Source organism: Phyllobates terribilis, unplaced genomic scaffold (assembly GCF_046119375.1).
Source record: "Phyllobates terribilis strain yellow unplaced genomic scaffold, ASM4611937v1 Scaffold_4__5_contigs__length_816908805, whole genome shotgun sequence".
Lineage (NCBI taxonomy): Eukaryota > Metazoa > Chordata > Amphibia > Anura > Dendrobatidae > Phyllobates > Phyllobates terribilis.
This window is the reverse complement of record NW_027362764.1, coordinates 387,406,730-387,550,908: the sequence shown is the minus strand read 5'-3', so window position 1 is coordinate 387,550,908 and position 144,179 is coordinate 387,406,730. Positions and strand designations below refer to the sequence as shown.

The following is a 144,179-nucleotide window of genomic DNA, read 5'->3' as shown; positions in this document are numbered from 1 at the left end:
TAAATGGCCGGAAATTACAGAAAATCTACAACCCTGGCAGCAAGTTGAACACAGGCCAGACTTAGTTACACGCGTATTTCGACTAAAACTCAGCAGCCTTTTTGAAGACATCAAAAAAGGCCTTTTTGGAAAAGTCGTAGCAATGGTACACGTCATAGAGTTTCAGAAACGAGGTCTCCCACATGCGCATATACTAATTATTTTAGATGTAGATTCCAAGTTTCGCACGGAGGATGAAATTGACAACATAGTGTGGGCTGAAATTCCTAACCAAGAAAAGTATCCTGAACTGTATAATATTGTAATCTGTAATATGGTTCATGGCCCATGCGGTGTAGCAAATCCAAAAAGTCCATGCATGGAAAACGGAAAGTGTACAAAAGGGTTTCCAAAGCAGTTGAAACAGCACACTGTTAAAGATTTGGACGGCTACCCATCCTACCGGAGACAACTGATTGATAACATTGTACACAACAAAAGATTATAAATAACTCATGGATAGTTCCATACAACCCGTACTTATTAAAACGCTACAACTGTCACATCAACGTTGAAATCTGCGCTTCAATAAAAAGTGTTAAATACCTTTTCAAGTACATCTACAAGGGGCATGACAAAGCTAACGTCGAAATCCAACAAAAAACAGTCAATCACGATGAATCATCACGGTTTGTTGACTCAAGATATGTCAGTGCTCCAGAAGCTGCTTGGAGAATATTTGCATTTCCAATGCATTCACAGTCCCATGCCATTATACGTTTAGCTATTCATTTACCAAATCAACAGCAGCTTTATTTCTTTGAAAATGCTCAAGTCGAAGATGTCTCCAAAAATTTAAGCACAACGTCAACATTAATGGAATGGTTTTTGCTGAACCAACGTGACGAAAACGCAAGGCAGTATTTGTATCGAGAGATTCCAGAGCATTACGTTTGGAATAAAACTTGGAAGCCAAGACAACGAGGACTTAGCAGAATAATTGGACGCATGTATACTATTAGTGTCAAGGATCAAGAAAGATATTGCCTTCGGCTGTTACTACTGCATGTCAAAGGAGTTAGAAGTTACGAAGATTTGAAAACAGTTAATGGAGTATTGCACGATACATTTAAAGCTGCAGCTTTGGCTTTAGGACTCCTATTGGTTGATACTATGTGGACACTTACTTTAGAAGACGCAGTTACTCTACATATGCCTAAGAAACTTCGTGAATTGTTTGCCTACATTTGTGTCTTTGGACCGCCTACAAATCCGGCTCAACTTTGGACAAATTTCAAAGAACATATAATTGAAGATTACTGCTTACGTCTTCACAACAAAAGTGGAAATTGTCACAATTGCGAATCTTATGCCATACAAGATGTCCAAAATATCCTACTACTGCATGGAAAAACGTTTTCAGACTTTAATTTGCCACAGCCTGCAAGTCAAGTTGCACAAATTCAAGAGTACGACGAAGCTTATGAATTATTGTTGGCAACAGAGAAGAAAAACTCCTTAAATCAAGAACAACGGATTGCATATGACACTATTGTGAGCGCTGTAGAAAACCAAGCCGATCCAACGCCAAAATGTTTCTTTATTGACGGTCCTGGAGGCAGCGGTAAAACATACCTCTATGAAGTTTTAATGCATCACGTTAGAGGATTAGGAAAAGTCGTATTGCCATCGGCTACAACAGGTATTGCAGCAAACCTTTTACGAGGAGGTCGCACTATGCATTCACTCTTTGGGATACCAGTTCCGGTCAATGAAATCTCCGTTTCCAGAATCAAACAAGACACATTTGCAGGAAAACAGTTGAACAGTGCAAATCTTTTGATACTTGATGAGTGCACCATGGCGCCCAAATATGCTTTGAGCTTAATTGACAGACTTCTGCGTGAAGTTATGACTACAAATATTGCTGAAAAAAATGAAATTCCTTTAGGAGGTAAAGTTTTTGTCCTTGGCGGAGATTTTAGGCAATGCCTTCCAGTTGTACCGAATGGAACAAGAACAAATATTATCGAGTCAACCTTAAAAATGTCAGACCTTTGGAAAGAGTTTAGTAAACTACAACTAATTAACAACATGCGATCTTCTGACCCAGAGTACAGCAACTGGCTTCTTAAACTTGGTAATGGTGAACTGAGCAATGAATATAACCTTGGAGAAGACATTATTGAAATACCAGAAGACATGGTGTGCACTGACTGCATCGTAAGTGATGTTTTTGGACAACGCGTTGAAATAGATGTAAACGACCAAAGCAGTGTTGAGAGGGCCTCTTCCTATGCAATTCTCTGTCCCAAGAACGATGACGTAGCTCTGCTAAATTCCCGTGTGATGGATAGAATGCCTGGAGAGTATAAATTATACAAAAGTGATGATTCGGTGGATGTCGACAATGAAGATGAACGAGAGCATTATCCAGTTGAATTTTTAAATAGTGTTACGCCATCAGGAATGCCATTCCACAGACTACAACTTAAAGTTGAAGCAATCGTAATGTTGCTTCGGAATCTAAATACAAGAAATGGTCTATGTAATGGAACTCGCCTTATTGTTACTGGACTCCATTCCCACATAATTCAAGCAACAGTGATCACTGGATCTGCAAAAGGAGAGGAAGTGTTCATTCCACACATTGATTTATGTCCTTCAGACACCAGTCTTCCATTTAGGCTTCGACGTCGACAGTTTCCAGTAAAACCAGCATTTGCCATGACAATAAACAAGTCACAAGGTCAAACTCTACAACGTGTTGGCATATATTTACCGGAGCCCGTTTTTGGACATGGACAACTCTATGTAGCATTTTCAAGAGTTAAAATGAGATCCAATGTCAAGGTGCAAGTTTTGGATACCCATTTACAAGGAAAGTTGCTTCCAAATAGTCCAAAAGTATTCACCAAAAATGTCGTGTACAAAAATATTTTAGGTTGATATTGTTAATAAATAAATTCTAGGGTCGTACTTCTTTTGTCCGATGATTTATTGTAAAATATTGTTACATATTCATGGAATGGTTTATATATTTTGATCATCTGTTTAATAATTTTGTTCAGTTGTATTAAGTTCTATAACCAATAATAGTTAATAAAGTATTATTCTGTGTATTCATTGTATTATTGTTAAATCTTCATAGCGGCATCTGCAGCATGTGCTACTAAAGTGAATGCAGATTTGTGCCTCTCCACGCACTTAGTCCCGGCGTGGAAAGCAGCGAATCTACAGACAGCAGCTAATCACAGCAGTATCTGAGAGCGCGTGCTGTGCCTCACATCCTGCGAGGAGCTGCTGAAAACAGGACAGACAGCGCTAGAGCAGAGAAAGGAAACAAGGGGAGGATTAGGGTTTAGTTTTTGAACTGTGCTGTAGAGATGGGGGAATGAGTAGGTCATACAAAACCAGGATAAGGGGGCCATACAAGCTAAGATGAGGAAGGCGTACAATCCAAAATAAGTCAGCCATACAAACCAGGATTAGAGGAATGAGGCAGCCATACAAACCACATTGACAGACTGGGCTGTGGATGCTGGATGTGACACGATGACGGATAACCCCGGCCACAGCCCGTCATTCACTGTGGTGCGCGGAACAGCAGACCCCTGGAGCAGCCGCAAATAGTTGTGATGTAAACGGAAGCAACATACGGCTGCAGGCGGGAGAATTACGTGCTGGCTGTGCGTCGTCAGCGATGTTCTCACAAGCAGGATTGACAACACGACGTAATGACAAAATTCATTAGGGGCACCGAGGGGATACATTGTGAAGTTAATTAAAAGTAGTGCACAACTCATTTAAACACTGCTTCGCTGCTTAGTGGCGCCCAGCCAGCCGTATGCATATTCTAGATTACCCGATGCATTAGAATTGGGTCACCATCTAGTATATATATATATATATATATATATATATATATATATTTATTTATTTATTTTTTTTTTTTTTTTTCTTCAAAGTAAATATGTCATCTTTAACTTTAGACCTTTTACAGATCATTTCATCTTCAACTTGAATAACTGTTCACAATAACAATAATTTTGACCAGGGGTACCCAAACTTTTACATGTCACTGTAAAGGGACATTATTCTGTGTATAGGGGAGATATGGGGACATCATACTGTGTAAAGGGGAGCACAAGGACATCATAATGTCTTCAGGGGAGATGAAGGGATGTCATAATGTGTACAAGAGAGCTGTGGGCCTATCATACTGCATATAGAAGAGCTGTGGGACAATCATGCTGTGTATAGGGGAGCATCATACTGTATCTAGGGAGCTGTGTGGCTATAGGGACATTATACTGTGTATAGGAAGCTATGGGGACATCATATTGTGTATAGGGGAGCTATCGGAGCATCATACTGTGCAGAGGGGAGTAGTGGGGTGATCATACTGTGTATAGGGGAGCAGTGGGGGCTATAATACTCTGTATGGGGAGTAGCGAGGGAAATCATACTGTGTATAGGGGAGTAGTGGACCCATCATACTGTGAATATGGGAGCTTTGGAGCCATCATACTGTTATAGGGAAGCTGCAGGCCATCATACTGTGTATAGGGAGCTATATGGGAATCATACTGTGTATAGGAGAGCTGTGGGGGTCATTATATTGTACAAAGAGGAGCTGTGGGCACATTATGCAAAGTATAGGAGGGCTGTGGGAGCATTATATTGTACATAGGGGAGCTTAGGGGACATCACGCTGTATGTAGAGGAGCTTTGGTAGCATCATACTGTGTATAGGGGAGCTGTATATAAGGGAGCTCTGGAGATATTACTGTACATGGGGGGAACTCAAGGGACATTATTACTGTATGTGGGGGGACTCAATGGACAGAATTACTCTACATGGGAGGACAGAGGGGCACTTAAAGAGGATGTCCACTATCTGGACTCAGTCCCTAGTTTTATCATAATTGCTTAAGGATAAAGCCCCTAAAGATCTCATGTTGTTGTATGTCTTTTTGCCTCACTTCCTGTGCCCTGGCATCAGCTATGTTGTCATAACAATCACTTCCTCTTCAGAATCCTTTGCTCCCTTCTTACTCCATTTTCCATCAACCTTTGTGCTGGGCTGCAAGCCACAGTGAGCACACCCCCTGTAACTCCACTTAAACCCCTCCCACTCCTCATGTCACACACAGGTCCAACACAATCTCTTGTACAGAACACTGCAGGGAATAGAAATAATGCACAAAGCACCATTACACCAGCACTGATAATAAAGATTATCCCCTACTCCTCCTCACTGAAATGGATAATGGGATGGATGGATGTGGAGAGATCTGAATGTAAAGATTCCCTGCACTATTAGGCTATGTGCCCACGATGCAGAAATGATGCAGATTTTTTCCACTTCTCCCTGGCAGGAAAAATGCATGTGGATTTTACATGCGTTTTTCCCACCAGGTAGAAGCCTTTGTCAAGCGTTTTTGCATGCGGGTTATGAATGGCTTTTCCAAGCGATTTTAGCATCACTTGGAAAAGTGCTTGACAACTTGGTCACACTATATAAATCCATGCAACTGGCGGTGTGACCAAGTAATAGTTAAAAAAAAAAAAATAAGATTTGGTAAAAAATAAAAAATAAAGATTATACTTACCTTCCGATGGCCCCCGGTATTTTCTCCGCTCCGTCTGGTCAGTTGTATGGGTCGCGGTCACGTGACCTGTCACATGACTCAATGACGTCATGGCAGGTCCTTGCACACCACCGTGACCCATACAACAGACCAGACAGCGGAGAAAACACTGGGGGACATCGGACGGTAAGTATAATCTTTATTTTTTATTTTAAGTTGTTTTTTTACAGGTTCTATGGTACCCGGGTCTGGATGAGAGTCTCCTCTTCTCCAAACCTGGGTATCATCCGCACATAGAATCGCTTAATATCCGTGTGTGCAAATGTGCTGATACGGATAATATGCGTTTCAATGCAAGTCAATGGTGGCAATTACGCTGCGTGCCCGCAAAATTAATGGACATGCTGCGTATTTTTCCGCAATGATAATCCGCAGCGGAAATGTCCGCAGCATGTGCACAGCACATGCGGATCATCATTGGGGACCATGGGGCACGTATTACCAAGCATAGTGGGCATGCAGCCTTAGTTTAATGAAGACAACTGCTAAAAGACAATACCATACACCAAAGACAACTGCTTAAAAGTAGGAACCTGATTAAATTGCTACCAGTAACTGAAAATGTAAAAAGCACCTCATAGGAAAAAGATGGTTGTATCACGGATTAAATAAAAAAATGATTACTAAATGGAACAAAATATAAATAGCATACTAAGGTGAAAGATAGTAAGTAAATTGCCCTCCCCATATGTGCTATAAAAGTTTAGCGTGTGTCCATATCATGAAGGATCCATAGTAGTTGTCCCGTGGATGTAGCAAGTGGATTCAATCAGTCTTTGGTATATGGCATTGCCTTTTTTTTTTCTCAACATCATTTTTATTCGAGTTTTCAAAACACAAATACATAACATACATCTAATCTGGTACATAGAGAGGTAGGTAAGAGTGCCCGTACGCAGAATGGAATTGTCTTTTAAGTAGTTCTCTTTGGTGTAAGGCATTGCCATTTAAGCAGTTGCCTTCATTATACTAATAGTGCAGAGATTCCTTGCATGCTTTGCACTGGTCATTGCTAAACTATTACTGTGTACGAAGAACCATAATTTATCTCCAGCAGTGTGTCAGCATTTCATTTTGAATTCTTTGATTGGGAGCACTTGTGTATTTATTACATATATTGTAGTGCGGCAGTGTTCACACTGTGCGGTAATTAGGCAGTGACCCAAGGAAGGTTCAACGTAAATGTCTTTATTTTTACAAAACTCACAAATTAAGGGCAAACGGTATCCTCCGGTTCGCAGCCAGGTCATCAAAGCACAGTCCGTTTCCAAACCCGTTGCCGTGAGCGACTGCACCGCTATGTCACTCTGAGGTGCGTCAGAATAATGCCAGAATAATGGGAGAGAGAGAATGATGAGGAGAGTAGGATAAGGAGTTTGTGCAGGTTGGGAATAGATGGGGATGGTGCTGGAAATGTGAGAAATCAAATGAGTGTTTATTGCAAACTCTGCAGATGAATTATGGCTAGGAGAAGTTGTCATGTCGGTCTGGGCCAGATGGAAAAGATAGGAAAGTGGACGACTCCATCAGAAATAACGTCAGCTGTATGTCACTATCTATAACTGTACTGTAATCTCTTATGTGTTCTGCAGGACTGTCATCTACCACAATACAGTAACAGCGGGGTCATCTGCTGAGGTTCCCATGAAGCCATGATTAGAGCACGCCACCATAGTTGTAATCATGGTTACCTGATTAGACTCCCACTCAGATGTTTGCCCTTCCCCTCCAAACCTTTACTCTCTCATGCCAAACCCCTAACTACTTATTTGGCATAACCAATAGACTGTAAGCCCGATACTGTGCACTACATGTTTCTGTGTGATCCATGATTAGTAGGCATGTGAGTGGTAGTTTTATCAGTATTTTGCACTCATGCTGCCACCATCTTTATATTGGGGGCTTGCTACCTCTTGTAGTGAATTAGTAATTAAGTGAGATTATTTTTAAAGATTAGTTAGGGTCAGTAGGAGGGCCATTCACCCCTTCTAGTTACTTATGTAAATTTTAATCCGGTACATTTCTTCGAATTCCATTTCACTGGAATACCAAAATATTGGGTGCATTCTTACTGTTTTTAAATGTTTATTATTCATTTAATAGAAAACTGTTTATAATATTTACATAATCTATAATACAAATCATATTAATAACACAGGAAAAAACAATATCTGTAATAATTGTAAAATGAATGGCCACAATATTTGATTTTGCTAGCAAACAACCATCACTTTAGAGTGATTTTGTTTTTCACCACAGGATGGCAGCAAAATACCACTGGATAGTTTATTTTATAGCATTTCAAAATAGTGTGTATTACTGCAATATATTTAAAAAATCTACTTTATTGAATTTTTTTTTTTTTTACATTTTTTTATTACATTGAATCTTCATTATTACAATATTAAGATGATGAAAAATTCAATATATTTGGAGAGAAAAAGTGCAAAAATAAGTTTTATAACCTGACACCAAAAAATTCTAGGAAACATATGGAAACAACTTCTGTGAAATCTGTGACATTAATGAACACAAAATTTATTTATGATAATAATTTTTTTCTATATAGCGCCCACATATTCCATGGCATATTACAATTCAGAGGGGACAAATACAGATAATATCAGACGTTACAGATAGGGATGAGCAGACCCGTGGATGTTCGGGTTCATCGGATTCGGCCGAACTGTATGTCAAAGTCCGGTTCGGCAGCCGTACTTGATCCGGCACCCAATAGAAGTAAATGGGGTCCTGAACTTTGGGGCTTTAAAATGGTTGTAAAATCATCCAGGGTCATCGTGTCCAACCCCCTGCTCAATGTAGGATTCACTAAACCATCTCAGACATGTCTGTCCAGCCTCTGTTTGAAGACGTCCATTGAAGGGGAACTCACCACCTCTCGTGGCAGCCTGTTCCACTCATTGATCACCCTCACTGTCAAAAAGTTTTTTCTAATATCTAATCTGTATCTTCTCCCATTCAGTTTCATCCCATTGCTTCTAGTCTTTCCTTGTGCAAATGAGAATAAAGCTGATCCCTCTACAGTGTAATATCCCTTCAGATATTTGTCGACTCTTTCTGATGGTGCAATATGTGAACACTTGGGGCCCCACTTAAAACTTATGCTCAGGGTCCCACATTTTCTAAAAGCAGCAGTGCCTCCAGCTTTTTTGGTTTTAATTCCTTAAATAACATAGCGGTGGCTTCCAATCAGGAGCTGTCAGAAAAATGAACCATTCACTTCTTCTAGCCACTACACAGCTTTCAAAGCATGAAGCAGTTAAAAGAAGTGAGAAGAGATGGAAGGTATGCAGAGCAGGTGATGCATATCACCGGTCTTTTTGGTGTTTTTTTAGCTCCTTCAGGCAGGTTCCAGACGTCATATGCACTTCCACTCTGCACACTGAGAGCCCAATTCATTATTTGGGGCATTTTCTTTTTTCATCTTGTGGTACATAATGACATTTTTGTGCCAAATTCTCAAAATAATGCATGTGGTTCGTGAATTTTCTGCAAAATCAAAAATGTTATTTTTGTCTTTTCCTTTTCTTTTTAGCCTTTTTAGGGTGTGACAAAGTCACTGGCAGAATACTGGAGGGGAGATATGTTTCACTGAGGCTGTTAGCTTTAGTGATGTGAAACGTGAAACATGGAAGTTTCTCCTGCATAGTAGGTGCAGAAAGGGTTAAACAGACATTTAAAAAGGACATGTTTTATAGGTGGATGGCTATAATTTGGGCTGGAGGCCATTCACCATATCTCCACCCCATGGGTGGGTCTGGGCTTTAAATATCAAACCTTTTCACTCAGGTATTGTTCAGTGTGTGGAAACTAGCACCTGAGAGAGAGGAGCCTCTGTTTGTGCAAAAACTGGACCAGGTGCTATTTCTAACCCTGAGTGTCTGGACCTCGACAGAAGTAAGGACTGCTCTGTACCTTTTCCCTTTTGGTTTCCTGTTATGCCAGAAAGGCTATGTTTATGTTATGCACTTGACCGTGCTTTATGCTGCTTCCTACAATAAACCACCAAGTCATTTAAAGAGACAGTGTCTTGTATCTACCTCCGAGTGCAGCAGAGCAAGTGACTCTACACAAGTGGTGCGAAAGTGCGTGCAAGATTCCCGGAACACGACCCCGGGTGACGATATAGAGGCCTTTCTGACCATTTATGAAAGGGTAGCCGAGAGCGAGAAACTTCCGCCAGAACAATGGGCAGAGGTGCTGGCGCCATACCTGACGGGGGAACCCCAGAAGGCATATTATGACTTGGCCTTGCAAGATGCCAGAGAGTATGGAAAACAAAAACCTTAAATTTTGGCACGCTTAGGGGTAACGATGACTGTCAGGGCACAGCGGATCCAATTCTGGGCGTATCACTGTGAGAAACCCCCTCAGTCCCAAATGTTTGACGTGTTGCACCTGGTCCAAAAATGGCTGCAGCCGGAGTCCTCTACCTCGACGCAGATGGTGGAACGAGTGGTGATGGACCGATTTGTGCATTCCCTGCTGAGGCCAATACAGACTTGGGTTACCCAGGGTGATCCCTGGAATGCTGATGAACTGGTCGAACTGGTCGAGAGCTATCAGGGGGTCGAGGGTTCCTTGGGAAAGCAGCCCACTCCATATTGGGGGTCCCAATTGGTGACCATAAGGGGGTGGGGCGTCCAAGGTCCAAAGAGGCGGAACAGGTAATGTCCAAGGTCCCTGCGAGAGCGATTATATGTTGGAGGTGTCACGGCCCAGGCCATATAGCTGCCTGGGATGCCGTTGTTCCTACTATGTCTACCCTGCCTACAGTGTGGGCTATCAGCACGGTGAGGGGCCACAGACATGTCCTGTGACCATAAATGGAGTGTTGGTAGAAGGACTCTTGGACTCTGGGAGTTTAGTGACTCTGGTTAGGGCCACACTATCTCACCAGTTGATCCCCGGGAAACATGTGGGGGTACGCTGTATTCACGGCTCAGATGCAGGATCTTACCTTGAAGAATGCATTTGATAATGTGTCTGTAATCAATGCGATTGCTCAAGAGCCATGGGCTGACACCAGCTTTCCCTATTTTACAATTTACAGTTGGTGGTGCCAGGCCCCTATAGGCATAAGGTATTAGACCTGGCCCATTCTCATATCTTGGGTGGGCATCTAGGGGTAGACAAAACTCGGGAGCCAGTCCTGCAGAGGTTCTACTGGCCTGGATATCACCGAGTGATTGTGAATTACTGCCGGTCCTGCCCCACCTGTCAGCTATCTGCTCCCATATCCCACTTCCGCAGCCCCCTAGTACCGTTGCCTATTATAGAGGTCCTGTTTGACCGGATTGCCATGGACCTTGTCAGGCCCTTGGTCAAGTCTGGCAGGGGGCACCAATACATCCTGGTAATGTTGGACTATGCAACTCGGTATCCGGAGGCGGTACCATTGAGAAACTCCTCCACCAGGAGTATCGCCAGAGAGCTTGTGCATATTTTCTCCCGGACTGGCCTGCCAAAGGAGATCCTGACGGACCAGGAAACTCATTTTATGTCTAAGGCGATGAGGGAGTTGTGTAAGGCTCTCCACATTACACAACTCCGGATGTCTGTATACCATTCGTAGACGGACGGCCTGGTGGAGAGATTCAACAAGACCTTAAAGTCTAGGCTGAAGAAGGTCATGGAGAAGGATGGGTGAGACTGGGATTGTCTATTGCCATTAGGGAAGTTCCCCAGAGCTCTATGGGATTCTCGCCGTTTGAACGACTATATGGACCGCACCCTCAGGGACTTCTAGACATAGCGAAGGAGACCTGGGAAGCAGAGATTACACCCCACTGGAGCGTCATCGAGTATGTGGCCCAATTGCAGGACTGTATCGCGAGGGTGATGACAATTGTGAAGAAGAGCCTCCTACAGGCACAAGAAGCCCAGGCGAGGGTCTACAATCGGGCCGAAAGGCTGAGACAATTCAGCCCTGGAGACTGGGTCTTAGTATTAGTACCCACAGGTGAAAGTAAATTTCTGGCCAAGTGGCAAGGGCCGTACAAGGTGGTCGAGAAGTTGACTGAAATCCACCAGCCAGGAAGAAGAAAGCCATACCAGATCTATCACATCAACTTGTCTAAGTCGTGGCGGGACAGGGCATCAGTGGAAGCTACGTGTCTGGGGGCCACTCCTGAAGCCAGGGTAGAGGATGTCACAGTGGCAGAGACACTATCACCGGCCCAAAAACAACAGTGCTGAGGATTGCTGCAGAGAAACCGAGACCTGTTCTCAGAGCTGCCTGGATGTACGCAGGTTGTGGAGCAAGAGATCTTGACGGAACCGCATGTATGGGTGAACCAGAGGCCATATCAAATCCCCGAAGCCCGCTGCGAGGTTATCTCCAAGGAGGTGCTGAGAATGTTGAACCTGGGTGTCATCGAGGAGTCTAAGAGTGGCTGGTCCAGCCCCATTGTTCTTGTACTAAAGCCGGACTGAGAATGGTGCTTCTTTAACGATTACAGAAAACAAAACTAAATGTCTAACTTTGACGCCTATCCGATGCCCTGGGTCGATGAACTTATCGAACAGCTGGGGCCTGCCAGGTACATCACTACCCTGGACCTAACAAAGTACTGGCAAATTCTCTTGTCCCTAGGTGCCAAGGAGAAGACTGCCTTCTCTACACCTGACGGGTGTTTTCAGTACACCAGGATGCCGTTCAGTTTGCAGGGAGCCACAGCTACCTTCCAGAGGGCAATGGACCGGATTCTAGCCTCGCACAAGAAGTACGCCTCCACTTAACTGGACTACATCATGATCTTCAGCCCAGATTGGGGAAGTCACCTGCAGAAAGTCCAGGCCGGGCACTGAGGGCACTAAGAAAGGCCGGGTTCACCATAAACCCAAAAAAAGTGCCATAGGAAAAGAAGAGGCTAAATACTTGAACTACGTTGTTGAAAGGGGCAAAATAAAGCCGCAAGTGAACAAAGTGGAGGCAATCTAGAATTGCCTGCAACAGGCCTCCAAGAAACAGGTTCGGGCATTTCTGGGAATCGTGGGATACTATCGGCGATTTATCCTGAATTTCGCCATGATAGCGGCACCCCTGACCGACCCGTACAAAGGTACGAAGACGGCAATGGTCAAGTGGTCTTCTGAGGCAGGGGTGACGTTCCAGGAATTGAAGTTCGCCCTGTGTAAGCAACCGGTCTTGATAGCACCTGACTTTAATAAAGAGTTTGTGTTCCAGACGGACACTTCAGAGGTCGGCATAAGAGCCATCTTATCCCAAGAAGTAAATGGGGAGGAACATCCCATTCTTTATCCAAGCAGAAAACTCTCGGCCTGCGAAAAGAACTATGCTATTGTGGGAAAAGAGTGCCTGGCCATCAAGTGCGCAATTGACACCTTGAGATACTACTTATTAGGCCGGAAGTTCAGGCTAGTGTCAGATCATGCTCCACTAAGATGGATGAGGGAAAGGATGGGGAAGAATGCCTGGGTGACTAGGTGGTTTCTGGCACTCCAAGACTTTAGTTTTTCGGTGGAGCATAGGCCCAGAAAACTACATGGTAACGCAGATGCCCTTTCCAGACTTCCATGCTTAATAAGTGAAGGTGCCAAAACCCCTGGCTTTGGGCAGAGGGGTAGATATGCGACAAAGTCACTGGCAGAATACTGGAGGGGAGATATGTTTTACTGAGGCTGTTAGCTTCAGTGATGTAAAACATGGAAGTTTCTCCTGCATAGTAGGTGCAAAGAGGGTTAAACAGCCATTTAAAAAGGGCATGTTTTATAGGTGAATGGCTGTAGTGCTGGCGGGAGTCCATCCACCATATCTCCACCCCAGGGTGGGGTCTTGGCTTTAAATAGCACACCTTCACAGGTGTGCCCTGTCAGGTTTAAAAAGTGGGATTTCTTGCCTTATAAATGGGGTTGGGACCATCAGCTGTGTTGTGCATAAGTCTGGTGGATACACAGCTGATAGTCCTACTGAATAGACTGTTAGAATTTGTATTATGGCAAGAAAAAAGCAGCTAAGTAAAGAAAAATGACCTGGCCATCATTACTTTAAGAAATGAGGGTCAGTCAGTCCGAAAAATTGGGAAAACTTTGAAAGCGTCCCCAAGTGCAGTTGCAAAAACCATCAAGCGCTACAAAGAAACTGGCTCACATGAGGACCGCCCCAGCAAAGGAAGACCAAGAGTCACCTCTGCTTTTGAGGATAAGTTTATCCGAGACACCAGCCTCAGAAATCGCAGGTTAACAGCAGCTCAGATTAGAGACCATGTCAATGTCACACAGAGTTCTAGCAGCAGACACATCTCTTCAACAACTGTTAAGAGGAGACTTTGTGCAGCAGGCCTTCATGGTAAAATAGCTGCTAGGAAACCACTGCTAAGCACAGGCAACAAGCAGAAGAGACTTGTTTGGGCTAAAGAACACAAGGAATGGACATTAGACCAGTGGAAATCTGTGCTTTGGTCTGATGAGTCCAAATTTGAGATCTTTGGTTCCAACCACCGTGACTTTGTGCGACGCAGAAAAGGTGAACAGATGGACTCTACATGCCTGGTTCCCACCGTGAAGCATGGAGGAGAAGGTGTGATGGTGTGGGGGTGCTTTGCTGTTGTCACTGTTGGGGATTTATTCAAAATTGAAGGCATATTGAACCAGCATGACTACCACAGCATCTTGCAGCGGCATGCTATTCCATCCGGTTTGCGTTTAGTTGGACCATCATTTATTTTTCAACAGGACAATGACCCCAAACACACCTCCAGGCTGTGTAAGGGCTATTTGACCAAGAAGGAGAGTGATGGGGTGCTACGCCAGATGACCTGGCCTCCACAGTCACCAGACCTGAACCCAATCGAGATGGTTTGGGGTGAGCTGGACCGCAGAGTGAAGGCAAAAGGGCCAACAAATGCTAAGCATCTCTGGGAACTCCTTCAAGATTGTTGGAAGACTATTTCCGGTGACTACCTCTTGAAGCTCATCAAGAGAATGCCAAGAGTGTGCAAAACAGTCATCAAAGCAAAAGGTCGCTATTTTGAAGAACCTAGAATATAAGACAAATTTTCAGTTGTTTCACACTTTTTTGTTAAGTATATAATTCCACATGTGTTATTTCATAGTTTTGATGCCTTCAGTGTGAATGTACAATTTTCATAGTCATGAAAATACAGAAAAAGCTTTAACTGAGAAGGTGTGTCCAAACTTTTGTTCTGTACTGTAGTTACACTTTTGGTCAGCTCCTGAACCTGAAGGCATAGGTCTGCAGAGGGGTCATTATCTAGGGTCTACGCGTGAGCCTTCACAGGTGCCAGGGAGAAGGACGCCGCCTCCTGGTGGTATCTAATAGCTGGGTGCCGGAGGGATGCAGTGCCACTTGGGGTTGATTCTCGCAGCACCCGGATGGCCCGGTCTTTAAATTGCGCAAAATCCAGATCAGGGTTTTGCAGTCCCATAACGCGCAGCTGTGTCTGGTGAAAGTTAGACAGGAACCCCTCAATAAACTATTCGGTTAGCAATCTGTCCTTGTCTCGCACACTCTCGGGGTCTACATGTTTAATGGCCCACAGCGCCTCCTGCAGGTTTAGAGCATAGTCCCGTACACTGTCCTGCACCCTTTGTTTGCACCCGTAGAACTTCATTTTAATTTCCGCTGCTGTAAGGGTGTCAAAGGTATCCTTCAACCGGGCCAGCATTTGCTTAACAGTGCTTTTGTCCCTGCCTGGCCAGGATTTCACTTCCCTCTGAGCTGCACCGATTAGCTGGCCTATAAGGATGCTGACTTTTTGCTCCTCAGACAGGGGGTATACTTGGAACAAACTTTGCAGTCTCTCTCCTCAAATTCGCTCAGGGTGTGCGACTCCCCTGAGTACTGGGGCAACCACGCCGCCCCTGTAATATACGGCATGGATAAAGGCATTACTGTGGCGGCAGCCACCCCCGCAGCTGGATCCTCTTCCAGGTTGGGCATCTTCCTCCCCCCCTAGTGAACCTCAGCCAGGTCCTGGGTTTCGGCTGGCGTACTAGTCTGCTGCTCTGCAGGCGAGAGGGATCGCTTACCCCGCGGTTCCGGATCAGGGCCTCTTGCTTCCCCTCCGCTGACGTCAAATCATGTGATTATACAGCTCAGCAAAGTCTATGGCACACAGCACCCGGTTATACAGGGCTTCGAATCCTGTTGTGACGCCAAGATTGATGCGCCCCCTGGGGCCGTGGGGTACTCGGTAGCTGGGCCGGTCCTTTTCTACTGGGGGTGTCACGGTGGCAGTGACCCGGTCCGTGGCCCAGGGCGATCAAATAAAGAAAGTCAGAGTCAATTTGGGGAATAAAGTGTTTGGGAATAAGTTTGTGACGCCATCCATGGTATGCGGCTATATGGGGCCGCCGCTGCAGTGCAGATCCACTGGGGCTGATGGTGACGCAGCAAAGATAGTTCAGCTCTCCACGGGCAGAGCTAAGCTCCAGGGGACTATATGATGATTTGAAAAGGTAGATGCTGTTGGCAGGGACAGTGTAGTGCAGGTCTGAGGGCGCAGATAATGACCAGACAACACAAGAATGGCAGTTTCCTCTACTTTTACTTGAGGTTTGACGGTGCAGACTGGGGCACTGATAATAGCTGGTGATGGAGATCCGGGCAGCCTAGAAGCAATTTGGGGATCCACCTCGCCAGGAGGAGTTGTAGGCCTTCCCTCTGCGCTATCTTCTTTGGCCCTGCTGCTTAAAGCTATGGTGCGGCCCTCGTTCCTGAACAATCATTAAATCCTCACTCGTATGGCAGGCAGCTCGAGACCCTTTTCAGGTGTCGCTCCATTGTGGCGGCATTGGGCCCTAGTATGCTACTGAGCCGCCGGGCGTTTGGTGGGGCCAGGAGACCTGCAGTCTCCCGCCCTCCGGATTTAGCTGTCGGGACTTTAGTACCTGAACAACCACGGACTCCGGTGTCCTGTTTCTTGCGCTTTTCTCTGGAGAGAGCTTGGTCACAGCTCCCTTCCCCAGGTTCTCTTCGTCGCTCTCCTGTCTCCAACTGACTTTTTTAAACCCTGCCTCCAGGCTCCAGTTTGAAGGGGAAGCTCCCCTGAAACCGGGTTAGAGCTCCCCCTTCTGGTCTGGGGCCAGGAAATGTGTTGGATGCTGGTGTCACCTGATAAGGGGACCCCTCCTTGCTTCTAGGCATGGCATCACCCCCTGTGAGGGAGGCAATGCCAATGTGGCTTCCGGACTCCTGGGGTGCCACACTATGATTAGTTAGCAACAGTGGCATGTAAAAGTTTGGGCACCCTTGGTCAAAATTACTGTTATTGTGAACAGTTGAGTAAGTTAAAGATTAAATGATCTCTAATGGGTCTAAAGTTAAAGATGACACATTTCCTTTGTATTTTAGGCAAAATAAATATATACTGTATATTTTTATCTTTTACATTATAAAAATTACAAAAAGAAAAATGGGACGATGCAAAAGTTTGGCTACCCTGCATGGTTAGTACCTGGTAGCAACCCCTTTTGAAAGTATTACAGCTTTTAAACTCTTTTTGTAGCCAGACAAGTGTGTTTCAATTCTTGTTTGAGGGATTTTCATCCATTCTTCCTTGGAAAATTCTTCCAGTTCTGTGAGATTCCTGGGTCATCTTGCATGCACTGCTATTTTGAGGTCTAGCCACAGATTTTCAATGATGTTCAGAGCAGGGGACTGTGAGGGCCATTGTAAAATCTTCAGCTTGCGCCTTTTGAGGTTGTGGATTTTGACGTCTGTTTAAGATCATGGTCCATTTATAGAAGCCATCCTCTTTTTTATCTTCAGCTTTTTTACAGAAGGTGTCAAGAATTTGTTGAAATTTCATTGATCCATTCTTCCCTTTACCCTTGAAAAGTTCCCCATGCCATTGGCTGCAACACAACCCCAAAACATGATTGATCCACCCCCATGCTTAATGGTTGGCAAGATGCTCTTTTCCTGAAATTTTGTGTCCTTTTTTCTCCACACATACCTTTAATCATTGTGGCCAAAGAGTTCTAATTTAACCAAATCGGTCCATGGGACTTGTTTCCAAAATGTGTCAGGTTGTTTAGATGTTCTTTTGCATATTTCTGATGCTGAATTTTATGGTGAGGATGCATGAGAGGTTTTCTTGTGATGACCCTTCCATGAAGGCCATATTTTTGCAGGTGTCTCTGAACAGTAGAACAATGTACCACAACTCCAGAGTGTGCTAAATCTTTCTGAAGGTTTCTTGCAGTCAAGGGTTCTGATTTGCCTTTCTAGCAATTCTACAAGCAGCTCTCACTGAAATGTTGCTTAGTCTTTCAGACCTTATCTTGACCTCCACTGTTCCTGTTAACTGCCATTTCTTATATTTTGAGGAAAGGGCAACTTGAAAACGATTTCCTATCTTCTTTTAGCCTTCTCCTGCTTTGTGGGCCTCCACTATTTTCAGAGTGCTAGGATGCTGTTTTTTGACACAAGGTTAGAGGAGGCTGGGTTTTTATAAAGTTGGGAAATTTGCATCACCTGGCCTTTCCTAATGATGATAGTGAGCAAGCCATAACCCTAAAAGGCTAATTAAGGTTTGAAACCTTGGTCAAAGTTGTCTGAGCACACAAATCTCCAAGGGTACCCAAACTTTTGCATGGACCCATTTTCCTTTTTGGAATTTTTAAAATTTAAAAAATGACTATATATATATATATATATATATATATATATATATATATATATATGTATATATATATATATATATATATATACATTTTTTATTTTTTATTTATTTATTTTTTTTCAAAGTAAATATGTCATCTTTAACTTTAGACCTTTTAGAGATCATTTCATCTTCAACTTGAATAACTGTTCACAATAACAATAATTTTGACCAGGGTACCCAAACTTTTACATGACACTGTAAAGGGACATTATTCTGTGTATAGGGGAGATATTGGGACATCATACTGTGTAAAGGGGAGCGCGAGGACATCATAATGTCTATAGGGGAGATGAAGGGATGTAAAGATGTGTATAAGAGAGCTGTGGGCCCATCATACTGCGCATAGAAGAGCTGTGGGACAATCATGCTGTGTATAGGGGAGCATCATACTGTATCTAGGGAGCTGTGTGGCTATAGGGACATTATACTGTGTATAGGAAGCTATGGGGACATCATATTGTGTATAGGGGAGCTATGGGGGCATCATACTGTGTAGAGGGGAGTAGTGGGGTGACCATACTGTGTATAGGGGAGCAGTGGGGGCTATAATACTCTGTATGGGGAGTAGCGAGGGAAATCATACTGTGTATAGCGGAGTAGTGGACCCATCATACTGTGAATATGGGAGCTTTGGAGCCATCATACTGTGTATAGTGAAGCTGCAGGCCATCATACTGTGTATAGGGAGCTATATGCCAATCATACTGTGTATAGGAGAGCTGTGGGGGTCATTATATTGTACAAAGAGGAGCTGTGGGCACATTATGCAAAGTATAGGAGGGCTGTGGGAGCATTATATTGTACATAGGGGAGCTTAGGGGACATCACGCTGTATGTAGAGGAGCTTTGGTAGCATCATACTGTGTATAGGGGAGCTGTATATAAGGGAGCTCTGGAGATATTACTGTACATGGGGGGAACTCAAGGGACATTATTACAGTATGTGGGGGGACTCAATGGACAGTATTACTCTACGTGGGAGGACAGAGGGGCACTTAAAGAGGATGTCCACTATCTGGACTCAGTCCCTAGTTTTGTCATAAATGCTTAAGGATAAAGCCCCTAAAGATCTCCAAGACCTTTTCTGCCAAGTTTCATGTTGTTGTATGTCTTTTTGCCTCACTTCCTGTGCCCTGGCACCAGCTCTGTTGTCATAACAATCACTTCCTCTTCAGAATCCTGTCACACATAACGAGATCGCTAGCGAGATCGTTATTACGTCACGGTTTTGAGATCGCTGGAGAGTCTTATCGTGATCGTTGGGGAGCCGTCAAACATGCAGAACTTCCCAACGATTTCGGCCGCCCCAGCAATCTAACTAACGATCTCGTTGGTCGTTGGGGCGCTTTCACACAGCAGCTATTTCAACGATCCACACCTTGATAGAAACTGTACTGTGTCACAAAGGCATGCATAAAATTACTTTTCCATGCCCCCTCACCTCCGATTGGTGAACGCTACTGTGTTCTGATTGGGTGGCAGGTTTAAAATAAGGCCACGTTGCAGCAATTCCGTTCCTTTGTTCCTATCTGCGCTCTGGTTTTGGATCGTAGCAGTGTTCTCCGGGCAATATTCGTTCATCTGGGCTTTGTTAAGGCCCTGTCAGCGTCCTGATTTTTGGATTCTAGTAGCGTTCTCCAGCTGTGACTCCATTCATCTGGGCTTTGTTCCTGATTGCATCCTGGCTTTTGGATTGTAGCAGTGTTCTTTGGCTGTGATTCTGTATCCATTCATCTGGGCTTTGGTCCTGACAAGCGTTCTGGTTTGTGGATTTTAGTGTTCTTCAGCTGTGACTCCACATCGATTTCTTGGTTCTTCAGGCACCTATGTTGCTTTGTTTACACGATAAGTTATTTTAGTGGGTTTCTGCCACAAACAACAAGTATACATTTGCTTATGCATCGGAGGCCATTTTAAGGGGGGTCCTGCCACACCCAACAAGTATACATTTGCTTATGCATCGGAGGCCATTTTAAGGGGGGTCCTGCCACACCCAACAAGTATACATTTGCTTATGCATCGGAGGCCATTTTAAGGGGGGTCCTGCCACACCCAACAAGTGTACATTTGCTTATGCATTGGAGGCCATTTTAAGGGGGGTCCTGCCACACCCAACAAGTATACATTTGCTTATGCATCGGAGGCCATTTTAAGGGGGTCAACAAACAGTGTGCGGTATTTTTTACTGTGTTCTAAAATGTTTCATGTATGCTCACTGTATGCTATCCTTTTTTCAGATGGCTTTTAAAACTGAAGAATTCCTCAGGGAAATGATTGACCTGTACCGCTCCCTGCCGTGCCTTTGGCAAATAAAATCTACAGACTACTGCAACAGAGAAAAAAAGAGGGAGGCGTACCAGCAATTGATTGCCCTCTTTAAAAGGCATGGCCCCAACGAGAAGGTGGATGAGGAGCTGGTGAAGAGAAAAATCCAGGGTCTACGCACCGTATACAAGAAAGAACTTAACAGGGTGGAGAAGTCAAAGAAGTCGGGTACCGGCACAGATGAGGTTTATGTGCCAACATTATGGTATTATGACTTGCTTGCCTTCACCTGTGACCAGGAGCTACCTCGGAGAATGGAGTGTACGATGCGGCCGACCCCGGAAGAAGACCCTGATATCCGGACTGACTCCCCTGTTGAAGATGTAAGTACCTTCTTTGCTTCCCTGTAAATAGCATTTATACTTTCAATGTATATTCCATAGTTTAGCCGCCCCTCACATTTGTTTTTAGTGCACGTGTACCCATGCTGGTCATGACATACCTGCTGGATGTTGTAACCAAAATCTTAACATTAATTTTGTGTTCCCACAGCACCATCGGCAAGATGATGACATCCCGGCTATGGAACGTGGTATGGAGGAGGCGAGTGTGCTGTCAACGAATGAGGAACCTATGGCATCGGCGAATGAAGACCCTATGGCCTCTACAAGTGAAGACCTTGTGCCTCGGCAACAAAGAAAATCAAGGAAAACAAAGGCCAGCTTGCCGCCATCGCCAGATCTAATATCTTTGGTGAACAAGATTCTACTGCTACAGACCCAGGCCAAGCGGGACAACTTTGCAACCTTTGCTGGCGAGAGACTACAGAGGCTGGATGACCGACAGAGGGCGCACGCAGAAAGGGTCATGTTTGAGACTTTTAACTAAAGTGGCAGCCGGTGAACTTAATGAGACGTCTACTGAACACACTCGGATCGACCCTGGCCCTTTTCAACAACATTCTTGGACCCATATGCCAGACCCACTTCGCAGCACACCAGTGCAGAGGATCCGACATCCACAAAGCCTTGGCCCCCCCCCCACAGTATCCCATGTTTTCGGATTCTTTTGTTTCCCCCAGGCATGGATACACAAATACAGACAATCAATACGAAGAACTGTAGTGATGTTTAATTTCTATTTTTGTTATCATTTTGTAAATATTGTTAATTTAATACTTATTTAAATTGTTAAAATTGTTCACATTTTTATTTGTTTTTAAAAAAAATGTTTTATTGTCCTCTTTTTTAACTTTACCCCTGCCCTCCAATCTCCCCCTGATTGAAATAAAAATGTTTTTTGTTGTCTTCTTTTCTGCTTTACCTCTTCCCGAGGGTGGGACCCCTCACCCCTGCCCTCCGATCCGCCCCCACCCTCCGTTCCATCCCCTCCATTCCCACCCCTGCTCTCCGCTGGTGATCACCATCTCCCCTTCTCCTCTTCCCGCTCCAGGCTTCATCACCTGTCTTCTGTCTTCTCCCTGTGTCCTCTGGTCTTCTTCCCAGCTTGTCTTCTTCCCCTCCTCTTCCTACTTCCCTTGTTTTAGTCTTTGGGGTCATAGTCATGGTGCACTGTATGGAAATGATCTGCCATACCGTGCACCATGAGTCTGACTCTGATTACAGGTTATATATACTAGATTCTTGATAGGGCGTTGATCCAGGGAACTAGTCTGATTGCTGTATGTGGAGTCAGGAAGGAATTTTTTTCCCCGAAACGGAGCATGGTTTTTTTTGCCTTCCTCTGGATCAACATGTTAGGTCTTCCTTCAACTTTTCATACTATGTTCCTATTCTTTCCTATTCTTTCCTCTTCTTCTTGAATTAGCAGGCGGCTGTGAAAGCCGACTTCAGTCGGCTTTCCTGCCCCCGCACAACATCAGCTGATAGCCTCAATTAGCAGGCGGGTGTGAAAGCCGACTTCGGAGTCGGCTTTCCTGCCCCCGCACAACATCAGCTGATAACCTCAATTAGCAGGCGGCTGTGAAAGCCGACTTCGGAGTCGGCTTTCCTGCCCCCGCACAACATCAGCTGATAACCTCAATTAGCAGGCGGCTGTGAAAGCCGACTTCGGAGTCGGCTTTCCTGCCCCCGCACAACATCAGCTGATAACCTCAATTAGCAGGCGGGTGTGAAAGCCGACTTCGGAGTTGGCTTTCCTGCCCCCGCACAACATCAGCTGATAACCTCAATTAGCAGGCGGCTGTGAAAGCCAACTTCAGACGACTTTCCTGCCCCCGCACAATATCAGCTGATAACCTCAATTAGCAGGCGGCTGTGAAAGGCGCCTTCGGAGTCGGCTTTCCTGCCCCTGCACAACATCAGCTGGTAACCTCAATTAGCAGGCGGCTGTGAAAGCCGACTTCGGAGTCGGCTTTCCTGCCCCCGCACAACATCAGCTGATAACCTCAATTAGCAGGCGGCTGTGAAAGCCGACTTCGGAGTCGGCTTTCCTGCCCCCGCACAACATCAGCTGATAACCTCAATTAGCAGGCGGGTGTGAAAGCCGACTTCGCAGTGCGCTGTCCGGCTGTGTGTTGTAGTAATGACACGGCAGGGGTGACACTGCGCCTTTAATTGTGCTTGTCGCCCCTGGCGTCATTACTAGCAGACACAGCCTTATAGCGCACTGCGCGCGGCCATGCCCGAAGATCGTGCCGGCGGTGGCAATCAAGCTGCGGAGCGGGGGGGTGCAGGAGGGGACCCCGATGAAGGGAGGCCCCGAGAGGGGCCCTGATGAAGGGAGGCCCTGATGAAGGGAGGCCCCGGATTTTACATGCGGTTTTCCCGCCAGGTAGAAGCGTTTGTGAGGCGTCTTTGCATGCATTTCTGCATGCGGGTTGACAAGCGCTTTCCAAGCGATTTTAGCATCACTTGGAAAGTGCTTGTCAACTTGGTCACAATATATAAATCCATGCAACCGGCATGGATTTACATAGTGTGACCGAAAGAATGTTAATAAATAAAAAAAAAACTATACTTACCCCCCGATGGCCCCCGCAGTCTTGCCGCACTCCTGTCCTGGCTGCCAGCTGATTGCGGGACACTGCACTAGGACCTGCCGTCACATGACTGTGACATCAGCGCAGGTCCTACAGAGCAACACGATGTGCCGGCAAAGGAGGAGAAGCACTGCGGGGGCCGCCGGAAGGTAAATATAATCTTTATTTGTTATTTTATTCATTTTTTCACAGGTACAATGGTACCCAGGTCTGGATGAGAGTCTTCTCTCCTCCAGACCTGGGTACCATCCGCACATTGAAACGCATATAATCCGCGTGTACAAATGTACTGACACGGATTATATGCGTCTCAATGCAAGTCAAAATTAATGAACATGCTGGGGATTTTTAAGCGCAGCATAAACGCTGCGGAAATATCCGCAGCATGGGCATTGACAGTGCGGCTTGTCTTTGAGGACCATGGGGGGTGGATTACCGCAGCATAAATGCTTGAAAAACGCTACGTGGGCACACAGCCTAACAACTGTGAGTAAAGACCCTGGGACTGCATAGCACGGACTCTGTGTCGTTACTGCCGCTCCCGCGCACAATCACCACCATCATCTACATACGCAGCCCTGAAGCTATACTTCTCCTGTGGGGAGTCACATCATCTAGCTGCACACATACCATCAGCTTCAGCGGTCTGTTCCGCAGCGGCGGAACGCACACACACACGCACATACACACACACACTCGTTATCGGGGCCCGGGCCGCTTCCCCGGCATCTGTACTGGGCCGCCGCTGCTGTTCAAGCCTTGCCCTCCTTCATGCAGCAGCAGCAGTGTGCGGTCAGTGTGCTGCTGCTCCGCCAATCAGGCCCCGTGCTGTCACTTTCCAGACATGGCCGAGCGCTGTGCGGCTGCGTCTGGTAGTAATGACGTGGCAGGTGCGACACACAAGCAAAATTAAAGGCGCAGTGTCGCCCATGCAGTGTCATTACTACCAGACACAGCCGCACAGCGCACAGCACGCAGCGCACAGCATGCAGCGCACGGCCATGTCTGGAAAGTGACAGCACGGGGCCTGATTGGCAGAGCAGCAGCAGCACAACGACCTGCTGCATGAAGGAGGGCAGGGCTCAGACAGCATCGGCGGCCCTGCACAGATGCCGGGGAAGCGGCCCGGGCCACGATAACGAGTGGGCCCCTGTGATGGTCCAGGGCCCCGGCACTTACCCGGGTACGCCGGGTGCGGACGCCAGCCCTGACAGTTGGGGTCAGCATACTTTGCCCTGGGAGTTGAGGTGGGGTACATTAGGGTCATCATACTGTGCATGTGGAGGAATTCACCATGGGGGTATCATACTGTGTTTGGGGGCACTTTTTTTGGCATCATACTTTATGGGGCAATGCAAAAGGAATCTAGGACTTCAGCAGGAGGAAAATAACTATGTAAAGGCTGGAAAGTTGTGAGATCTGCTAGTCTGTGACCCCGACAATTATTTACATTTTTTTTTGGAGGGGGGCCCAATTAGAACTTCTGCTTTGTGGCCCCATGATTCATATGTACGCCCCTGATTAACACCACTCACCACGATGGGACTGGGTCTGTGACCGGATGCAGGTGATGCGGTCACTAGATCTGTACCTCAGATCCGCCTGCTTCTTTCGGATCTGGGTAGCGGAGCGCTGAACCCCGAATCTTCGGGCCAGTCCCAGACTGATCCTCTGCAGCACCGCCTGTTTATGGAGCACTGGATGTTCTGAGTGCTCATGGCACTCATAGTCCCTGGCATCCAGCTGTGCTATGAGGTAGCGCACCTCTGCATCCCCCCATGGAGTTGCCCTTCTCCTGGCTGCCATATTGCCACCTCTCCAGACAAGCTAGGCCGCAACTACGTCGTAAACCATGCCCACGACGCATCATCGCCGTAAAGTACGCCCACGACGCATCAACATTTCCATAATGGCCGCGCGCGGCTTATTAGAGGACGCTACTGCGCGCGCGAAGGCCGCCATTGGCGGCAGACCACGCAACTGCTATGGGGCCCGTGAGCCGGCGGATCCCATAGCAGTCGCCCCCCGTCTGCACCCCCCGCTCCGCTGTTTGATTGCCGCCACCGCCCACCGCCACTGTGTTCAGACATGGCCGCGCGCTGTGTCTTGTAGTAATGACGGCAGGGGCGACACTGCACCTTTAATTGTGCTTGTGTTGCCCATGCTGCGTCATTACTACAAGACACAGCCGCACAGCACACTGCGCACGGCCATTTCTGAGTACAGTGCCGGCGGGCGGCGATTAATCAAACAGCGGAGCGGACAATTAATAATAAACACCTATAAACAAATATACTGCCACTGGTTTGACCACCCTGGGCACGGACCGGGTCGCCGCCACGGTGACTACAACCCCCCCATCCTACAAAAGCCCGGCTCCGGGTTCCCCGCACACACCGCCCAGGGAGCGCGTCATGTTCAAATATGTACGTATCTGTGTATGTGCGTGACTGCATACTGTGTTTGTGTGTGAACGTGCATGTCTGCATATGTGAAGGATGAGGGGGCAGGCTGGGCCCTGTGTTGTATACCCACATTTCTCCGCCATATCTGTACATCATGAATGGTGTATGTATTAAAGGGGCCACTGAGACTCTTTCACCTGGGACCCACGAAAACCTGGAGCCGGCCCTGGTTGAAAGCAATGATGGAGGAGGGAACGTCATGTGACACTCCATCTCCCATCATTGCTCCTCTGCTTGTGACTCAGTGGCGTGATGACGCGCCACGCTGTGTCAGACAGTGGAGCTGGCAGCTGCTGTGGTGTTGAGAGAGACGCGCTGCAGAGACTGAAGCAGCGGGGAACGAGGAGCGGTAAGTATGTATTTATTTATTTATTTTTGTAAATCAGTGAGTACTGATAATACTGGAGGACTGGGGCTGCCTTTTACCCTATGCTGGGGGCTGCCTTTTACCCTATGGTGGGGGCTGCCTTTTACCCTATGGGGGGCTTCATTATACTGTGTGAAGGACCATGGGGAGTGCATTATACTGTATGGAGGACCATGTGGAGTGCATTATACTGTGTGGAGGACCATAGCGAGTGCATTATACTGTATGGAGGACCATGGGGAGTGCATAATACTGTGTGGAGGACTATAGCGAGTGCATTATACTGTATGGAGGACCATGGGGAGTGCATTATACTCAGTGGAGTGTGGAGAGGTGTGGGGGCCATTATACTGTATGTAGGCCCACTATACTGCATGGAAGGCTGTGTGGGGGTCACAGTTGGTGGATTATACTGTGTTGGGGTCACCATACTTTGCCCTGGGAGTTGAGGTGGGGTACAGTAGGCAGGGTTGTGGAGTCAGTAAGCCAAACCTCCGACTCCTCCATTTCCATGACACCGACTCCCTCTTACACGGCTCATGTGTAAGTGATAAATTTACTGCAGCACAAATTCATGTTCGCTAATAGTCCAGACCCGATCAGGAATAGAACATTTATAGGACATTTCATAACTTTCCCAAATTCTTATGAAAGAAATATTCCACACAAACTGCATTGAACTACTGTACCCAATTTATTATATATTTTAGGAGTCGGTCCATTTTATACCGACTCCCACTCCGACTCCACAGCCCTGACAGTAGGGTCATTACACTGTGCATGTGGAGGCTAAAGAGGAGGAATTCACCATCACCATCGGGGTATCATACTGTGTTAAGGGGGACACTTTTGTTGGCATCACATTTTATGAGGCTATGAAAGAGGAATCTAGGAGTTCAGCAAGGAAGAAAATTGCTATGCAAAGGCTGGAAAGTCGTGAGATCTGCTCTTCTGTGCCCCCAACAATTATTTACATTTTTTTTTTTGGGGGGGTCCCCAATTAGAACTTCTGCTATGGGGTCCCATGATTCCTATGTACGCCCCTGGAGTACACGTATGTATATACGGGCCCTTACTACTGAAACAATGAGAAACAAAGCTTTTGCAAAGTAAAACACAGTTTATTAGACAAATCAGTACAAAACTGAAAGTAGTGTATAAATGTCAGTAGTTGCCCACTATAAGTTCTGATGCTGACAAGTAACAGCACCAGGACCGTTAAAATACTGGCAGTAGTTGTCGAGGCAGGTCTTCCCATCATGGGTGTTTCTGCCATATCCCACTGGTTGAAGGCCTGCAATTGCAGGATCGTTTGCATGCCATACACCGAGCTCTACTTCCCCATTGGCTAAGTCCACAGAGTCCACGAAGCCAGGCTGACAGTACGTAATTGCATCACGTCGACGAAGAAAGTTGTGAAGCGTGCAACAGGCCAAAACAACAGAGTCTATTGATGTAAGCTTCATGTTAATTGGCGTATGAAAAACTCTGAAGCGGTTGGCCATGATACCTAAGGTATTTTCTACAACACGACGTGCCCTTGACAAACGATAATTGAAAATTCTTCTTTCCTGTGTAAGACTTTTTTGGGGGAACGGTGTAATAAGATTGGGATGAAGTGGGAAGGCTTCATCGCCGACAAAAACAAAATTAAGGTTACCTGTAGTCTCTGAGTTGGGAGGCAAGTGTAGGTCACAGTTGTGCAATCGCTCTCCAAAAAGTGTGTGCTCTAAAACACCACCATCAGAAACCCTGCCGTTCATGCCAACATCTACATTTATAAATTCGTAATTGGCGTTAACAAGGGCCATCATGATGATGCTGAAATAGCTCTTATAATTATAAAAATAGGATCTGCTATTTGGTGGCTGAGTGATTCGGACATGTTTCCCGTCCAAAGCCCCACCACAGTTAGGGAACTGCCACAGCTGCTCAAAATCAGAGGCAATCTTTTTCCATTCCTCCTCCGTGTTGGGAAACTGTATGTAACTACGTAGACTGTGGAAAATCGCATTACATGTCTCCGGGATTAGAACGCTGAGCATGGGCCTTGAAATGGCTGCAGAAAAATGCAAGTCTTGGAGTGAGCGTCCGGTGGCCAGGAATCTCAGCGTGACTGCCAATCTTTCATCTGCCAGAATGGCAGCACGCATCGCTGTATCCTTCCGTTGAATACGTGGCGTAACTCTTTCCAGTAACACTTTAAATGATTCCTCTGACAACCTCAGATAGTTGCGGAAATCATGAGGATTCTTCTCCTGAAGCTCTCTTACAAGTTGCATGTGGGACAATTCAGACCTCTTCTGCAGACACTCTCTGGTCCACATGCGACGCTTTCGTTTGGAACGCCTCTGTAGCTCCCTTGCCTCATCTTGACGCCGAGCTTCCTCAACCAGCAATGCAGCAACCACAATAGCACACTGCCTGTCATCCATGATGTGCAAATTGCAAACATAAAATTAAAAGATGAGGACACTTTCAACAAAACAATTAACGCAAGTATTTAAACTGTGCATGAAAAATATCATGGAAAACCGTGTTCCATTCCGTTAGTGAGCGTGACAAAAAACTCTGAAGCGGTTGGCCAGGACAGCGTGTCAGAAAACGTGCTGTGTGGGTGTGTGTGCACGAGACCCCTAAAATATCTGCCCATGCAAAAGCATATATATACAGATAGAAGCCAAGCCCTCCCTCCCTGAAAAGCAATGATAGCAGATAATTGGTACATGTCCTATAAATGAATTAAAAATGGAAACTCATTTGAGACCCCAAACAATACCTACCTCGCTAAAGATGTCTGATTTCTTCAAAGTGGAGTCACAGCTGGAGAACGCTACAATGATCCGCAAAAATCAGGACTAGTCGAATGAACGGATATTAACAGCCCCGAGAATTCTGCTAGGATCTGCAATCCAGCACGAGGTCAGAAACAAAGGATGGAATCGCTATTCTGTTGCCTTCTTTATGCGCGGCCGGAAATGAGAAGGCTGTAGCGACCTCCAATCGGGGACGAGGGGCGTGGAAAAGTCCAATTTATGCACGCCTACGTGTCTCAGCTCTGAATCGCTAACGAGGTCGTTGGTTAGGTGTCAAATACAGCGATGCACACTGCCCAGCGGGAGCGCAACGACCCAGGAATGGTCCAGGAAGCTTTGTAACGATCAATGATCTCACAGCAGGGGCCTGATTGTTGCTACCTGTCAAACGTAACGAGACCGCTAGCGAAATCACTATTGCGTCACAAAACCCGTGACGTATCAACGATCTCGCTAGCGATCTCGTTATGTGTGACAGGGCCTTTACTCCATTTTCCATCAACCTTTGTGCTGGGCTGCAAGCCACAGTGAGCACACCCCCTGTAACTCCACTTAAACCCCTCCCACTCCTCATGTCACACACAGGTCCAACACAATCTCTTGTACAGAACACTGCAGGGAATAGAAATAATGAACAAAGTACCATTACACCAGACCTGGGTACCATCCGCACATAGAATCACATAATATCCGTATGTGCAAATGTGCTGACACGGATATTATGCGTTTCAATGCAAGTCAATGGCGGCAATTACGCTGAGTGTCCGCAAAATTAATGGACATGCTGCGTATTTTTCCGCAATGATAATCCGCAGCGGAAATGTCCGCAGCATGTGCACAGCACATGTGGATTATCATTGGGGACCATGGGGCACGTATTACCAAGCGTTTTTAAGCGCTTTCGCTGCGGAAATTCCGCTGGAAAAACACTTAAAAAACGCATAGTGGCCACTCAGCCTTAGTTTAATGAAGACAACTGCTTAAAAGACAATACCATACACCAAAGACAACTGCTTAAAAGTAGGAACCTGATTAAATTGCTACTAGTAACTGAAAATGTAAAAAGCACCTCATAGGAAAAAGATGGTTGTAAGATTAAATAAAAAAATAATTACTAAATGGAACAAAATATAAATAGCATACTAAGGTGAAAGATAGTAAGTAAATTGCCCTCCCCATATGTGCTATAAAAGTTTAGCGTGTGTCCATATCATGAAGGATCCATAGCAGTTGTCCATTGCCATTTAAGCAGTTGCCTTCATTATACTAATAGTGCAGAGATTCCTTGCATGCTTTGCACTGGTCATTGCTAAACTATTACTGTGTACGAAGAACCATAATTTATCTCCAGCAGTGTGTCAGCATTTCATTTTGAATTCTTTGATTGGGAGCACTTGTGTATTTATTACATATATTGTAGTGCGGCAGTGTTCACACTGTGCGGTAATTAGGCAGTGACCCAAGGAAGGTTCAACGTAAATGTCTTTATTTTTACAAAACTCACAAATTAAGGGCAAACGGTATCCTCCGGTTCGCAGCCAGGTCATCAAAGCACAGTCCGTTTCCAAACCCGTTGCCGTGAGCGACTGCACCGCTATGTCACTCTGAGGTGCGTCAGAATAATGCCAGAATAATGGGAGAGAGAGAATGATGAGGAGAGTAGGATAAGGAGTTTGTGCAGGTTGGGAATAGATGGGGATGGTGCTGGAAATGTGAGAAATCAAATGAGTGTTTATTGCAAACTCTGCAGATGAATTATGGCTAGGAGAAGTTGTCATGTCGGTCTGGGCCAGATGGAAAAGATAGGAAAGTGGACGACTCCATCAGAAATAACGTCAGCTGTATGTCACTATTTATAACTGTACTGTAATCTCTTATGTGTTCTGCAGGACTGTCATCTACCACAATACAGTAACAGCGGGGTCATCTGCTGAGGTTCTCCTGAAGCCATGATTAGAGCACGCCACCATAGTTGTAATCATGGTTACTAGTGATGAGCGAGCATGCTCACCACTGCTCGGTACTCGCCCGAGCATCTCAGTACTCGAGATGCTCGGAGCTCACCGAGTACTTTCAAGATGCTCGGGCGGGAGCTCGGATCCCCGTCCTGCATGTTTAGCGCTATTTAGAGCACCAATCATGCAGGGATTGTCTGCTACTCACAGTGATTGCCCAAATCGATGGGAACAGTTCTCACAGTGTAACATGAAAAGCCGGAAATTCAGCAGCGGCATACACCGGTACCCGACAATTTAGAACAGAAAGAATAGAGCATCACACATAGATTAGATAGATAGAAACATGTCAGTCACATATATAATAAGTACAGTGACAGTGTTGGTTACTGTACTTGTTATTTAGTGTTAAAATAAAGGATTTATTAAAAAAAAAATAATAGTGTTTTCATGCACCCCTCTCTTTAAAAAAGCCGGCCGGCAATTCATCAGCAGGGGTAATACCCACGGAGCTTCCCAGGCTACTAATATCAGCCCCCAGCTGAATACCTAGCCTTTACCAGCTATTAAAATGGGGGACCCCCCACCCCAAAAAAAAATGACGTGGGGTCCCCCCTATTTTAATAGCTAGCAAAGGCTAGGCAGACAGCTGGGGGTGATATTAATAGCCCAGGAAGGGTGCCATGAATATTGGCCCCCTCCCAGGCTAGAAACACCAGGCTGGATCGCAGCTGAGCGCTGCCATCCAGCTTTTCATCCTTCAGAGACACTGCAGAGCGCAAGCATGCCTGCGCTCTGCAGTGTCTATCAAGGATGGCTTGCTGGATGGCAGCACTCAGCTGCGATCCAGCCTGTCATCTCAATGCCATCCCAGCGTGGGAGAATTCTCCTGCTGAAGCGCTGAGCGCAGGAGAATTCTCCCACGCTGTCAGTGACTTGCATGAGGTGAGCTGAGTTCATTGGACATGAACTCGGCTCATCTGGATGCCGTCACAGCCTTTGCTAGCTATTAAAATAGGGGCGACCCCTCATCATTTTTTTTTTGGGTCCCCCATTTTAATAGCTAGTAAAGGCTAGGCATTCAGCTGGGGGCAGATATTAGTAGCCTGGGAAGCTCTGTGGGTATTATCCCCTTCCCAGGCTTCAAACATCTGCCCCAGCTGTCTGCTTAACCTCCGCTAGAGACTAAAATTACAGAGAACCCTACGCCAATTTTTTTTTTAATAAATCCTTTATTTTAACACTAAATGACAAGTACAGTAATCAACACTATCACTGTACTTATTATATATGTGACTGACATGTTTCTATCTATCTAATCTATGTGTGATGCTCTATTCTTTCTGTTCTAAATTGTCGGGTATCGGTGTATGCCGCTGATGAATTGCCGGCCGGCTTTTTTAAAGAGACGGGTGCATGAAAATCGGAGGGCACTAGTGTGTTCCAATTGCCCTGCTATGTTTTTCATGCACCCTCCTATATTATTATTATTTATTATTATAGCGCCATTTATTCCATGGCGCTTTACATGTGATAGGGATATACTGTACAGAGCAAAAACATTTACATAATCTTAACAAAACAAGTCAGCGACTGGTACAGGAGGAGCAAGGACCCTGCCTGCAAGGGCTCACAGTCTACAAGGGATGGGTTGAGGATACAGTAGGTGAGGGTAGAGGAGGTCATGCAGTAATGTGGTGGAGCGGTGGTTACTGCAGGTTGTAGGCTTGTCGGAAGAGGTAGGTCTTCAGGTTTCTTTTGAAGGCTTCCATGGTAGGCGAGAGTCTGATGTGTTGGGGTATAGAGTTCCAGAGTAGGGGCGATGCACGGGAGAAATCTTGTATGCGATTGTGGGAAGAGGAGATAAGAGGGGAGTAGAGAAGGAGATCTTGTGAGGATCGGAGGTTGCGTGCAGGTAAGTACAGGGAGACTAGGTCACAGATGTATGGGGGAGACAGGTTGTGGGATGGCTTTGTATGCCGTGGTTAGGGTTTTGAACTGGATTCTCTGGGCAATGGGGAGCCAGTGAAGGGATTGACAGAGGGGGGAGGCTGGGGAATAGCAGGGGGACAGGTGGATTAGTCGAGCAGCAGAGTTTAGGATAGATTGGAGTGGTGCAAGAGTGTTGGAAGGGAGGCCACAGAGCAGGAGGTTGCAGTATTCGAGGCGGGAGATGATGAGGGCATGCACTAGTGCTTTTGCAGAGTCTTTGCTGAGGAATGCACGGATTCGGGAGAAATTTTTGAGTTGGAGTCGGCAGGAAGTGGAAAGGGCTTGGATATGTGGTTTGAAGGAGAGATCAGAGTCCAGGGTTACCCCAAGGCAGCGAGCTTGTGGGACTGGGGAGAGTGAACAGCCATTGACGTTGATGGATAGGTCATATGGGGGATATGAATGAGAGGGTGGAAAGATGATGAACTCTGTTTTATCCATGTTGAGTTTTAGAAATCTGGCAAAGAAGGATGAGATGGCGGACAGACATTGTGGGATTTTGGTTAGTAGGGAGGAGATATCGGGTCCAGAGAGGTAGATCTGTGTGTCATCAGCATAGAGGTGATACTGAAAGCCGTGAGACTCTATGAGCTGTCCCAGGCCAAAGGTGTAGATGGAGAAGAGCAGAGGTCCTAGAACTGAACCTTGGGGGACACCGACAGATAGGGGGCGAGATGAGGAGGTGGTGTGTGAGTGGAGACACTGAATGTCCTGTCTGTTAAGTATGAGGAGATCCAAGATAGGGCCAAGTCCGTGATGCCAAGAGATGAGAGAATCTGTAGTAAGAGGGAATGGTCCACTGTGTCGAAGGCAGATGACAGGTCCAGAAGGAGGAGGATGGAGTAGTGTCGCTTGGATTTGGCAGTTAGTAGGTCGTTGGTGACTTTGGTCAGGGCAGTTTCAGTCGAGTGATGCGGTCGGAAGCCAGATTGCAGGAGGTCGAGGAGGAAACAGGAGGAGAGGTGGGAGGACAGTTCAAGGTGGACATGTTGTTCTAGTAGTTTTGATACCCTGCCTGCCTGTCTGCCTATATATTCTGCCTGCCTGACGTTTAATTGAGCACTGTTCCCATCGATTTGGGTAATTTTTGACCTTCTGCAGACCGCCGGGGGGGGACCACCAGAAAAATGCTCGAGTTTCCCGTAGACTTACATTGGGCTCGTTGCTCGGGTCGAGCACCCGAGTATTCCAATGTGCTCGACCCAAGCTTCGAGCACCCGAGCATTTTAGTGCTCGCCCATCACTAATGGTTACCTGATTAGACTCCCACTCAGATGTTTGCCCTTCCCCTCCAAACCTTTACTCTCCCATGCCAAACCCCTAACTACTTATTTGGCATAACCAATAGACTGTAAGCCAGAAACTGTGCACTACATGTATCTGTGTGATTAGCGTCTTATACAAGCTCATCTATGTGCATTTATAATTCAAGGCAAATACCCCTCCATGATTAGTAGGCATGTGAGTGGTTGTTTTATCAGTATTTTGCACTCATGCTGCCACCATCTTTATATTGGGGGCTTGCTACCTCTTGTAGTGAATTAGTAATTAAGTGAGATTATTTTTAAAGATTAGTTAGGGTCAGTAGGAGGGCCATTCACCCCTTCTAGTTACTTATGTAAATTTTAATCCGGTACATTTCTTAGAATTCCATTTCACTGGAATACCAAAATATTGGGTGCATTCTTACTGTTTTTAAATGTTTATTATTCATTTAATAGAAAACTGTTTATAATATTTACATAATCTATAACACAAATCATATTAATAACACAGGAAAAAACAATATCTGTAATAATTGTAAAATGAATGGCCACAATATTTGATTTTGCTAGCAAACAACCATCACTTTAGAGTGATTTCGCTTTTCACCACAGGATGGCAGCAAAATACCACTGGATAGTTTATTTTATAGCATTTAAAAATAGTGTGTATTATTGCAATATATTTAAAAATATCTACTTTATTGAAATTTTATTTTTTTTTTTACATTTTTTGATTACTTGAATCTTCATTATTACAATATTAAGTTGATGAAAAGTTAAATATATTTGGAGAAAAAAAGTGCAAAAGTAAGTTTTATAACCTGAGACCAAGAAACAACTTCTGTGAAATCTGTGACATTAATGAACACAAAATTTATTTATGATAATATTTATTTTTTATATAGCGCCCACATATTCCATGGCATATTACAATTCAGAGGGGACATGTACAGGTAATATCAGACGTTACAGATAGGGATGAGCAGACCCGTGGATTTTCGGGTTCATCGGATTCGGCCGAACTGTATTTCAAAGTCCGGTTCGGCAGCCGTACTTGATCCGGCACCCAATAGAAGTAAATGGGGACCTGAACTTTGGGGCTTTAAAATGGCTGTAAAATCATCCAGGGTCATCGTGTCCAACCCCCTGCTCAATGTAGGATTCACTAAACCATCTCAGACATGTCTGTCCAGCCTCTGTTTGAAGACGTCCATTGAAGGGGATCTCACCACCTTTCGCGGCAGCCTGTCCCACTCATTGATCACCCTCACTGTCAAAAAGGTTTTTTTAATATCTAATCTGTATCTTCTCCCATTCAGTTTCATCCCATTGCTTCTCATGTTTCCATGTGCAAATGAGAATAAAGCTGATCCCTCTACAGTGTAATATCCCTTCAGATATTTGTCGACTCTTTCTGATGGTGCAATATGTGAACATTTGGGGCCCCACTTGAAACTTATGCTCAGGGTCCCACATTTTCTAAAAGCAGCCGTGCCTCCAGCTTTTTTGGTTTTAATTCCTTAAACAACATAGCGGTGGCTTCCAATCAAGAGCTGTCAGAAAAATGGACTATTCACTTCTTCTAGCCACTACACAGCTTCCAAAGCATGAAGCAGTTAAAAGAAGTGAGAAGAGATGGAAGGTATGCAGAGCAGGTGATGCATATCACCGGTCTTTTTGGTGGTTTTTTAGCTCCTTCAGGCAGATTCCAGACGTCATATGCACTTCCCCTCTGCACACTGAGAGCCCAATTCATTATTTGGATATGAATAGCGGTACCAGAGCGCCAATAACAGGGCAAAAATATTAAAAGGACTGATTTATTAATATACACACAACGCGTTTCGGTGGACACAGCCACCTTCATCAGGTGTGACAAGCAGCAAACAATTGATCCTTATATACATTTGACTAGGTATACAATTACTTAAAAGGGGCGGGGCCAGATACAGAGTAATACCTCTATATTAACCCCTTGAGTTCATATATGCTCAATAGAGTAAAAAGGATTGTTATAAAATAATGCCTAATGAAGCATATAGGGTTCTTATAAAAAGGATTCGCTGTAAAAAAACAACAACTTGTGAATCCTATAATCTTAATACTTCATAGGATATATTGTCATCTACCACCCTATATTTTAGATTATATAAAAAAATAATAATAATTTTTACATACAACATAAAACAATGCATAAATATAAAGTATAAAATTACAATCAGTTTCTTATCATTATAATTAGGAAAAGTAGACGAAGAAAGGAAAGAGAAAAAAAAAAAGAGAAAAAAAAAAAAAAAAAAAAAAAAATTCCAAAAAAAATCCCCCCCAAAAAAAAAAAAAAAAAAAAAAAAAAAAAATTAAAAAAAAAAAAAAAAAAAAAAATTTTTCTTTAAATTTTTTCTCCCTTCTCTCTCTCTCCTCCCTCCTCCCCTCCCTCTCTCCTTTCCCCTCTTCCCTCCTTCTCTCTCTCCTCCCCCCTCCTCCTCCATATAAAAGATATATATAATAAATTTGCTAAAATATGAAAACAATTATTTAAAAAGTTGTCTTCTCTATATTAAGGTTCAAACCTTCAGGAGACAAGGTTCCCATTTTGAAAATCCAATAATTTTCACGTGTAATGAGACGATTTAGTCTATCAGGGTGTATATCAACTATATGATCAATGATAGTTAGTTTTAGGTTATTAGGATTTTTTTGATGTTCTTTTAAGAAATGATTAGAAACACTATGTAGGGGAAAGCCGTTTCTAATATTATGGGGGCATTCGAGTCTATCCACATCGCGCAATCCCTCGGCGCCGATAAATCCATCGTTATGTACCGCCGCTTTATAGACGATCTGTTTATTATATGGAGGGGAAATACTGTGGAGGCTGCCAAATTTATTGATGAATTAAACTCTAACGACTGGGGTCTTTCCTTTACCTCTACCATATCTGAGAGTAATATTCAATATCTTGACCTTCAGATAAATATAGACAATTCGGGTAAAATATCCACATCTACCCACTTTAAGGAAGTGGATGTAAATAGCTATCTTGAATTTGACAGTGGCCATCTACCCAGCTGGATTAGAAATATTCCATACGGTCAATATTGGCGTGTCAGAAAAAATTGTACACATGATTCTGATTTTTTTCTGGAATCTAAGGTTTTACAAAAACGTTTTAGAGCTAAGGGATACCCCCGGAAATTATTAGAGGATGCTTTCTCCAAAACTAGATCCCTATCACAGAACCTGTGTATCAACAAATCCAAGAATACCAGCCAAGAGCCATACAGCGATTTCAGTTTAAATCTGATTACTACCTATGGTAAACCTACGCAAGTGTTATCCAGTTTATTTAAAAAAATACTGGTTCATTTTAAGTAATGATCCAATATTAACTGGTCATTTACCGGAATTTCCTCATGTCATATATCGGAGGAGTAAAAATCTAGGAAACTATATAGCCCCTAGCAATACAACAATTGGTAGAAGACCGAACCATTCAGTTCCTATTAGCAATAATGGATGTTATAAATGTAATGTTCCTAAATGCTTATGCTGTCAATCCATTGATAACGGAGCCAAAACATTCGTCTCTGCGGTCACTGGAGAGATATATCCCATTCGCTTTAGACTTACATGTCAGTCCTCATATGTGATCTATCTGCTCCAGTGCACCTGCGGCCTGCAATACATTGGCCGCACTATCCAGGAAATGCACTCCAGATTAAATAAACATCGCCAAAATATTAGAAACGGCTTTCCCCTACATAGTGTTTCTAATCATTTCTTAAAAGAACATCAAAAAAATCCTAATAACCTAAAACTAACTATCATTGATCATATAGTTGATATACACCCTGATAGACTAAATCGTCTCATTACACGTGAAAATTATTGGATTTTCAAAATGGGAACCTTGTCTCCTGAAGGTTTGAACCTTAATATAGAGAAGACAACTTTTTAAATAATTGTTTTCATATTTTAGCAAATTTATTATATATATCTTTTATATGGAGGAGGAGGGGGGAGGAGAGAGAGAAGGAGGGAAGAGGGGAAAGGAGAGAGGGAGGGGAGGAGGGAGGAGAGAGAGAGAAGGGAGAAAAAATTTAAAGAAAAATTTTTTTTTTTTTTTTTTTTTTGAAAATTTTTTTTTTTTTTTTTTTTTTTTTTGGGGGGGATTTTTTTGGAATTTTTTTTTTTTTTTTTTTTCTCTTTTTTTTTTCTCTTTCCTTTCTTCGTCTACTTTTCCTAATTATAATGATAAGAAACTGATTGTAATTTTATACTTTATATTTATGCATTGTTTTATGTTGTATGTAAAAATTATTATTTTTTTATATAATCTAAAATATAGGGTGGTAGATGACAATATATCCTATGAAGTATTAAGATTATAGGATTCACAAGTTGTTGTTTTTTTACAGCGAATCCTTTTTATAAGAACCCTATATGCTTCATTAGGCATTATTTTATAACAATCCTTTTTACTCTATTGAGCATATATGAACTCAAGGGGTTAATATAGAGGTATTACTCTGTATCTGGCCCCGCCCCTTTTAAGTAATTGTATACCTAGTCAAATGTATATAAGGATCAATTGTTTGCTGCTTGTCACACCTGATGAAGGTGGCTGTGTCCACCGAAACGCGTTGTGTGTATATTAATAAATCAGTCCTTTTAATATTTTTGCCCTGTTATTGGCGCTCTGGTACCGCTATTCATATCCATTTATTGTCCCTTTCCCCCTGTTGGGGTGCGGTAGAGCTGCCTTTAACTTATTGTTCTTTCACCTGTGGGAGGAATTTAATTAGAATCACTACCCTGGTTTTCCAAGCTGCGCTGCCCTAACCCCTCCGGAACGCTGCCGGGGGTGTTGGTGAAGCTGGGCGTCCATCTCGGCGTTACATGCAACTAACCTGACCACGTGATCCACCACCGAGAGATCAGGATCTGTGAACGCCGCTGGAAATAGATGACAGCCACCAACAGAGCGGAGCTTGTGGAGCTTTATACTGGGGTTGTGCAGAGGTGCACAACTTCATAAGGTTAGTAGCCATCCTCACACCCCTCTAACAATTGCAATACTGAGTCACCCATTGCGCCTTGTTCTCTCCTCTCTTTACAATTCATTATTTGGGGCATTTTCTTTTTTCATCTTGTGGTACATAATGACATTTTTGTGCCAAATTCTCAAAATAATGCATGTGGTTCGTGAATTTTCTGCAAAATCAAAAATGTTATTTTTGTCTTTTCCTTTTCTTTTTAGCCTTTTTAGGGTGTGACAAAGTCACTGGCAGAATACTGGAGGGGAGATATGTTTCACTGAGGCTGTTAGCTTTAGTGATGTGAAACATGGAAGTTTCTCCTGCATAGTAGGTGCAGAGAGGGTTAAACAGACATTTAAAAAGGACATGTTTTATAGGTGGATGGCTATAGTTTGGGCTGGAGGCCATTCACCATATCTCCACCCCATGGGTGGGTCTGGGCTTTAAATAGCAAACCTTTTCACTCAGGTATTGTTCAGTGTGTGGAAACTAGCACCTGAGAGAGAGGAGCCTCTGTTTGTGCAAAAACTGGACCAGGTGCTATTTCTAACCCTGAGTGGCTGGACCTCGACAGAAGTAAGGACTGCTCTGTACCTTTTCCCTTTTGGTTTCCTGTTATGCCAGAAAGGCTATGTTTGTGTTATGCACTTGACCGTGCTTTATGCTGCTTCCTACAATAAACCACCAAGTCATTTAAAGAGACAGTGTCTTGTATCTACCTCCGAGTGCAGCAGAGCAAGCGACTCTACCACAAGTGGTGTGAGAGTGCATGCAAGATTCCAGGAACACGTGTACTTGCCACAGAGAATGGTGGATGTCCTGGATAAAGGCCGTCAGCCAGCAGGAGATGTCTGGCAGCATGGAGGACGTAATAAAACATCTTCTCCTGACGCATCAGCAGCAGCAAGAGACGAACAAGCTGTTGCTACAGCAGATACATCAACAGCAGCAGGATCAACAGCAGCAGGATCAACAGCAGCAGATGCAGCTTTTGGCGACCGCAATCCAGGGCCGACAGATCACCACACACCCAGGTCCGGCTAATGACTCCCATGTCCGAAAGGCGGTAAGACGTGCGATGCAAAAAATGACCCCGGGTGACGATATAGAGGCCTTTCTGACCATTTATGAAAGGGTAGCCGAGAGCGAGAAACTTCCGCAAGAACAATGGGCAGAGGTGCTGGCGCCATACCTGACGGGGGAACCCCAGAAGGCATATTATAACTTGGCCTTGCAAGATGCCAGAGAGTATAGAAAACAAAAACCTTAAATTTTGGCACGCTTAGGGGTAACGATGACTGTCAGGGCACAGCGGATGCAACGCTGAGCGTATCACTGTGAGAAACCCCCTCAGTCCCAAATGTTTGACCTGTTGCACCTGGTCCAAAAATGGCTGCAGCCGGAGTCCTCTACCTCGACGCAGATGGTGGAACGAGTGGTGATGGACCGATTTGTGCATTCCCTGCTGAGGCCAATACAGACTTGGGTTGCCCAGGGTAATCGCCGGAACGCTGATGAACTGGTCGAGAGGTATCAGGGGGTCAACGGTTCCTTGGGAAAGCAGCCCACTCCATATTGGGGGTCCCAATTGGTGACCATAAGGGGGTGGGGCATCCAAAATCCAAAGGGGCGGGACAGGTAATGTCCAAGGTCCCTGCGAGAGAGATTATAGGTGTCACGGCCCAGGCCATATAGCTGCCTGGGATGCCGTTGTTCCTACTATGCCTACCCCGCCTGCAGTGTGGGCTATAAGCCCGGTGAGGGGCCACCGTCATGTCCTGTGACCAGAAATGGAGTGTTGGTAGAAGGACTCTTGGAGTTTAGTGACTCTGGTTAGGGCCACACTATCTCATCAGCTGGGAAACACATGGGGGTACGCTGTATTCACGGCTCAGATGCAGGATCTTACCTTGAAGAATGCATTTGATAATGTGTCTGTAATCAATGGGGTTGCTCAAGAGCCATGGGCTGACACCAGCTTTTCCTATTTTACAATTTGCAGTTGGTGGTGTCAGGCCCCTATAGGCATAAGGTATTAGACCTGGCCCATTCTCATATCTTGGGTGGGCATCTGGGGTAGACAAAATGTGGGAGCAGGTCCTGCAGAGGTTCTACTGGCCTGGATTTCACTGAGAGATTGTGAATTATTGTCGGTCCTGCCCCACCTGTCAGCTATCTGCTCCCGTATCCCACTTCCGTAGCCCCCTAGTACCGTTGCCTATTATAGAAGTCCCGTTTGACCGGATTGCCATGGATCTTGTCGGGCCCTTGGTCAAGTCCGTCAGGGGGCACCAATACATCCTGGTAGTGTTGGACTATGCAACTCGGTATCCGGAGGCGGTACCATTGAGAAACTCCTCCACCAGGAGTATCGCCAGAGAGCTTGTGCATATTTTCTCCCGGACGGGCCTGCCAAAGGATATCCTGACGGACTAGGAAACTCATTTTATGTCTAAGGCGATGAGGGAGTTGTGTAAGGCTCTCCACATTACACAACTCCGGACGTCTGTATACCATTCGTAGACGGACGGCCTGGTGGAGAGATTCAACAAGACCTTGAAGTCTATGCTGAAGAAGGTCATGGAGAAGGATGGGTGAGACTGGGATTGCCTATTGCCATTAGGGAAGTTCTCCAGAGCTCTATGGGATTCTCGCCGTTTGAACGACTATATGGACGGCACCCTCAGGGACTTCTAGACATAGCGAAGGAGACCTGGGAAGCAGAGATTACACCCCACTGGAGCGTCATCGAGTATGTGGCCCAATTGCAGGACTGGATCGCGAGGGTGATGACAATTGTGAAGAAGAGCCTCCTACAGGCACAAGAAGCCCAGGCGAGGGTCTACAATCGGGCCGAAAGGCTGAGACAATTCAGCCCTGGAGACTGGGTCTTAGTATTAGTACCCACAGTTGAAAGTAAATTTCTGGCCAAAGGGCAAGGGCTGTACGAGGTGGTCGAGAAGTTGAGTGAAGTCAATTATAAAATCCACCAGCCAGGAAGAAGAAAGCCATACCAGATTTATCACATCAACTTGTCTAAGCCATGGCGGGACAGGGCATCAGTGGAAGCTACGTGTTTGGGGGCCACTCCTGAAGCCAGGGTCGAGGATGTCACAGTGGCAAAGACACTATCACCGGCCCAAAAACAACAGTGCCGAGGACTGCTGCAGAGAAACCGAGACCTGTTCTCAGAGTTGCCCGGATGTACGCAGGTTGTGGAGCAAGAGATCTTGACGGAACCGCATGTATGGGTGAACCAGAGGACATATCGAATCCCCGAAGCCCGCTGCGAGGTTATCTCCAAGGAGGTGCTGAGAATGTTGAACCTGGGTGTCATCGAGGAGTCTAAGAGCGGCTGGTCCAGCCCCATTGTTCTTGTACTGAAGCTGGACTGAGAATGATACTTCTTTAATGATTACAGAAAACTAAACTAAGTGTCTAACTTTGACGCCTATCCGATGCCCTGGGTCGATGAACTTATTGAACAGCTGGGGCCTGCCAGGTACATCACTACCCTGGACCTAACAAAGTACTGGCAAATTCTCTTGTTCCTAGGTGCCAAGGAGAAGACTGCCTTCTCTACACCTGATGGGTGTTTTCAGTACACCAGGATGCCGTTCGGTCTGCAGGGAGCCACAGCTACCTTCCAGAGGGCCATGGACAGAATCCTAGCCTCGCACAAGAAGTACGCCGCCACTTACCTGGACTACATCATGATCTTCAGCCCAGATTGGGGAAGTCACCAGCATAAAGTCCAGGCCAGGCACTGAGGGCATTAAGAAAGGCCGGGTTCACCATAAACCCCAAAAAAGTGCCATAGGAAAAGAAGAGGCGAAATACTTGGGCTACGTTGTTGAAAGGGGCAAAATAAAGCCGCAAGTGAACAAAATGGAGGCAATCCAGAATTGCCTGCAACAGTCCTCCAAGAAACAGGTTCGGGCATTTCTGGGAATCGTGGGATACTATCGGCGATTTATCCTGAATTTCGCCATGATAGCGGCACCCCTGACCGACCCGCATAAAGGTACGAAGACGGCAATGGTCAAGTGGTCTTCTGAGGCAGAGGTGACGTTCCAGGAATTGAAGTTCGCCCTGTGTAAGCAACTGGTCTTGATAGTGCCTGACTTTAATAAAGAGTTTGTGTTCCAGACGGACACTTCAGAGGTCGGCATAAGAGCCATCTTATCCCAAGAAGTAAATGGGGAGCAACATCCCATTCTTTATCCAAGCAGAAAACTCTCGGCCTGTGAAAAGAACTATGCTATTGTGGAAAAAGAGTGCCTAGCCATCAAGCGCGCGATTGACACCTTGAGATACTACTTATTAGGCCGGAAGTTCAGGGTAGTGTCAGATCATGCTCCACTAAGATGGATGAGGGAAAGGATGGGGAAGAATGCCTGGGTGACTAGGTGGTTTCTGGCACTCCAAGACTTTAGTTTTTCGGTGGAGCATAGGCTCAGAAAACTACATGGTAACGCAGATGCCCTTTCCAGACTTCCATGCTTAATAAGCGAAGGTGCCAAAACCCCTGGCTTTGGGCAGAGGGGTGGATATGCGACAAAGTCATTGGCAGAATACTGGAGAGGAGTTATGTTTTACTGAGGCTGTTAGCTTCAGTGATGTGAAACATGGAAGTTTCTCCTGCATAGTAGGTTTAAAGAGGGTTAAACAGCCATTTAAAAAGGGCATGTTTTATAGGTGGATGGCTGTAGTGCTTGCGGGAGTCCATCCACCATATCTCCACCCCAGGGTGGGGTCTTGGCTTTAAATAGCCAGCCTTTTCACTCAGGTGGTGCTCAGTGTGTGGAAGCTAGCTCCTGAGAGAGAGGAGCCTGTGTTTGTGCTAAAACTGGACCTCGACAGAAGTAAGGACTATTCTGTACCTTTTCTCTTTTTGTTTCCTGTTATGCCAGAAAGGCTATGTTTATGTTATGCACTTGACCGTGGTTTATGCTGCTTCCTACAATAAACCACCAAATCATTTAAAGAGACAGTGTCCTGTATCTAACCTCCGAGTACAGCAGAGCGAGCAACTCTACCACAAGGGAAAATGAACCAGTTTTTTTTATACAAATAGAATAACTGGAGAGACAAAAAGCGCAATAGGGTCTTACTCGGTAAACATAGGGTATAAAAAGAGCAATGTGTGCTCACCTGGTAGGGCTTTGACATGAAGGCTGCTGCCGGACCACCAAGTAGATGAGGTGCAACTGATGAAGAATGTGTTGGTTGAACATCCGCGCTGCCAAATGGCCAAAATATGATCGGAGACCAAATGAAATATGAAGAAAAGAAGATAAGTCCCTGGAGCTGCGCAGGAGATCAGCAGAACATCCTGAGCTGTGAGTCTCACGCTCTCCTGCTCGGCTCCTGGGACTTATTTTCTTCTCTTTGGGAAGTCATGGAGCCATCATTGTAGAGGTTTGAACACCTTGAAACACATTGACGAAATACACAAAGGTTACTTACTGGTAACCGTTTTTTCCAGAACCCATGACAGCACCCTTGAGAGAGAGGATCCGCCCTTCAAGGACAGGAATCAATCTGAAATAAAAGGGCAGCACCTCTCCCCCGCTTCAGTTGGTTACAGAGCATTGAGAGGACCTCCATAAAAAAAAGAGTTATATACAAAATCCAACACCACATCAAATAATACCCAACAAACGTGCACACCCATATGGTGAGAAAGAAGGGGGGAAATATACGAGTGCTGTCATGGGTTCTGGAAAAACCAGCTACCGGTAAGTAACCTTGGTGTTTTCCCTTCACCCATGGCAGCACACCTGAGAGAATTTTGGAGAAAGAAACACCTTACCTTAGGGAGGGACCACAGCTTGCAGCACCCTTCTACCAAAGGTTAAGTCAAATAGGCAGGATAGATCCAAACGGTAGTGTTTGAAAAAGGTAGATGGTGATGACCATGTAGCGGCCTTACAGATCTGAGTTATCGATACCTCTGCCTTCTCTGCCCAGTAGGTAGCCACGGCTCTGGTGGAGTGAGCCCTGATGCCGTCAGGGATCGGGGTGTTACTAGTCGTGTAGGCTAAGCAAATGGCCTCCCTAATCCATATGGCTATAGTTGCTTATGTCACCCCATAACTCTTCCTACTCCCCTGGAAGGCTACGAACAGGGACTGGCTACGTCTCCACTGGCTAGTTACTTTTATTATTGTAATAGAGCCCTTCTAATGTCAAGGTTATGAAACTTTTGTTCCCCTGGGGTCTTCGGGTTGTTACAAAAGGAGGGCAGAACAATTTCCTGAAATCTATGAAACCTGAGTACAACCTTAGGAAGGTAGGCTGGATCAGGCCTCAATACTATTCTATCCTCAAATATTTGTGTATATGGAGGATTTATGGATAGGGTCTGCAAATCACTTATTCTACGGGCCGATGTTAAAGCTACCAAAATAATTGTTTTGAGAGTTATGTATTTTGCAGACAACTCCAGAACTGGTTCAAAGGGTTCCATAGTTAGGGCGTCCAGTACTAAATTCAGGTTCCATGGAGGAACTTTGGGTATTGAGACTGGCCTAGATCTACCACAAGATTTAATGAACCTTGTAATCCATTTATTGGCTGCGAGGTTATGGTTATATAGCACACCCAAGGCAGAAACCTGGACCTTAAGTGTACTGGTAGCCAGACCTAACTCAAACCCTTTCTTTAAGACCTCCAGGATGGAATTAATTGGAGGTTTTTGGCTTAAAGGCTTTCCTAGGAAATCTAAACATTTTCTCCATGTTCTACCATAGATTTTGGTGGTTATGGGCTTTCTACTTCTTAATAGAGCAGACACTAAACCTGATGAAAAACCTTTGCCCCTCAATATTGCCCTCTCAAATTCCACGCTGCTAGGTGGAAACCCGTCACTTGAGATTGGAATATTAGTCCCTGAGCTAGAAGGTCCGGGGTCTCTGGTAGGATCCATGGGTCTGATCATGACATCATCCTCAAAAGGGAGAACCATGGTCTCTTTGGCCAGAAGGGGGCTATGAGAATCACTCTCACTTGATCCTTCCTGATCTTCCTCACTACCAGAGTTATCATAGCTATTGGAGAGAAGGCATAGGCCAACTTGAAGCTCCAAGGAATCTGGAGAGCATCTATTGCCAATGGGTTTCCCCTTGGGTCTAGTGAGCAGAACTTCTCCACTTTCCTGTTGTTTTGGTCGGCGAACAAATCTATCTCTGGTAGACCCCACAGCTGTACTATCTGATGGAATATTCCAGGATTCAGGGCCCATTTCCCTTGTCTCAACTTGTTGCGGCTTAGGAAGTCTGCTCTCGTGTTTTCTATGCCTCATATATGTAGCGCTGTAAGAGATAGAAGATTTTGCTCCGCTATTTGAAAAAGACTGCCTACTGCTTCCAGAAGAGAATGAGATCTTGTTCCCCCCCTGGTGGTTTATGTAGGCCACAGCGGTTCTGTTGTCTGACATAATCCGAACATGACGACCCTGGAGTAAAGGGAGGAAGCCTTCTAAAGCGTTCATAACTGCACATAGCTCTTTTAGATTTGACGACCCCTTTTTCTCTAGGAATGACCAAGAGCCTTGAATTATGTGATTTTCTAGGTGTGCGCCCTACCCTGAGTAGCTTGCATCGGTCGTGATGATGTTTTGTACTGGTGTGTCCCACTGGACCCCCAAAGATAAATTTGACCTGTCTGTCCACCACAAGAGGGCTTTCCTGGTTCGCAAGGAGAGATGTACCTTTCCTTCTAAATACCCTTTTAACAATCTTTGTGCTGTTAAGATTTCCCACTGAAGATTTCTTGTGTGAAATTGGGCCCACTTGACTGCCGGAATGCATGATGTTAGAGTACCTAGCAGGGACATATCCTTCCTTAAGGACATGTCTGGGGTGTGTATGGCTGCTGAGACCAAATTTGTCTATTTTGCTGTCGGGTAGAAGACAAGTCTGACACTCGGAGTTTAGAGTAAACCCCAGAAAGGCCTGGACCATTGTGGGTTCTAGCCTTGATTTTTGGGTATTGACCATCCAGCCTAAGTTCTGCAAGACAGTCATGACTTGATTCAGTTGTGAAATACAGTGGCTCTCTGAATTCCCCACTATAAGGAAGTCGTCCGGATATGGTATTATGACTGTATTTTGAATGCGAAGAAAGGCTGTCAACTGTTATCAGCTTGGTGAATACCCTTGGAGAAATCGACAACCCGAAGTGAAGAACTTGGAACTGGAAGTGTCTGCAACTCCCTTGGATGTAAAGAGCAACCCTTATATACTGGGTGAATTGGGACGTGATAATACGTGTCTTTGAGATCTATCACTGCCATAAAGCAATATAAGAAAAAATGCTGCACTGCTGTTTTTAGTGGTGCTCGAGTAGGGGCCGAACCCTTACAATATAGAGGAATAACCTCGGCACTCAAAAGCGGATAATATGAAAATAAGATTTTTATTGCAGTCCAAAAAAAGGAGAAACAAAAACGTTTCGGTCACAATAGACCTTCATCAGTATAACTGCCAAAATACAAATGATACAGAACAAAAAGTAAATATATGCATACACAATCAGTCGTATGAAAATACATTCATAAACATTTTTATCTATGAGGTAGGGAGGGATATTGGATGGGTAGGTAGGATTGTGGGAAGGAGGTATAGGGTTCTGCCTAGTGTAGCGGAGAACTGAAGCCTAGAGGGGTAATCATCATTCAGTAACATACCAGACTGCCAATATAGGGGTACAAGGCATGGATGCCGGGACAGAATGTCTCAAGGGCTGCCTGAAAAGTATATAAAATAAAGTTACTGCGGGTGAAGAGGGAATAACTCTTATGGAGATGCTGGAAGTTCTTGAGATGCACTATACCTTAGTTGCTGCGTATGGGGAGCCAAAACGCGGTGTCCACCGCTTGTTGCTTGCGTTGCCATACTGCTGAGAGGGCCCCTCTATATATATGGGGAATAAGGGGTGAATGGCCAATCAGGCTAGGGGCTGCAGAGCGCGCTAACGTGCAAGGCGGAAGTGCCTTGATGACGTCACCGGATGTGACGTTCCTTGTGATGACTGCGCGTTCCAGGGCGCTGGAGCTTGCGTTCCACGCAAGAGGAAGTGCGTGTACCTGTCTAGAGAGACCTTGTGCGCGTGTTGCAAGGGTATATATGCGCTGCAGCCAATATACTGAAGGTGGTGTAGACTGTTAGGAGAGAGGACGGGATCAGAGGGTAGGGATCTCTGTAAAAGAAGGAAACAATGAATAATACAAAGTATACAGGATGACTTTCATTAAATTGGTACATATTGAATATGGTACAGTTATTCATCCACATGACAGATATACGAATGATAAATAAAGGGGGTCACCATAAACCTGTACAGCATGAGCAAGTTCATATGTGATCGCTAAGGGACTTAATTATCTGAGGGTTCTCACCCCGTAAATGTGGTCCCTGTAAAAAGGACCTGAAATGCGTGTAAAAGAACATACAAAAGCCCCAAGAAGGTTGTGTGGGACCTAGATCATTTCTGTTGGTATTTGGAGAGCTAATGTGAAGCTCAAGAATATATGATAAGGGAGTCCTTATAAGAAGGCTAATAGATCATACTCCCTGTTAAGTCCCTTGGGTGTCAAGGATTCCAACTCATGGATCCAAAATGCTTCTCTTTGTTTGAGGAGTCGAATGCGGTCCCCACCCCTACGTGGTGGTAAAACTTGTTCCAGGACTAGAAATTTGAGTTGGGATATATTGTGACCTGTGGTAATAAAGTGATGAGGAATGGGCAATAACATATTCTTACATCTGATGGTATATTTATGTTTGGATATTCTGTCCTTCACTTATTGTGTGGTTTCACCAATATAGATTAGGCCACAGGGACATTTGATGAGATAAATGACAAAGGAGCTATCGCACGTGAAATAGTCCTTGATGGTGTACCTTTTGCCAATCTAGGGATGATGAACAGAGCTACCCTTCAAGATATTATTACATTGACGGCATTGGAGATAAGGGAAAGTGCCTGTTTTGGGGTTCTGAAGGAAACGTTGTTTGTATCCTGGTTTGCTACTCCCAATGTCTGCAAATATGAGCGCGTCCCTAATGTTAGGGGCTCTTTTGAAACAAGGCATAAAGGGTTGTTGGAATGACGTTATGGTGGGGTAGGCTTTCTGTAACAAGTTCCAATGCCTCCGGATTGTTTTTTGCAGGATGCCATAAAGCAATTGTGAAAAAGAAGCTTTATTGTTGAATTTATCGATTCCATTTTGAATGTATGGTTGTCTACAAATCGGTTGAGGCCTTTTAGATTTATAATAGTTCTGAATGAACCGTCCGGTTTTTTTATTAGAAAGAGAGGGGAATAAAATCCCCTTCCTTTTTGACTGACCGGAACTTCGCATAGCACTCATTTGTTCAACAGGCTCAAGATCTCTCATTCTAGGGCCAGCTATTCGTCTGGGGATTTTCTTACAGGAGTTATCACAAACGAGCAGCGTGGCTGCTGAAGGAATTGAATCCTTAGTCCATCTCTCACTATTTTGAGGACCCAGGGACTGGAGGAAATGTTTTCCTAGGCCTGAACAAATTGAGAAAGTCTCCCTCCAACTTGTAACCTGGCATCATTGTGGAGGTTTATTGGAGGCGGCGGAGGGACCTCTGAACATATATCCGGACTCTTTCTTGTTCTTGAAATCCCACTTTCTTTTTTCTCCCGGGGGGCGACCTCTACTAAATTTCCCCCTCCGAAAATAGGTCTTCCTGGCTTCCGCCAAAAACCCAGGAAACCTTCCTTTTTTGTCGCTCGCTTTCTCAAGGACATTGTCCAATTTTTGCCAAAGAGAAACTGGCCATCACAGGGGATAGAACACAATCTAGACTTTGATTGTAAGTTCCCAGGGCATCCCTTGAGCCACAGAGCTCATCTAGCCGCGTTTGATAGACCAGCCGACCTAGCTGCCAGTTTTACTGAGTCAGCAGAGGTATCTGCTCGGAAGGCAGCTGCACCATGTAATAGGGGTAGGTTGGCTAGAATTTTTTCCCTTGAGGTCTTTTTATCTTTCAGTTGATCTTCCAACTGCTGTAACCATATCATAAGGGAAAGAGCGGTACATGTTTCTGCAATGGCTGGTTTTATAGACCTCCTGCTGCGGATTCCCAAGTATGCTTTAAAAAGGTATCCACCTTCTTGTTAAAGGGGTCTCTAAGTACCCGAGTCTTCAAGAGGGAGTGCCGATCTTTTTGATCATCTAGACACCATAGCATCAATTTTTGGCACCTTATCACAGTTTTCAGAGTCCTTTAGGTCAAAGGGATACTTCCTCTTTGAGGATGAAGGCAAGGCTCCTACTTTCTCAGGCTTCCTCCGTTCTCTATTGATAAGTGCCTGGACATTAGCGTTCACCGGGAAGGTGCGTTTTTTCTTTTCTTCTAACCCTGCAAACATGATGTCTTCTAGGGACTTAACAGATTTATCTTCCTTTAACCCCATAGTGGTTCTGACAGCCTTTACCAATTTATCTGTATCTTCTATAGGGAAGCATGGTCTCCCCCCTCTATCACTGTCTGAAGAGGATGAGGATGAGGCCCCACTACGACACTGTCCATCCGATAACACAGAGGAGTCAGAGTCAGAAGAAGGATCAGATATGATTTTTCTTCTTTTCCTCAAAATTGTTTTAAGGGAACCCTCTACCTCCGATCTGATGACAGACCTGAGGCTAGCTGCAAAATCCGGGGTACCCTCACAAATAGTTTTCTGAATGCAGTCCGAGCAGAGCTCCTTCTGCCAGTCTATCGCTAGCGGGCATTTGCATATCGCACATTCCCTGTTCCGCTTCTTGGTAACTTTCCTGGGTTCCTCCTGGTGATTTAAACACACAATAGGAGTCCCATTAGCAAATATATCTAGTGACATTCACGAAGATCACTCACCCTGACACTACGGATACCGGAATTGAAGACTGTTTCATGATACACAACGCATCCCTCCTGGAGACCGTGGAGGCCTGAGAAGCTTTACCCTTCTGACTGGGACGACTGCTGCTCCTTCTGCTGGACCCTCTAGATTGACGGTGGTGATGAAGGTGGTAGCGACTGTGGCCATGGCGACAGCTGCTGCTCTATGTCAGACATTATGTCGGGACCTTGAGAAGCGTTCTGACCCCAGGTGCTCTTTTATATAGGGAGATGGGCAGGGTCAGCCACCTCCAGGTCCCTGTGGTCTCCTTCCGGTTATTAGCCCTCTCCCCCTGGTCGCCGTTTCCGCAGCCGCTGCCAGCGTTTTGCCATACCAACCGGCATTATACAGGGTGCCGCCATGTTTCTTCCGGTGCCGCCCCTGACATCATCGAGGCACGCCCTACCCAGCGTGCCCCGCGCCATGACGTCAGAGGCACATGACCGCGGTCACTTCCGGTTACATGGGCGGCAGGGGGAGGGCGGCGCGGCAGTGTACAGAAGCCCAGGACCTCCGCCTGCGCCCGCACGTGCAACAGGTCCTCGGGGAACCTGCGGATGGCGCTACCAGCATCTGAAGGCCGGCACCACGAACAAGAGCCTGCTCTTCCAGAGCCGGGACAGGGCTAGGTAAGATTCTTCAGCATGACAGCTGCCTGATACTTCATGAGGATTCCCATCAAGGACAGGAAACCAACTGAAGTGGGGGAGAGGTGCCACCCTTTTATGTCAGATGGTTTCCTGCCCTTGATGGGCAAATCCCCTCTCTCAGGTGTGCTGTCATGGGTGAAGGGAAAAAACTGCATTCATATTTCATTTGGTCTCCGATCAAATTTTGGCCATTTGGCAGCGCGGATGTTCAACCACCACATTCCTCATCAGTTTTTTTTTTTCAAGCGGAGCCAAGTTAACCAAATCACCAAAAAGAGCTGGATTGTCTATTACTGCGTCGGGGCGCACATGAATGTCGATTTTTATGCAATTTGTATCCATTTGGTAGCTGCTTGATGTCTAGTCACCTCAGGAACCTGCATTTTATTATCTGTGCTTATATTGAAGCTGTGAGTGTGAGAGTTTTGGGAAAAGGAAGCAAAGGCCAGCACGGTTTGAAGCCCTGTTCCCTCCTGTGCCCCCTCTGCTGCAGCACGGTATGAAACCTTGTTCCCTCCTGTGCCCCCTCTGCTGCAGAGCGGTACGAAGCCTTGTTCCCTCCTGTGCCCCCTAAGCTGCAGCACGGTATGAAACCTTGTTCCCTCCTGTGCCCCCTCTGCTGCAGCACGGTATGAAGCCCTGTTCCCACTCAGCTGCAGCACAGTATGAAGCCTTGTTCCCTCCTGTGCCCCCTCTGCTGCAGCACGGTATGAAACCTTGTTCCCTCCTGTGTCCCCTCTGCTGCAGAACGGTACGAAGCCTTGTTCCCTCCTGTGCCCCCTCTGCTGCAGCATGGTATGAAGCCTTGTTCCCTCCTGTGCCCCTCTTCTGCAGCATGGCATGAAGCCTTGTTCCCTCCTGTGCCGCCTCCGCTACAGCACGGTATGAAACCTTGTTCCCTCCTGTGCCCCCTCTGCTGCAGCACGGTATGAAGCCCTGTTCCCTCCTGTGCCCCCTCCGCAGCAGCACGGTATGAAGACTTGTTCTCTCCTGTGCCCCCTCCGCTGCAGAGCGGTATGAAGTCTTGTTCCCTCCTCTGCCCTCTCCGCTGCAGCACGGTATGAAGCCTTGTTACCTCCTATGCCCCCTCCGCTGCAGAGAGGTATGAAGCCTTGTTCCCTCCTGTGCCCTCTCAGCAGCAGCGCGGTATGAAGCCTTGTTCCCTACTGTGCCCCCTCCGCTGCAGAGCGGTATGAAGCCTTGTGCCCTCCTGTGTCCCCTACGGTGCAGAGCGGTATGAAGCCTTGATTCCTCCTGTGCCCCCTCCGCTGCAGAGCGGTATGAAGCCTTGTTCCCTCCTGTGTCCCCTCCGCTGCTGAGCGGTATGAAGCCTTGTTCCCTCCTGTGCCCCCTCAGCAGCAGCGCGGTATGAAGCCTTTTTCCCTCCTGTGTCCCCTCCGCTGCTGAGCGGTATGAAGCCTTGTTCCCTCCTGTGCCCCCACAACAGCAGTGCGGTATGAAGCCTTGTTCCCTCCTGTGCCCCCTCCGCTGCAGCGCGGTATGAAGCCTTGTTCCCTCCTATGCCCCCTCCGCTGCAGAGCGGTATGAAACCTGGTTCCCTCCTGTGCCCTCCGCTGCAGAGCGGTATGAAGCCTTGTTCCCTCCTGTGCCCCCTCTGCTGCAGCACGGTATGAAGCCTTATTCCCTCCTGTGCCCCCTCCACTGCAGAGCGGTATGAAGCCTTGTTCCCTCCTGTGTCCCCTACGCTGCAGCACGGTATGAAGCCTTGTTCCCTCCTATTCCCCCTCCGCTGCAGAGCGGTATGAAGCCTTGTTCCCTCCTGTGCCCCCTCAGCAGCAGCAGCGCGGTATGAAGCCTTGTTCCCTCCTGTGCCCCCTCCGCTGCAGAGCGGTATGAAGCCTTGTTCCCTCCTGTGTCCCCTCCGCTGCTGAGCGGTATGAAGCCTTGTTCCCTCCTGTGCCCCCTCAGCAGCAGCGCGGTATGAAGCATTTTTCCCTCCTGTGTCCCCTCCGCTGCTGAGCGGTATGAAGCCTTGTTCCCTCCTGTGCCCCCACAACAGCAGTGCGGTATGAAGCCTTGTTCCCTCCTGTGCCCCCTCCGCTGCAGCGCGGTATGAAGCCTTGTTCCCTCCTATGCCCCCTCCGCTGCAGAGCGGTATGAAACCTGGTTCCCTCCTGTGCCCTCCGCTGCAGAGCGGTATGAAGCCTTGTTCCCTCCTGTGCCCCCTCTGCTGCAGCACGGTATGAAGCCTTATTCCCTCCTGTGCCCCCTCCACTGCAGAGCGGTATGAAGCCTTGTTCCCTCCTGTGTCCCCTACGCTGCAGCACGGTATGAAGCCTTGTTCCCTCCTATTCCCCCTCCGCTGCAGAGCGGTATGAAGCCTTGTTCCCTCCTGTGCCCCCTCAGCAGCAGCAGCGCGGTATGAAGCCTTGTTCCCTCCTGTGCCCCCTGTGCTGCAGCGCGGTATGAAGCATTGTTCCCTCCTGTGCCCCCTCTGCTGCAACACGGTATGAAGCCCTGTTCCCTCCTGTGCCCCCTCTGCTGCAGCACGGTATGAAGCCTTGTTCCCTCCTGTACCCCCTCTGCTGCAGAGCGGTATGAAGCCTTGTTCCCTCCTGTGCCCCCTCTGCTGCAGCGCAGTATGAAGCCTTGTTCCCTCCTGTGCCCCCTCCGCTGCAGAGCGGTATGCAGCCTTGTTGCCACCTGTGCCCCTTCTGCTGCAGCACGGTATGAAGCCTTGTTCCCTCCTGTGCCCCCTCTGCTGCAGAGCGGTATGAAGCCTTGTTCCCTCCTGTGCCCCCTCTGCTGCAGCGTGGTATGAAGCCCTGTTCCCTCCTATGCCCCCTCTGCTGCAGAGCGGTATGAAGCCTTGTTCCCTCCTGTGCCCCCTCTTCTGCAGCACAATATGAAGCCTTGTTCCCTCCTGTGGCCCCTCAGCTTCAGCGCGGTAGGAAGCCCTGTTCCCTCCTGTGCCCCCTCCGCTACAGCATAGTATGAAGCCCTGTTCCCTCCTGTGCCCCCTCTGCTGCAGAACGGTATGAAGCCCTGTTCCCTCCTGTGCCCCCTCTGCTGCAGAACGGTAAGAAGCCTTGTTCCCTCCTGTGCCCCCTCTGCTGCAGAGCGGTATGAAGCCTTGTTCCCTCCTGTGCCCCCTCCGCTGCAGAGCGGTATGAAGCCTTGTTCCCTCCTGTGCCCTCTCCGCTGCAGAGCGGTATGAAGCCTTGTTCCCTCCTGTGCCCCCTCAGCTACAGCGCAGTATGAAGCCTTGTTCCCTCCTGTGCCCCCTCCGCTGCAGCACGGTATGAAACCTTGTTCCCTCATGTGTCCCCTCTGTTGCAGCACGGTATGAAGCCCTGTTCCCTCCTGTGCCCCCTCTGCTGCAGAACGGTATGAAGCCTTGTTCCCTCCTGTGCCCCCTCTGCTGCAGAGCGGTATGAAGCTCTGTTCCCTCCTGTGCCCCCTCTGCTGCAGCACGGTATGAAGCCCTGTTCCCTCCTGTGCCCCCTCAGCTGCAGCACGGTATGAAGCCCTATTCCCTCCTGTGCCCCCTCAACTGCAGAGCGGCATGAAGCCTTGTTCCCTCCTGTGCCCCCTCAGCTACAGCACGGTATGAAGCCTTGTTCCCTCCTGTGCCCCCTCAGCTACAGCGCGGTATGAAGCCTTGTTCCCTCCTGTGCACCCTCAGCTGCAGCACGGTATGACGCCCCGTTCCCTCCTGTGCCCCCTCTGCTGCAGAGCGGTATGAAGCCTTGTTCCCTCCTGTGCCCCCTCCGCTGCAGCACGGTATGACGCCCTGTTCCCTCCTGTGCACCCTCAGCTGCAGCACGGTATGACGCCCTGTTCCCTCCTGTGCCCCCTCTGCTGCAGAGCGGTATGAAGCCTTGTTCCCTCCTGTGCCCCCTCTGCTGCAGAGCGGTATGAAGCCCTGTTCCCTCCTGTGCCCCCTCTGCTGCAGCACGGTATGAAGCCCTATTCCCTCCTGTGCCACCTCAGCTGCAAAGCGGCATGAAGCCTTGTTCCCTCCTGTGCCCCCTCTGCTGCAGAGCGGTATGAAGCCTTGTTCCCACCTGTGCCACCTCAGCTGCAGAGCGGTATGAAGCCCTGTTCCCTCCTGTGCCCCCTCTGCTGCAGAGCGGTATGAAGCCTTGTTCCCTCTTGTGCCCCCTCAGCTACAGCGCGGTATGAAGCCCTGTTCCCTCCTGTGCCCCCTCTGCTGCAGAGCGGTATGAAGCCTTGTTCCCACCTTTGCCCCCTCAGCTACAGAGCGGTATGAAGCCCTGTTCCCTCCTGTGCCCCCTCTGCTGCAGAGCGGTATGAAGCCTTGTTCCCTCTTGTGCCCCCTCAGCTACAGCGCGGTATGAAGCCCTGTTCCCTCCTGTGCCCCCTCTGCTGCAGAGCGGTATGAAGCCCTGTTCCCACCTGTGCCCCCTCAGCTGCAGAGCGGTATGAAGCCTTGTTCCCTCCTGTGCCCCCTCTGCTGCAGAGCGGTATGAAGCCTTGTTCCCTCTTGTGCCCCCTCAGCTACAGCGCGGTATGAAGCCCTGTTCCCTCCTGTGCCCCCTCTGCTGCAGAGCGGTATGAAGCCCTGTTCCCACCTGTGCCCCCTCAGCTGCAGAGCGGTATGAAGCCTTGTTCCCTCCTGTGCCCCCTCTGCTGCAGAGCGGTATGAAGCCTTGTTCCCTCTTGTGCCCCCTCAGCTACAGCGCGGTATGAAGCCCTGTTCCCTCCTGTGCCCCCTCTGCTGCAGAGCGGTATGAAGCCCTCTTCCCACCTGTGCCCCCTCAGCTGCAGAGCGGTAAGAAGCCTTGTTCCCTCCTGTGCCCCCTCTGCTGCAGAGCGGTATGAAGCCTTGTTCCCTCTTGTGCCCCCTCCGCTGCAGCATGGTATGAAGCCTTGTTCCCTCCTGTGCCCCCTCAGCTACAGCACGGTATGAAGCCCTGTTCCCTCCTGTGCCCCCTCCGCTGCAGCATGGTATGAAGCCTTGTTCCCTCCTGTGCCCCCTCAGCTACAGCACGGTATGAAGCCCTGTTCCCTCCTGTGCCCCCTCTGCTGCAGAGCGGTATGAAGCCCTGTTCCCTCTTGTGCCCCCTCAGCTACAGCGCGGTATGAAGCCTTGTTCCCTCCTGTGCCCCCTCCGCTGCAGCATGGTATGAAGCCCTGTTCCCTCTTGTGCCCCCTCAGCTGCAGAGCGGTATGAAGCCCTGTTCCCTCTTGTGCCCCCTCAGCTGCAGAGCGGTATGAAGCCTTGTTCCCTCCTGTGCCCCCTCCGCTGCAGCATGGTATGAAGCCCTGTTCCCTCTTGTGCCCCCTCAGCTGCAGAGCGGTATGAAGCCCTGTTCCCTCCTGTGCCCCCTCCGCTGCAGCATGGTATGAAGCCTTGTTCCCTCCTGTGCCCCCTCAGCTACAGCGCGGTATGAAGCCCTGTTCCCTCCTGTGCCCCCTCCGCTGCAGCATGGTATGAAGCCTTGTTCCCTCCTGTGCCCCCTCCGCTGCAGCATGGTATGAAGCCTTGTTCCCTCTTGTGCCCCCTCCGCTGCAGCATGGTATGAAGCCCTGTTCCCTCCTGTGCCCCCTCCGCTGCAGCATGGTATGAAGCCCTGTTCCCTCTTGTGCCCCCTCAGCTGCAGAGCGGTATGAAGCCCTGTTTCAGTGGGCGCTAGTTCTGTGCGGACGGTGGTTTTCGCGTCCATCACAGGCTGTGTTCCTTGCCGCACTGCATTACCGCTGTTAGCCGCTGGGTAGCAGCACGTGTTTTTTTTTTTTCCCCACTGTACGTAACAAGACGCCACTACTGTTCGCTACGATTGGCCGCAGCTCGCACGATCATGACGTCACTTCCGTTTGTGCGCCGGATAGTGCTGTAGCTGGTGTAGTAACCTTATACCGCTGCAGCCGAGTATTAGTCAGTACCAGGGAGAGAACCGACTGCGGGCAGTCAGGGCTCTCACTCAGCGCCTCGTGTAGCAGAGCTCGGCCATGTCTGCGTTCTCTGAGGCGGCGCTGGAGAAAAAGTTGTCGGAGCTTAGTAACTCCCAGCAGAGCGTGCAGACCCTGTCCCTGTGGCTCATCCACCACAGGAAGCACTCTCGTGTTATTGTCTCCGTGTGGGATAGGGAGCTGCGTAAAGGTAAGGCGGCAGGGGCGGCCGGCCTGCACCTATCTCTAGGTCCTGTGCCCTGTGTGCCTGCCCCGTGCTCCCCGTGCCCCCCGCTCACCTGTGCTCCCCCGTGCCCCCCGCTCACCTGTGCTCCCCCGTGCCCCCCGCTCACCTGTGCTCCCCCGTGCCCCCCGCTCACCTGTGCTCCCCCGTGCCCCCCGCTCACCTGTGCTCCCCCGTGCCCCCCGCTCACCTGTGCTCCCCCGTGCCCCCCGCTCACCTGTGCTCCCCCGTGCCCCCCGCTCACCTGTGCTCCCCTGTGCCCCCCTGTGCTCCCCCGCTCACCTGTGCTCCCCCGCTCACCTGTGCTCCCCTGTGCCCCCCTGTGCTCCCCCGCTCACCTGTGCTCCCCCGTGCTCCTCCGCTCCCCCGTGCTCCCCATGCCCCAGGATATGCTCTTAGGACCCGGTGATCTCCCAGGGAGGGCTGCAGGAGCATTATTTCTCCCATCTTCTGGCCCATGCAGACATGCTGCCCCGGCCCTACATGACCACTCATTGGACCTACCTGCAGCTTTGTGGCCATTTCCACTGACTGGCTACATGGTGATGGTGGCAGAATGATCACTAATGCAATAGTCCTGTCCCTGGACTTCGTGCTCTCCCCAGTACATCTTCTGATTGCTGTGCTGCTGATTCTGGCCTATGCTGGTGACAATATCCAAGCATCTGACCAATGCTGTCTCCCACAAACTTGTTCCCCATCTGTTGGCTCGTCTGCAGGAGCCATTACAATAGGAGTTGGCATAGGTTACTTTATGTGTAGAATTACAAGCGAACTCATTTTAAAGCACTACTCCAGCCTTTTTTTTTTTATTCTTTATTGAATCGCTGGAGTGATGCTACTAATGTAACTTCCCTGGCCCTAGTCTTATACTTACCAACCAACTTCTTTAGCTCTTCCCACAGTCGCCCCAGTCTTGCGCCGTCGTCTTGTGACCGCCAGCGTCTGACTGACAGGAAGCCAGAGGTAACAGTCACAAGCTCTCAATGTAAGTCTATGAGAACCTCGTTCTACTCATGGTTACATTGAATTGGGACTCCCAGATCTCCCAGCAAACTAGCGATTCGGCAGGTCACAAACTGCTGGAGACCGACCGGAGTGGCATCCATAACAGATGAAGACGGCAGCTTGTAAGTGTGATACTAGGGCCAGGGAACTTGCATTAAGCACACCACTCCAGCAGTAAATTAAATAAAAACAAACAAATTCTGGAGTGGTGCTTTAAACAAACTATTACAAGGAGCATGTGCTGCCTTCAGAGCAACATAAATCATGTTAAAAGTGGCATTCTGGCTTTGACCTGTCCACAGAATAGATGATCATTTCTAGACAGATGGGGGTCCAACTGGTGAGACGCCCACCGATTGCCAAAGGCTGAACCCTTGCTCTCCGTCAGCATGGTGTTGCAGTGTGCATGTTCAGTCGCTACTCAATTCATTCTTCTTTATGCTGTTGGAGAAAGCAGAGTGTGATGATCTAGAAATTCTACTGTAACTGGAAGGCGGTGTGCCCACTATGCGTTTTTTTAAGTGTTTCCGCAGCGGCAATTCCGCTGCAGAAACGCTTAAACGCTTGGTAGAAGGTCTGCCATGTTCCCCAATGATAATCCGCATGTGCTGTGCACATGCTGCGGAAGTTTCCGCTTCGGATTATCATTGCGGAAAAATCTGCAGCACTACCAATTATTTTGCGGAAGCGCTGTGTTTTCGCCGCCATGGACTTGTATTGGATCGCATGTATTCCGCTTCACTGCATCTGTACATGCAGATTCCATGCATTTCAATGTGCGGATGGTACCCGGGTTTGGAGAAGAGGAGACTCTCCTCCGGACCCGGGTACCGTAGAACCTGTAAAAAAAAAAAAATATATATATATATATATATATATATATATATATATATATATATATATATATATATATATATATATATATATATATCATTATACTTATCTTCTGATGGCCCCCGGTGTCTTTATCCAATGCGTTCTGGCTTGCCGGCAGCTCGCGATGGTCTTAAGGACCTGCCATGATGTCATTTAGTCATGTGTCGGGTCACGCGACTGCTGATGTCGGCAGGTCCTTTAGTCTACCGCAAGCTGCCAGCAAGCCAGGACGCATCGGATAAAGACACTAGTGACCATCAGAAGGTAAGTATATATTTATTTTTTACCATTCTTTCGGTCATTATATAAATTCATGCCGTTTGCATGGATTTATATAGTGTGACCAAGTTGTCAAGCACTTTCCAAATGATGCTAAAATCGCTTGGAAAGCGCTTGACAACCTGCATGTGAAGAACGCTTCACATCCGCATGTCCCTGGCAGGAAAACGCATGTACAATCCGTATGCGTTTTTTTCTGCTAGGGAGATGCAGAAACGCTCAGGAAAAAATCCGGGGCATTTCTACATCGTGGGCGCATGACCGAATCCCCCTTTACGTGTTTGTTTATTTTTTCCTTCACAATCCTGGGATATATATGGTGCATGTACACGGTTTGCTTTGTAATACTCAAATCTGAATCAATAGTTATATATTGAATTTACATAGCTCAGAAAATAAGATGTTACTTATATGTCCAACATTTCCACTGTTTAGGCATAAAGTAGCATATAACACTGCAGAAGCTCCCAAATTAAAGCGGTTATGTGGGGAGTAAAGCGTTTGTACACGATGTAGAGATTAATTTTCTCACCAGTCTCCTTCTTGCTGAAGCATTGACATCCTGTCACATGGATGTGACCGCTGCAGCCAATCACTCACTGTAGTGGATAAACATGGCATGTGGTTGGCTGTAGTGGTCACGTGTACCTGTGAAGTAGGAAGGGAATGATAAGAAGCCGATGGGGACTGGGCAGTGTTGTGATCGGAACAATCCGGAGCCAGTGAGGGGAGTATTTCAAGTTTACTTCCCCCAACAACCCCTTTGTTCTTTATTCCTAAATTTCTAACAGGAATAACATTGACGCAGAATTATCAATTGCTTTAATAAACTTCTAATAAGAATAGCAGCGTGACACAGAAAAGATGCAGAAGAGTTATTCTCTAGTTAGGGCTATAACACGGACATAGCCGGCTTATTCCCATCCTTTCCTGTAAAATGTCGACACCTGCTACATCCTGAATGCAGTGATCACATAGGATTGTCAGGTATGGTAACTAATATCTAAGGCCCCGATTCATCATATGCAGACACGTTTCTTTTTTGACTTGTGGTACTTATGTCAAATTCATCAAAAAAATAGTGCATGTATTTCCTTCATTTTGTGGAGAACAAATATAAAATAGACATCCAAAAAAGGCACAAATGGAAAGATGAATATTGTGCACAAAAAGGTACAAATACAATTATGAATGAGTCCCTAAAAACTGTATATAAAACAGGTGCAAATGCCATAATGGATCAAGCTCTATATTTAGTAAACAAATAAGTTATATAAAAAAAAAACTCAGCCAATTAATTTGCAGTTAGATTTTCACAGATTTTAATCATCAAATAAAAGCTGCATGAAGGCTATTTGATGACATTGTGCATTCTTGCTTTGCTAGGTTCTAGACAAGCATGTCGGCCACTACGAGGAAAGTCCAGTGGTAGCACAACCCTGACCAATAAATCTCAGCAATAACTGTACGACCTCAATGTATATATACAGTTGTGTCCAGCACAGATATTTAATCCTAGTGACCCAGCTTCCACGATAACGTGCCTGACTACAAGGTCCTAGTCATTCACTAGTCTGTAGAAATGCTGCTGTATGTTGATGTGCCACCAGAAATTCTGAATGGTAAGATCAATGGTAGCATCATTTCTGGTCCTCCGTGCCAGAGCTGGAAATTCTAGTGACTTTTATAACCACAGGTTCACTTATTCTGTTAGCTGAAAGTCAATTTACAATGGAAGCTATAGTGATGAATGCAGCTATGATGTTATATGGCAAGCCGTCTTCTACAGACTGTATTGCTGTCTATCTCCTGACGAAAGGGGGGGACCAGAAGAGGTATCTGATCTTTGTCTACCGAGTCCTGTGCTACCCCCCTTTCCTCCTCTAGTGGCCAGCACCAAGAGGTATGTATTTTTTTTTTTCTAATAGCATTATGTAGATGTATAAGTTACTACACTTATGTATCATTATATATAATTGGAAAAGAAAGTGGTACTTAGGTGTACAGACTGACATCTTAAGGTATGTTTTGACCAATTAATGGTGTGGCGATGGAAACATGGAAGGAGGTATGTCCCACTAGAGAGTTCAGGACACTGAACCAAAACAGAAGAGGGCTTCTCTACTTTGGAGGACCTAGAAAGGTCTTTACTTGGATTGCATCATTCTGTCTACTGTGAAGAGAACTCTCCGGACACCACAAAAGAAGATAACCGCTAATTATGGGGACTCCCGTCAGTAGGTCCTTCAGCTACTAGCCTATGGGCCAAGCATCCGTCAAACAAGACAAGCTACGTTCACCTCTGGCGCCATTGATGGAGCTTCCGGCCTATGGCCTTTATAGAAACTGTTAAACTTGCCTTACTATTGTACATGGCATGAACATGTCTTGTCACTGTGGAGATGTTCTCCATTTTACACATATTTGTAATTTTGTGGTCATTTCTTAGTTCCTTCATCATAATGTACATGTCACATATAAAAGCATTAACAATGACGATAGCAGGCATTCTTAGAATGGAATTCTCATAGGATTTCATTAGATTAGGTTTTACACAATGTTGATCAATATCCTTGTGAAGAGCCTAATTTCTATAATAAGCAATACCGCAGAGAAGAATGAGGCATTACAGATGTTAGTGAGCCATCAGGGGAATGTCTAGCTGAGGAACAATCTTATTTTAGCCTGTTTATTTTGCTGCTGTGCCTAACACTTATTCTATTGTTTACCTTTCTGTTATATTTCTGTCCTTGTAATAAAGCTTTCTACTTCACTAATTGAATACATTTTAAAACGTTATCATCTACACATCCTCAATTCATTGATCTAAATGGTTTCTGACCTGGTAAGATATTGTGGTTTAGTGCTCATTGTGTGTGCAATGGTTGTTCTGTCTATTTTGGTAAAATTTAGAAAAATTCAGAATACACATTTATTTAGAGTAGTTCAGTGAAGACAGACGATTATTAATAGGTGGGGGTCCGACAGCTGGGACCTGAACCATATGGTAGAACGGGACATTTTTATCCCCCTTATAATTAAGTGGCAGTGCACATGCTCCATCACTGCTCTATTCGTTCCCTATAGGGCTGCTGAGCGTGGCGCTGGGCCTTTTCTTACAGCAACAATTGGGCATGCACATGGCCACTCTATTCTTAAGGGGATAAAACTGTCCCATCCTGCCCATATAGGCCAGGTCCTAGTGGTTTCCCCCACACTGATCTATAGGTTATCCCCTATCTTCACTGGGTAATCCTTTTAACTATCCTTCACAATCTAGATATAATCATGTAAAAGAAAAACTTGTTAAAATAAAATGTAAAACTGACCTTGCTACTTTACACAGCAATCTCCATTTACATGTCTTGTGAAATATTTCAATTTGACATTTCTTGTAATCTTTCCTATGTTTTTATTTATTTTTTCTTCTCTCAGGACACTAATGTTTTTCTGTTGTTCACCTTCCACATCACACAATTGTAAAAATAGTTGAATCATTCGTCTGCCCTAGCTATTTCTGTTATCAGTTTCCTAATAACATAATGATGAACTGCTACCTGAAGTAAGGGACCATTTCACGGGTCCATGATGGGCAAATTATCATTTGTAAGAATGCTTGTGCTATATCATCGCCCTGTGTAAACTTGTAGCCAATCGGCAAACAAGCAAAATGCTTGTTCCTTGGCTGGCTGATGATGTTTTTTTTATGCCAGCATGAAATTCCTTATTGTTATTAAAGGGAATCTGTCAGCAGGCTTTTGCCACCTCATCTGCCAGCAGCATAATGTAGGAAGAGACCCTGTAGCTGAAGATGTATCACTTTTTACTGGGTGTAGCAATTCTGCCAAGAGTTCTTAGATGGAGACTGTAGCTGAGCTGAGAAAGCTGCCCCAGCCCCCACCAGGCTCTCTCTTTATTTATTTTACTCACTTATGTGGCGCCATTAATTCCACAGCGCTTCACAGACAATATTGGCACTGTCCATTGGGGCTCACAATCTAAATTCCCTATCAGTATTGGAGTGTGGAAAGAAATCGGAGAACCAGGAGGAAATCCACGCAAACACAGGGAGAACATACAAACTCCTTGCAGATGTTGTCCTTGGTGGGATTTGAACCCAGGACCCCCAGTGCTGCGGTGCTAACCACTGAGCCACCATGCTACCCTACATAGTCTATTGACAGTGAGCTGCTTATCACAGGAGGGGGGCAGAGTTGGACTAGCAGTAGCATGCACATCAGATCTGACAGTCATAATATCCTAAGAAAATGGAAAAACTTTGGCACTCAAAAAATATGATTGATGAAAAAATAATTTTATTTATGACCCAAAATGAAAAACAAAATGAAAACTGACCAGCATATCTTAGTGTGAACATGTGCCTGCTGCAATGACTATGGACAGTGCAAAAGAAACAGAAAATGCAGCAGCACTCTATAAAGGTCAAAATACATGTAGACACTGGAAACATTAAATCCACACTGCTAATTGTCACTCAATAAAATGTACTTACAAAATGAAGGTTCTTGGCGCATAAATTGGCCAATTCATGTATGCCCATCAACTGTGGCAAGGTGATCTCCTGATGGGTCCTACCTACTTGATATGCCACTTTAGGACTATAAACCTATATTTAAAAGGACAAACATCTTGTGATAATGTTCTAATGATAAAACCTTCACTTGTAAGTAAACAGCACACAGCTGGATAAATGACATCATTGGAATTCTGTGTTTTAACTCCTATCTCACGCTGTCCTCAGATTACACAGCAAAAACATGCTGACAGATTCCCTTTAATACTTTTGTGTGTAAACTCATGATGTAATGCTGTCAACATGCAGATGTATTGCCATAATATGCAACTATCAATGAAATACAAAGTAATAGAAGGAGCTTTTACCACCTCATTGTCTTATCCAAATGATTAAAGGCTGAAGGGAGAGTCAATAGGTCTCTATGACTTCTAGGGAGTGTTTATAAATATATATATACACAGTGCCTTGTGAAAGTATTTCCCCCCCTTGAACTTTTCTACCTTTTGCCACATTTCTGGCTTCAAACATAAAGATATAAAATTCTAATTTTTTGGGGAAGAATCAACAACAAGTGGGACACAATTGTGAAGTGGGACTAAATTTATTGGATATTTTAAACTTTTTTTTAAAAAAAATTAAAAACTGAACAGTAGGGCGTGCAATATTATTCAGCCCCCTTGAGTTAATACTTTGTAGCGCCACCTTTTGCTGCTATTACAGCTGCAAGTCGCTTGGGGTATGTCTCTATCAGTTTTGCACATCGAGAGACTGAAATTCTTGCCCATTCTTCCTTGCAAAACAGCTCGAGCTCATTGAGGTTGGATGGAGGGCATTTGAGAACAGCAGTTTTCAGCTCTTTCCACAGATTCTCGATTGGATTCAGGTCTGGACTTTGACTTGGCCATTCTAACACCTGGATGTGTTTATTTTTGAACCATTCCATTGTAGATTTTGCTTTATGTTTGGGATCATTGTCTTGTTGGAAGATAAATCTCTGTCCCAGTCTCAGGTCTTTTGCAGACTCCAACAGGTTTTCTTCCAGAATGGTCCTGTATTTGGCTCCGTCCATCTTCCCATCAATTTTAACCATCTACCCTGTCCCTGCTGAAGAAAAGCAGGCCCAAACCATGATGCTGCCACCACCATGTTTGACAGTGGGGATGGTGTTTTGAGGGTGATGAGCTGTGTTGCTTTTACGCCAAACATCGTTTTGCATTGTGGCCAAAAAGTTTGATTTTGGTTTCATCTGACCAGAGCACCTCATTCCACATGTTTGGTGTGTCTCCCAGGTGGCTTGTGGCAAACTTCAAATGAGACTTTTTATGGATATCTTTGAGAAATGGCTTTCTTCTTGCCATTCTTCCATAAAGGCCAAATTTGTGCAGTGTACGACTGATTGTTGTCCTATGGACAGACTCTCCCACCTCAGCTGTAGATCTCTGTAGTTCATCCAGAGTGATCATGGGCCTTTTGGCTGCATCTCTGATCAGTCTTCTTGTTTGAGATGAAAGTTTAGAGGGACGGTCGGGTCTTGGTAGATTTGCAGTGGTCTGATACTCCTTCCATTTCAATATGATCGCTTGCACCGTGCTCCTTGAGATGTTTAAAACTTGGGAAATCTTTTTGTATCCAAATCCGGCTTTAAACTTTGCCACAACAGTATCTCGGACCTGCCTGGTGTGTTCCTTGGTCTTCATGATGCTCTCTGCACTTGAAACAGAGCCCTGAGACTATCACAGAGCAGGTGCATTTATACGGAGACTTGATTACACACAGGTAGATTCTATTTATCATTACCAGTCATTTAGGACAACATTGGATCATTCAGAGATCCTCACTGAACTTCTGGAGTGAGTTTGCTGCACTGAAAGTAAAGGGGCCGAATAATATTGCACGCCCCACTTTTCAGTTTTTAATTTTTTTAAAAAGTTTAAAATATCTAATAAATTTTGTTCCATTTCACGATTGTGTCCCACTTGTTGTTGATTCTTCCCCCAAAAAATAGAATTTTATATCTTTATGTTTGAAGCCAGAAATGTGGCAAAAGGTAGAAAAGTTCAAGGGGGCCAAATACTTTCACAAGGCACTGTATATATATATATATATATTGTGTGGCTATGCTGCAGATTAAAAATTGGCTGTGATTTCTCCACAAAGCCTTGACATACTGTGTATTTTTCATGCTGGAAATCTCCTGCAACATGTACATGACACTAGTTGACATCTCATGTTATTTTGATTTTATGTATGCAAATCCACTGCAAAAGTACATGGTGTAAACATGCTCTTATACTTCAGACACTTTAAAACTTTATTGTGATGAGTAGTGAAACTCGCCTCATTCCTTTTTTTTTTTTTTTTTTTTACATATGGTTGGACACACTTACCAAAACTGATATTAAATTACAGTCTTAAAATGTGCCAAATTTGTCAGTGACTTATGCAGTTTGATAGATTTGGTGCATCTTTAGACTGTTTATTCTCCCATTAGCTTACTTTTAGAAGATGGTGTTGCTATTTAGGCCATAATCTTTCATGACAATTCATGCCTCTTGTAGATCATGTCAAAAACATAAATTCGGTGCAATTTAATCCAGTATCATGCACATTTTGTTTAGTAAGTTCCCTGCAATAGCAGGTGCTTGTGCATACAACCATAATAATAGGACGAATGCTATCAGTTGTTTTGACAGCATTTATCCCCATGTTATTCAATTTCGCAGTGTACGTCTCAAAGTATTTGTCCGAGAAAAAAAATCACTGCATGCCCGAGTTTGATCCGATATTCAGATCGCATTCTGCTGTGCAAGTCACTGAGTCCAAGGAAAACATCGGACTGCACTCGGATGACATCTGAGTGCAGTCTGATTCCATGGATTGACAGAATCTCCACATCCGAGACAATCGGACTAAAGTTTGTTCAGTGTGATTTGCATAATTTTTCCAATTCTCTCGGATGAGAGAAAATACTGCCATGTGCACCCAGCCTTAAAGGAATTGGTCACCCATTTTTACAATGTAATCTAAGAGCCCCTATGATGTAGGGGCTGATATCAGTGATGTATCGCTTACTGGGTTGCATGATGCAGTTTTGATAAAATCCCTGTTTTCCCTGCTACCAGTTCTCTGAATGCTGAGCTCTGTATTACCCGCCCACACCACTGAGTGGCTGCTTTCTGTGTACACTGTGCCTAGGCAGAATGCTGCTAATCAGTGGTGGCAGCGGGGATACTCAGAGCAGGAGGACCTCCTGTCACAAAGCAACTAGTTGTCAAGTGATCTTCTCCTGCTGATAAAACAATGATTTTATTGAAGCTGGAACAAGCAAACCAGTAATTGACACATTGTTGGACTCTTGGGTCTCTGCCTCTACATCATACTGCTCTGAGGTCAAATAGCAAAAACCTGCTGAAAGATTCCTGTCAAAATGTTATAACGTTAAAAGCAAACATCTGGCATATGATGGTAAAATGACTGAATGCCAATGTGTTTAAGTATGTGGCATAGCTCTTTGTTTCCCTGCACGTTGTACGTTGCAGAATTTAAAGAGAACCTGACACCAAGTCAGAAAGTGACCAGGTTTTGTTCTTCTATTTTATTCCCACTGCTCATTTAGAGTACGGTAATCTGTTTTCTTCAGTCTGCCATACTGTTCCAGAGAAATAGGCTTTTTTATTTAGTGCTAATGTTCATAGTCTTCACCAAGGTAGATGGGGTGATCACGGGATTCTATGGGGGCCTGTCTTTAGACTGCATTGCATTTTTACCCTATAATAAAATTCCCTCTTTGTAAAGATCATAATAATTAACACTCAATAAAGAAAAGCTTATATCTCTTCAACCATATGGTGGATTAAAAAAACAACAACCTAGAATACTCCGAGTAGCAGGAATAAAATAGGATGGCAGATCCTCGTTAACGCAGAATCTGTTAATGAGCTTGTTTTAATGGAGAGTTTATATCTCTTACGTGTCTCTTTTTGAGCTCCTCTGATTTATGACCACAAACGAGATGAAAGTTAAGCTGAATTTACAGGTGAATATATGGTCTGTAAGGCCCCGCCTGCCCACTCGTCTTCTGACTTGAGCTAAAAGCCTAACAAGCATTTGAGGCTGTTAGTTCAGGTCAGGAGACACGTGGACAGTTCAGCCCTTACGGATTGTGAAACCTGGTTACCTGAGTTCAGCTTTATGCTGCATTCACACATCTGTGTTTTGGTTCATGATACACGGACCAGCTGCAGGTCTCTGGATCCAAACTCAACAGCCTCATTCATATATATGCCGAGTTCGGGTCCGGAGACAAATGACCAGTTCGTGCATCATAGCCTGTTTTCGGACTGTGACCCACTGATGTGTGAATTTGGCCCTCAGATGAACTTTGGGGCCTTAAATCTGCTGAGAGGAGCTCAGAAATAGGCAGACAAAAGAGTTACAACTTTCCACCAATAGGTTCTCATTGCCCGTTTCTCAGTTAAAATGGTGGCCTATCTTTTAGGGACATTTTTTAATATATATTAATGTCACTTAAATGCATGTAATTGAGGCTAAAACTCAGTCTTGCAGCTTAATTTCTTTAAAACTTTGCACTGTTTGCCTTCTGTAGCCTTTGTTTTGCACTGCCAATTGCTGGCTGGCTGACAAATGAATTAGCTGGGAGAGTGCATCAGCAAGTCCCTTCAGACAGACCTTCTCACTCTTATCTGTCTTTTTTTGATCTCTCCACAGACCACATCAAAGTTGAATGTGCAGGAAAACAAAGAGTCTGTAAAAGCCAAATGGTGCAAAATTTGTAATGTAGTTCAATAGCAAAAATTATTTTAGCCTAAAATCCATGTATTTAAAGAGCACCTGTCACCTGGTCAAAAGTCATGTAATGTGTTTCTCAGTCCTCGTATAAGACCATAAAAAAGAAACATGCCAAACAAAGCTTTACTTTTACATATAAAATGTTTTGGTGTATTAAGTATTCAGTTGCTCATAAACAAATGTAATCAGACACTTTCTCTATATTCACCCCCATGTGTGGCCATCCAGCTAGAAGGTATGAGCTGGGTTTCCAGAATACAGATTGTCATATGCTTTCCACACTTGAGACGATGCTATATGGCTCAGTGTGATGTTGCATTAAGAAGGGGAACGTCTTCTGAAACGTAGCACAGGTGCTCTGATCCACCTTTCCACCTGGATTGCCGCACACCGTGGGTGAATATGATGAAAGTAGTTTTTTTTTTAGGTGTTTACTTTTGCTTATGTGAAATTGAATTCTTTAATGCACCAAAACATTTCATGTTCTAACCAGGTGAAAAGTAGCCCGTTTTTGCTCTTGTTTATTTCAGTTTTTCCACAATCCGCCATATGGTTCTATACATATGGGCCTTTTAATTTGTGCACTCAATAAGCAGATATTTATGGTCTTTACAAAGGGGTGTGGATCACAGCGTACTTCTGCAAAACAGCCTAAAAATACGCCCCCAGAGAATAATCCCCCTTATAAAGAACCATGAAAATCAGCATAGTACGTGCACTACAAAAAACGTCTCGTATATCTGGAACTGTATGGTGGATTTTAAAAAAAGAAAAAACTCGAGAGCAACAAGAATAACAGAAGATCAAACACTTTTGACCTAATGACGGGTGGAAATTCTGTTACATCATTGAATTGCATGTGATGTAAGTACTTATTGCTTCTATCAATAGGAGCCACCATGGAATGACATTACTGGCTTGCTAAAAATGTAGTGACTGTGTACATGTATCCCAAAACGTGTTAGTAGCAACACCTTTCCAGGAATTGCCTAGCAAGTGCAGTGTTTTTGTTGTTTATTTTTCTTCACAAAACCATTCATTCCAGCATCATGATGATTGGAAATGGTCTCTGAACCATGTTCCCAATGAAGGATAGAGGAAGAGAAGGCAGAAAGCGGTTATCTAAGATTAGAAATGTGCATACAATGGAGGTGTGAATATTAAGGTGCAATCTCACCTCATTTAGTTGTACAATACATCTGCACAACCCCACTTACTGCTTGTCATTGCATATAGATTACATCCAGTTGGAGTTGGAGTCATCCTCTGGCAACTTTCCAAATGAGTTCTCGGGGTTGGTTTGATTATATTTTAGTCTGTGGTGGCAAAGACCCTCAGTACAGCATATCCAAATCTAATGTTCTTCCCATGGACACCTTCAACACATTTATCTCTACTATGAGCAAGCCTGACTGAGGCCTACAGTAGAGCTGAAGCACATTGTATACTCATACAGTAAAGCATAAGGTTTGTGAGACTAGATTTACTGCGGCCAGGGTGTAGGTTGCCATAGACCAAATGATTTTTTTCCATCTAGCTTGTGTAAAGTGTTATCAGTGCAAGGCTGTGCTTACATCTTGTGTTCTTCATTTCTGATTTGCTATGTCTAGAAGAAGTGCATGGAAAATAATGGAAGTGCTTGAACCAGCTTATGACTGACAATACCAGGACTGATGAACTACATTGCTTGTAATGGGAACAACTCCAAGCCTGTGGATGTTATGTGAGTGCTGCAGCCAGTCAGCAGCTACTGGTTGACTGCAACGTTCACATGTCCCAGTAGCAAAAGCACTTTCAATTGACATCTTTCCTAATTTACCATTTGTGCTGGAAAAATTGCATTCTTAAACATATCCATAGACCCCCTCCATCCTTCGTCTTTAGAGTGCAGAGCATTTATTTCCTGGGGAAAAACTCTAAAAAATATTATTATGGGTGCCTTTGTCTGCTTTTACACAAATTAGACCTTTGACCTACATGGGGCGGGTTAAATGCTTCAAAATACAACCAAGCATTTCATAGGAAAAAAACTACTTCTAAATAGCTTATTTTTGACTCCAAAAACTGTCAAACACGGACAAAATGTGAGTGCTGAAGCCATCAGTGGTCACTGCCTAGCTGCTGTGCATCGATGATGCCCATTGGATGTTCATCACCATGGGGGATGGTTTTCTTTACCAGGGAAAGAATTCTGCATTTTTCTTTTAGCTGCAACCCCTGCTCTGACTTCTTAGTGTAGCTGATCTCACCATGCTTTCCTTCTTAAGAAAGTACCAAATTATATATTTGGTGACTTCTAAAGTTCTTGCTGTGGTTTTCTTTTTGTCCAGCAGTATGTGCACACAACTTTTTCAGGTGCATTCTGCCCAGAATCCATCTCAAAAAAGTGCCACATATAATGAGCATAGTGCACAGCAATATCAAAGCGACATTGCTGTGCACATGTAACCTCTTATGTCGCTTATTTTAATTGCTTCAGGGTTCGGAAACCCTGGAGTGGCTAAAAGAAGGGACATGCTTATTCTTTGGGCAGCTTCTGCTTGGAAGCTGTTGACGCTCTATTCTTATCAGTATAGAGTGAAAGCTGATGTGGCAAAGGCATCTCCTCAACAAAGCAACTTCACTTGGGAAAACCATGCTGGCATCTAAATAAGATGTGTTCATCCATAACGTCACAAGTGGTTCCTTTACTTGCACGGACACCTATTTGGAGCCTATAGAAGGGTGCTACAAAGAACTACTAAATGCAAGTTCAACCCTTGTAATTTTCTCCAGAAGCTCTCTCTATAGGCCAGTGACCTTGGCCACTACACAAGTTTGCTAGGTGGAGCTGGTACATCGCAGCACAATACAAGTCAATGTAGTCACATTGCGGATTGGAGGGTACTGTAACTGCAGCAAGTAGGTTGGAAAAAGTCCAACCTCTTCATATTTTTTGCAACTTGATTGTCATGGTTGCATTACCCTGCGGGTCACAATGTGATCCCATTGACTAGTATTTCATTGCAATGTAGCAAACTTTGGCAGTGTGACTTGTGTTACAGCAACAGTCAAAGTATAGCCCCAGCCTTAATCTGAAATGAAATAATGAGGTAAAAGTCTACACCAGACCATACAACAGCTTAGTAGTCAATCTTCCCTTACTTTGGAGCTTGTAAAAATGAAACTATACAAACAATGGCTGTAATTCCTAAATGGGTAATGCAATATTTTTGTTTATGCTGTTAAAGCTGATAGTCTACATTTTAATCACTTGTTGATAATTTTGTTAAAACTCCATTGCAGCTGTAAGAGAGGCGGATATCTGACAATTCTGTCCTAATAAATCTACACCCACTATGTCTGTCCTTCAAGCTTGGAATAACCTGATATATTGGTCATGGCTGTATCAGACTTGGTATTGTTGGTAAATGTAAGAATTCTGTATTCATGTCCTTGATGTTCGCTCATTGAGATGTTAATACGTTTCATTTTCTTCTATGTCTTCTAGCTAAACCTAACAGAAAACTGACTTTCCTCTATCTGGCAAATGATGTGATTCAGAATAGCAAGAGGAAGGGACCCGAATTCACAAAAGACTTTGCGCCAGTTATAGTGGATGCTTTTAAACATGTCTCAAGGTATTGATATGGGACCGTCATCTAGATAGATGGTGCAACACTGACATCTCATCATTTGCATGTGTTACTTTAAGATGTGGAAAGAGTCAACTGCGCTGCACACGGTGCTGTTGTCAAATATGACGGAGGCTGCCACATTAGCTCCAAATGCAAATGTCAACTCAGCCTGAACATAGTGTATGCCCTTGTAAATGGTAGTGAAATATGACTTTATTTTTGGAATAATCATGCATTTTTTACCTTTTTTTAATATAGTGAAGCAGATGAAGGCTGCAAGAATCATTTGGGCAGGGTGTTATCAATTTGGGAAGAAAGGGCTGTCTACGAGAATGATATCTTGGATCACTTAAAGACTGCTTTGTGTAAGTAATGTCATTTACCTCTATGAATCGCAAGCATAGGTAACAATAATTTTGCCCACATAGGGTAAGGCCAGAACGGTGCCTGACTTGCTGGAGAACCGAGGTTTCAACCACAAAATCATGCATTAGTGCTCCACCTTGTCTGGCCTTGCCCAAACCGACTCACATCTTAAGATTTAGTTTTCTATTAGAAATTTAGAAATTGCCTCTCTTTCAAGAAACATAACGCACAAAGGTTCAATTACTAATTGTTTTAGTTAATGTTTTTGTTGTAGTTCACCTTGCGGTGTCTGAGAGACCAAAAACAGTTACAACTTTTGTTGATCCTTCCGCCATGTTTTAATATTAACTCCTTCCTTCCATTTCACGTATTGGTACTTCCTATTTGGGAAGGTGTTTCCACAAATGGACGGGCCAGTACGCCATGGTGATGGTTTAGGCGTGAGAGCTTTGCCCGGTGTACGCACCTTAACTGACAGCCGAGCTCGTGTAACAATAGCCAGGGTCAGTTCTCCATCTTGGATGTTTAGCTCTCTAGTTACTTCATGTAAATGGGTTTGAGCGAAAGCTCCCTGCTTAACCCCACTGACACCCACACAAAGAGATCGCGGGGTGCCTATGATTGTTATGGATACCAGAGGTCAGACAGTTACCTCATGGTCTGCCAGGTATGGTGGCTTGTTAGACCCTGCCATAAGCAAAATCTCACAGGCCTCCTTTCAGTGTAAAACCATTATTAGACCAGGAATTGCGCTATGTAGTGTTCAAGTCCCATAGTAGGGCTATGTATAAAAAAACTAACGAACAGAAAAATTACAAAAAAATGTTTCACATATCATTATGCATTTTTTCATTTAAAAATAAAAAAATAAAAGTACACATTTGGTATTACCACATCCAGAATAACGCACTATCACTCTACTTAACCCCTACAGTGAACATGCTAAAAAACAAACAAACACAGGAGCGCTCTAAAAAAAAATACAGTAAAAATTCAGGTTTTTCATCACAGCACCCCGCAAAAAGTGGAATAAAATGCACTCAAAAAATCGAATGTATAGAAAAATGTCATCACTGAAAATGTCAAGTCATCTCGCAAAAAAACAAGCCCTAGTTTGCTGGTGAAAAAAAAAGTTAGAACTATCAGAATATGATGTAAAAACAAATTATCTTTTGTAAAAAAAAATTGTTTTTAGTAAAGGTAGGAAAGCTTCAAAGAAATATATAAATCTGGCATCGTCTTAATTGTACTAAGAATAAATTTATCTGATCATTAGTACCACACAGTGAACTATTTAGTGTACATTCTGCCTCCCTTAAAATGTGATTCAAATATTTTATGTACCCCAAAATGGTGCCAATAAAGCTTTACCTTATCCCGCAGGAAACAAGCTCTCAAGCTCTGAAGGTAGAAAAATAAAACAAAAGTTATAGCCCTCAAAATTAACATAAAAACCTACATAAATCTGGTACTGCTGTAATTGTACTAACCTGAAGAATAAAGTCTCTTATACTGCACGGTGACCAGCGTAAGAAAAACAGTTCCTAAACTGCTGTTTATTTGTTCATTCTGCTTCCCGAACATTGGAAAAAGGCTAAGCTCACATTTATCCTATGCTCTACGCTGAACACTTACTTCGGGGTTACCATCTACATCTCTGGAGCCATTCACTGTAATGAGGCAGTTGTCACTTTACACTCCATCTGGCCTCTGTTCCCACAGTGTCCTGGCTTCTTAGCCATGCACAAAGGCACCGTCCACCACACTTTTCTGCATCTTTAAAAAGATGGCTACCGCTATGACAAATGCCAAATGGAGTCCAAAGTGACTCCATCTGCCTCAGTGAATAGTTCCAGCGGGGGTTCCTTCTGAATGACAGTTTTAGCTGATTTAGGCAGAAATCTTGACATAAGTGGTTAGCACAGTGCACAGCATAAAGAGATAAAAATGATTTACCCCAAAATGGTACAAAAACTCATGCAAAAAAGAAGCCTCCACTCAGATCTGTCAGTGGAAAAATACTGGGCTTCCACATCACTAGCATCTTAGAGCAGGGTTCCCAAACTCCAGTCCTCAAGGCCCAGGTCATGTTTTCAGGATTTCCTTAGTATTACACAGGTGATGGAAGTATTGCCTGTGCTGCTGATGTAATTATCACCTGAGCAATACTAAGGAAATCCTGTAAACATGACCTGTAGGTGGGCCTTGAGGACTGGAGTTGGGGAACCCTGTCATAGAGGGTCTGTAAAAATCTGCATTCCCAAAGCCAAATCTTCCCCCCTCCCTTCTGAGCCCTGCAGTATACCCAAACTGCAGTTAGCGTCCACTGTATGGTATTGTTGTAGCAGGGAAAACAAATTTAAATGGTTATTACTAAAATCATAATGTGTTCCCAGTTTTGTGTACACACAGAATGAATCTTGTGTGCCAATTCAACCTATTTTTAAATCACTGATTTTTAGCCATCACCCTCTAATGATAACCCACCCCCCAGTGCTTTATTTGCCACTGGATCAATCCTCCACTAGTTTTGCTACCATACCATAAGTATTTGCACCTAATGACCCTTTCTAATTCATGAAAAACATATGCACCTATGATCCTGTCTAATTAAACATCCCCCTTAGGCTGTGTTCCCACCATCTGGGGCCGCTGCAGGTTTGACGCTGCGGACTTATGCAGTGTCAAACCCGCAGCAGCCAGATGTTACAGCATAGTGGATGGGATTTGTAGAAATCCCATGTCTGCTATGTGTCTGGGGATCACCCGCAGAAACTGACATGCTGTGCGTCTTTCCAGACCGCACCATGTCAATTTCTCCTGCTGGTCCGCATGCGAGCTTTTCCCATACACCTAACCTCTATGAGGAAAGTCCACAGGTAAAAAAAAAAAAAAAGGCGCCGCTCATTTGCATATCCGCCGACGGCTCCTCCGCAGCGTCGGGGCCGCAGACTGGAACTCATCGTGTGCACATCCCCCTTATTCTCTCACAGTATCCTCATCACCCTTACAATCTGTTTGTAGCTCATTTCAGCGATGCTATGCTTAGCTTAGCTATCCATGCAGCGCAGATCATGCTCCGAAGATCCCCGTGAACCACCAATGAATTGTGGAGTTTGAAAATAGTATTGAATGTTAGTCAAATAATGGGTCACAGTCACTACATTCAAAACTATCAATGGTTACCTCACCTCATCAATATAAATAAATATTACCAATGCTGAGATCTATCATTATCATAAAGCACACATGACAGCAGAAGGTGGGTCCTGCAGCACTGAGGATAAGCAGTGTGCTGCGGAGAAATGTAATTTTAGCAAATATGTATAGCCCCCCCCCCCAACCCCTCTGCCCCTTTCAGTTTTGAAAAGGGATGCATAGAAGGGCAAGAGGAGATGAAAGTAGATACAAAAGTAGAAAAAGCAAACTTTATGGTTGGCCTTGTACTGCATACTAGCAGGAAAATCTGCCCTCAAAGAGTCAAATAGTGCTCCTTCCCTTCCAAGCCCTGCCGTGTGCCTAAACAGTATTGCATGGGTATTGTCGTGTTCAGGTTACATTGTGTAACAAAAATGACATATAGCAATTTAAAAGCACATAAAAAAAGATATAATGCAGAGAATAATGCGGTGGTTCTTTGGTTATCTTTTAGCACGTGTTCATAACATATAATCTATGTAGAGCACTAAATAGCAAATAACAAATACAAAAATTATTAGAATCAAAATAATATTCAATTTAGGTATGTATATTGCCCAGACGGAGCACTATAACAATAGAGGTCCATTAAGGTGTGTAAGATCAAACTGTATACAGCAGCGACCAAAAGTTTTGCATTTTTTTTTGAGGTGTGATTACTTCTGTCTGGTTGTTGTGATGCCATTTCCCTGGTGATGAATTGAAAGTGCATGAAGTTGTCATCTTGCAAGACCTTAATTTTAACCAAACTGCTTTTGAATATAGGTATTGTCATTTAATTAGAGAAAACTGTCTGCCAAAAGTTTTGCATATACTATTTATTGATCACAACATAGAGAGTAATTCATTGTTTACAACGCCATTACTTAGTATTTTGTAGCATAACCTCTTACTTTAATTACTGTACCACACCGATGGGGCATTGAAGCCACTAGGGTATTGAAGACATCTTGAGGGCTCTTGCTCCATTCCATTTGCAAATCTGCAAAGATTTCATCTTTATTGCTATGGGTACGGGCCCCAACTCGTCGCCCTAACTCATCCCAATGCTCTATATGGTATAAATCAGGCGATTGTCTTAGCCTTTGCAACAGGCAAACATTTTTCTTTGCTAACCAATCTTTGACTAAATTGGATGTCTGCTTAGGATCATTATCTTGCTGGAATTTCCATCCCCTGCCTACTTTGGTTTTACCATGTGGCAGCATTACATTCTCCAGTATATCCTTGTACATGGTAGCATTCATATTTCCATCAATTCTATGCAGAAGGACAACGGTAGATGCCGAAAAGCAGCCCCATACCATGACATTGCCACCACCATGTTTCACTGTAGGTGTTTGGTACCTTACATTATTATGTTTTCCAACTGGGCGGAATATATAGTGCTTGTGATCACTACCAAACAGATTGAACTTGGATTCATCCGGCCACTACACCTTAGACCAATCTGTCTCTTTCCATTGGCTGTGTTCTTTGACAAACTCAAGTCAGAACTTCCAGTTCTTTGCAGAGATGAAAAGCTTCTTGACTGGAACTCGTGCATTCAACCCTACTGCTCTTAGCCATCGCACCACAGTTTGACCCCATATTCTTCATTCATTTTGTGTGAAATCCGTACAGCACTTTTATGGGCATCAGATACTGACTTTTTCTTAATAATGTGATCAACTCTGGAGGAAGTTTTCTGCGGTCGTCCACTTCTAGGTTTGTCAGCTGTTCCATAACCTTCTTTTTCTTTCTTTAATATACGTGACACTTGACTCTGAGAACAGTTGAATTCCGTAGCTACCTCTTTGGCTTTTGCCTGACTTTACTATCAGAATAATAAGCTTCCTGACATCTGTTGATAAATTTGGCTTTGTCTTTGCCTTTGTCATGTTTTAACCTAAAAATATACAGTACATTAAAAAAAAAATTAAGGCAAAATTCGACTACCCATGCCAAAATATGCAAAACATTTGGCCCAGCAAATGTTGAAAACGAACACATAAAGGGATAAAACAATGTCAAATACAATTTTCTTCCTTATAGCTGACAACCATTTGTTTCCGGTTTGCTAAGATCACCAGGAAAATGGCATCACAACAACCAGACAGAAGTAATCACACTTTTAAAAAAAATGCAAAACTTTGGTCGCTACTGTATGTACACGTGTTTCTCTTCAGATAATACAGTTGGAAATGTAGATCACTTAATATAATCTTCCCAAATGGGATAAGAAATCCTAATAAAAATATACACAAACAAAGTTTGATCAAACCACTACTCAAATGGATAAAGCACCCTTTTTTGCGAATATTTCATAAGTATTGTGCATTTAATAAATCTGAGAATGAGAGGCTATGGCCGTAAGTCTCATTCAGGGAAAATATACTACTTTGTAACATACTAAAGATGAGATCTCCCCCTAGTGGACAGTTAAACAAAATGCACACACTAATAAAATCCTCAGCAAATATCACACAGACTTATAGTCTATTGTTTACATCTGCATATTGCCAAATATTATACCATAATAAATGTGAGTGTTACAAAAGCATGTCAGCAATTATAAGATTAATCTCCCAAAAAGAACTTTATAAATGACCAAAGTTATAAAGATAAAAAATACATTTTATTGATATATTCATTAAAATTCATAATAAAGATACATGAAAATAGTGAGATAAAATACACAAAGGCACAAGGTGGGTATACCCAGATGAGGAAGCAGTAAATGTCTATATCCTAATAAACAGAGTAACCAGTGTAAGTGGTACTCTCTTGTTATTATTAGCAGGGTAATAACTGACGTGATAAGCGCCGGTAATCCTACATTTTGTTCATCAATAGTTATGGGCTATGAGTTATGTGGTTTAGGGTTATGTGTAAGCTACCATTAGTACGCGACTAGTGCTATTATAGTTATGAAGGATGGCTATTTTATGCCCTCTAGGTTGTGGGTTTGTCTCTAGAGTGTAATGTGGCTTTGGGGTTTCCTCGGAGCACTTGTAACTATGATATATTGCAACTATTAGGATATAACATGATTGCATTTCATTTGATACATTACCCAGACAACCTACCAACAATACATGACCTTCGCGTCCGTAACCAGGAAATGAGGTAACACTGTATTCCATGTGTGGCCGGCGGATCTCCAGGATATGACGTCACTTTGAAGCGGTCCCGCCTTGCGACCATATGACATGACCATCAGGTCCGTAACGAGGAAGTGAGGTAACACTGTATCCTAGGTGTTGCAGCAGATTTCCAAGATATGACATCGTTTTGCAGCGGTCCCGCCTTGCGATCACATGATTTGGAAGTGACGCGAGGCTCCCCACATGATCGAGGAATATTTAATACCATGACAACGGCGTAAACATGGGTGGCGTTTGTACCATGTAGGGGCTAGACAGTTTGGGATACTTCACCTGATTGGTCTACTGTTATATAAATACTCACCCGGCCAGCATCTAGCCACCCATGGACGAAGCAGTTCAATGCGAAACGAGCGTCGGGTGTGGTGGGATCCCGGTAAGAAGGAGCGAGGTAATGCAGGATACATTATATCTTCATTTGCTTAGTTACTTATATATTTCTTCATCATGTGTTATGTGATTAGCACTCTGCTATATTTTGCATTATGTCTTTTTCTACTGATAAGAGTCTGATTGACGTTTTTGCAGGAGAGTACCACTTACACTGGTTATATTGTTTTCTATGATATAGACCAGGGGTCTCAAACTCGGCTGGGTATACTCACCTTATGCCTTTGTATATAAAAATCAAAAGTTCATCCAGCTCACCATATGAAGTGGAATTCCTCATTACGTGCAGGGATTGAGAGCCTGTATTGGCAGCAGGGTAGATCAACAGCAGGAAAGAGAGATTTATCCAGCACAAAATCCAGGGAATTGATTAAAAACTTGAAATTTATTTAAACATTATTAAAAAAGGACATGTTAAAAATTTCTCTAAACAGCATGCTACTGACGCGTTTCAAACTGTGTGTTCTTATTCCTAGTATTCACCTTGTGCCTTTGTGTATTTTATCTCACTATTTTCATGTATCTTTATTATGTATTCTAATGAATATATCAGTAAAATTTATTTTTTATCTTTATAAATTACCAAAGTTCTTTTTGGGAGATTAGTAGTTTAAATACTTTATGACCCTATTATTGGACGTCATTGGTGTATTTATTCAATTATAAGATTAGCATAATAAGCTTATGCATACCCTTTCTGAAGAAGCCATAGAGCGAAATGTGCGTCAGGGGGATTGGTGGAAACTATTATGCTAAGCTTATAATACAATATTAGTGTTGAGCGAGTATGTTCTGTCCGAGTATGCTCAGGCCGAGCTCCGAGTATTTATAGCTGCTCGGTGATATGGTTGAATCGCTCCCGTGTGCATGATTTGCAACTGTTTGACAGCTTTATTACATGTGAGGAATGTCTATTACTTACACATTCCTCACATGTATTAAAACTGTCAAACAGTCGCAAATCATGCACACGGGAGCGATTCAAGCATATCACCGAGCAGCTATAAATACTCGGAGCTCGGCCCGAGCATACTCGGCGAAAGGGTTAATAGAACATACTCGCTCAACACTATACAATATGTCATGATAAAATGTTCTCAGAATCATTGGGATTGGTAGAAGCATTCTAGAGTTATTGCCACATAAAGTGACACATTATCAGATTTCTGAAATGGGATTCTTAGGAACGACAAAACGAGCAGCGGCAGGAAGGGGTTAAATGAGAAATGCTGAATTGAGATTTCACAGATCCACATATTGGTGCAGTTTTCTTTTTGTTTTCAATTAAGATTTGTAACACTGTAGTCTAATGCTATACTTTTATGCGTTACCCCTTCATATGCTCCATTATATATCAAGCGGGTCGGGTTGTGCGGAGCTGAGCCTGCTGCACACAGGGAAGGAGTTGGCTGTACTATACTGCTGGCACCTGCTTCTAATTGCAGCGACCAGAGCTAGATCGGCACTCAGTCACTTGCAGTAGCATTTATGTTGCACCATCCCCATGCAACATGATGGATGGATGGATGTGGATCGGTTGCAGAGTTGCTAACTTTACTTTTTTTTTTTCCTTGAAAGCTTATTTTTTATGGACACGTTGTAAAACCATTGATCTAAAGTTTTCACCAGATTGTTCCCTCAAACTGAAAATGTTTTTTCATATGTAAAAATAATTACAAAGATAAAAGATAGCAAGTATTTGGTCTAAGTTAATAAAATCGCTTACGCAGTGGATAACAACACCTAAACGCAAATGGCTGCCTGTTACCCTATATCTTCAATACAGATACTGACCATTAGAGATGTGGGAGTAAATTTTAGTGCAGTTGACTTGAGTTTTGCAAAAATATGCATTCGCCAAAATGCTGATTTTTTTTTTTATAATTTGCTTGGATGTGGATACAGTTAAATGGCTTCTGCTGGGCACCATTTTTCTGAGACGTAAAAGGCCATCAAAATGTTAAAAAATCCTTTTACTGATCCCCTAGACCCCTCCGAATATCCTGTCCACTCTTTGCTGCATCTTCAGATTGCCACTGTTTGCACTGAAATCCCTAGGGGGTGGTTCTGTGCAAAAGCGCAAAAGATCATGACATCACGGAATGTGAATCCTTAGTGCATTCAGGAGACCATAGAGAATAATAAGGGACAATCAAATTTCTCAGGAAAATTGGATGAATTTGAATGTTGCCTGATTCATTCATTCTACTGACCACTCTTAAAATTGACACAAATTGATATGACATCACTAGGGCTTGTCAGTTGTAATACCACTACTGTTAAGGGAGGGCCAGATGTCCCTTAACACTACTACTACTAATTTTTAACTTTGACTTTAAAGATGGTGAGAAAAAAGCTAAAAAGCGGCCATATGAAGAAGTAAAGATTGACAAAGATGAGGATGATGATGACGACGATGAAGAATTATCTAAGATGACTCCAGAGGAACCTCCACAGGTATTCCTTGAGTTCATGTTGGTCTTCAGTATGTAGACTCAAGTTTCCAGTTTACAATGAAAATGGTAGGGGACGAGTTACTGCATCCCTTAACTTCCTTCCTGCTGGTGTCCGACTGCAGAGTAGATAGACAATGATAGAGATACAAGTAAAATATCTTAAAGTTGTTGTCCGCTACCTTTTATTAATTTCAAAATATGCTCTTGACTCTCTTAAAATTAATAAAAAAGCATACTAGCCTACCAGAACCCCACTTTTTCTCTCTGAAGCTGCCAGTGCCTCCTGCTAGTCTCCTTGGTTTCTACTCCAGCAAGTTTCTTAGGTGACCTCTGCAGCTAATTATTGGTAATTGATACTGAAGGGCTGCCTCAGTCACCAAACTCCTCTGCTGGTGAAAGATGTCTAGAAATTGGCAGGGTACACCAGCATCAATACCAGAGAGTTGTGTTTTTTCTGATTTGAAGACCTCCATGGGCCCATTTTTAAATAATAAAGAGTAATTGACAATTTCTTTAAATGTCTTACCTAAACATTAACTGAAAATCAATGATTTTTTTAGATCAGTCATTCTCAAACTGATGCATCCCTCTACCTGTTAGAGAGGTGCAGCTAAAGAGGTAGATTCAAGGGATTTACCACCGAGGACGTTTATCACCTATGCACATGATATAGGTGTAAATTTATGGTCAGTGGGTTTCCCAATTCTGAAACTACCACGGACCACTGTAATGGGGATCCCTATCCCTTGTTCTTCCTTATTTCTTTGGGCAATAAATTGAGCCTCATGGTTGAGCATCATGGTTGAGCAGGTAAGATGCTGTTCTGTTTGTTAGCTATGGGACTAGTGGAGATAGTGTAGCGCTGTATCTGTCAGTCTCACTGAAGAGAATGGAGTGGTATGAGATACACTCAACAATGTTGCTCTATTCTGGGAGAGGTGATGAAGAATGACAATTTGACATCTCCTTTGGATTGTTCAGTGGAAGTCTTGGCAATCAAACATTTATCACCTAACCTGTGTATAACTGATACATTTCTATGGTGGTAAAACCGCTTTAAGATAGAACTCATACAGCCCTATAGTGCTCATTAAACAATAACTAGACGGCTTCTTTGTCCACGTGATCATGGACTGCCCAGAACAGCATTACAGAGTCATTCAGCCCCGGGTCACAGGTTAGTCCATTCTACTCCATGCATAAGTGAATCAGTGATATAAGGTATAAGTAAGTGTATCATTTTTTCTGGACTTTAGCTGCATTCTTTCGTCTTCCTAGACTACAGATCTAATTCGTGCATTGCAAGAACTTGAAAATGCAGCTTCTGGTGATGCAGCTGTACACCAGAGAATAAGCTCCCTACCTGTGGAAGTACAAGACGTGTCACTTTTGGATAAAATTACTGGTAGGTGATTATTGTATCTAAAATGAACTTGAGCTTGGTATAAGCTGATTTGTATGTAGTTAAAAAGCAGATGGGACACTTTGGGTAGAGTTAAGTGAAAAGAATGTTGCTCTTATTTCTAGATAAAACCTCAGGTGATCAGCTTTCTAAGATGGTGGATGATGCCTGCATGCTCCTTGCAGATTACAATGGCAGATTAGCAGCAGAGATAGATGACCGTAAACAACTGACAAGAATGCTTTCAGATTTCTTGCGATCTCAGAAGGAGGTACTGGATGAAAAGGAACAGCAACTGGAAGTGCGTAACAATTTTAAATTTTTCTTCTATATTTAATAAATAAAATATTATGGGCACCCTTGGGGGCATTTGTTATCTAAATGACTTTCAACTACGTGGACAAACCCTTAATTGAAACATTACCCCATTGAAAATAAAACTGTTGATACCCAGTACCCAGACTGGCTCGATTTCAGCGGCACGTCTGCCTTCACTCACTGTATATTATGTCACGTGAATGCTGCAACCAATTCGACGTATGTCTGAGTTTAGTCCAAGGGAAGTGTGGGCAAAGCCACCCATTAGCAGCCGTTGATAGGCTGCAGTACTCACATGACATAATAATGTCACGCAAGTGCTGGCAGATGCGGTATTGACTTCTCTGGTGTTAGAACCCTCCTGTTTGTTTTTTCTATCTTGTGTTTGCGGTCACGTGACCATCTGCCTTTATATTCCAGCTCCGCCCTTCTGGCTGTGCTGGACTTCAGTGTTTATATAAAGAAATAGTCGGCTCTCCGTAGTCCTTGTTAGTAATAGTGGTGCACGTGGAGAAATAGATTGCAAGCAAAGTAGAAGGATCCCGGCACTCACGTGTATACGATCAATTCATTTATTCCACATGTAGGAAAACTACAACAATTGCGTAATGAACCACAGGGGTGGGCCTTTTCTCTCCAGCCTAATGATCCGTGTTTAAGGTCTGTTGAAGAATTTTTTTCGGCTATGGGGCTATTATATGACGATCCTGATCGAATCTCATCTGCTGAATCTGAACTTAGACGTTTGAATCAGGGGTCAGATGATGTTGAAAATTATTGCACACACTTCAGGAGATGGGCTTCAGAAGTTAAGTGGAATGATTCAGCGCTGAGATGTTTATTTCTTGCTGGTCTGAGTGAAAGGGTTAAGGATTTGCTAATTGCATTCCCTGCACCTGAGACTCTGCAGGACGCTATGCAGTTAGCTGTTCGTATAGACAGGAGACTGAGGTGCAGGCTCAATGAGGTAAAGACTCCTGTAATGTCAGGTCCTAGTTCCCAGAAAATCTGCTCTGACGGCGGGGAACCGATGGAGGTTGGGGCGATGTCACTCTGCTCTCAAGAAAGAGATGGGAGATTCGCCGAGGGATTGTGTCTTTATTGTGGTAATAAACCATAAAAATCACTGCACACATAGAGAGGTATGGTATGCTTTAGGTGAAACTATATTTAAAGGGTGATGCTTGAGGCGACTAGTGGACGTTTCGGCCAACACTGTGGCCTTGATCACAATGTCGCAAGTGGAAAGACGCATCTGGGAAAAAAAGGAGAAGAATTACCAGTCAAGAAGAAGTGAGGGGCAATTCTTAGATAAGGAAACCAATCCGGTAGGAGGTGTCTGGGTATAGACACGGATGGAGTATGCCCGTCAGTTAGAAAAGTGCTGGGTTCAGGGTGTCCTGGAGACAAGGACCACGTCTGCTGGGAAATTATAAGTGGCGGACAGAAAAATATGGTCTGGTGCCGTGCTGCAGTTGGCTAGGTCCTGTGTGCCACGTGTATGGGATATACAGTACAGACCAAAAGTTTGGACACACCTCATTTAAAGATTTTTCATGACTTTGAAAATTGTACATTCACACTGAAGGCATCAAAACTATGAATTAACACATGTGGAATTATATACTTAACAAAAAAGTGTGAAACAACTGAAAATATGTCTTGTATTCTAGGTTCTTCAAAGTAGCCACCTTTTGCTTTGATGACTGCTTTGCACACTCTTGGCATTCTCTTGATGAGCTTCAAGAGGTCGTCACCGGAAATGGTTTTCACTTCACAGGTGTGCCCTGTCAGGTTTAATAAGCGGGATTTCTTGCCTTATAAATGGGGTTGGGACCATCAGTTGTGTTGCGCAGAAGTCTGGTGGATACACAGCTGATAGTCCTACTGAATAGACTGTTAGAATTGGTATTATGGCAAGAAAAAAGCAGCTAAGTAAAGAAAAACGAGTGGCCATCATTAGTTTAAGAAATGAAGGTCAGTCAGTCCGAAAAATTGGGAAAACTTTGAAAGTGTCCCCAAGTGTAGTTGCAAAAACCATCAAGTGCTACAAAGAAACTGGCTCACATGAGGACAGCCACAGGAAAGGAAGATCAAGAGTCACCTGTGCTTCTGAGGATAAGTTTATCCGAGTCACCAGCCTCAGAAATCGCAGGTTAACAGCAGCTCAGATTAGAGACCAGGTCAATGTCACACAGAGTTCTAGCAGCAGACACATCTCTTCAACAACTGTTAAGAGGAGACTTTGTGCAGCAGGCCTTCATGGTAAAATAGCTGCTAGGAAACCACTGTTAAGGACAGGCAACAAGCAGAAGAGACAAGTTTGGGCTAAAGAACACAAGGAATGGACATTAGACCAGTGGAAATCTGTGCTTTGGTCTGATGAGTCAAAATTTGAGATCTTTGGTTCCAACCACCGTGTCTTTGTGCTACGCAGAAAAGGTGAACGGATGGACTCTACATGCCTGGTTCCCTCCGTGAAGCATGGAGGAGAAGGTGTGATGGTGTGGGGGGGCGTTGCTGGTGACACTGTTGGGGATTTATTCAAAATTGAAGGCATACTGAACCAGCATGGCTCCCACAGCATCTTGCAGCGGCATGCTATTCCATCCGGTTTGCGTTTAGTAGGACCATCATTTATTTTTCAACAGGACAATGAACCCGAACACACCTCCAGGCTGTGTAAGGGCTATTTGACCAAGAGGGAGAGTGATGGGGTGCTACGCCAGATGACCTGGCCTCCACAGTCACCAGACCTGAACCCAATCGAGATGGTTTGGGGTGAGCTGGACCGCAGAGTGAAGGCAAAAGGGCCAACAAGTGCTAAGCATCTCTGGGAACTCCTTCAAGATTGTTGGAAGACCATTTCCGGTGACTACCTCTTGAAGCTCATCAAGAAAATGCCAAGAGTGTGCAAAGCAGTCATCAAAGCAAAGGTGGCTACTTTGAAGAACCTAGAATATAAGACATATTTTCAGTTGTTTCACACTTTTTTGTTAAGTATATAATTCCACATTAGTTAATTCATAGTTTTTATGCCTTCAGTGTGAATGTACAATTTTCATAGTCATGAAAATGCAGAAAAATCCTAAAATGAGAAGGTGTGTCCAAACTTTTGGTCTGTACTGTACGTTGTAACCTTCAAGAGGCTAACAAGAAGTCCAAGAAGTATTTTGACAGGAAACGTAAAGAGGTTTTGTTTACTGTGGGTGACATGGTTTGGTTGTCCTCGAAGAACCTGCGATTGAGGATTCCCTCTAAAAAACTGGGTCCTAAGTTTGTGGGTCCATTTAAAGTGCTTCAGGTTGTTAACCTGTCTGTTGTTAGGTTGGATGTCCCTACTTCCTGGAAGATTAATCCTGTGTTTCATGTTTCCTTGTTGAAAAAGGCTGACGGATCTGATAGGGATTCCACTGTCACAGTTCCTCCTGTGGTGGAAGACGGCGAATATGAAATTTCTCGTATCTTGAGTTCTAGATGGCATAGAGGGAGATTACACTATCTTGTCTCCTGGAAGGGTTTCGGTCCCGAAGACAACTCCTGGGTAAAGACGGATGATGTCTCTGCTCCTAGGCTTGTTAAAGCTTTCCCCTGGAGATTTCCAAATAGGCCTGGCCCTGGAGGATCCTCATAAAAGAGGGGGTACTGTTAGAACCCTCCTGTTTGTTTTTTCTATCTTGTGTTTGCGGTCACGTGACCATCTGCCTTTATATTCCAGCTCCGCCCTTTTGGCTGTGCTGGACTTCAGTGTTTGACTGTTTCTCTAGCCTGGTGCTTCTGTGCCTTTCTCTGTCAAGTTCGCTTGGTCCTCTGGGACCTCTAGTACTTTTTGTCAGTTAGTCTTTTGTGTTCTGCAACAACTTCTGTTTAGGAGGTGTCCCATTTTTGTTCCAGTCCTTAGTTCTTTTAGGGACCCCTCCCTTAATTCTATAGGTCTTCGTTCAGACTAGCCGAGGACTAAGGCGGGTCTGTTCACTAGGAACAGGCAGCCGGCTACATAGTAGGGATTCAGCTTAGTCTTACTGTAGGGACAGCTTTCCCCTATCTTTCCTTAGTACTTGTTGCAGATCATAACAGCTGGAACAGCTCCAGTTTGGGAAGTAATGTAAGCTGTTTTATTTTCAATGGGGCCCGGCTTCATTCAAGAAAGGGTTGTCCAAAAAGTGAACAATTCCTTTAAATGAATGTATTTTTGGCTAAAACTATTGTTTACAAATAAATAAAGTTCAACTTTTATTTAGTCATAAATCAGCTTAGAAGATCAAGCTCACTGAAGAATTTCAGGGGGCTTTTTTTTTAGTTAAATGAATGTCTTTTGGACTAAATTATTTTCGCAATTGGGTTTCATTAAAAATTTTACACCGTTTAACTTTTAAGGCAGTTTTTACCATGCACATTGCTGGCTGCAGAATGTGATTAATAATTCTTCAGCTAGCCAGTTCTGCAGTGGATTTGAAACTGCCTTATCTGTCTTTTACTGAGCTTCTCTCAGTTGATTTCTGACCACAAATCACATCAACAGAGAGCTGAACTTTCATGTGGTCATAAATCAGCTAAAAGAAGGTCAGTAAGACAGATAAAATAGTTGCAAGCTCTCTGTCATAAGGACCTACAAGTTAATGGAAGCATCATCTTTATTGACAAAAAAAAGATAACGCATTAAAAAAGGGGAAAACAGTTAGCTGAAAAAATTCCACAAAACTGGTCATATCAAACTACAACACTAGAGGGAGCCCATGCGCATAAATTATTACTAGAAACCAAATTTAATACATAAAGAAAATGTGCATAGACCAATAGTGAAAATAATTCCAAGTGGTATTGAGGACTGACTCTGCATATATGGGCTAACAAATTACTCCACATAGGATATTAATAAATTATAACTAAAGACAGCTGCATTTACATTGCTTGAGCATTCAATAAATAAAGTGCTTTGTGCAAAAGTGCAGAAACATATAGATGGTAAATAAAAGCTCAAAGTAAAGTTTACAAAGCAGTTCTATAGCAAATTGTATAGTGCACAGAGAATTAAATGTAATGATTATACATAAAGTGCAATTAGTAGAGCAGAGAGATAAGTAGATGTCGACCTGAGTTTGATGAAATAGATTGGCCCCAATGCGCGCGTTTCGCACAAGGCTTCTTCCAGGGGGATGGGTGAGATCCTATGTGGAGTAATTTGTTAGCCCATATATGCAGAGTTCTCAGTACCACTTGGAATTATTTTCACTATTGGTCTATGCATATTTTCTCAATGTATAAAATTTGGTTTCTAGTAATAATTTTTGAGCATGGCTTCCTCTAGTGTTGATGTGGCAAGTATTTATGGAAAATTTTCAGCTAATTGTTTTCCATTTTTTTAATGTGTTTTTATCTTTTTTTGTCAATAAAGATGATTATTTTATGCTACTGGCAATCTGCTTCCATTTACTTTTGTAGGTTTTTGTTGATTTAAGGAAGTGCCGTTTACATTTATATGCCTCTTTTGTAGGTTTAATCTCTGTCATAAGGGTCTGACTGATAGATTAATTAACTTACTCTACAACCTGCAATCCTGAGCCTAAGTGCCCCCACAGGTGTCAATATCATATTTTGCAGTCTGTTGCTTTTTAGCTAAAATACATGGATTTAAATAAAGTATAAAAAGGGTATCCAAATGTGTCTATATCCTTTAAACCCTGTATTTTATCCTATGGTTAAAATGGAACGGTAGCCTGTTTAATGAGCCATTCCTAAAATCTTAGCTTTGAACTGTTTTCAGAGTCCTGGTGCTTTTCTAACATCACAAACATCATGAAGTAGCAAAGATGAATTTCAGTGGTCAAAATAAAGAAAGTGAGGCGACTGCACTATCATTAAGTCTGGGTGGAGAGCACAATGTGGCAGCTTGCACATGTGTGAGGAGCACAGAGTGGTGGTCATGGCGAGGGGCTGCTGTTCTCCTCCCACACCCTGGCACCCCACCCGGATCCAATTGCCTCCACACATTGAATGACAGACTCCGTGTCAATTTTTAGCATATTAACTTTACTCAACAAGTTTACAGTTTCTATGACGGTTACAGTACAGCATGTGTCCATTTTGTCAGCCTGAGCTCTTCCTTTCGTTTCTGGTCCTTCTGGTTCCTGAGATGCTCTTCCTGGCTCTACAGCTCCCATGCCTCCTGGCCCACTCTTCTGTGTTGGTCTCCCATCCTGCTCCACTTTTTAGGAGATAAAAGAGGTACCCGTGTGCATACCTGATTCAGGCCGTAGGCCCTGGATTTTCCAAGAGATACCGCTGAATGAAGTGACTGCCGTCCGCATGCTGTATCCCACTATCCCTGTCTTTCCGTACTTTTCAGGCCCTCTGGCCTAATCTGCCTTTCCTCTCTCTCTAGTAACTTCCAACTGCCGCCAAGATGGCCGCCCCACTTCTTCCTGTCACGCTCATCCAACTGTCAACTCTGTCTCATAACTCAAATACACACCTCCGAACTGGGAAATTCTCTAAACACATTAACTAAGCCCCTCCCACACTGGAGCTAGACCAATCACTAACACTCTTTTGGTTGCTGGGCAAACTTCGCCATTACTACCCTCTAACAGCATGCACTGAACTCCCTATTACCAGTCTATTAACTTCTTATTCTTAAACTGTCCCAATCTAATCATGCAATGCAATACTAGAACATGTCAAAGTCAATAAAATATATTTAAATCATTCACAGCATTAATAATCATAAAACCTTACATCAGAATATGTACACAGTCTATAACAATATCTACATTACTAAAGGAAAGCGTACTCGTTTAATTAAGGAGGCATGAAGCGCATGAGTAGCCCCTATCACACCCTTACACATGCTAAAAGGTCAGTGGACCACAGTGGTGCTTAACTTAATAGATTCCAGACTAGGGAAACAATTGAAGTAAAAAAATAGTGAAAAGCGGCACTCGCCGTATAAAGTCACTTCTTTATTAATGTCCTTTAAAACATATTGCCATGGAGAGGGAATCAGACCCTTGGAAGCCTCTCTATATAGGAAACTGCCATCGTTTAACCAGCCGCACTTGCTCCTCTCTCTCTCCCAGCCGATATGTTTTAAGGAAATTAATAAAGAAGTGATTTTATATGGTGAGTGCCACTTCTCTCTATTTTTGGACGTGAATTTCAGTTGTGTTATCCAGTGTTGACCCACAGTCCAACTCACAGACCTGACTTAGGTTCCGGCTACGAATCAAACATTTTTTGGAATCTGAGACACCTATGACAATAACTCCTAGGGATAAATATCTGTTCTAAATGACTGTCTGTCACTGTCTCACAATATGTATTTGCTTGCTTTTAAGAAATTACTTCAGGTAACCATGGAGGGTGGCATAAAAAATTCTAAAAATCCTAACATGCAGGTACCCGAAAAGCAGTGTGAATGTCCTCATCTTGCCTCAACATCCCTGGTATCTCCAGTATTAGATCAGATATACAGAGTGAACAGCAGTGTGAGCAGTTTCTTCTTACGTCATCATGGCTGGTATCTCCCATATTATATCAAAAAGACAAGGTGGACAGCACTACGAGCAGACACTAGTTACCTCAGCATCCCGGTTATCGCCAGTATTAGATCAGATAAACAGGGTTGACAACATCTCCTCATCTTACTTCAGCATCCCTGGTATCTGCAGTATTACATCAGACATACAGGGTGGATAGCAGTATGAGCAGCCTTTAGTTACCTCAGTATCCCTGTTATCTCCAGTATTAGATCAGACATACAGGGTGGACAGCAGTATGAGCGGCCTCATCTTACTTCAGCATCCCTGGTATCAGCAGTATTACATCAGATATACAGGGTGGACAGGAGTATGAGCAGCCTCATCTTACTTCAGCATCCCTGGTATCTGCAGTATTACATCAGATATACAGGGTGGACAGGATTATGAGCAGCCTCATCTTACTTCAGCATCCGTGGTATCTGCAGTATTACATCAGATATACAGGGTGGACAGGAGTGTGAGCAGCCTCATCTTCAGCATCCCTTGTATCTGCAGTATTACATCAGATATACAGGGTGGACAGCAGTATGAGCGGCATCATCTTACTTCAGCATCCCTGGTATCTGCAGTATTACATCAGATATACAGGGTGGACAGGAGTATGAGCAGCCTCCTCTTACTTCAGCATCCCTAGTATCTGCAGTATTACATCAGTTATACAGGGTGAACAGGAGTATGAGCAGCTTCATCTTACTTCAACATCCCTGGTATCTGAAGTATTACATCAGATATACAAGGTGGACAGCAGTGTGAGCAGCCTCATCTTACTTCAACATCCCTGGAATCTGCAGTATTACATCAGATATACAGGGTGGACAGCAGTGTGAGCAGCCTCATCGTACTTCAGCATCCCTGGTATCTGCAGTATTAAATCAGATGTACAGCGTGGACAGCAGTATGAGCAGCCTCTAGTTACCTCAGCATCCCTGTTATCTCCAGTATTAGATCAGATATGCAAGGTGGACAGCAGTGTGAGCGGCCTCTTTCTATATCCGTATGCCTGGAGTCTCCAGTATTAGATCAGATACACGATGTGGATAACAGTGTGAGCAGCCTCCTCTTATCGCTGCACTTCTGGGGTTTTCAGTATTAGATAAGCATATCCTATCCTATGGGAGCACATCTTCCTATACATGAAAGAAGGGGAACAGGGCTTCCGACTGTACATGCTCATAGGCATCTCTCCTATAATAATTCCAGGACAGGTTTGATGTTCTACAGTGATTACCTCCATAGATAATGTTATTTGCCAATTAAACATATTCAGGAATTTGTTTATAATGACATTTTCTTTTTCTTTCTTTTTTTTTCTATTAACTGAAACCCCCTTTAACCTGTTTCAGAAATTTTACATACTGGTACATCCAGTGTCTGGTCCCCCCTCTTTGATGCAGAAGCTGAGTGTGCATCATACCCTGCAAACACTGGCTGTGTTACACAGTCAGGATCTGCCTCAAGCAGGAGTGAGCAGAGTTCAGTGGCATTTAAAGTACGCAGTCCATGGGTTGTGCTGTTCCACATGCCCATTGGCTCTTCTTCAATATATTATCATGGAGTGTTAATGTGTCACCAAGGCAGTCCGGGGCCAGCTGAAAGCCCTATGGCTGACATAATGATGCTCCTGTGAAGACAAGCTTGTGGCTGTCCTTCAGCAGAGACTGCAATTTTCACTATTTACTGCAATACTGTAGTATTGCATTATATAGTATCAACGATCAGGTAATCACAGGTTCACATTTTTAGAGACAAAAAAATAGAGCAAAACAAATTGTTATACCAATATAATTGAAAAAAAATTGAATCACAAGTTTTACCTCCATTAAAATTAAAGAAATAAAAAATAGACATGTGGTATTGCTGTGTCCCTAAAAGTCTGATTTATCAAAATCTTTATAAAATTAATTAACCTGCTCTGTGAATGCTATAAAGAGAACAATATCGAAACACCAGACTTTTTTTTCCCTACAATAAGAAGCAATCAAAACATTGTATCTACCCCAAAATGTTATCAACGAAAGCATCAGCTCGCCACACAAGAAAGAATCCCTCAAACAGCTCCATTGATGTGAAAATTAAAATTACAGGTCTTGGAAAATGGCGAGACAAACTACATTTTTTATGAATTTTTGAATTTCTTGAAAGTAGAGGAGAAAAATGTAAAGTGCAAAAATGAAAAATTGCTAAGGCAGAAAGGGGTTAATAGACTACAATTCCAAAATGCTCACAAACCAAAGTACTTGAGTCCTGACTATTACATGTTACTTTAGTACTCCAGCTTTCAGAGAAACAGACTGTAGAACACACTGTGCGGACACTATGATCGGCAGTCACCAAGCTGCTCAGCAGTGACATTAATCCAGCCTAGCTTATCTCTCACCAACCTCCCTGACAATCCCACAGAAAGTCCTATTAGTCTCAAAGGAAATAGTGCCGATACTCTGAAAAATTACATTACATCCCAACATCCCCAATGTCCACTTTAAAGATGCATTGTAAAATGCCATCCACACTGGTTGATATATAAACTGTCTTTGCAAAACTGGTTAAATGTACCAATACATCATGACATTTCCATTACACCCCCACACCCATGTATTTTCTAAAGGTAGACCCCTGACATATTGTTATAATGCCACTCAGTATATGTAGTTGTACTTCCAAAGCCCATGTGTCTGTTTCCAGAAAGGAGACACTGAGACAATTAAAATTGCTTTGACTTGCTATTGACAGCCATGTCAACTTTTACGTCGGTATTCGTCAAATTCATTTGAACAAAAAATCCATTAACTCCAAAACCTAAAAGCACAATAATAATGTAAAAATTATAATTGTGTGCAAAGTTCTTTTGTTCCACATGTGTCTGTATCATTGTTCCCAAGTCCAGTCCTTTCGGCCCCCAAAAGATGAGATTTTCAGGATCTTTTTGGTATTGCACAGGTGAAAGAACCTGGGGCAGTTTCTGATGCTTTGATAATTCCATCATCTGCATTTCTAAGGAAATCCATTACCTGTTAGGGTGCTGTTCAGACTGGATTAGAGAAACACTTGTTTACATCAACAAGAACTCTTAGGCTGCGTTCCCACGATGCGTTTTTCAAGCATTTTTGCTGCGGAATTTGTGCAGTGTAAACGCTTGTAAAACGCTTGGTAATCCGTCCCCCATGGTCCCCAATGACAATCCGCAATTTCAATGCCTATGCTGCGGAATTTTCCGCAGTGTTTTTGATGTGTGGAAAATTCCGCAGCATGTTCATTATTTGTGCGTTTACGCATGCGGAATTGCCTTCTCAATGCATTAAAAAAACGCAAGGCAATTCCGCATGTCCAAAACGCGCGAAAAACGCGCGAAAAACGCGTGTCAAATTCCGCATGCGTTTTCCAGGCAAGGACAAATTTTCCGCTTCATTTCTGCATCGTGGGCACGTAGCCTAAAAATGCAGAAACAGAGGCCATGTGATTCTTGTCTGTCACTCACAAGTATGTTACTGTACGATGCAAACGTGTTCTGCTATTCTGTACTACCAGAATCCAATTAGCAGACAAAACAACTTGGTGTATAGAAATACTACTTAATAAACATAAGCAATTTCACGTAGCACACCTCAGCTCTGCCTTAGGATCATCTTTGCAACTGGAACACTTATTCACGCAGGCTCCATATGCAAACTATTTGTTCTCTGCAAAAAAAAAAAAAAAAAGTAAGATGATGTGAAAGGTCTATGTTCACAGGGACCTGCATTAAAATAATGCCAAAACCGCAGAAATGCGCAAACCTAATTTTCCACCCCATACATGACCTCTAACCTCAATTCTGAAAAATCGGTGGTTTCTAAACCTATCATGTTACCGAAATACTGTTTTGCTTTTTTTGGGAGGGGAGTGGGTGGTTTGGGGGTTGGGGATCTATTTGGAGATTATCTTTATGACAACAATCGGTGAATAAATTATGTAATTTCTGTCTAATGGAAATGTGTTCCATTCTTCAGAAATACCACTTTAGTTAAAGAGTGAGAGAACTCATGAGTCAAGGCCTCCTTCCACCCAGGTTGACTGACAGACGCAGCTTGTTCTGAGCAGTTTTAGGCAGCAGCAGGAGGAGGACATTGAGGAGCTTGTCAATCAGTCCTCGAGGACAGATAAAATGATTATATAGCCATTCTGATATTAATGTTCAAAGTAAGTACACCAATTTTGTCAGGTTTAAGAGATCTATTCAATAATGTACGCAGTTTTTAATCTATTGTGAATTGTAGTGCTGATACATTTTAAAACTTGATACAGATAGAATGGGGACCTTGTAAAAAGTATAAACGTGTGTGTTTTGGTGCTACTTAATTGACACAGCACAGGTCAAGTTCCTGGTTGTCGATACATGTTGGAGTAATTAGATGAGCAAGTGCTAGACCTCTCACTCCTTTTCTGGGGTAAAAAAAAGATGCTCTCTGATCTCCTGATAGCAAGTATTATACATTTGATAATTAAAGGGTGGGTGATAACATTGACAAAAGACCGTTTTACTTTGAGTCATGGGCAGCAATACAGCAACAGTGAGTTCTCCATCTCTCCATGTACCCTGCTGGCTTACCCTCTCCTGCACCACACAAGCTAAAGTAAGAGCAACCTTCTCTGCATGCTGACAGCTGGCTGAACTATCAGAAGACCTCACAGTCAAAGATCAGTGAGATAAGCTAAGGTGGAAAAAACACTTTAGGCCACATTCTGCAACTAAAATCCTGAACAAATTTCTGTACAATGCTCATGGGCCAACAAGAAACACAATCCTCCTTCAAAAGATTTACCGTATTTTTCGGACTATAAGACGCATCAGACCATAAGACGCACCTAGGTTTTAGAGGAGGAAAATAGAAAAAAAAATGTAGGTAAAAAATGTGGTCATGATGCACTGTTATTGGGAAGGGGGTCTGTTGCTGACACTGATATAGGGGTAATGTGCCCCAATTCTGTTAATATCCCCCATCTTGTATATATGGCCCCTCTTTCCTGTTATACGTGGCCCCCATCCCCATCCTGGTATGCATGGCACCCCAATCTCCCATCCTGGTATGCATGGCACCCCAATCTTCCATCCTGGTATATATGGCTCCCCAATCCCCCATCCTGGTATGCATGGCACCCCTGATCCCCATCCTGGTATGCATGGCACCCCTGATCCCCATCCTGGTATGCATGGCACCCCTGATCCCCATCCTGGTATGCATGGCACCCCTGTTCCCCATCCTGGTATGCATGGCACCCCTGATCCCCATCCTGGTATGCATGGCACCCCCTGATCCCCATCCTCGTATGCAAGGCACCCCTCCCTCATCCTGGAATGCATGGCCCCCTCATCCTGGTATGCATGACAGCTCTCATCCTGGTGTGCATGGCACCCCTCATCCTGGTATGCAGAGCCCACCTCATCCCTCTTCCTGGTATGCATGGCACCCCTTATCCCTCATCCTGGTATGCATGGCACCCCTCATCTTGGTATGCATGGCACCCCTCATCTTGGTATGCATGGCACCCCTCATTCTGGTATGCATGGCACCCCTCATCCTGGTATGCAGGGCCCTCCTCATCCCTCTTCCTGGTATGAATGGCACCCATTATCCCTCATCCTGGTATGCATGGCACCCCTCTTCCTGGTATGCATGGCACCCCAGATCCCTCTTCCTGGTGTGCATGGCAACCCTCATCCCTCTTCCTGGTATGCACGGCACCCCTCATCCCTCTTCCTGGTATGTATGGCCCCCTTCATCCCTCTTCCTGGTATGTATGGCCCCCTTCATCCTTCTTCCTGGTATGTATGGCCCTCTTCATCCCTCTTCTTGGTATGCTTGGCACCCCCATCCCATGCTACACACAAAAAAATAAACAGTTCTACTGGAAAAAAACACTTTAGGCCACATTCTGCAACTAAAATCCTGAACAAATTTTTGTACAATGCTCATGGGCCAACAAGAAACACAATCCTCCTTCAAAAGATTTACTGTATTTTTCGGACTATAAGACGCATCGGACCATAAGACGCACCTAGGTTTTAGAGGAGGAAAATAGAAAAAAAAATGTAGGTAAAAAATGTGGTCATGATGCACTGTTATTGGGGAGGGGGTCTGGTGCTGACACCGATATATGGGTAATGTGCCCCAATTCTGTTAATATCCCCCATCTTGTATATATGGCCCCTCTTTCCTGTTATACATGGCCCCCATCCCCATCCTGGTATGCATGGCACCCCAATCTTCCATCCTGGTATGCATGGCTCCCCAATCCCATCCTAGTATGCATGGCACCCCTGATCCCCATCCTGGTATGCATGGTACCCCTGATCCCCATCCTGGTATGCATGGCACCCCCTGATCCCCATCCTCGTATGCAAGGCACCCCTCCCTCATTCTAGAATGCATGGCCCCCTCATCCTGGTATGCATGACAGCCCTCATCCTGGTGTACATAGCACCCCTCATCCTGGTATGCATGGCCCTCCTGATCCCTCTTTCTGGTATGCATGGCACCCCTTATCCCTCATCCTAGTATGCATGGCACCCTTCATCCAGGTATGCAGGGCCCACCTCATCCCTTTTCCTGGTATGAATGGCACCCCTTATCCCTCATCCTGGTATGCATTGCACCCCTCATCCTGGTATGCATGGCACCCCTCATCCTGGTATGCATGGCACCCCTCATCCTGGTATGCATGGCACCCCTCATTCCCCATCCTGGTTGCTTGGCACCCCTCATCCTGGTATGCATAGCCCACCTCATCCTGGTATGCATAGCCCACCTCATCCCTCTTCCTGGTATGCTTGATACCCCTCATCCTGGTATGCATGGCACCCCTCATCCTGGTATGCATGGCACCCCTTATCCCTCTTTCTGGTATGCATGGCACTCCAGATCCCTCTTCCTGGTATGCATTGAACCCCTCATCCCTCTTCCTTGTATGCATGGCACCCTTCATCCCTCTTACTGGTATGTATGGCCCCCTTCATCCCTCTTCCTGGTATGTATGGCCCTCTTCCTGGTATATATGGCCCCCTTCATGCCTTTTCCTGGTATGCTTGGCACCCCAATCCCATGCTGCACAAAAAAAAATAAACAGTTCTACTCACCTTTCTTCCCTTTGCTCCAGTGCTGCATCCTTCTCTGCTGCCGACACTGATCTCACTGTGTGAGCCGCGTATGTGAGATGCTGTGCCGGAAGAGTCACTGCTCCCCACGTCGGGACTGTCCGTGGGGAGCAGTGACCATTCATTCTCCCTAATAGTGCGCACACTGTTCCCACAGCTCGACTTCTGCTATTAAAGTGTATGAATATTCACTACTCCCAACTCCCATGGGAATGGGTTGTAGTGAATATTCATGGACTTTAATAGCGGGCACACTGACTGCCGGCCGCTGCTGGAGCCACGCTGCGGGTACAGTGTGCGCGCTATTAAGGAAAATGAATATTCACTGCTCTCCACGCCCATGTGCGTGGGGAGCAGTGAATATTCATTTTCTTTAGTTGCGGGCACAGTGTAGGCTGCAGCAGGCGGCTCCTGCCTCCTGTGCCCGCTCCTCCGCCTCTGCCACTCCCCCACACCACCCACAGTCACCCATATATATTCGGACTATAAGACGTACCCCCCTTTCCTCCAAAATTTTGGAGGAAAAAAGTGAGTCTTATAGTCCAAATAATACGGTACATAACATAAATAGAGCGAGATACAAAGGATTTATAGGGTGCACAGTGGCTCAGTGGTTAGCACTGCAGCCTTGCAGCACTGGGATCCTGGGTTCAAATCTCACCAAGGACAACAACTACAAGGAGTTTGTATGTTCTACCCGTGTTTGCGCGGGTTTCCTCTGGGTACTCCAGTTTCCTCCCACCCTCCAAAAAACATAATGATAGGGAATTTAGATTGTGAGCCCCAATGGGGACAGTGATGATAATGTCTGGAAAGCACTGTGGAAATTAGTGCCACTATATAAGTGAGTAAAATAAAGAAATAATAGGTTAAAGGGATCAAATGCTGTACATTACTCAATCAAATGTAATCCAAATGTTTAGTAGACAATAGAGGAGTGTAAACATATTTTTCTGCCATGAGATATTTCTTTAAAACTCATCTGCGAGAAAAACGGATGAGAACAATCCGATAAAAAATTGGATTGCACTCTGACTAATGTTATTCAATGATTCCCTGCTCATCTGCGATTTTTTTTCTCAGCTCAGATTGGACTGAGAAAAAAATCGCAGCATGCTGCGTTTTGCTGCATATGCTGCATATCAGACGAGACTCACCAATGCAAGTCAATGGGTGCGATAAAAAAATTGCATGACACTCGCACCATGCGAGTGACGTCTGATTTATACGCCCCCATCTCCAAGAAAACCCGACATTTTATTAGCCGAGTACAGTAAAATCACAGTGTGACCCGTCAGAATAGATATATATATAGAATCGATAAATAGAAATATGTGAGTAACATATATAATTAGTAGTAGATAAATTACAAAAAAAAATGTTGTGGGGTCCCCCGAATTTTTATTAACCAGCTGAGGGAGAGCGGACAGCTGGTGACTGATATTTATAGCCTGGGAAGGGGGTGATACTCATGGAGCTTCCCAGGCTATTAATATCATCTCACTTAGCCTTTACTGGTTATTAAAATGCCCCCCCCCCCCCAAAAAAAAGAAAGACATGGGGTCCCCTCAGTAATTAATAACCAGCAAAGGCTAGGCTGACAGGCTGATGTTAATAGGCTAGGAAGGGGCCATGGATATTGGCCGCTTCCCAAACAAAAAACATCAGCTCTCAGCCGCCCCAGAAATGGAGCATCCAATTCTGGCGCTTAGCCTTCACTCCTCCCACTTACCCTGGTGCGTTGGTAAGTGGGGTAATAGGGTTGGAGTTGATGTCAGCTTTGTATTGGCACCTGACATCAAGCCGAGGGGTAAGTAATGGAGAGGTGTCTATAAGACGCCCCCATTATTAACCCCATAGTCATATTGTAAAAAAAAAAATCCAGAATAAAGTCCTTTATTTGAAATGATGACACAGACTCCTTAATTGAAATAAACACTCCCCGTCTCTCTTTTACCCATTTAATCAGAAATTTAAAAAAAAAAAAAATGAAAACTTATACTCGCCCATCCGACAAGCAGATCATTTACTGAAGCCAATGTCCCCTGTGAAAAAACAAAACTAATAAACCACCATATTCCTCACCTGTCCGACAAGAAAATAATCAATATGTCTTTTGACTTGTCTAGCTCTGCTACATCTAGATGGCAGGCTGAATGGTTGCATGATGCGACCATTCATCCTGACATCCAGCAGTCACTGAGCTGCACGTGTTAGCACAGCTCAGTGACTTGCGGTGACGGGAAAAAGGTGAGCGAGTGCCATGAGAACTCTCTGGACCCTATAATAACAAGGCTCGTGTTAAGCTGTGTTTTTCTTTTATGATTGATATTGATGACCTATCCGTAGGATAAATAACAGTGTAGTTGGAAACTCCTTTCAAATCTATAGCATAGATATTATTCTGGCTGAACGGTTCCATTGCATTTCAATAATTTGCGTGGCAACGTGAAGCAGAAATCCAGGTTTCATAATTCTGTTGCAGGCTTTGTACACATGAATTCCTATGTTTTGCTAGGAAAAAAAAGTGGAGATAAGTGAATTGGTCCCTATGTGGTGTTTTGTCTTCATTTATTGGTAATGAGTAGTGGAGCCCTAAATTCTTATATGTTCCATTTTGTTAACATATTCTGACTTCTATTTCAGGTAAAGAATATGATCACATGAAAAAATTGCCATCATTGAACAAGTCTGTTGGAATTAAGTATATTATAGTAGCAATTGTACCCCTTTATGTCAGTGGGAACATTTTCAAAAACTGCACTAGTTGTTACTTTTTTGTTAGATAGAGGGCAGTGATCTCGAGGGGGGCTGATGTCTTACAGAACTGTTATCTGTCTCTTACTTGTTTTGTACTGGATTAGAAAATCATGGCTGCCTACTTCAAGAGAAACCTGGCCAAGGGTTTGTGTGTAGTATTGCACCTTAGGTCCATCAAAATGGGTAGGACTGACCTGCAACACACACTTGCCCAGTTAAAAGGTATGGGAGAAATCAGCAATGTTTCCTTAGGCTGCGTGCACACGATGCGTTTTTCATGCGTTTATGCTGCGGAATTTCCGCAGCGGAAACACATCAAAAATGCATGGTAATCCGCACCCCATGGTCCCCAATGGCATTCCGCAATGTCAATGCACATGCTGCGGATTTTTCCGCAGCGTTTCTGCAGCGCAAATAAATCCGCAGCATGTTCATTAATTTTGCGGAAGCGCCGCCATTGACTTGCATTGAGACGCATAGAATCCGTGTCTGTACATTTGTACAAGCAGATTTTATGCGTCTCTATGTGCGGATGGTACCCAGTTCTGGAGGAGAGAAGACTCTCATCCAGACCTGGGTACCATTGTACCTGTAAAAAATAGAATAAAATAATAAATAAAGTTTATATTCACCTGTCCGGCGGCCCCTGCAGCGCTTCTCCTTCCAGGACCTGAGATGATGTCGCGGTCATGTGACCGCAGGCTGTCTCGCGAGATGCCGACAACCCGGAAGAAGCCAGGACGAGCGCGACAGCACACGCGGCGGGGGATCGGGGGTAAGTATAGCTTTATTTTTTTATTTTTACGGTCACACTATATAAATCCATGCCTTTTGCTTAGATTTATATAATGTGACCTAGTTGTCAAGCACTTTCCAAGTGATGCTATCGCTTGGAAAGTGCTTGTCAGTCCGCATGCGGAAACACATGCGTTAACGCATGTGGATACGCATGTGAATCCGCATGTATTCCGCATGTATTCTGCAGGAAAAACGCATGTACAATCTGCATGTGTTTTTTCTGCCAGGGAGATGCAGAAATGCTGCAGAAATTTTCTGCTTCATTTCTGCATCGTGGGCACATAGCCTAAAAGTGGCCAGTAGGTAGTGAGCGCAAGGAGGTAACAATACATGTCAGTGGCTATGGTTTCATCTCAGTTTTTTTTTCTAGCTATACTGTGCAAAAGCCTGGCTAGCATTAAATGTTAGATTTATAAAAATATGCGGCACTCCCAAAGTCCATGAGAATATAAGGCAATCCCAAAAAAATGTAACGTTTCGGCCCTACAACATGGGCCTTTGTCAAACTCTGATTGCTAGAGATATAATGATTTCTCGAATTGGCAGCGCAGTGGGAAGGCAGAAATCGTGTGGTGCTAAGTGGACAATAATTATAAGGCATTCAACATTCCCTTTTTCAAGATAGCAAGGTATAATCTTTCCCTGGGAAATCAAATTTTGTTTATTTTTTCATGTGCCTGTAATTGATCAGCCAATTTATCTGGAAACTTAACAGTGCAGTTTTGGGTTAAAAAATGCTTAGACTGACTCAGGTTTTTTGTTTTGTTTGTTTTAAAAAAAAAAAAAAGTCAGCCTATTTATTCATAGCCTCTGTTAAAGACTCTTCATCACGTAAGGGAAAAAGCGAAAAGAGGATCTGAATGAAACTTCGAAGATGAGGACAACATCAATTGTAGGGCTTATATCTCATCAACCAATCTCCTTTTTGACATCCTAACTTTACTTATGATTTTTTAGTTCTTTAATATTTTTAAAGGACACCTGTCATCAGGATTTTGCGAAGTAAACTACAGTCATTGTCAGGTTGGCGCTGTTACACTGATTAAAATGATACCTGGGTTGAAGAAATCCGTCTTGTAGTTGCTGTTGCACTGATTAAAATGATACCTGGGTTGAATAAATCCATCTTGTGGTTGTTGTTTAATCTGTGTTTTCAGTTTGAGAGTTAATGACATGCTCGTGCTCCGGGGCGGGCCTGTGGGCAGGTCTTTATTTGGTGCTCTTTCCTCATTGTCATCATTCTGGCTTAAATGACAGGTCACTGAACATTCAGTGACCTGTCTCCTAAATTAAATACTGCGCTTGCGCAATTAATATTGTGTTTTTTACTGCGCAGTAGCAGCTGCCATTTTGTTGGAGGGCCAGTGGGCGGGGCTTGCGCATATTAAGAGCATCACTTGCAGATAGAATCTACTATGCATGCGCCATTTTGGCGCCATTTTGTTGGAGCAAAAAAAAATTGACTCCAGCAGAAAGGTGGCGGCACATGCGCAGTAGCCATTTTGCTGGAGTTAAAAAAAGGTGCAGTATTTAAAACAGGAGGCAGGACACTGAAGGATCAGTGACCTGTCATTTAACCCAGAATGATGACGATGAGGCCAGAGCACCAAATAAAGACCCAACCACAGGCCCGCCCAGGAGCATGAGCATCTCATTAACTCCAAACTGCAAACACAGATTAAACAACAACTACAAGATGGATTTCTTCAACCTAGGTATCATTTTAATCAGTGTAACAGCGCCAACCTAACAATATCTGTAGTTTACGTAGCGAAATCCTGGTGACCGGTTTCATTTAATGCTTTTTAAAACTTTTCACTATGTTTAACAGGTTTTTATTATGCAGTTTCCAATTGTTGCCCAAGTGAACATTGTCATTCTGTGCCTAATCACACTACACAAACTGGCGACACACTTTTTACTTTTCATGTACATTTAGTGGTAGGCAGGTCATTGCATAGAGGTGAAGAATGGGTTCCATGAAAAATGCCCAAAGCAAAGATGCCCACAGCCATGAATGCCCACATTAAAATTGCCCACAAGGAAAGTTGCCCACACGGAAAATTGTCCACATGGACAAAATAACAGCTAATTAAAACAGTTTATTAAAGAGCTCTATGGCTGTATTCACACGGAAAATTGGGCACATGCTGTTAGAGTCGGGTCACACTGTACTCAGGCTCCGGAGCGATATAACATATTACAAGGGGGGAGGAGGGGAGGTGATAATGACGTTATATCAGTACAGCCGGGGTTACACTGTACACTGGCTCCAGACTGATATAACATATTACAGGTTGTGGGAGGAGATAATAATGTTATGTCGGTATTGCTGGGGTCACACTGTACACAGGCTCTGGAGCGATATAACATATTAGAAGGGGGAGGAGGGGAGGTGATAATCACAGTATATCAGTACAGACGGGGTTACACTGTACACATGCTCTGGAGTGATATAACACATTACAGGTCAGGGGAGAAGCGATAATAACGTTATGTCGGTACTGCCGGGGTCACACTGTACACAGACTCTGGAGCGTTATAACATATTACAGGTCAGGGGAGAGGTGATAATAAGGTTTTATCGGTATAGCTGGGGTCACAGTGTACACAGGCTCTGGAGCAATATAACATATTACTGGTGTGGGGAGGTGACTCACTGTCAAATCCAATTGGAGTAATATATTTATAACATTTAACTTTTAATATTTATTCATACTAAAATCCTAAATGAACACACACATAAGTACTTAAATTATTAAAAACATCTGATCTGAGTATCAGATGTTTTTAATAATTTAAGTACTTATGTGTGTGTTCATTTAGGATTTTAGTATGAATAAATATTAAAAGTTAAATGTTATAAATATAGTACTCCAATTGGATTTGACAATGAATTAGGTTTATAGTGGTTGGGGACACTTTAAAATACGATATAACAGTGAAAGGTGTGGGGAGGTGATAATAACGTTATATCGGTACAGCAGGTGTCACACTGTACACAGGCTCCGGAGCCATATAACATATTACACGTCGGGGGGAGAGGTGATGATAATGTTGTATCGGTACAGCAGGGCTCACACTGGACACAGGCTCCAGAGCGATATAACATATTACAGGTCAGGGGGAGGTGATAACTTCTTATTTTGTCCATGTGGGCAATTTTCCGTGTGGACAATTTTCTATATGAGCAACTTTCCTTTTGGGCAATTTCCTGTGGGAAATCATGGCTGTGGGCATTTTTCTCTTGGTCATTTTTATAGTCACCAAAGAATGATACTAGGTTGCTCTTTAGAGTTCTGTAAAGGTCCTCTTTTGTTCAATCGTAGTGCTGTCTGCTTAAGATTTCAGGTCTTTTAAGAAAAATAAAACAGCTTTAACACTTTAAAGTCACATTTCTTAGCCTTAGGCCTCATTCATATTCAGTGATTTTCCTCATATGCAAGAGCTTTAGAAGTGTTTTTTATCAGAGCATCAGCGGTGTCCATTTATTTTCACTGTCCCATAGACTTGCATTGGCAAGTTTGTTCTGAGTTTCGGCTCAAAATTGGACATGTTTCTATGATTTGGTGCGGAACACTCGGTCCACAAAACAACAAGGACATATGGACAGGTCCATAGACTATAATAGGTACAAGTTCTATCTGTGAAAAACACGTATAGAACTCATACGAGAAGAATTATAGTCTGAATGAGCGCTTTATCAGGGCTGTGAGGCAGTGAGGGGGATCATATATACAAGGGTCATTACATGTCCCCCCAGGATGTGCATAGAAACCTACTGAACCTGCTTGGAGAGCATTGTAATTACAGCCACAGCTGTGGTTACAATACAAATTAAAAGAGAGTGTGGACTTGGTCAAGCTTTAGGATTTAGGAAAACCTGACATGGGCTTTTATTTTTGGAGAGATCTGTAGGAAGGTAGTGGGACGGATCCCTCCTCCCACTCCGGTCTTGGGAGTGACCCATGTCCACGATTCCCATTAAACTTTCAGTTAAGGTTCGGGTGTGTCAGTATTTGTTTTTGCAAGCACAGAGCAGGAACTCTGTGTATGTCAGATCTGTGTGAGACTGAACACAGGTCAGAGAGAACAAAGCCATTGCCACATTCACGAGTTTCACGGTGGTGCAATCACCCATGGCAACGGATTGATACGGACTTTTACGGACGATCCAGCTGCGAACAAGAGGATAACGTTTGAGTTTATTTTCGTAAGTTGTCAAAATAAAGACATTTGAGTTGAACTATCTTGGGTCACTGCCTACTGCACTGCCATGAAAGCCGCTACCTTACAAATGGTGGAGAATGCGGGCAGTGTGAACTAAGGCATACCCCAAAGAAAACTGCATGTCGGTAATCAAGCCTGCAATGCTAAATAACCCAAGACTACTCACTGCCACCACCAGTTTTTATACAGGCTGACTGGACATCTGATTTCTGGTAGCGTAGGGCTTCGGGTGCAGTTTCCAGAACAAAAGGAACAAATACAACATTTTATATTTAATCCTGAACGATAGGCAGTGTTTATAAAAAATATACAATAGTTTTTACAAGGGTGACAAAACAATACAGCATATACAATTACATAAAATAAAATAGGATTAACAAAAGAACCTACCATGCCACACAGAGATGATTCAGCTTAGCGAAGGAGAGCAATTTGATTGGAGATGTTCAGTGAACGGGATTCATGCATACACTGATGTGCATCTCTACAGGAACCAAGATCATAATTCGCTTTGTCTTTTTATCAGCACCTAGGTTACACCCCACACACACCCTCTTTGATGAACTCACGAGGACCGGGTTGTGCGATGTTCTCAGCCCTTCAGGATTTTATGACATTCCCAACTTATGAGATATCTTCACTCCTGCTAATCGCATAGGTTCGAGATCGCCACCATATTTTTTATCGGGATTTTACCTTTCCATAGATAGTAAAGATGGCATGGCTATTGTCAGTTATCTTTATACTATTGATTTGGGGCTTATAAGCAGGTGTTACAGTTATAAGAACATATGAATGTTCTTCCCCGATTAGCCCTGAAGCTGAAAATATATGTCCCATCAATATCGGATCTATACAAACCCCAATATTCATAACTTTCCAACGGTGCCCTAGTGGCTTCCAAAGATGTTTTGATGAAATGAAGCTCATCATGGAGGAACAATAGCTATCTCTAAAAGGTGTTAGTTATTTGCTTCCCTTCCTCTCAAAACTTAAGAGGTCCTTCTTGGAGACAAAAAATACTTTTCCACTTCTTTATGCGTAAACACCTGCCCCTTTTGTTATCTGAACCTCAGAAAAGATCTTTCCTGTCTAGTTACCTGTCCAATCTATAAAACTCAGTCTTTCATAATAAATGGATATGAATAGCGGTACCAGAGCGCCAATAACAGGGCAAAAATATTAAAAGGACTGATTTATTAATATACACACAACGCGTTTCGGTGGACACAGCCACCTTCATCAGGTGTGACAAGCAGCAAACAATTGATCCTTATATACATTTGACTAGGTATACAATTACTTAAAAGGGGCGGGGCCAGATACAGAGTAATACCTCTATATTAACCCCTTGAGTTCATATATGCTCAATAGAGTAAAAAGGATTGTTATAAAATAATGCCTAATGAAGCATATAGGGTTCTTATAAAAAGGATTCGCTGTAAAAAAACAACAACTTGTGAATCCTATAATCTTAATACTTCATAGGATATATTGTCATCTACCACCCTATATTTTAGATTATATAAAAAAATAATAATAATTTTTACATACAACATAAAACAATGCATAAATATAAAGTATAAAATTACAATCAGTTTCTATCATTATAATTAGGAAAAGTAGACGAAGAAAGGAAAGAGAAAAAAAAAGGAAAGAGAAAAAAAAGAGAAAAAAAAAAAAAAAATTCCAAAAAAAAATCCCCCCCAAAAAAAAAAAAAAAAAAAAAAAAAAATAATAATAAAAAAAAAAAATAAAATTTTTTTTTTTTTTTTCCCTTTTCCTTTTCTTTTTTTTTAAAATTTTTTCTCCCTTCTCTCTCTCTCCTCCCTCCTCCCCTCCCTCTCTCCTTTCCCCTCTTCCCTCCTTCTCTCTCTCCTCCCCCCTCCTCCTCCATATAAAAGATATATATAATAAATTTGCTAAAATATGAAAACAATTATTTAAAAAGTTGTCTTCTCTATATTAAGGTTCAAACCTTCAGGAGACAAGGTTCCCATTTTGAAAATCCAATAATTTTCACGTGTAATGAGACGATTTAGTCTATCAGGGTGTATATCAACTATATGATCAATGATAGTTAGTTTTAGGTTATTAGGATTTTTTTGATGTTCTTTTAAGAAATGATTAGAAACACTATGTAGGGGAAAGCCGTTTCTAATATTTTGGCGATGTTTATTTAATCTGGAGTGCATTTCCTGGATAGTGCGGCCAATGTATTGCAGGCCGCAGGTGCACTGGAGCAGATAGATCACATATGAGGACTGACATGTAAGTCTAAAGCGAATGGGATATATCTCTCCAGTGACCGCAGAGACGAATGTTTTGGCTCCGTTATCAATGGATTGACAGCATAAGCATTTAGGAACATTACATTTATAACATCCATTATTGCTAATAGGAACTGAATGGTTCGGTCTTCTACCAATTGTTGTATTGCTAGGGGCTATATAGTTTCCTAGATTTTTACTCCTCCGATATATGACATGAGGAAATTCCGGTAAATGACCAGTTAATATTGGATCATTACTTAAAATGAACCAGTATTTTTTTAAATAAACTGGATAACACTTGCGTAGGTTTACCATAGGTAGTAATCAGATTTAAACTGAAATCGCTGTATGGCTCTTGGCTGGTATTCTTGGATTTGTTGATACACAGGTTCTGTGATAGGGATCTAGTTTTGGAGAAAGCATCCTCTAATAATTTCCGGGGGTATCCCTTAGCTCTAAAACGTTTTTGTAAAACCTTAGATTCCAGAAAAAAATCCGAATCATGTGTACAATTTTTTCTGACACGCCAATATTGACCGTATGGAATATTTCTAATCCAGCTGGGTAGATGGCCACTGTCAAATTCAAGATAGCTATTTACATCCACTTCCTTAAAGTGGGTAGATGTGGATATTTTACCCGAATTGTCTATATTTATCTGAAGGTCAAGATATTGAATATTACTCTCAGATATGGTAGAGGTAAAGGAAAGACCCCAGTCGTTAGAGTTTAATTCATCAATAAATTTGGCAGCCTCCACAGTATTTCCCCTCCATATAATAAACAGATCGTCTATAAAGCGGCGGTACATAACGATGGATTTATCGGCGCCGAGGGATTGCGCGATGTGGATAGACTCGAATGCCCCCATATATAGATTTGCATAACTGGGGGCAAACCTCGTCCCCATCGCGCAGCCCCTCAGCTGCCGATACATCACCCCCTCAAAAGAAAATACATTGTTCTCAAGAATGAAAGTTATACCCCTCAATAAAAAGTTTTTTTGAGGATCTTGTAAGTTAGGGTCCTCATCTAGGAATTTTTTAATTGCCTGTAAACCCAATACATGTGTGATATTGGAATAAAGAGAGCTTATATCGAGTGTAATAAGAAGACAGCCTGGAAGAGGGGGTAATTCTCTCAATAGTCTAATTAAATGTGTGGAATCCTTTAAATGAGAATCTAGGGATAAAACGTACTTCTGTAAAAAAAGATCAATATAGTGGGATAAGTTGGATGTGATAGAATTAATACCAGAAATAATAGGACGTCCAGGGGGATTAAATTTATCTTTATGAATTTTGGGTAAAAAATAAAAATAAGGGACTTTGAATTTTTTAATGTCTAAAAAGGATTTTTCTTTTTTATTGAGGAAGCCAGCTGTAGAGGCCCCTGCTACAAGTCCTTTGTACTCCAAAAAAATGGTTACAGATGGGTCTGCTTCTAATTTCACGTAGTAGTTTGAGTCGTCTAAGATTCTGAGGCCCTCCTTGATGTACCAGCCTCTGTTCATTATCACAGTCCCCCCTCCCTTATCTGGGGTTGTGCAGAGGTGCACAACTTCATAAGGTTAGTAGCCATCCTCACATCCCTCTAACAATTGCAATACTGAGTCACCCATTGCGCCTTGTTCTCTCCTCTCTTTACAGTCTTTCATAATAGACATCCTCATTCAATCACCTTGGCACTGCCAGGAGTCTGGGCTTCAAACAAAATTTAAATTAGTTTTGTCAGTTCCCTATGTCTACTGTGCAATTCTACATCAAGGAGGCTTAGAGTGTCAGCTCTTTCTCCCACTACAATTCTGTGTGAGAGAGGAGGGGAGGGGGGGGGGGAATGCCCACTTCCTGGAGAGGCCTATGGATCTTAATATTTTCTATGACACCTCCCCCTTTTTGAGGCTGCATGGGAAACTGATTTACAGATCATTTCCCAAGCCTACCTCCTCGGCATTCCTTCCTGGATCCCACAGCATTCTCTCCTGTGATTCGGAGAAGGGCTTCTCCAAGGGGTCATTCAGCACTACCAGACAAGTCTGAGACTCCTGGCTAGAGGAAGCCAGAAGTGATCGTAAGGCCCTAACCTTGCAAGAACCCTCTGGTACCTGCTCTGGGCAAGTAACTTGTCCTGTTATCTCGCTGGCTGATGAGGGTCCAAAAGGCAATGCGTTACCTGTGTTCTAGGCTGTCTTCCCAGGAATAACAACCCTTTCCCATTTGTCCGACAGACTGCAGACCCAACTTTCCCACCACCCTGACCGACTGTCAATACTACATTCATGCCACTCTGACAGGCTGTGGGACACACCTTCCCACCACCCTGATCGACTGGGGATCCTGTTTTCCGATCACCCTGACAGGTTGTGAGACACTCATTCCCATCATCCTGATAGACTCGGTACAATTTTCCCACCCCCGTCAGGCTATGGGTACCTCTTTCCCACCGTCCTATCAGACGTTGGGACATACTTTTCCCTCACCCTGACCGGTTGTGGGACATACCTTCCCATGTTCCTGATAGGCTGGGAATAAGACCTTCCCTCCCCCCTTGTTACCTCAGGAGCTGTGCTAATTATGGGGCAGCTACCACTGACCATGTCACTGTCCATCGTGACACTGGTGAGCTGCAGGCGACCACCTTCCTTATGATCCCCGTGCTTCTCCCCATCCTCCCCTGTTACCTTCGGAGCAGGGGCCATCATGAAGCAGCTACCTCTGGCCGTGTCACCGTCGTGACACTGGTTGGCTGCATGTGACCACCTTCCTTATCCCCGTGCTTCTCCCCATCCTCCCTGGTTACCTTCAGAGCAGTGCCCATCATGGGGCAACTACCACCGGCCATGTCACCATCCGTCATGACACTGGTCCCCGTGCTTCTCCCCTGTTACCTCAGGAGCCATGCTAATTATGGGGCAGCTACCACTGGCCATGTCACCGTCCATCGTGACACTGATCAGCTGCATGGGACAATCTGCTTCATGATCTCCATGCCTGTCCCCATCGCCCTAAGTGCTTATGCTGACTCTTTTTAGGGGATCCTCAGAAACATCACCCCGCAGCATGGCGTCACTGAGTTCTTCCTTGGCACAGAACACATTTTCATTATGCATGACATTCACAGTATTAACCTTTGAAATGCATGACATATCAGATATGGGACGGTTGTCAGGAATGTATTGGGCAACCAGCTGTCCCAGATCAGTTCTCAATAACACACTTGTGGAGAGATTCTTGAACACCTCCACTTCCCTTAATCCCATCTCCCCACCCAATCCATGAAAACCTGGACCATCGATAAGGACTGCGAACACCCCCAAACCCAGTGACAGTCATGGTCTTCCCAAGAATGAGTTCTTCCGGTAACACAAACTCAGGGCGGATGAGGGTACGTTCTGTGCCGGTGTCCTTGAGCCCGAGAGTAATGATCTTTATCACAGTAACCGGTTGCAAATTCTCACTGGCCCTCCCAACCACCCAATCCACAAAAAGAATAGCTGTACTAGGTCCCTGGGCCTCAGGTGTGAGGTTCATATTCTGCCTCTCTGGGCAGACTAGGCTGATGTGACCAATTTGGTTGCAGGTATAGCACCAGCGGGAGTCTGATACAGGCCAGATGCTGGAGGATTGGGCAGGACCTCCTGAAGATCAGCTATCAGGTGCACTGGGGGTGGTTGTCGGTTTACCCCCTTTCCAGCTGGCGATGGCTGACTTCCGCACCTCCGGTGTATGATTGGCCTAATAAGCGTCTGCAATCTGTGCTGCTTTAGCAGCCTCCTTTGGCTCCCGGTCCAGCAAGAACTGTTTCGCCTCCACAGGGTAAAGCTGAAGATACTGGTCCTTCACCATAAGATCTTTCAGTTCTTCAAAGGTGGTGACTGACAGTCCTTGGACCCACTACTCAAAGTTGGTTCTGAGCCATCCACCACATCATTACAGCTGTCATGTGGTCCACACTGGAGGGCTCAGAACTTTGTTCCGGTACACTTCTGGAGTCTGCTGGTACTTTTTTTTTATCAGGACCTGCTTGATGGCATTATAGTCTCCGTCTTGGTCTCGAGGGAGAGAGGAGAGGCTAACAACTCCAGAGCTTTGCCTCTGAGCCCTGGGGTTAAATATTGGGCCCACTGGTCCGCAGGCAGCTGGTACTATCTGCAGGCCTTTTCAAACCCCCGCAGAAATATGTCCAATTCCCCGTCCTTGTCTATAACAGGAAAATGCTCAGGATGGGTTTTAAAGGTGAAGACATTACTAGACTCACTGCTCTGTGGGGTGGATGTCTCCTTGACGCTCGGTTCGCTCATCCTCTCACTCCGCTCTCTCAGCCTGGGCCTGTCGGTATTGCTGAATCAGGTTCAGACGTCACTCACGATGGTCTACATCAAGTTGCTGCAAGGCCATCTGCAGGAGGGGGTCCACACTACCCTGGTCACGGGTATGGCTAGCATTCACAGGTGAGACCTCTGCAGCAGCGCCTTTCATGCCTTCCCTTCATCAGGGCTTGGGTGACTCTGTGTCACATTGCAACAGTCCAGCTATCATTTGGTGCCTGGTTTAGCACATGGAGTCAATGTGTCTCATCCTACAGAGGGCAATAAGAACCTCCTTCTTCTGCTGATTATACCAGGTCTCATCAAGCATAGCCATAATTGCAAAACAAAAGATAGGCCAGAAAAACAAGATAAAGGGGGTGTAACTGCTACACATACAGTATTGTCCCAGATAAAAAAAAATTGAAACACTGAGTCCGATTCCTCAAAACTCTGCACAGGATTCTCCCAAGAACCGTGCAAGTTTTCATTGACAGGTATGATTGCTCAAACCATATCACAGATGTTCTGTAATATCCCAGCGCCTGCCACCAATTTTCAAAGATCACAGCCCGGAAGGTCGCGCAGATCCACCCACTGTTATCTTTCTCTCATGAACAGCTCTCTGTGGCCCCCATCATCTGGACAATTACGCAATTGACCATCGATTAACGGAGGAGGCCGCAGGCTGTTTCCACTAATAGGCTGGTTATTGGGAAACAGTGAGTGTATGGTATATACACTTCCGATTCCTACGCATGGGATATGTATATATACCACCAGTATGATCACTGCTAACTCCACGACAACACAAGACTTCTCGCTGCTACCACCAGTTGTTTTTATACAGTCTGACTGGATGCCTGATTTCTGGTAGCGTAGGGATTTGGGTGCAGTTTACAGAACAAAAGAAACAGAACTATTACATTTTATATTTAATCCAGAACGATAGGCAGTGTTTAAAGAAATACAAAAGATTTTACAAGGGGGACAAAACAATACAACATATACAATGACATAAAATAAAGCAGAATTAAAAAAAGAACTTACTACACCAAACAGAGATGATTCAGCTTAGCGAAGGAGATCACTTCGATTGGAGACATTCAGTGAAAGGGATTCATGCATACACCAATGTGCATCTCTACAGGAACCAAGATCATAATTCGCTTTGTCTTTTTATCAACACCTACGTTACACCCACACTCCCCCTCCTTCCCTTGATGACTTCACGTGGGCTGGGTTGTGGGATTTTCTCAGCCCTTCGAGATTTTATGAAATTCCAAACTTATGAGATATATTCACACCTGACGATCTCAGAAGTTCGAGATCGCCGCCATATGTTTTATCGTGATTTTTCCTTTCCATAGATGGTCAACATGGCATGGCTATTGTCAGTTATTTGTACACTATTGATTTGGGGCTTATAAGCAGGTGTTAGAGTTATGAGAAAATATGCATGTTATTCCCCGATTAGCCCTGAAGCTGAAAATATACAGTACAGACCAAAAGTTTGGACACACCTCATTTTAAAGATTTTTCTGTATTTTCATGACTATAAAAATTGTACATTCACACTGAAGGCATGAAAACTATGAATTGACACATGTGGAATTATATACTTAACAAAAAATATGCCTTATATTCTAGGTTCTTCAAAGTAGCCACCTTTTGCTTTGATGACTGCTTTGCACACTCTTGGCATTCTCTTGATGAGCTTCAAGAGGTAGTCATCGGAAATGGTCTTCCCACAATCTTGAAGGAGTTGGCCCTTGTTGGCCCTTTTGCCTTCACTCTCGGTCCAGCTCACCTCAAACCATCTTGATTGGGTTCAGGTCAGGTGACTGTGGAGGCCAGGTTATCTGGCGTAGCACCCCATCACTCTCCTTCTTGGTCAAATAGCCCTTACACAGCCTGGAGTTGTGTTTGGGGTCATTGTCCTGTTGAAAAATAAATGATGGTCCAACTAAACGCAAACCGGATGGAATAGCATGCCACTTCAATATGCTGTGGTAGCCATACTGGTTCAGTATGCCTTCAATTTTGAATAAATCCCCAACAGTGTCATCAGCAAAGCACCCCCACACCATCACACCTCCTCCTCCATGCTTCACAATGGAAACCAGGCATGTACAGTCCATCCGTTCACCTTTTCTGCGTCGCACAAAGACACGGTGGTTGGAACCAAAGATCTCAAATTTGGAGTCATCAGACCAAAGCACAGATTTACACTGGTCTAATGTCCATTCCTTGTGTTCTTTAACCCAAACAAGTCTCTTCTGCTTGTTGCCTGTCCTTAGCAGTGGTTTCCTAGCAGCTATTTTACCATGAAGGCCTGCTGCACAAAGTCTCCTCTTAACAGTTGTTGAAGAGATGTGTCTGCTGCTAGAACTCTGTGTGGCATTGACCTGGTCTCTAATCTGAGCTGCTGTTAACCTGCGATTTCTGAGGCTGGTAAACTTATCCTCAGAAGCAGAGGTGACTCTTGGTCTTCCTTTCCTGGGGCGGTCCTCATGTGAGCCAGTTTCTTTGTAGCGCCTGATGGTTTTTGAAACTGCATTTGGGGACACTTTCAAAGTTTGCCCAATTTTTCGGACTTACTGACCTTCATTTCTTAAAGTAATGATGGCCACTTGTTTTTCTTTACTTAGCTGCTTTTTTCTTGCCATAATACAAATTCTAACAGTCTATTCAGTAGGACTATCAGCTGTGTATCCACCTGACTTCTGCACAACACAACTGATGGTCCCAACCCCATTTATAAGGCAAGAAATCCCACTTATTAAACCTGACAGGGCACACCTGTGAAGTGAAAACCATTTCCGGTGACTACCTCTTGAAGCTCATCAAGAGAATGCCAAGAGTGTGCGAAGCAGTCATCAAAGCAAAAGGTGGCTACTTTGAAGAACCTAGAATATAAGACATATTTTCAGTTGTTTCACACTTTTTTGTTAAGTATATAATTCCACATGTGTTAATTCATAGTTTTGATGCCTTCAGTGTGAATGTACAATTTTCAAAGTCATGAAAATACAGAAAAATCTTTAAATGAGAAGGTGTGTCCAAACTTTTGGTCTGTACTGTATGTCCCATCAATATCGAATCTATACAAACCCCTATAATCATAACTTTCCACCGGTGCCCTAAAGGCTACCAAAGATGTTTTGATAAAATGAAGCTCATCATGGAGGGACAGTAGCTATCTCTAAAAGGTATTAGATATTCCCTTCCTTTCTAAACTTAAGAGGTCCTTCCTGGGGACAAAAAATACTTTTCCACTTCTCTATCTATGCGTAAACACATTCCCTTTTGTTATCTGAACCTCAGATAAGAACATTTCCTGTCTAATTACCTTTCCAATCTGTAAGTCTCAGTCTTTCACAATAGACATCCTCTTTCAGTCACCTGGGCACTGCCAGAAGTCTTCAAACGGAATTTTAATTAGATTTGTCACTTCCTTATGTCCACTGTGCAATTCTACATCAAGTAGGCTTAGAGTGTCAGCTCTTTCTCTCACTACAATTCTGTGTGAGAGGAATATGGATCTTAATATTTTCTATGAAAATCAATAGAGGGTTAAACATAGATAAAATTCAGGACTGAGGTGTAACCTTCTCTATGAGTGAGTTTCATGTTATGATCACTTCAAGAGCAAATCAGGCCGACTTGAAAGTGTTAGGTATCACCTGATGGGATGGATCCACTAAGCTACAGGTCAGGGTGAACACACAGAGATGGAATAGCAATTTTTAAAAAAAATAATACTTAATTATAAATATTAAAATCCTATAAACAAAACCACCGTACTATATGCAGTCTATCCTGTATGTCCACTATTTTGTCACACGGGTCATACTCAGGATACTAATATTCCCTAAAACCAATCACCCAATGTGTAATACCTGATGTCTAGACTACTCTTAATATATCTGTATCCTTAATTACCAACTCTTAGGCAGATATCAATTATTCCCACAGGGGGAGCATATAATTATTATTGCATTTTGCCCTCTGAAAAATATCAGACTATGGACCCCTTCTCATATATAGTCGGGGTTATACGAAAAAGGAGAGATTTTTTTCCTAGTCCTTTTTATAAACTCCAGTCCACTAATAGGGGATACAGATAACACGGTTCTATCTATGTTATACTCCTATCCAATCTTAAAGCAATTGGTATGTGATATCAATTTACTGCCTGTTAATTTCTGCTGAATCACAGATGACTCAATGGCAGCTCTACATCTACATAGGACACAGCTCTTATTTTATCACGTACAGACCCAATAAATCGTCTGTCATTACGCTGTTCCTTTAAGAATTGCTGTCCCTTTATTTATAGCTCAGGGTGTCACAGCAGCATCTTGGCATGTACGTCCCTATATCCATATACATGCCCTAAAACATACATGTTCGCCTATACGCGTTTCACCCATATGATATTTTTATGGGCACATCAGGAGGCCAAAGCACTATGTTCCTTGCTAATACATTTGCAGGAGTCTCTGCTCCCGGCTATTGTGAGAGCTGCATGCGGCGGCACGGACGCCGAACTCTTATAGATGATACTCCTCCCCCCTTTTATTGACGCGACCAAGCACGGGCCACTCACAAGGGCCCTACCTTGGAGCCAATAAGGAGTTGCCACATCACATGCAAGGATACACGCGTCACGGGGGGCGGAGTCATCATAGATACCACCACACAGATAGGGAGACTGCATCCTGACGTCAGCTGGTAAGGTAAACTAACTTTTAACCCACTACTGACATGGATACATACATCAGAAAGCCAGAATAACCAATAGAAACAATATAGCTCCTTTTTAAATAAGATTCACCAGGATTAGGGAGACCAAAGGATGTCAATTTTAATAAGTATGGTTAATCATTCAACAAGTATAAAGATGCTGATGCTGTATATACAGATGATCATTGCTCTTAGATATCATTACCAACTATACACTCCGAAACCTCCACAATTATTGTATGAATGGAGTAAAGGACATACATTCATTTAAACCCATTGGAGCAACAGTTTTTAATCTGTGAATCCGCTGGGTTTCTTTCCTTTGAATTTTATTGTCATGATCACCCCCCCCCCCTTTGAGATGTTCTAATCTTTTCAATACCCTGAAAACCTATAGCCTTCATGTCACCATCATGTACTTCCCATATGTGCCTGGAGATAGGTGTGTCCTCTTTCCTCCGAATATCCCCCAGGTGTTCGAGAATTCTAATACGAAATTGACTGATGGCTTTCCCTACATATGTTTTGGGGCAGTCGCATTTTGCCAGATATACAATGCACTCCGTTCGGCAGTTAATAAACTCTCTGTTCTGGTAGATTTTACCAGTAATGTCGCTCGTGAATGATGTTTTCTTCACTATAAAATCACAGGCCTTACAAGCCCCACATCTAAACGTACCGACCAAGTTTGTACGATTTAGCCAGGTAGGATCCGCTTTATCTGGTTGTAGATGGCTATGAACCAGACGATCTTTTAAATTTCGTCCCCTACGATACGTCACTGAAGAGTGAGGGGTGATAACACCCCTAAGGTCCGGATCCAAATTCAAAACATCCCAGAAAGTACGAAGGACATTCATTACTTAGATTTTTCGTCAAAGGTCCCTATTAGACGTACTAAACCATTATCCTCATTTCTCGCTTTAGGGACTAATAAGGATGTCCTATTAGCTGCCTTTGCATGATGGTATGCCTGCTCCACAACATACGAGGGATATCCTCGTTTCTTGAACCTTTCACACAGTTCACATGCTTCCCTCTCAAACCCCTCCAGGGATGAGCAATTACGTCTTAAGGCGCAAAAATTGCTCCTTGGGAATTCCACGTTTTGAGAGGTGAAGGATGGTGGCTTTTCCATTGTTAAAGGCTGTTTGTAGCCGTTGATTTCCTAAAAAGATTTGTCACTAAGCAGCCACTATGGTCGATAGATGTGGGGCTTGTAAGGCCTGTGATTTTATAGTGAAGAAAACATCATTCACGAGCGACATTACTGGTAAAATCTACCAGAGCTGAGAGTTTATTAACTGCCGAACGGAGGGCATTGTATATCTGGCAAAATGCGACTGCCCCAAAACATATGTAGGGAAAACCATCAGTCAATTTCGTATTAGAATTCTCGAACACCTGGGGGATATTCGGAGGAAAGAGGACACACCTATCTCCAGGCACATATGGGAAGTACATGATGGTGACATGAAGGCTATAGGTTTTCCAGGTATTGAAAAGATTAGAACATCTCAGGTGGGGGGGGGGGTGATCATGACAATAAAATTCAAAGGAAAGAAACCCAGCGGATTCACAGATTAAAAACTGTTGCTCCAATGGGTTTAAATGAATGTATGTCCTTTACTCCATTCATACAATAATTGTGGAGGTTTCGGAGTGTATAGTTGGTAATGATATCTAAGAGCAATGATCATCTGTATATATAGCATCAGCATCTTTATACTTGTTGAATGATTAACCATACTTATTAAAATTGACATCCTTTGGTCTCCCTAATCCTGGTGAATCTTATTTAAAAAGGAGCTATATTGTTTCTATTGGTTATTCTGGCTTTCTGATGTATGTATCCATGTCAGTAGTGGGTTAAAAGTTAGTTTACCTTACCAGCTGACGTCAGGATGCAGTCTCCCTATCTGTGTGGTGGTATCTATGATGACTCCGCCCCCCGTGACGCGTGTATCCTTGCATGTGATGTGGCAACTCCTTATTGGCTCCAAGGTAGGGCCCTTGTGAGTGGCCCGTGCTTGGTCGCGTCAATGGAAGGGGGGAGGAGTATCATCTATAAGAGTTCGGCATCCGTGCCGCCGCATGCAGCTCTCACAATAGCCGGGAGCAGAGACTCCTGCAAATGTATTAGCAAGGAACATAGTGCTTTGGCCTCCTGATGTGCCCATAAAAATATCATATGGGTGAAACGCGTAGAGGCGAACATGTATGTTTTAGGGCATGTATATGGATATAGGGACGTACATGCCAAGATGCTGCTGTGACACCCTGAGCTATAAATAAAGGGACAGCAATTCTTAAAGGAACAGCGTAATGACAGACGATTTATTGGGTCTGTACGTGATAAAATAAGAGCTGTGTCCTATGTAGATGTAGAGCTGCCATTGAGTCATCTGTGATTCAGCAGAAATGAACAGGCAGTAAATTGATATCACATACCAATTGCTTTAAGATTGGATAGGAGTATAACATAGATAGAACCGTGTTATCTGTATCCCCTATTAGTGGACTGGAGTTTATAAAAAGGACTAGGAAAAAAATCTCTCCTTTTTCGTATAACCCCGACTATATATGAGAAGGGGTCCATAGTCTGATATTTTTCAGGGGGCAAAGTGCAATAATAATTATATGTTCCTTCTGTGGGAATAATTGATATCTGCCTAAGAGTTGGTAATTAAGGATACAGATATATTAAGAGTAGTCTAGACATCAGGTATTACACATTGGGTGATTGGTTTTAGGGAATATTAGTATCCTGAGTATGACCCGTGTGACAAAATAGTGGACATACAGGATAGACTGCATATAGTACGGTGGTTTTGTTTATAGGATTTTAATATTTATAATAAAGTATTGTTTTTTTTAAATATTGCTATTCCACCTCAGTCAGTGATTTTTGTCTATTTTGGTGGTTTAAATACATTTTGAGTTGTTGGTCCTCAGTCCGTGAATCCTGAAGACACAGACAGCAATTCCATAGTTGCAAGTACCTGGACAACGGGCTATGCTGGACGGCAAGCAAGTAGCAGGACACCCCCCACGCTACAAAGCCAAGAGTGAAGTCAAACAGGATAGCAGATAAAAGGGAGGTTTGAAGCAGTATGTAGATATAGGTTGGAAAACCCCACAAATGTTAGCAGAGCTGGTTGCAGCATAATATGAACAGTCTCTAAAGAAGTTTATAATGCAAATAGCAAACAATGGGTTAATTAGAATATAACTTCAACTGGTGATTACTAAAACCATGGTTTGTTTAAAAAAGCTATGAATCTGCACTAAATTACCATTATAACCATGTCTTTACTTTACATTCCAGAATCTTAATGACAGTCCCTCTTTAAAAAACTTTTGATGATGATGTTACTGAGGCATCTCTCCTCAGGACCGTTTTCCTTCCAGTCTATCAAGTAAAAGAGATGCCCATGAATCTTTATATGGTCCTAAATTTGGTTGAGGTCATACTCATATGTGTCTGGATCAGAGGCAAAATCAGGAACTGTCTTGACTGAAGGAGACAATTTGTTGCATGCCAGATGACAGGAAAATATGACAAGCATTAGGAATTTGTAATATGGACGGTATCTTTAGTTGGAAAGGTACCAGACTAATTTACTAAACAATTTGGAATTTAGTAGGCAACTTTTAGCCGTGACTGCAGCCAAATTGGATTCCAGTTTAGTACAGATTTTATGCATGTCATGAGAGACACTATTCATACCAGAAAGTAGACTTTTTAGGTGTAATTGGCAGAGGAAGATGAGGCTCTCAACCATACACTAACAAATGGAGATTTCCCAGAAGATTGTGAAACTGAATTGTTATCTGTGAATTTTGCCCAAGGAAGCAAATCCAGCCAATTATCTTGAAGGGAGTTGGAGGAAATTCATAGATTATTGCTTCATGCACTGATTGTTTCTCTCAGTTTGCCTGTTACTTAAGCGTGATAAGCTGAGAAGATCTTGGAGAGTACCCTTCAGAACTTGCAAATCACAGTCAAAACTTTGTGAACTGGGTGCCTATGGAACCAGACATACTTATGTTTTGGTTGCATTGTTTTCAGTTGCTTTTTTAACTTGGTCAATGCCAAGGTAAGGAGGCTTATTCACTGTGCAATGCTCCTCTGGGTTAAAGGGTTGATTGTGACTTGTAGGATTGCTGCTTCCAATAGGTGGCGCTATAGAGTTCAAGTCCTCTTTCTCTCTGAAGAGGCAATTTGCATATTAAATTTCCCAGAGGAGCATTGCACGGCGAATAAGCCTCCTTACCTTGACATGTCAGAGCCGGTATTTCACTCTCCACAAGGCAAAATGTTACCCCATAGACCTCAGTCCAGAGCCTCTCATCTAGCCAAATCAGTTCTCATACTTTGCATTGATGAGGGCCAATAGTCCAAAACACCGTGTCTGCCAATTGAGATTCTGATTTGTCTACTACCCTAAGGCTGTGTGCCCACGATGCGTTTTTTAAGTGTTTTTGCAGTGGCAATTCCGCTTAAAAAACGCTTGGTAGAAGACCTGCCATGTTCCCCAATGATAATCCGCATGTGCTGTGCACATGTTGCGGAAATTTCCGCTGCGGATTATCATTGCGGAAAAAAACGCAGCACTACCAATTATTTTGCAGAAGCGCTGCGTTTTTGCCGCCATTGACTTGCATTGGAACGCATGGATTACGCATCACTGCATATGTAGATGCGCATTCCATGCGTTTCAATGTGCGGATGGTACCCAGGTTTGGAAAAGAGGAGACTCTCCTCCGGACACGGGTACCATAGAACCTGTAAAAAAAAAAGAATAAAATAAAAAATAAACATTATATTTACCTTCTGATGGCCCCCGGTGCGCTTTTCTTTGCTTGCCGGCAGATCGCGGTGGACTGAAGGACCTGCTCTGATGTCATTTAGTCATGTGACGGCAGGTCCTTCAGTGTACCGCGAGCTGCTGGCAAGCCGAGACGCATCGAATCAAGACTCCGGGGGCCATCAGAAGATAAGTATAGATTTATTTTTTTACCATTCTTTCGGTCACACTATATAAATTTATGCCGGTTGCATGGATTTATATAGTGTGACCAAGTTGTGAAGCACTTTCCAAGTGATGCTAAAATCTCTTGGAAAGCACTTGTCAACCCGCATGTGGAAATGCAAGTGAAGAACGCTTCACATCCGCATGTCGCTGGCAGGAAAAACGTATGTACAAGACGCATGTGTTTTTTCTGCCAGGGAGATGCAGAAACGCTCAGGAAAAAATCCGGAGCATTTATGCATTGTGGGCACATAGCCTAAGTCAAATTGCAAGACTTGTTAAAGGGATGATTGTGACTTGTAGGATTGCTGCTTCCAATAGGTGGTGTTATAGAGTTAAACTCATCTTTCTCTCTCAAGAGGCAGTTTGCTTTTTTTTTTAGTTTTCTGTCCACATAGCTGTATGTGTTTTTTTTTGTGGGACGAGTTATAGTTTTGAATGATACCATTTACTTTACCATTCAATGTTCTGGAAAATGGGTAAAAAATTCCAAGTGTGGTAAAATTATACAAAAAAAAAAATGCAATCCCGCAATTGTTTTAAAAAGAGTTAATGGTATTGTAAGAATGAACTATTAACATGATTCTCCAAGGCAGTACAATTATGGCGATATCAAACATGTATATATATTTTTTTTACTTGAGAAAAAAAAATTCACTTGGGTTGTCATTTTCTAAGATGCTTAACGTTTTGATTTTTCCATTAATGGAGTTGTGTGAGGGCTTGTTTTTTGCACTGTAAACTAACGTTTTTATGAACATCCTTCTGGGGCAGATACAATATTTTTATCCCTTTTAATAGCATTTTGTTACAGTGACCAAAACACTGAAATTCTGGGTTATTGATATTTTTTATTTTGATATATTAGACGTTTACGGGCACAGCTATGCCACATTTGTTTATTTTTTGCTATTATGCTTACTATTTATTATTTCTTTATTTTATAATAGGGGGAAACAATTGATTTTAATTTTTTTTTTCATATTTTTTAAAAACATTTTATTTTCTAGTCCCCTTCAAGGGAATGTGTCACCCCATTTGAGCGAACTAGTCATACCTGGATTATGCCTTGTTCAGTAAAAATCATATTTTATCGCTTTATTTTAATTAGATCTTATAGGCTATGGCGTGTACACTACCCAGATGATAACACTGCCTCCGCTCTTCATTAGATCAGATTTCTCTTCTCTTCACAATGTGCCTTTGACGTCAGGTGCGCTGCCGGAAATCCTGCGCATTCTGCCTTCTGTCGCTCCTCTGCACTGCTCTGGGCACTGACTTAAATTTTGTTCTGTGCAGGAACCGGAGAGTCACAGTAACTTCCGGTCCCAGTGTTCCCTGGCTCAGAAAAGGTGTACACCCGACTTCCTTTCTTCCATCCCACATAGTAAACATGTCATTTGCACCTTTTCTGCGTGCCAGAGAACACTGGGAGGGGAAGTTACTCTCTGGAACATGCATTGAACAAAATTCTTATTGTATTTATGCTGCAGAGGTCCAATGCAAAGATATTTACATTTGTTTCTACTGGAGCGCAATATGTGAAATTTCTGCTTGTAGTGCAACTGGTCATTTCTTCAGCGTCTTCTCTGGGGGCATGCGCTGTCACCCCTCAATGATGCCAGATGCTACCAATCACTGCTTAGCCACCTCTGAAACGGATATTGTTAGATCATCTGCTGAGCTGTGATTGGCAGTGTCTGGGAGGGGTGAAAATGCATCTGCCCATAGAAGACTTAAGAACCACCCAGTAGCACTGCAATTACATTTCACATACTGCGCTCCAAAAGCAACAAATGTTAATATCTCTGCAATAGTGTGATGCAGCACAAAATGAAAAAAACAGTCAGTGATTTTTACAAGGTATTTAACCCCTTCACAGAAGCGGGTGTATGGAGCAAGCTCACAGGCTGAGCTCATCCCATAACCGGAAGGTAATGGCTGTGTGTTACAGCCAGGACCTGCCTCTGACACTGGCATTTAACAGGTTAACAATCAAATGTTAAAGGGGGTTTCCCACAAACAAAAGTTCATTTTAAAAATTGTCTGTGTCTGACCGTGTACGGAACATACCACATCTCCTGGGCAGGGGAGGAAGCGAAACACAATACAGACAGTACAGCAGGGGATCACAGCTGATTCATTTTGTGAGGAAAAATATTGTTTAAAAACAGGCAGTGAAATGTTTTACCTCCCAAAATGAATCAGCTGTGATCCCCTGCTGTAATGTCTGTATTGTCTTTTGCTTCCTCCCCTGCCCAGGAGCACACGGACCATTTTTAAAATGAACTTTTGTTTGTGGGAAAACCCCCTTTAAACTCTTGATAGTGGCATTAACAACGTGGGGGGGGGGGCGTCATTCTCTGCCCCCATCGGTGCACCTGATCGCGGGTTGCCGAATAGGTTGCTATAACAGCCGGGAGTCTGATGAATACTTCCATGCATGTCATTACGAAGTTCACTTGAAACCTTGCCTATGGCTGATCCACGGAGACCGTGATTCTTACTATCTGCAGCAATGCTATGTCTGTATATAGCACAAGCGATTGGACGATCACATGTTCAAGTCCCCTAAGGACTAACAAGTACAATGAAAAGTGAAAAAAAAAGATCAAATCACTCCCTCCCCCTATATAAAATAAAAAAAATACACGTGGTATCGCCGCATTAAGAAACGTCTGATCTATCAAAACATAAAAATGAACCTGAACAATAAACACTAGTGTTGAGCGAGCACTAAAATGCTCGGGTGCTCAAAGCTCGGGCCGAGCTCGCAGTGATACTCGGGTGCTCGACCCGAGCAACGAGCCTAATGTTAGTCTATGGGAAACCCGAGCATTTTTGCGGCGGCTCCCCTGGCAGTCTGTAGAAAGCCTAAAAAGTGCCCAAAACGATAGTGACAGTGCTCAAATGACATGGGGGCAGCATGGGGATCGCCCCAGGAAGCATTTCTGACCCCCAGGTCACTGCTGTCAACAACGTGGTCAGAGGTATTAAGCCACTTTTACGGGCTCACAATAAAACGTTTAAAAACTAAACTGAAAGCGCTTTCCTGTGAAATATGTTAAGGAATTTCCTTTCCAGGGTAAAGACTTGTGTATAAGGTAAAATAAATAACCAAAAACAAAAATACTCCTCCACATCTTGGGCTATGTTCACAAGTAGGATTTTTCATGCGTTTTTGCACTTTTGTATTGCTTTAAACCGTGACCAATGCATTCACCGGGAAATGTCATTTTAACATTTTACAACCTTATCTGGCCATGTGCTGTGTGACACATACATACAGTGCTGAAAAGACATGGGAACAGCTTTGGGAAGACCCCTGGAAGCATCTCTGACACCCAGGTCACTGCCTAAAAGTGTGCCCATCGGAAGTCACCCTTGCCGCATCAGAAGACGCAGACTTGCAACTATCCCCGTGCAAGTCCTTGTCCCAGGGCAGTGTTCAATTGTACCTCCCCCATTCCTTGCAATGCAAGCGCAGATATGCAGCCAGCCAACCACCCACCCACCCGCAGGCTGCAATACCATACTGCTAGCTTTCACTTGAAATGGGGCCTTTTAGTTTGGAGGAGGCCGAAGCTGGCCACTATCTCATGGCTGCTTCGGCAGCGAGGTATCCATACTCAGTCCCCGGCGGCTGGGTGTCCATACTCGGTCCCCAGCCGCCCCGCGGCCGGGTGTCCACACACGGTCCCCAGCCGCCTGGGGGCGGCCGGGTGTCCATAAACGGTCCCCAGCCGCCCCTATTTCTCCTGTCACCTTCCCCCACACTTTTCTTAGCCTGGCCTGCTTTAGGGCAGCATTGGACGAGCCCACCAGGGAACCAGACTCCTCCGGTGGGCCCTGGCTTCTCCATCAGGAGAGTTAAGAGTGCCAAGGTGAGGAGCATGATGATGATGATAGAAGTTAGCATCTACTTTGTTTTCTTTTAATGCAAACGTAAGTGTGCAGCCTGCCACCCACCCACCCCCAGGCTGCAATGCCATACTGCTAGCTTGCCCATATGGTTGCCCAACGTTTCAACCCCACCGGGGTTTTCATCAGGGGCTTCAGTTAAACTAAATGGTAGAATCTTGTGGGTATTGCCTAGTAGGTCCTTAATTGTAGCATGAAGTATTCCGGCCAAAAATGCTTGGGAAATGTATCCAAATAGAAAATTGCTCGGGGTGCTGTTACCCTTGGATATGAGGTAAGTGTACCTGTGCGTGACGACTTGCTTTTGTTGACACAGCCACCGGCAACAGAAGCAAGTCATCACGCACAGGTACACTCACCTCATATCCATGGGTAACAGCACCCCGAGCACTTTTCTATTTGGATACATTTCCCAAGCATTTTTGGCCGGAATACTTCATGCTACAATTAAGGACCTACTAGTCGATACCCACAAGATTCTACCATTTAGTTTAACTGAAGCCCCTGATGAAAACCCCGGTGGGGTTGAAACGTTGGGCAACCATATGGGCAACTATACTTTGGAGAATCTATTAAAGGAATTACTTTTTTGAATCACAACTATTGACTCTCTACATTTATTGAGTCCCGGAACCTCATTCTACATTACATAGTACTTTGTGTTCCTGGCACCCATTCATTATAGTTGAGCTTGGTCTCTATTTATTATTGAATACTGTTAGCTTGCATTTGAAATGGGGCCTTTTAGTTTGGAGTAGGCCGAAGCTGGCCACTACCTCATGGCTGCTTCGGCGGCCTGGTATCCATACTCAGTCCCTAGCCGCCCGGCGGCCGGGTGTCCACACTCGGTCCCCAGCCGCCAGGGGGCTGCCGGGTGTCCATACTCGGTCCCCAGCCGCCCCGCGGCCGGGTGTCCACACACGGTCCTCAGCCACCTGGGAGCGGCCAGGTGTCAATAAACGGTCCCCAGCCGCCCCTATTTCTCCTGTCACCTTCCCACACACTTTTCTTAGCCTGGCCTGCTTTAGGGCAGCATTGGACGAGCCCACCAGAGAACCAGACTCCTCCGGTGGGCCCTGGCTTCTCCATCAGGGGAGTTGAGAGTGCCAAGGTGAGGAGCATGATGATGATAGAAGTTAGCATCTGCTTTGTTTTCTTTTAATGCAAGCGTAAGTGTGCAGCCTGCCACCCACCCACCCCAGGCTGCAATGCCATACTGCTAGCTTGAACTTGAAATGGGGCCTTTTAGTTTGGAGGAGGCCGAAGCTGGCCACTACCTCATGGCTGCTTCTGCGGCCTGGTATCCATACTCAGTCCCCAGCCGCCCGGCGGCCGGGTGTCCATAAACGGTCCCCAGCCGCCCCTATTTCTCCTGTCACCTTCCCACACACTTTTCTTAGCCTGGCCTGCTTTAGGGCAGCATTGGACGAGCCCACCAGAGAACCAGACTCCTCCGGTGGGCCCTGGCTTCTCCATCAGGGGAGTTGAGAGTGCCAAGATGAGGAGAATGATGATGATGATAGAAGTTAGCATCTGCTTTGTTTTCTTGGAATGCAAGCGCATGTATGTAGTAGCGGCTAGGCCTGAAGTGGTCAGCGTTTTGGCGCATATCCTACCTCCTCCGAGGATTGCTGGATGTTTTCCTGCTACTATCCCAGTTCTATGACTCCCGTTAAAACAAAGCTTCAGGTGATAAATGATGGATGAGGTGGTGGCAAAGGAGAAAGAGCAGGAGGAACAGGGACCATTCACATCAATATCAGGCCAGTCAACCACACATGTCTTGTAGGATATGTTTCTGTACCAAAAGGAGCGGTTTGGGTACACAGTTATAGGGCATACAGTGAGTGCAATACCTACCAAAAATTTAGAGGCACTGCAATGCCCCTTGGAAGTGACATGGAGGTCAGAGGGCCTTAACTAAACCATTTTTTCCATTTATAGCAACTGGGTCTCCTGTGCACTGTTGGCCTAAGCAGTGAATGGAAGGCTTTCCAAAAATTATGAGGAACTGCAATGCCCCTTGAAACAGACGTGGATTACAGCGTACTAAAAACCTTCTACCCATTATTGGGGAGTGGGTCTCCCTTAGTGTTCGCCTATGCATTGAAAAGCAAAAGCTGACTAAAATTAGGAGGAAATGCAATGCCCGTTAGAAGAGTCGTGGAGGTCGCAGTAGCTTAACAAGACAGTTTGAATGCCCCTTGGAAAAGTGGTGGAGGTCACAGTAGCTTAACAAGACTGTTTTAATGCCCCTCGGAAGAGACGTGGAGGTCGCAGTAGCTTAATAAGACGGTTTGAATGCCCCTTGGAAAAGTGGTGGAGGTCGCAGTAGCTTAACAAGACGGTTTTAATGCCCCTTACAAGAGCCATACAGTACAGCATCTTAAAAACATTATTCCCATTATTGGGGAGTGGGTCTCCCATAGTCTTTGCTTATGCCTTCCAAGCAAAAGCTGCCAAAAATTAGGACGGAGAAACTTGCAATGCCCCTTACAAGAGCCATGCAGTACAGCATATTACAAACATTATTCCCATTATTGGGGAGTGGGTCTCCCATAGTCTTTGCTTATGCCTTCCAAGCAAAAGCTGCCAAAAATTAGGACGGAGGAACTTGCAATGCGCCTTACAAGAGCCATGCAGTCCAGCATATTACAAACATTTTTCCCATTATTGGGGAGTGGGTCTCCCATAGTCTTTGCTTATGCCTTTCAAGCAAAAGCTGCCAAAAATTAGGAGGAAATGCAATGCCCGTTCGAAGAGTCGTGGAGGTTAGAGTTAATTAAAAACAACATTTCAATGCCCCTTGGAAGAGCTGTGGAGTTCACAGTGGTTTAACAAGATGCTTTTAATGCACCTCGGAAGAGACGTGGAGGTCCCAGTAGCTTAACAAGACGGTTTTATTGCCCCTCAGAAGAGACGTGGAGGTCGCAGTAGCTTAACAAGACAGTTTTAATGCCCCTTGGAAAATTGGTGGAGGTCACAGTAGCTTAACAAGACGGTTTTAATGCCCCTTACAAGAGCCATACAGTACAGCATCTTAAAAACATTATTCCCATTATTGGGGAGTGGGTCTCCCATAGTCTTTGCTTATGCCTTCCAAGCAAAAGCTGACAAAAATAAGGACGGAGGAACTTTCAATAATGGCAACACGGACCACGGTCACCCTGGTGGTATAGTGGTGGTGGAGGCTGAGGATAAGGAGAACATAAAACAGCTGAAATGAGGAAGCGTATACCCATGTGTTGCAGGTGAAGCGGTGCATGTGAATACACCTCCCGAAATAACACAGTGGATTTGACTTTATGTTACTCTGCTGTCATTTGGTGGTGATGAGAAGTCTGGCCCAATCCAGCCCTTGTTCATTTTGATAAGGGTCAGCTTGTCAGCATTGTCAGTTGACAGGCGAGTGCCCTTATCAGTTATAATTCCCCCAGTGGCACTAAAAATACGCTCCGATAACACGCTAGCGGCAGGGCAGGCCAGGACCTCCAAGGCGTACAGAGCGAGTTCATTCCTAGTGTCCAGCTTGGATAGCCAATAATTAAAAGGCACAGAGGAATCACGGAGGACGCTGGTACGGTCGGCAAGGTACTCCCTCACCATCTTTTGAAACTTTCCACTCCTTGTGAGAGTACCCCGCGCCTCAGGGTCTGTCCAAAGGGAGGGTCTGAGAAAACTGTCCCAGAACGTTGACAGTGTTCCCCTGCCTCTGCTGGATTGGAGTGGCGTCTCTCTCGCATGTACGCCTTGGTTGGGCAATGAACTGTGACCTCTGCCGCTAGCATGTTCAGATTGGAATTTTTTTAACAGTTCTGCAGCAAGGGCCTTCTGCTACTGCCCCATTTTTGTAGACCTCTCCACCTCAGGAATAAGAGAGTGAAAGTTCTCCTTGTAGTGGGGGTCTAAAAGTGTCACCAACCAGTAATGACTGTTACCCAACATTTTGACAACGCGAGGGTCACGGTTAAGGCAGCGTAACATAAAGTCAGCCATGCGTGCCAGACTGGTAACGGGCAAGACTTCCGTGTCCTCACAAAGAAGACGACTGACCATGCTCTCCTCCTCCTCCTCCCCCTTGTCCTCAGGCCTCCCATGCTGAAGCGACGGTATGACAGTTGTACAGGTACTACCGTCTACAGCGCATGATACAAGCTCCTGTTCTTCCTCCTCCTCATTGTCCCCCCAATGCACGTTGGGATGAGATGAGGCTGGGCTGTGTGTAATCGCCCGCTATGGCTTCTTGATCCATCTCATCATACTCTTGCTGCAATGCCTCCTCTTTAATTCTCTGCAGAGAGCGTTGCAAAAGACAGACAAGTGGAATGCTGACGCTAATGATGACGTCATCGCCACTCACCATCTTGGTGGACTCCTCAAAGTTTGTCAAGATGGTACATATGTCAGACATCCAGGTCCACTCCTGAGGTCTTATGTGTGGAGTCTGACCTGAATATTGATGGCCTTGTTGCAGCTGGTACTCCACAACTGCTCTCTTCTGCTCACAAATCCTTTGCAACATGTGGAGGGTAGAGTTCCAACGTGTGGGGACATCACACACCAGTCGGTGTGACGGAAGCTGCAAACGCTGCTGCAACACAGCAAGGGCGGCGGAAGCTGTAGACGACTTGCGAAAATGAGCTGACAGGCGGTGTACTTTGACGAGCAGATCTGGCAACTCGGGGTACGATTTAAGAAACCGCTGAACCACGAGGTTAAGCACATGAGCCAGGCATCTCGCCTCGCCTCAGAGCCGCCACCAGGTTACGGCCATTGTCACACACGACCATGCCTGGATGTAGGTTCAACGGTCTCAGCCACAGATCTGCCTGCTCTTTCACAGCTGTCCACAACTCACAAGCAGTGTGAGGTTTCTCACCTAAGCTTAGGAGTTTCAGCACAGCCTGTTGCTGCTTGGCGGAGGCAGTACTGCAGTGCTTCCAGTTTGTAACTGATGTGTTGATATCTGAGATGGAGGCTGAACATGAGGAGGAGGATGATGCGCAGGAGCTGTACACTGTGCGGGCAACTCTGACTGACATAGGGCCCGCAATCCTCGGTGTGGGGAGGATGTGTTCCGTCCCAAGGTCCGACTGGGTCCCGGCTTCCACTATGTTTACCCAGTGTGCCGTCAGGGAGATGTACCGTCCCTGGACACAAGCACTTGTCCACGTGTCCGTTGTCAGGTGGACTCTCCCAGTAACTGCGTTGTTGAGGGAGGGCACGGCAGATGTTTTGGGACACGTGCTTGTGTAGTGCGGGGATGGCACACCGGGCAAAATAGTGTCGGCTGGGGACCGAGTACCGAGGGATGGCCACCGCCATAAGGTTGCGGAAGGATTCCGTCTCCACCAGCCACCAACGTGGACGTTGATGCTGTTTCTTGAGAAACTGCCATAACAAGTGAAGACTGAGAGGAGGGGGCATCTTTACATGTAGTATGGACAGAGGATTGCCTTGCACACACAACAGGGGGTTCTGTTGCACGCACAACAGCAGAAGAAGCAGTGGTGACACCCGCTGACACTGGTCGTGGACTCTGGGGTTCACCCCACAAAGTCGGGTGCTTTGCTGCCATGTGCCTGATCATGCTGCTGGTGGTCAGGCTGGTAGTTTTGTCACCCCTGCTGATGCTGGCATGGCAGGTGGTACAAATGGCTTTTTTGGGGTTATCAGCAGAGTCTTTAAAAAAATTCCAGACTCTGGAAGACCTACAGGTTGTACTGGCAATGTCCCTCGTGTTGGTGTTACGGGGAACTGTTGCCTGCCTTCTGTGTGCGGCCACCACACTGCTTCTTCCTGCCTGTTGGGGTACTCTGCCTCCCTCACCCTGTGTGCTGCTGGCCTCGCTCTGCATGTCCTCCTGCCATGTTGGGTCAGTTACTAGCTCATCCACCACCTCCTCCTCTTCCACTTGCGCACCACGATCCTCCTCCTCACTTCCTGGCAATTGTGTCTCGTCATCGTCCACCTCTTGTGACAAATTGCCAGCGTCGACTTCCTGTGGCCGTGGCTGTTCAAATATTTGGGCATCGCTACATGGGATCTCCTCTTCCACCACTTCAAGCGGAGCAGGCGAGGGGCACAAATCTGGAAATGGACCAGTGAACAGCTCTTCAGAGTGTCCAAGTGTGGGATCAGTTGCTGTCTGACGACACTCGGCTTGGTTGGAGGAAGGAGCATCAGGGTGAGGAGGAGTATGCGGTCGTGACTCACGGCTACTAAAATTTGACCGTGTGGAAGACAGACCGGAGGTGGTGGTGCCCAGGAAACTGGAAGTATTATCTGCTATCCAATTAATAACCTGTTCACACTGATCAGTTCGCAATACTGGTGTTCTGTGCTTCCCTAGTAATTCGGTCAAGAAGTGGGAGCGAGAAGATGTGGCTGTTGGTTGTGGCACATTTTCACCTTGGCCACGGCCCCGTCCTCTGCACGCACCATCACCAGAACGTCCAGTTCCACGTCCCTTGCCACGCGCCTTGCCCATTGTTAAGGAAGTAAAATAGCTTACACTCACACTATCAATGGAAAAAGGGTAATAAAAAGTAGATTAGAACCGTGGAAGAGGAAAACCACAGTTCTATTTCTCTGGCCTAAACCCGACTCTTTTAAACAATCTGAACGATCAGGGAGAAACTATTACTGTTTTCCTTCACGGAAAAAATACCAAAAGCTGAATAATAGAGATTTTTTTTCGTGGAATGGCAAAACCACAGTTATTGTTTACTGGGGTATACCAGACAATTTTAAATAGATATATTTGTGGCTGAACAGTGAGCGACACACTCAAACAGTTTTTTTTTAGGTAAAAATGGCCCAAAAGTGGATAATACAGAGGTTTGAACCGTGGAACTGCAAAACCACACCTCTATTTCTCCGGCCTACACCAGACTCTTTTAAAAAAATATATTTGTGTCTGAACTGTCACAGACACACTTTTTTTTTGGGGGGGGGGGCGACACACCAAAAGGTTAATAAGATGGGTCTTTGTACAGTGTGAAGGAGGAAAAAAAAAAAAAAAGAGGATTTAGATGAACAAAAAAGGATTTTTCCTGGCCCCCTAGACCTGGAGCTAAGTCCAGCAATTTCAGCAACAGGAGCACACAGGACTGTAATGCAGCGTTTGCTGGTATAACCACTGCGTCTCCTATACAGCCTGCCTGCCTGATATCTGGGATGGATATTAGTCCTGAGAAGGACTGTTTGTTTGATCTGGCAGCCTTTACAGAGCCTAGATTAACTGTTTCGCAGTATATATCTCTCCCTAAATCAGCAGCGCTGTCCCTACACTGTCTGATCCCAGCCGTCTGTGTCCAAGATGGCGGCGCCCGGTTTTAAATACTCGAGGTGACGTTGTGCGGCCAGCCAATCTATGTAATGCCCACAACCAACATGGCTGCGGCATTACAGTGACTGGCTGGCAATCCCTGCATGTTCATTGGCTCTGTGAAGAGCGCCAAACATGCAGGGCGGAGACCCGAGCTCCCGCCCGAGTAACCCGGAAATGCTCGGTGCTCGCCGAACATCCCGAGTAGCGTGATGCACGGGTGAATACCGAGCAGTGTCGAGCATGTTCGCTCAACACTAATAAACACCGAAAAATTTATGAACACCAAAATTAAGTTTTTTAGGTTGCGGCAATACTACAAAAAATGCTGAAATAAGCAATCAAAAAGTTATATCTCATAATGATATCAATAAGAACGTCGTCTCGCCCCGCAAAAAAATAAGCCATCACACAGCTCCATTGACTGAAAAATGACGGGTTACGGTTCTTGGAAAATGACAACATATCCCAAAAACAATTTTTTCCAAAACTTATGATTTTTTTTATCATAAAAAGAAAAAGACTGAATATATTTGGTGTCGCTGTAATTGTACTGATGAGGAGAATCATATTGTGAAGTAATCTTTACCACAAGACATACACCGTAAAAATAGTACCCAAAAAACAATGTCAGAATTGCAGCGTTTTTTTTCACAATTTTTCCCCACTTAGAATTTTTTTCTCATTTTCCAGTACTCTATGTGATAAAATGAATGGTGTCATTCAAAAGTACAACTTGTCCTGCAAAAAAAAACAATCCCTCATATGTCTATGTGGACAGAAAAATAAAATAGTTATGGCTCTGTGAAGAGGAGAAAAAAGGAAAGCACAAAAATGGAAATTGGCTGCATGGTAAAGGAGCTAACTCAATTTTGTAATAAGGTTACAGGCTCTATTTAATAATTCTCTAATGACTTGTAGTAAACGTCTGGTCACCAAACATTTGGCTTTATACACACCAATACAGTATCTTAGAGTATGTTCACATATGGCGCATTCGCAGCAGATTTTTTTGCCGAAAGTCCTGAAATTGTTCAGATTATCTGAATTGTCACAATTCAGAAATATGGAGTAGATTTTCGGTGCCAGAAATGTTTACAACAAAATCTGCAGAGTTGGAATATATCTTTACATGGCTCGCACCACATTTATTTTTCCAATTCGCTTGACAATGTATGTGTTGCCCAAATTTGACAAATTATAGGAATAAATGAGCCAATTTTTCAATTCATGGCCGATAGCATTATTACCTATCGGCCATGAATTGAAAAATTGGCTCATTTATTCCTATAATTTGGCATACTGAGTGTAGCAAAGAAATAGAGAAGCTAGATTCGTATTGGGATTAAAAAAAATAGACATTTTAGACATTTGTAACCTGTTTTCATCTTGCAAAGATGACATTATAAAAGATTTGAAAAAAACAAGAACGGCAATTCTTTTATAATGTCCGACAGAATAAAGGTAACATTTTAACCATACATTAAAAAAAGCACACATAAAATGCAAAAAACGACGATGGAATTTATTTCATATAAACCTCCATAAATAATATTAGTCCATAATTTCTATACAACAGAAAAATTTGTACCAGTAAGAAAGGTTAAATTAATTTTTGTTTTTCGAATACGTCAATTAAAAAGAAAATTGACAATAAATGTGTTTTTATTGTGCAAAACTATACATATTTACGGTAGTATTGACATCATATACTGCAGAATATTTTTTCAGGTTTCTGAAGTTGTGTACAGTGATAGCTTTTCAATATATCGTTAATAATGGTATCTTAATTATCTATTTATATCTTCACTTCTTTCTTTTCAGGAGTACAAGCGCAAACTGGCAAGGGTTTCCCAAGTTCGCAAAGAACTGCGTCTGCGCATCCAAAGTCTCCCAGATCTTTCGCGTCTACCAAATGTTACCGGCAGCAGAGTCCATTTGCCATATGCTGGGGATCTATACAATGATGATTGACAGGAAACCATGAAGTCACATTCATGATGGCCGAACACTCTGGCTTAGAATAAGGGAATTTTGGTAGTACTTTTGTTTGACGGTGTGATTTACCCAAGACATTTAGGTGTAAATAATGCGATTGAAGTGTGTTAAAATGTGATTCTTATTCCTGACGTAAAATCGTTTTGTGAATATTGTTTAATAGGTCACTACTAGTGTTGAGCGAGTATGTTCTATTAACCCTTTCGGCGAGTACGCTCGGGCCGAGCTCAGAGTATTTATAGCTGCACGGTGATATAGTTGAATCACTCCCGTGTGCATGATTTGCGACTTTGGCAGTTTTATTACTTGTAAGGAATGTCTATTTCTTACACATTCCTCACATGTAATAAAGCTGTCAAACAGTTGCAAATCATGCACACGGGAGCGATTCAAACATATCACCGAGCAGCTGGAAATACTCGGAGCTCGCCCGAGCATACTCGGACAGAACATACTCGCTCAACCCTAGTCACTACTGTTTATAAACTTTGGTTGCGGTTGTATAAAGTGTTTAGCTTTTAGTATAAATTATTTAAGTTTTTCTGTATGTACATATCTGCATTTATAATTAAAATCTGTACATTATTGCTTGATCGATACAAACAATATACATATATTTTTTTAGCCCTGGTTATATTTCTGGCAAACTACCAACTGGACAACATAGGTTTGTATAAACCTAGATAGGTAGTGTGCCCACATGAAACCAACTTAGATCTATATCTGTAACCCTACAGGGGGCAATTATTGAAGCCCCAATATGCACCCTAAATTGTGATATTTTTAGTGAAACGATCAATAGATTTATATAGACACCAGTATGACCGTTGTATATTTAGAACCCAAGAAATTGCCTTAAAATGTTTCTCAATTAGGATTTGATTTGGTCACATGCCTGATTTTTCATGCTGAGAAATCACACACTGATTTGAAAGAAAATCTGCAGAAGAAATCTGAGGCTGACCACAATGGATTTCCACTGCAATTGTGAATATTGCACTACAATTGATATGTATACTAGTAAGTCCCCTTCTTTGGGGCTAATCTACATGTGGCTGCATGCTGCGATTTCTGCGCCATATTAACTACAGCACTGCGGAAAAAATGAAATAGAATTCAGGCTGAATTTGGTGAAGAAAACAGTAGAATTGGTGTGAAAAATCAGCCATATGAACTATGCATTGAAGGGGTGGTACCCTTTTAGATAATATTCTGCCAGAGCTGCAGTTCGTTAAGTAACAATGCTGTACTCACCTTCCCCATGTCCACCGGTGAGTCTGACGCTGATCCAGTGTCTGGCTTTTGCTACAGTGTTGACGTCACGTCAACAGCACAGCAGCTGATCACGGAGCTCAGCGACTGCCAGTGTAGACAGAATGCCTCTTTCAGAGCCGCTAAGCTCAAAGATTGGCTGCCGCGCTGTAGACGTGACATCAGCATTGCAGCCAATGCTAGACACCAGGATCAGCAGTGGAGACTCGCCGGTGGACCAGAGACGGCAAGTACAGCGCAGTTTACTATTTTTTGACTAACTGTTGCCAGGGCAGAACATTGTCTGAAAGTGGAGAACCCCTTTAAGGTTTATTTCAAATGCATGTTTTATTTAGTTATTTGTTGTTGAGTGTTTTATGTGTGATGAAAAAATTTGTAGAGATTTTTTTAAAGCAAAAAAAAAACTCCAGAAGTTTGGTGGGAGACAGTATGGAAATATTAAATGCCAAACCAGCACTATTTGTTTCAAGGGGCATTTTTTCACTTTTTTTTGGTTGAAAAATCACAGCATGTTCTAGGTTAGGCATTTTTCAGACATTTTATTCCAGTAGACCTACGCACTTTTTTCCCCACTGTTAAATTTGTTAATGAGTTTTTGGTAACATTTTTGTTATTAAAAAAAAAGTTCAGGTACTAAAACAATTATCAAAAAAAAAAATAAAATAAAAAAAATTACACACCCCAACCCTCTCCCCCATGATAAGCATTTCAAAACAATGGAATCAAATATGAAGACATTGAAAATTGGGAGTTACAATTCCCCTTGACAGTGGGGTGTGGATCACACATTCTGGCGATGTTCGGCCAGTGAATTTGTCAGGCCACACCTTAAGGCTAGGGGAATACTTGATTCATTTATTCATAAAATTCCTTAAAGGTGTTTTCCTACGAACAAAAATTAATTTGTTCAGCTGATTCTTTCTTTGAAGTAAAACATTGTTTAAAAACAGGCAGAGAAATGTTTTGCCTCACAAAAATAATCAGCTGTGATCCCCTGCTGTAATGTCTGTACTCTCTTTTTTTCTTCCTCCCCGGCCCAGGAGATGTGGTATGATCAGACCATGTTCCTGCATAGTCAGACACAGCCATTACACAGGAGCACATTTATTAGATTATCTCAGCACAGGAACAATTTATTTAAACACATCCAATTGTGGAAATTATTATTATTCAAAGATCTATTGATTAAAATGAACTTTGGTTTGTGAGAAAACTCCTTTAAAGGTTTATTAAAAAAAAAAAAATCTAATTATCTCTAATTATATGTTTACGGCAATCCCAGTGAATGGAGGGGAGGCCGATCATGTGTTCCCCTACTTCAATCAGGACAAGCAGAGCCCCAAATTTCAGGATCCCTGGGGGTCCCAGTGGTCAGACCCCCACTGATCAGTAAATTATCCCCAATCCAATGGATAGAGGGTAACTTGATTTTTGCTAATAACCCTTTAATAAACAAACAAAAAAAATAGGAAATTACACCAAAAAAAGAGAAATTACAGAAATTGTGAATTTTTACGTCTAAAAAAAAAAATGCATAAGAATAGTGGGTACTATATTGCCGGAACTGCGGCTGGAGATGACCCATTGGTTTCCATGGGAGAATGTTTTGTGCATACACTGTGACTTCCAGTCAGTGGGGTCATGGTGCAGGGAGGGGAAGAGATGAGCTGTATGATTACCTATTGTCATAGTCATCTGCCTCCATCCTTAAGGTGCTTTCACATTGCGTTGTGTCACACTTTCCTTGATTCCGTCGGGGCTTACGTCTGAACCACACCCACCCTTAAAACGGGATTCGGGCGCATGTGCCAACGAGACCATAGACTAAAATGGTGCTGACAAAGTGGACTTGTACTCTATTGTGCATACAGTGGTATGTAAAAGTTTGGGCAACCTTGGTCAAAATCAGTTATTGTGAACCGTTGAGCAATTTGAAGTTGAAATGATCTCTAAAAAGCCTAAAGTTAAAGAAGGCACATTTCTTTTGTATTTTAGGCAAAAATTTTTTTTATATATATATATATATATACCTACACAGTGCCTACAAGTAGTATTCAACCCCCTTCAGATTTAGCTGGTTTGATAAGATGCAAATAAGTTAGAGCCTTCAAACTGCAAACGAGAGTAGGTTTTATGAACAGAAGCATAAATCTTACAAACCAAAAAGTTATGTTTCTCAGTTGAATTTTATTAAATTTTAAACATAAAAGTGTGGGTCAATCATTATACAACCCCTATGTTTAATATTTTGTGGAATAACCCTTGTTTGCAATTACAGCTAATAATCGTATTTTATAAGACCTGATCAGGCCGGCACAGGTCTGTGGAGTTATCTTGGCCCACTCCTCCATGCAGATCTTCTCCAAGTTATCTAGGTTCTTTGGGTGTCTCATGTGGACTTTATTCTTGAGCTCCTTCCACAAGTTTTCAATTGGGTTAAGGTCAGGAGACTGACTAGGCCACTCCAACACCTTGACTTTTTCCCTATTGAACCAGGCCTTGGTTTTCTTGGCTGTGTGCTTTGGGTCGTTGTCTTGTTGGAAGATGAAATTACGACCCATCTTAAGATCCTTGATGGAGGAGCGGAGGTTCTTGGCCAAAATCTCCAGGTAGGCCGTGCTATCCATCTTCCCATGGATGCGGACCAGATGGCCAGGCCCCTTGGCAGAGAAACAGCCCCACAGCATGATGCTGCCACCACCATGCTTGACTGTAGGGATGGTATTCTTGGGGTCGTATGCAGTGCCATCCAGTCTCCAAACGTCACGTGTGTGGTTGGCACCAAAGATCTCGATCTTGGTCTCATCAGACCATAGAACCTTGAACCAGTCTGTCTCAGAGTCCTCCAAGTGATCATGAGCAAACTGTAGACGAGCCTTGACATGACGCTTTGAAAGTAAAGGTACCTTACGGGCTCGTCTGGAACGGAGACCATTGCGGTGGAGTATGTTACTTATGGTATTGACTGAAACCTATGTCCCCACTGCCATGAGATCTTTCCGGAGCTCCTTCCTTGTTGTCCTTGGGTTAGCCTTGACTCTTCGGACAAGCCTGGCCTCGGCACGGGAGGACACTTTCAAAGGCTGTCCTGGCCGTGGAAGGTTAACAATAGTTCCATAAGCCTTCCACTTACGGATGATGCTCCCAACAGTGGAGACAGGTAGGCCCAACTCCTTGGAAAGGGTTTTGTACCCCTTGCCAGCCTTGTAACCCTCCACGATCTTGTCTCTGATGGCCTTGGAATGCTCCTTTGTCTTTCCCATGTTGACCATGTCTGAGTGCTGTTCACAAGTTTGGGGAGGGTCTTAAATAATCAGAAAAGGCTGGCAAAAGAGATCTTTAATCCACACATGTGAAGCTCATTATTCTTGGTGCCTGAACAACTACTTAATACTTTAGGGGGACCAAACAGAATTCTTGTGGTTTGAGGGGTTGAATAATAAATGACACTCTGAATTAACTTTTTACGTTTAAAAAAAAAAAAAAAATTTGCTGCAGTGCATTTCCCACTTCCAGGCTGATCTACAGTACAAATGTCACAATGCCAAGTTAATTCCGCATGTGTCAACCAGCTAAATCTGCAGGGGGTTGAATACTACTTGTAGGCACTATATATTATATATATATATATTATATATATATATAATATATATATATATATATATATATATATATATATATATATATATATATATATATATATATATATATATATATATATATATATATATATATATATATATATATATATATATATATATATATATATATATAGGCACCCTTGGAGATGTGTGCCCAGATAACTTTGACCAAGATTTCAGATCTTAAAGGGGTTGTCCACTAGTTGGACAACCCCTTATTGATCAAAATCGAACATGAAGAGTAAGTCCAGGCTGCAGCTGATCTCGGACTTCCTCTTTCTGCTCAGTTTGACAGAAGGCGGGGACAGTGACACCAGCACTGATTAGGCGCCGGGGTCACTTGTCACAACAACTGTATGGGAGCGCCGGGGCGAGGGATCACGACACTGTGGGAACAGCGCCAGCACAGGTGGTGAGTACAGGCTTTATTATTTTATGGGGGCCAAGCGAGGGATATGAACAGGGGTTTTCCAAGTAGTGGATAACTTTGTTAACTAGCCTGTTAAGAAAGGTCAGCTGATGCAAATTTCCCAGCTTTACAAAAAACCCAGCCTCCTCTAACCGTGTGCCAAAAAACAGCGGCTTAGAACTCTGAAAATAAGATTGGTGGTGGCCCAAAAAGTAGGAGAAGGCTCAAAGCGTTTTGAAGTTGCCCTTTCCTCAGTTCGAAATGTATTTAAGAAATGGCAGTTAACAGGAACAATGGAGGTCAAGATAAGGTCTGGAAGACCAAGCAACGTTTCAGTGAGCTGCTAGTAGGATTGCTAGAGGCGCAAATAAGAACCCCGCTTGACTGAGAAAGACCTTCAGAAAGATTTAGCAGACTCTGGAGTTGTGGAACATTGTTCTACTGTTCAGAGACACCTGCACAAATATGGCCTCCATGGAAGAGTCATCAGAAGAAAACCTCTTCTGCATTCTCACCATAAAATTCAGCTTCAGAAGTATGCAAAAGAACATTAAACAAGCCTGATGCATTTTGGAAACAAGTCTTGTGGACCGATGAGGTTAAAATAGAACTTTTTGGCCACAATGATCAAAGGTAGATGTGGAGAAAAAAGGGCACAAAATTTCAGGATAAGAACATCCCTCCAACCATTAAGCATGGAGGTGGATCAATCATGCGTTGGGGTCGTGTTGCAGTCAATGGCACGGGGAATATTTCACGGGTAGTGGAAAGAATGGATTCAAAGAAATTTCAACAAATTCTTGATGCAAACATAATACCATCTGTAAAAAAAAAAAAAAGCTGAAGTTGAAATGAGGATGGCTTCTACAAAAGGATAATGATCCTGAACACACGTCAAAATCCACAATAGACTACCTCAAAAGGCGCAAGCTGAAAGTTTTACAATGGCCCTCACAGTCTCCTGATCTGAACATCATTAAAAATCTGTGGCTATACCTCAAAATACACTGTTCAAAAAAAATAAAGGGAACAGTCAAATATCACATCTTAGATCTGAATGAATGAAATATTCTCATTGAATACTTTGTTCTGTACAAAATTGAATGTGCGGACAACAAAATCACACAAAAATAATCAATGGAAATCAAATTTATTAACCAATGGAGGCCTGGATTTGGAATCAACCCCAAAATTTAAGTGGAAAAACACACTACAGGTTGATCCAACTTTGATGTAATGTCCTTAAAAGAAGTCAAAATGAGGCTCAGTATTTTGTGTGGCCTTCACGTGCCTGTATGACCTCCCTACAACGCCTGGGCATGCTCCTGATGAGGTTGCGGATGGTCTCCTGTGGGATCTCCTCCCAGACCTGGACTAAAGCATCCGCCAACTCCTCGACAGTCTGTGGTGCAACGGGACGTTGGTGGATGGAGCAAGACATGATGTCCCAGATGTGCTCAATCGGATTCAGGTCTGCGGAACAGGGGGGCCAGTTCATAGCTTCAATGCCTTCATCTTGCAGGAACTGCTGACACACTCCAGCCACAGGAGGTCTGGCATTGTCCTGCATTAGGAGGAACCAAGGGCCAACCGCACCAGCATATGGTCTCACAAGGGGTCTGAGGATCTCACCTCGGTACCTAATGGCAGTCAGGCTACCTCTGGCGAGCACATGGAGGGCTGTGCGGCCCTCCAAAGAAATGCCACCCCACACCATTACTGACCCACTGCCAAACCAGTCATGCTGAAAGATGTTTCAGGCAGCAGATCGCTCTCCACGGCATCTCCAGACTCTGTCATGTCTGTCACATGTGCTCAGTGTGAACCTGCTTTCATCTGTGAAGAGAACAGGGCGCCAGTGGTGACACTGCCAATCCTGGTGTTCAGTGGCAAATGCCAAACGTCCTGCACAGTGTTGGGCTGTGAGCACAACCCCCATCTGTGGACGTCGGGCCCTCATACCACCCTCATGGAGTCGGTTTCTAACAGTTTCTGCAGACACATGCACATTTGTGGCCTGCTGGAGGTCATTTTGCAGGGCTCTGGCAGTGCTGCTCCTGTTCCTCCTTGCACAAAGGAGGAGGTAACTGTCCTGTTGCTGGGCTGTTGCCCTCCTATGGCTCCCTCCACGTCTCCTGGTATCTGCTCCATGCTCTGGACACTGTGCTGACAGACACAGCTACCCTTCTTGCCACAGCTCGCACTGATGTGGCATCCTG

The 144,179-nt window shown here is 44.1% G+C and overlaps 1 protein-coding gene across 2 annotated transcripts; it reads left to right on the top strand.

The window, feature by feature from the left end:
- Nucleotides 1–57,831: 57,831 nt before the first annotated feature.
- On the top strand, nucleotides 57,832–136,902 carry RPRD1A (regulation of nuclear pre-mRNA domain containing 1A). Of its 2 annotated transcripts, none has more exons than XM_073678492.1 (7): nucleotides 57,832–58,135; nucleotides 73,168–73,297; nucleotides 73,553–73,659; nucleotides 82,736–82,851; nucleotides 84,129–84,255; nucleotides 84,378–84,553; nucleotides 136,465–136,902. In XM_073678492.1, exons 1-7 carry the CDS (start codon nucleotides 57,985–57,987, stop codon nucleotides 136,612–136,614), a joined length of 957 nt encoding a protein of 318 aa, XP_073534593.1. In that variant the 5' UTR covers nucleotides 57,832–57,984; the 3' UTR covers nucleotides 136,615–136,902. The 2 variants fall into 2 exon arrangements, with proteins under 2 accessions (XP_073534593.1, XP_073534594.1); XM_073678493.1 differs by lacking the exon at nucleotides 136,465–136,902 and adding an exon at nucleotides 101,884–103,811.
- Nucleotides 136,903–144,179: the final 7,277 nt, after the last annotated feature.

Excerpts from the sequence above, each read along its gene's own strand:
- RPRD1A (XM_073678492.1), top strand. The coding sequence starts at position 57,985 with ATGTCTGCGTTCTCTGAGGCGGCGCTGGAGAAAAAGTTGTCGGAGCTT. Across the intron at positions 58,136-73,167 it reads GGATAGGGAGCTGCGTAAAG|CTAAACCTAACAGAAAACTG; the intron begins GTAAGGCGGCAG and ends TATGTCTTCTAG. Across the intron at positions 84,554-136,464 it reads AAAAGGAACAGCAACTGGAA|GAGTACAAGCGCAAACTGGC; the intron begins GTGCGTAACAAT and ends CTTTCTTTTCAG.